Source organism: Ylistrum balloti, unplaced genomic scaffold (genome assembly GCF_031769215.1).
Source record: "Ylistrum balloti isolate Yb309-2 unplaced genomic scaffold, AGI_CSIRO_Ybal_v1 Utg370008, whole genome shotgun sequence".
Classification (NCBI taxonomy): Eukaryota; Metazoa; Mollusca; class Bivalvia; order Pectinida; family Pectinidae; genus Ylistrum; species Ylistrum balloti.
The window spans coordinates 174,526-318,704 of record NW_026782082.1 but is presented as its reverse complement, the minus strand read 5'-3'; the positions used below and the strand labels follow the sequence as shown (position 1 = coordinate 318,704).

Sequence of the window (144,179 nt, the reverse complement as noted above, 5' to 3'; positions counted from 1 at the left end):
TACTGTAATAGATATATGATCAATGAAGTAATAATGAAACAATGGAACAGTCAAGTTTTCGAGCAATCTGCCGCTTTTATTAAGATAAAAATATTACATAGATTACATCTCAGACATAGAACATAAAAAATACAAAATCATAAAGTTAAATTGAGAACGGTGGTGTACTGGGGTAAATAAATTTTGGTGTCTTGATAATCCCTTTCACCTGATGAACGCCAAATGCGCTTTTTAAGGGACCAAAAAACCATCCTAATTTGTTGTATTGGAGATGGTGATTAAAATATATCAATCTCGGTATGTTTCGTACTGTAGACACTGAACATATATGTCATTATGTATATATAATTGATATATTATATATCTAATATATTTTCCACATAAAAGTAATTTACTTTCATGGTTACCAAGATGAAATGAGTTAAAATCTTTGAAAAAATGGGTTATACCAAAAGAAATACATGTATGAGATAGGGAAAGATGGTAGTTCCATAGGGAAGCTACTATTTTTAAAAAAATAAGGTCAAAGGTCACTTTGAGTGCATGAACAGGTCAGATGATTGAAAACACCTGAAAAGGTCATATTAATGCAGGCTTAGGTAATCACAATGACACCAGTGTAACCCCTTTAGGCTGTCATAGTTCTTTTTTTTTTTTTTATTGGGGGAGGGGGGAAGTTTGCCATTACATTCCACACTGTAAACTAAACACACAATACACTTAAGAGAACTGGTTACAATGTTTCCTTAGTTGGCTGGTATATACAAGTGTGTTGTTACCAGTCCTAATCATTGATAGTTAACTGGATAGTTTGAGAGAAGTCCCCCCCCCCCCCAACCCCCACAACCAACCCCCACAAACCCCATACAGAAGAGAAAACCGAAAAAGGTGAATCAATATCAGTTATTGATACTTTATCAAATGTCTCTACTGTTTTTGGTCTTTGTCTGGCCTCTTCATGCCAATTATCTAATTAAACTTAAGATTGTTGTGATTTACCTCCCTTGATTCATCAGTACCATTCACACCTTCACATATTGAGACAATATTATAATTATTATTACATTCTTAACAGCCCGTCAACACATAAAAGGTCATTAGGCCATCATACGGTAAAACAAAAGAGCTGAGAATCTGTCAACATGTATTCACCAGATTAAAGATTATATCAATACCCGTATATAGGTCTGTTTCTTTTGTTTAATTATCTAAAAAGATGTACATTCTGGCACCATCCATGGTTGCTTAGTGTCACCAACTTTTTTCATTGTTCACTAGAAGATTGAACCTATATAGATCTATACCTACCTAATGTTTGTCTGTCTTTCAGGGAGGTTTGACACTGCGATTGCAGATATGAAAGCTTCCCTGATGAAAAATCCAGACTTTACAGAGGCAAAGACAGGACTGGAACATTGTTTAGCCGACAGACAGGAAAAGCTGGACAGACCATGGTGAAGCTGAAGAGAACTCTGTCAAGTTGGAAAGAACTTGGTGAAGTTGGACATAACTTGGCAAAGTTGGACACAACCTGGCAAAGTTGAACACAGCCTGGTGAAGTTGGACAGAACCAGGTCAAGTTGGACACAACCTGGCGAAGTTGGACACAACCTAGTGAAGTTGGACAGAACCAAGTCAAGTTGGAAAGAACCTGGTGAAGTTGGACAGAACCAGGTCAAGTTGGACACAACCTGGCAAAGTTGGACACAACCTGGTGAAGTTGGAAACAACCTGGCATAGTTAGACACAACCTGGCAATGTTGGACACTACCTGGTGAAGTTGGACACAACCTGGCAAAGTTGGACTCAACCTGACGAAGTTGGACGCAACCTTGCAAAGTTGGACACAACCTGGTGAAGTTAAACACAACCTGGCAAAGTTGGAAAGAACCTGGTGAAGTTGGACACAATCTGGTAAAGTTGGACACAACCTGGCAAAGTTGGACGCAATCTGGCAAAGTTAGACACAACCTGGCAAAGTTGGACAGAACCAGGTCAAGTTGGACACAATCTGGTAAAGTTGGACACAACCTGGCAAAGTTAGACACAACCTGGCAAAGTTAGACACAACCTGGCAAAGTTGGACACAACCTGGTGAAGCTGGACAGAATCTGTTAAAGGTGGACAGAACCTGATCAAGTTGGACACAATCTGTTAAAGGTGGACAGAACCTGTTAAAGTTGGACACAATCTGTTAAGGTGGACAGAACCTGGTCAAGTTGGACAGAACCTGGTCAAGCTGGACAGAACCTGATGGTCTCAGTAACTATATTCCATATAATGGCAAACTGTGTCTTATTTTCTGCCAAAACCAATTCATTATTTCCAGAGACGACAAGGAGAAAGCAGAGCTCACTAGAACAGTTTAGATTTGGTGCAGGTTATCCATTTTGGACACAAATTCAATTAGGTACAGGAAAGGCCAAAGAGTTCAGAGTGACAGAAACTGTTGTTGTATCAGTGAGGATATCTTATCTAACTAATTAAGCATGAATGTTTTCAGCGAAACCTACAAGTCAATACCTATCCCTGTGAATGAACTGATACACATCGGAGTGTTAGAAATAACCAAAGATCACAGACAGTGAAAGTCATCAAACAAGAGGGGCCTTTCATCATTGAATGTAACTAATAAAAAAGCTAGTCTAGCTAGCCGAAACATGTCAACCTAATAAAACTACCGATTACGGAATGCTCGGTGTTGATTCCTTCTTTATTGAGTGGTTAGTATCTATCATCTATGGAGCTCTGCTAGAATCATTGGGATCCACCTAGGATTCTTCTATCGATACATCTACCAACTAGTACCACTCACAGGACGTTGGACTCCTCCACCTCTTTTTATTTTCTCTAATAAAAAAGTTGTAAAAGGTGGTGTGACTCATTAAATACAGTCTCTTGTCACATGCTTCTTCAGCTCCGTTGGTAGAGTCATGGGTTATTAGTCCCCTGCCGGTGAAACCGGAGGGGACTATAGTGTTTGTCTCCATCTGTCCATCTGTCTGTCCGGATGTTGGTTTCCAGACGATAACTTGAGAACAGATAGATGGATTTGGATCAAATTTCATACAATGGTAGTTTATATGGCAATATAGTGTGGGATTTTGTTTGGGGTCAAAAGATCAACTACAAAGGTCACTGTTACTAAAAATAGAATCTTGTCACAATTTAGTTTTCAGACAATAATTTGAGAACGAATTGATGGATTTGATTGAAACTTGATACACTGGAAGCTTATGAGGTAATGATACAGTTTAATTAAAAATCCAACACATCAACTTGGTTCCATGTTAAATCTGTTATTCACAGATTACCAACATGTATCAACATTTAACATTCCAGTGTATTACTCGGACCACCATCTCATTTCAGCAGTCATCAAAATCTGAAATATTTCTGTGGTAACTGTCACCAATTCTCATAAACGTCTACTCATTTTATAGTCAGTCTTTTAAAACAGAGTAAGAATTGTTGTTTTATAAATAATAAAACAAGACACTTCTGATACAGAACAAGTTCTACATTACTTGAAAAAGTAATGTACTGCAATTAGATCATGGGGCCAACATATAAACTTGGATCCATAAGTAAAGGGTTAGCTTATTGCAAACAGTTAAGTAGCATTTGCTCCCATTTGCTTTACAACAGAACATTGGTGGGCTTATTAGCAGACATGGGCTTATTTGCTGATAAATATAATAATTTACAGCAGGGGACGCGTTGCATGCAACACTAACTGTAAGCTGGTTTGATTCTTGTTGTATCTCCCAGCAGGAATGCATTTTTCTGATTCTATTACAAAGTTCTGAAATACTATCATATGTAAAATCTCAAACTTATCAAAAAGCTATTATCCACAGCCAATATTTACCAAGCAAACTATTATCCAAGGCCAATATTTACCAAGCAGGTTATTATCCAAGGCCAATATTTACTACGCAAACTATTATCCAAGGCCAATATTTACCATGCAAACTATTATCCAAGGCCAGTATTTACCAAGCAGGTTATTATCCAAGGCCAATATTTACCAAGCAGGTTATTATCCAAGGCCAATATTTACCAAGCAAACTATTATCCAAGGCCAATATTTACCAAGCAGGTTATTATCCAAGGCCAATATTTACCAAGCAAATTATTATCCAAGGCCAATATTTACCAAGCAAATTATTATCCAAGGCCAATATTTACCAAGCAGGTTATTATCCAAGGCCAATATTTACTACGCAAACTATTATCCAAGGCCAATATTTACCATGCAAACTATTATCCAAGGCCAATATTTACCAAACCAGCTATTATCCAAGGCCAATATTTACCAAGCAGGTTACTATCCAAGGCCAATATTTACCAAGCAAGCTATTATTCAAGGCCAATATTTACCAAGCAAATTATTATCCAAGGCCAATATTTACCAAGCAGGTTATTATCCAAGGCCAATATTTACCAAGCAAATTATTATCCAAGGCCAATATTTACCAAGCAAATTATTATCCAAGGCCAATATTTACCAAGCAAATTATTATCCTAGGCCAATATTTACCAAGCAGGTTATTATCCAAGGCCAATATTTACCAAGCAGGTTACTATCCAAGGCCAATATTTACCAAGCAAGCTATTATTCAAGGCCAATATTTACCAAGCAAATTATTATCCAAGGCCAATATTTACCAAGCAGGTTATTATCCAAGGCCAATATTTACCAAGCAAATTATTATCCAAGGCCAATATTTACCAAGCAAATTATTATCCAAGGCCAATATTTACCAAGCAAATTATTATCCTAGGCCAATATTTACCAAGCAGGTTATTATCCAAGGCCAATATTTACTACGCAAACTATTATCCAAGGCCAATATTTACCACGCAAACTATTATCCAAGGCCAATATTTACCAAGCCAGCTATTATCCAAGGCCAATATTTACCAAGCAGGTTATTATCCAAGGCCAATATTTACCAAGCAGATTATTATCCAAGGCCAATATTTACCAATCAAATTATTATCCAAGGCCAATATTTACCAAGCAAGCTATTATCCAAGGCCAGTATTTACCAAGCAAGCTATTATCCAAGGCCAACATTTACGAAGCTAGCTATTATCTAAGGCCAGTAAAGTACTGTGAATGCCTCACTATTGTGTAGTTGCATTGCTATGGATAAACTTCAGAATAAAGAAGAGGTCTTGAACCTACCTCAGGGAGACCTAATATTCTTACATAGATAAGTATTTTCCCTTTCTCTGTTCCATTTTGTAGATAAACCTCTATCAGACAATATATACGGGATATCTAATGGTTTTGGATTTTGATGCATTTTTTTTTTTGAGTATGACTAACAAGTTGACTGTAAACATACATATGTTTCCGAGTATGACTAATAAGTTGACTGTAAACATACATATTTTTCCGAGTATGACTAACAAGTTGACTGTAAACATACATATTTTTCTGAGTATGACTAATAACTTGACTGTAAACATACATATTTTTCCGAGTATGACTAACAACTTGACTGTAAACATACATATTTTTCTGAGTATGATTAATAACTTGACTGTAAACATACATATTTTTCCGAGTATGACTAACAAATTGACTGTAAACATACATATTTTTCTGAGTATGACTAACAAGTTGACTGTAAACATACATATTTTTCCGAGTATGACTAACAACTTGACTGTAAACATACATATTTTTCCGAGTATGACTAACAACTTGACTGTAATCATACATATTTTTCCGAGTATGACTAACAACTTGACTGTAAACATACATATTTTTCCGAGTATGACTAACAACTTGACTGTAAACATTCATATTTTTCCGAGTATGACTAACAACTTGACTGTAAACATACATATTTTTCCGAGTATGACTAACAACTTGACTGTAAACATACATATTTTTCCGAGTATGACTAACAACTTGACTGTAAACATTCATATTTTTCCGAGTATGACTAACAACTTGACTGTAAACATTCATATTTTTCCGAGTATGACTAACAACTTGACTGTAAACATACATATTTTTCCGAGTATGACTAACAACTTGACTGTAATCATACATATTTTTCCGAGTATGACTAACAACTTGACTGTAAACATACATATTTTTCCGAGTATGACTAACAACTTGACTGTAAACATACATATTTTTCCGAGTATGACTAATAACTTGACTGTAAACATACATATTTTTCCGAGTATGACTAACAAGTTGACTGTAAACATACATATTTTTCTGAGTATGACTAATAAGTTGACTGTAAACATACATATTTTTCCGAGTATGACTAACAACTTGACTGTAAACATACATATTTTTCCGAGTATGACAAACAACTTGACTGTAAACATACATATTTTAGTGATTTTCACGATGACGATGATGAGCTAAAGTAAGATTGTATTGATTTCAACTTCTGTATGTCATCATTATAGAAATCATTGTTCATTAGAAATTCATAATTGCCTCTTATTTATTCAAAACTATTATTTAAATTTGATTGCACACTTTAAGTGTATTTACGATACATGTACTTAACAAGAGGCCCATAGGCCTTAATGGTCATCTATCATGACCTATATATGGAAGACGCAAAATAGGTCTAAATAAATTGCTCATCTTTTCTACAGCTTACATAGAAGATATTGTTCATTAAGACATATTCTGCAAACTTTAAATCATATTCTTATACATGCATTATACAATTGCCATTACTTGTACGTATAGCTTGTTGAAAAAGCAAGCAACAGGCCCAATATTAAGACCTTTGGCCTTTCATTTATTGAGAGGAAGTTTCTTAAGCATTTCAATGCATTTGACTCCTGTGACCTTGAACGTTTGTCCAGTATCTGCACCCTGGTCCTTTAAGTTACTGAGAAGAAGTCTTTATAAGCATTATAAAACTAGCATTTTGAAGCAAAATATTGTCTAATTTCCTCTTTAGGGGCCCGAACCTAAAGTAGTTAGGAGTCAGATCAACTTTCTTAATTTAAGAAATGATTCTCCACGTTAAATAATGTTTCAGACCAAATTTGATTGGAATCAGTTGAAGCATTTAAAAGGATTATAGCGTTTTGAAGTCCAATATGGTCCAATTTCGCCCTGCAGGTTGAATCAACTTTCTGAATTTAAAAAATAATTTCCTACCCTAAGTAATGAATCAGGCAAGCTTTTTGAAATCAATCCAGGCTGAAAGGAAGAGTAGGATTTTAAATTTAATTTTAGCACCTCCTCCTTTGAGGCCCTCAACCCCTAGGGGTAGAATCAAAGTTCTGAATTTAAGCAATGATTACCTTCACCCAATGATGCATCAGACCAAATTTTGTTGAAATCAATCCAGGTATGTAAAAGGAAAAAGAAAAGTTTCGTAAACTTTGTGAAGTACATCTGACGACGCACGAAGACGAAATAAACATATTGGCTATAGGTCATCTCAACCATTCAGGACAGATGACCTAAAAAAAGGAACCTGTATATGAAAATTTGAGAAAGAACCATCCTGTGCTTTGAGATATACCAGGTAACATTTAAAGCAATTTAGTGAGAGACACATGCCAGATTATTGTTATATTTGTGGCCATTAAGGATAATACAAAATTAAATACCCAGCAATTATTTCAACAGTGAATCAAAATTTCAGAAAAGACTGTTATGATCACACTGATAATGTATAGACCTGTGCAAAATTTAATATGCATGAACTTGCCCAATCTGGGACATCTGTAAAACATTATCATTGTGATAATAAACAACTAAAGAGTAGCACACTTAACCCCCTCCCCACAGCAGGAATGAGAGGTTCATTGGTACCCCCTCCAAACAGCAGGAATGAGAGGTTCATTGGTGCCCCCTCCCCACAGCAGGAATGAGAGGTTCATTGGTACCCCCTCCCCACAGCAGGAATGAGAGGTTCATTGGTACCCCCTCCCCACAGCAGGAATGAGAGGTTCATTGGTACCCCCTCCCCACAGCAGGAATGAGAGGTTCATTGGTACCCCCTCCCCACAGCAGCTCCCCCCCCCCCACAGCAGGAATGAGAGGTTCATTGGTACCCCCTCCCCACAGCAGGAATGAGAGGTTCATTGGTGCCCCCTCCCCACAGCAGGAATGAGAGGTTCATTGGTGCCCCCTCCCCACAGCAGGAATGAGAGGTTCATTGGTACCCCCTCCCCACAGCAGGAATGAGAGGTTCATTGGTGCCCCCTCCCCACAGCAGGAATGAGAGGTTCATTGGTGCCCCCTCCCCACAGCAGGAATGAGAGGTTCATTGGTGCCCCCTCCCCACAGCAGGAATGAGAGGTTCATTGGTACCCCCTCCCCACAGCAGGAATGAGAGGTTCATTGGTACCCCCTCCCCACAGCAGGAATGAGAGGTTCATTGGTGCCCCCTCCCCACAGCAGGAATGAGAGGTTCATTGGTACCCCCTCCCCACAGCAGGAATGAGAGGTTCATTGGTACCCCCTCCCCACAGCAGGAATGAGAGGTTCATTGGTGCCCCCTCCCCACAGCAGGAATGAGAGGTTCATTGGTACCCCCTCCCCACAGCAGGAATGAGAGGTTCATTGGTACCCCCTCCCCACAGCAGCCCCCCAACAGCAGGAATGAGAGGTTCATTGTACCCCCTCCCCACAGCAGGAATGAGAGGTTCATTGGTACCCCCTCCCCTCAGCAGCCCCCCCAACAGCAGGAATGAGAGGTTCATTGTACCCCCTCCCCACAGCAGCCCCCCCCCAACAGCAGGAATGAGAGGTTTATTGGTGCCCCCTCCCCACAGCAGGAATGAGAGGTTCATTGGTACCCCCTCCCCACAGCAGGAATGAGAGGTTCATTGGTACCCCCTCCCCACAGCAGGAATGAGAGGTTCATTGGTACCCCCTCCCCACAGCAGGAATGAGAAGTTCATTGGTGCCCCCTCCCCACAGCAGGAATGAGAGGTTCATTGGTGCCCCCTCCCCACAGCAGGAATGAGAGGTTCATTGGTACCCCCTCCCCACAGCAGGAATGAGAGGTTCATTGGTACCCCCTCCCCACAGCAGCCCCCCCCAGCAGGAATGAGAGGTTCATTGGTGCCCCCTCCCCACAGCAGGAATGAGAGGTTCATTGGTACCCCCTCCCCACAGCAGGAATGAGAGGTTCATTGGTACCCCCTCCCCACAGCAGGAATGAGAGGTTCCCCCCCAACAGCAGGAATGAGAGGTTCATTGTACCCCCTCTCCACAGCAGGAATGAGAGGTTTATTGGTGCCCCCTCCCCACAGCAGGAATGAGAGGTTCCCCACAGCAGGAATGAGAGGTTCTACTCTATATAGAGTCTGTACCCCCTCCCCACAGCAGGCCCCCCCCCACAGCAGGAATGATTTCAGCAGGAATGAGAGGTTCATTGGTGCCTCTTTAAGACCCAACATTTTGAACCCTGAAGTTTATTTCCACTATTTCTCATAAAAACAACAGGATATTTTTAACATGTGTCCTTGCTGGTTAAACATTTTGAACTAATTTATATTGACCTCTGTGACATTTTTACTGAGTCATATATTGAATTCTTTGACCTCTGTAACAAGTTATTGACCTCTGAAACATTTGTATAAGGAAAACCTTTGTGGCAAACAAAACTAGTGAGCAGTGATCACATAAAGATACTTCCTCACCCCTGGATCAAGAAGTAAGAGGTCAAGAGGTCAACTTTAAACTTGACCAATGACCACTAAAATCTAATGACATAAAGAACTATAACATGTTTTAAAATCTGTTTCTGGGTTGATGAGAAATCTTGCACATGAGATTATCAAAGATGGACACACTCATGCACAAAGTGATATAATCTCCCCCCCGCCCCCCTCCCCACCCCACCCTCGCCCCCGTCACCATAAGTAGGGGGTACATTAAAGTTTAAAGTTTGGTAAAAAAAAATAACAATAAAGAAAGAGAAGAAACTAAATATGAGGCTTTAACATGATGTATTTACAATGATGTAACATAAAAACATAAAATCCAACGAAAAACTTGTCATTGCTATGTTTCTGCATAAAATTTGTTTCACTTAAAAGTTAGGAAAACTTCATCCACACAGGATTTGTGGATTAGAACAAGGTGTACATTATACATTATCTGTCTGATCTACAATGGTATAGAATTAAAACATATTGTTGAACTTAAAAACGTAAGAAACAATCTACTTTCTAAATGTATGTGTGTCGCAGGATAAAACATTTTGAACCCTAAGTTTATTTCCACTATTTCTCATAAAAACAACAGGATATTTTTAGCATGTGTCCTTGCTGGTTAAACATTTTGAATAATTTATATTGACCTCTGAATACATTTTTACTGAGTCATATATTGAATTCTTTGACCTCTGTAACAAGTTATTGACCTCTGAAACATTTGTATAAGGAAAACCTTTGTGGCAAACAAAACCAGTGAGCAGTGATCACATAAAGATACTTCCTCACCCCTTGATCAAGAAGTAAGAGGTCAAGAGGTCAACTTTAAACTTGACCAATGACCACTAAAATCTAATGACATCAAGAACTATAACATGTTTTAAAATCTGTTTCTGGGTTGATGAGAAATCTTGCACATGAGATTATCAAAGATGGACACACTCATGCACAAAGTGATATAATCTCTCCCCCCTGCCCCCCCCCCAACCCTCGCCCCCGTCACCATAAGTAGGGGGTACATTAAAGTTTAAAGTTTGGTTAAAAAAAATAACAATAACGAAGGAGAACAAACTAAATATGAGGCTATAACATGATGTATTTACAATGATGTAACATAAAAACATAAAATCCAACGAAAAACTTGTCATTGCTATGTTTCTGCATAAAATTTGTTTCACTTAAAAGTTAGGACAAAATTCACCACACAGGATTTGTGGATTAGAACAAGGTGTACATTATACATTATCTGTCTGATCTACAATGGTGTAGAATTAAAACATATTGTTGAACTTAAAAACGTAAGAAACAAACTACTTTCTAAATGTATGTGATCGTCACAGGATAAAATATGTAACATAATATACTATAAGTCCTGATATATACTATATCAGGTATAAATCTAATTCCTATTTCCAGCATTATCATACATGTATCACTCCAGAATAACAGTATGTATCACCATCCAGAACGCCAAAGGTCAAATAGCACCAAGACTTGGAGACTTACCAAAATTAACAAGCCTGAACACCAAATATCACCAGCCATGACTTGGAGACTTACCAAAATTAACAAGCCTGCACACCAAATATCACCAGCCATGACTTTGGGGCTTACCAAGAGTCAACAGGTGACACTTCAAATATCATCAACCAAGACTTTGAGGCTTAATCTAACAACAAGCTACACACCAAAAATCACCAACCAAGACTTGGGGTGACAAAATATCACCAACCAAGACATGGGGTGACAAATATCACCAACCAAGACATGGGTGACAAAATATCACCAACCAAGACATGGGTGACAAAATATCACCAACCAAGACATGGGTGACAAAATATCACCGACCAAGACATGGGTGACAAAATATCACTGACCAAGACATGGGTGACAAAATATCACCGACCAAGACATGGGTGACAAAATATCACCAACCAAGACATGGGTGACAAAATATCACCTATCAAAACTTGGGGTGACAAAATATCATCAACCAAAATGTGATGTGACCAAATATCACCAAACAAGACTTGGGGACTTACCACCAGTTAACAAGCCTGTGACGTGGTGTCAAGATCAACTTGACAGCACTACATCAAACAGCATGCAAGCTGTTGTGAGTTCTGGCCTCAATCTTCTACAAAATTTATCAAAAATGGCATCAAAGTTGGCTTCTAAATACTAATGCAAGTTTACTGTGTGCAGTAAAAATATAGACATGTACAAAACTTTTCTTCTATAAAGGATCCCTTCCCAGTGGGAGAAACTTGTAAAATATATTTTCAATAAGAAATATCCAACAGCTTTATGAATATCAAACTTACACCTATACACAAAGTGAACTACCAACTTCTTAACAATAAGTTTAATAGTAATCTTTCAAAAATACTTCTATTATTAAGAGAGAAAACAATTTATTTTTTCAAAAATTGAACTTCTCTATGGATAACTTGTATCCATCTGAAATAACTTTGTAAAAGTATAAGAAGCAGAACTTATATATGTAAATGTTTTACCATATTACACAAAAGGTTCATTGGACCAGTAGCTGTCCTTACATTAGCAAAAACTCTGAAAGGTTTTGGTCCAAACTCTGCAAGGGTTTCAGTCAAAACTCTGCAAGGGTTTAGTATATCATATCATGTCAATCAAAATGTTATAATCTGAACTATCTTCCACATTATAATCACACACAACTCCAGATTTTTTCATCTCACACTACTCTCAATTTTCCTTTCTCACACTACTCTCATTTTCTAATCTCACACTACTCTCAATCTTTCTATCTCACACTACTCTCAATCTTTCTATCTCACACTACTCTCAATCTTTCTATCTCACACTACTCTCATTTTCTAATCTCACACTGCTCTCAATCTTTCTATCTCACACTACTCTCAATCTTTCTATCTCACACTACTCTCAATCTTTCTATCTCACACTACTCTCAATTTTCCTTTCTCACACTACTCTCAATCTTTCTATCTCACACTGCTCTCAATCTTTCTATCTCACACTACTCTCAATCTTTCTATCTCACACTACTCTCAATCTTTCTATCTCACACTACTCTACTTGATTTCCTCTTCTTTAAAGACTCGAGGCTTTAAATCCATGTAGTTTTCTTGTAGGTATAGAATTAAATCCTGAAAAATTAAGAAATGAAGCATAGATAAGTCACAACATTAGATAAAGTTGAACCTTGTATTCTCTAACCTGTATAACTTGATGACCCAGTTTAATTTGAAGTATTCCCTGCCTAACTTATACACAAAACATTTAAATCAAATAATCAATCATCCATAAAAGTTGTCCCATGGTCCAGTCGAGTTCCAGATGAGAAGGTTCGACTGTCTATGAAATACATACATATGATATTTATTATGCTGTTATGTGATACCTAATACTGTAACTCAGTATAACACATTTGATTCAACAGACCTGAATCACAAACATCTGTAACTTATCTGAAGAATTAACAAGAGGTCCAACAGACCTGAATCACAAACATCTGTAACTTATCTGAAGAATTAACAAGAGGTCCAACAGACCTGTATCACAAACATCTGTAACTTATCTAAAGTATTAACAAGAGGTCCAACAGACCTGTATCACAAACATCTGTAACTTATCTAAAGTATTAACAAGAGGTCCAACAGACCTGTATCACAAACATCTGTAACTTATCTAAAGTATGAACAAGAGGTCCAACAGACCTGTATCACAAACATCTGTAACTTATCTAAAGTATGAACAAGAGGTCCAACAGACCTGTATCACAAACATCTGTAACTTATCTGAAGTATGAACAAGAGGTCCAACAGACCTGTATCATATACATCTGTAACTTATCTAAAGTATGAACAAGAGGTCCAACAGACCTGTATCACAAACATCTGTAACTTATCTAAAGTATTAACAAGAGGTCCAACAGACCTGTATCACAAACATCTGTAACTTATCTAAAGTATGAACAAGAGGTCCAACAGACCTGTATCATAAACATCTGTAACTTATCTGAAGAATTAACAAGAGGTCCAACAGACCTGTATCATAACCATCTGTAACTTATCTAAAGTATTAACAAGAGGTCCAACAGACCTGTATCATATACATCTGTAACTTATCTAAAGTATGAACAAGAGGTCCAACAGACCTGTATCATATACATCTGTAACTTATCTAAAGTATTAACAAGAGGTCCAACAGACCTGTATCACAAACATCTGTAACTTATCTAAAGTATTAACAAGAGGTCCAACAGACCTGTATCACAAACATCTGTAACTTATCTAAAGTATTAACAAGAGGTCCAACAGACCTGTATCACAAACATCTGTAACTTATCTGAAGTATGAACAAGAGGTCCAACAGACCTGTATCATACATCTGTAAACATCTGTGTATCATATACATCTGTAACTTATCTAAAGAAAGATATAAATACATTATTTCTAACCCCTTTACCTAAACATTGACACAAAGTCACAAAAGTTTGAAATGTATCAGGTATCAAGAGGTCATTCAACATCAGTATTGTGACACAAACATCTGTAAATTATCTATTCTATAATCTAAAGTAAATGTATGTCAATATTTCTAACCCCTTTACCTAAACATTGACACAAAGTCACAAAAGTTTGAAATGCAGGTTCCATTCAACACCAGTATTGTGACCTCTTATTATAATCTTAGATATCATGGCTAACAGACAAAGCCCAAGTTCACTCAGTGAGGACAAACAATTAAAAACCACAGATCTGTCAGAAGTCGTTAGTTTGTACAATACGTTACATTCACTTTTTTTCTCTCACTTTTCTTGGTTGTATAATTTCAAAATACTGTTGGAAAATTAACAATAGATCAGAAAATAATACCAAGTTCTTACTTCAAATCCTGAAGAGCTCCCAAAATTTCATCTTTCTTCCTACATTTTATCTCCTGAAAAGAGAAATATGATTAGAAACATTCTTTTGCCGATTATCAAATGTAAACTGAAATCTACCTTACCAATGACACATGATGAAAGTCAAAATGTAATGGTTTTAAGAACATAAAAAACAGGAACAATTTAACAAAATCAGAATCACAATTCAAAATTTCTAAAAAAAAGTGAGCATAGTATGAACAAAAGGATGGTCTACATGGAGACCATTGAAAAAGTACAAGCAAGGTAAATAAGACCAGGTGTTCCAGATGGGTAAGCACCATCTGCTTTATCAACAACACCAGCTATGTAAATCTTGGTCAATCCAAGTAGGTAATGACATGTTCTAATACAGAAATAAAGTTTACAACACGGGAACCACCAGGAACCACAATGGAATATTACCCATGATGGTGACTGTAAAACATTATTTAACTTGCCTAAATAATTTAGCAAATACGCTGCCATGTTCTTGAAAGAGAGCTGATGATCTATCTTCTTCCTTAAATGGCTTTGAATGCTGTAACAATTACATTGATACCTACAACCTATCATCTTGTTATTTTAAAAAGGGTGAGCTTTGACCTTTAACCTTGACAAATGACCAGGAAAATCAAAACCAAGTGTAGACCTTGACAGTGTAACAATATCAACAAAATCTTTCAAGAGTTTCATGAGACACCGTGTACAAAAACTTTAATTTCAAGAACGGTCAAGTGTGACCTCTGACCTTTAACCTAGTGTAATAATACTATGGTGTGACAATGAACTCAATCCCTTGAAATTCTGGAAAGGTGCACAAGACAATTTGTTTGCAAACTGATAAGTATGATTCATGATTACTAGCCCCCACTCCCCTCCATTGTTTGAGATATTGTATTTAGTATACTCATTGCTACAATAGTGCTTTACTGACTGACCTGGATTAAAGTAAATTCCTGAACTAAATCTCAATTCTTTTCAGTCTTTTCGGTCTGCTACTTACCTCTTCTGAGGTCAGCTTGTAACCTTCAGCAACTTTTGCATCCAAGAGTTCAATCTGACGGAGTTTTTTCTCCAGTCTCCTCTTTTCCTTCTTTTTCTCGTTATCAGACTGAAACAGTAAAACAAAAGGAAAGATAAGTCAAGAAAGTAAACCAATTATACATAGTGTATCATCCACACAACATGACAAAAGGCCCAAAGGACCTGTATCAACCATGTATCAAGGAGAAATCGTGATAGCAAGACTGTCAAATTGCTAGCTATCACATTATCTTGAATTGGACACCTGTGGACTACACACAACTCATTAATAAAGTCTTGCCTTGACACACCCATGACAATCATATTGGCCACAGTACCAGCCCAAATTTCATGTACCATATTTTCTGGTATATACGCCACAGAGCCAATTTTAAGCAAGTTTTTTAATTTGATCAACATATTAGCTGCACCAGAATTTAAGCTTAACCCTTTTTTTATAATATGATAACTATTCTGCTGACTAAAGTTTGTTGATATAACAGACAACGTTCATTCAAGATACATAAATAGCAAATATGTCTACGCACATTAGGGCCTGATATTATGTATTGTTTACTAAACACTCTCTCTTTTTGTGTCTGTACTGTTAAATATTAACGAAGGCCCTTTTTTCAAATGATACAGTATACAGGTACAAGTGAAGGTTCTACACTATCCATTTCGGTCACAAACAGGTGGCGGGCAGGAACATGTAAAAATGCTTTTGTCTCATACTGGTACACATTTTTTTCCTGTCCACATTTCAACCATCTAAGAACTATAAAAAACCCATTAGGCTTCCTTACTTTTTATCTAACTGAAATTTCTCCACCTAGTGAAACTTCAGACCAATATCAAGTCGAAATCAGGTGTTCTGAACTATATGCAGTAGCATTTGTTTGAAAGCAAAAGTTCATTGACAAACCAATGATGAGCGCCATGCCATGGCAGACATGGAGACCACAAATATACATTTGTAAGTATTTCTTCAGAGTACAATGTCAAAAGCTGTCCTGTCAATAACATACCAAAGTACTACTTGTGGAGACATTGCCATCGTCAGCATCTGAACTGGAGCTATTGGCTACAGAAGCATTTCCAGGCGAGCCCATGACATTAGGAATAACAAAGCTTGGTGCAGCACCGTTCTTTCTCAGAATGGACCCTGCAAAAGAAAATTCAAGATGAACCAATGAAATAGGAGTGTTATGATATAGAAGATTCAATGGAGTAATTCCAATGATGTGAAGCAATTTTTTCACAATATTTTCAACTCATGAATTCAATTTAAGACAAATGGTTGTGCCAAAATAAGTATGCTGACAGTTTCTGTTCAGGATAAGAGCTGCCATAGGCAACATTGTATAATATGATAACTGTCGCCACCCGAAAATGCCTGTTAATGAAAAATATTAAAATCCTAAATGAAATTAATTGATGCTTTCATTACCTCTTCCTGACCCGCGTCCTAGTCCCATACTGAACACAGAAGGCATCATGCTGTTGGGTAAGCCCGAGGACCGACCTACAGAAGGCATCATGTTATTGGGTAAGCCCGATGACTGACCTACAGAAGGCATCACATTGTTGGGTAAGCCCGATGACTGACCTACAGAAGGCATCGTGTTGCTGGGCAAGCCTGATGACTGACCTACAGAAGGCATCACATTGTATGGTAAGCCCGATGACTGACCTACAGAAGGCATCGTGTTGTTGGGCAAGCCCGATGACTGACCTACAGAAGGCATCACATTGTTGGGTAAGCCCGATGACTGACCTACAGAAGGCATCACATTGTTCGATAAGCCCGATGACTGACCTACAGAAGGCATCACATTGTTCAGTAAGCTTGACATTTGACCTGATGATTGACCTAATGGTTGACCAGGCGGTATGGCCTGAGTTTGTATGGAGTTGGTATTGGTGTTAGTTGCTGCATATCCAGGAGGCGGCCTTGACACTAGACCCCGTCCGACTGATCTTCCACGGCCTTGCTGACCACGTCCTATTGGTTGGGGTCCTTGGGGATTGACCTGAGCAACACCCCGGCCACCTACAACATCAAAATATTTACATACAAAAACACCTTAGCCAGCTGTTACATCAAAAAATCTACATCATTACATAGTATCAAATTTATTTGTTGCTTGCTTGTTGAAATGCACTGGTTGAAATGAATGGGAATGTAATTATCTATATTGATAATCATGATCTGAAATGGTTCAGTAGAACAAGAGAAGTATACTTTTTATTGGCTCATCAAGCCTGGTCTTTCCTCTGTAAACCCATATGTTTCACCCTCATGGAAATCAAAAGATTTTTCCAGGACTTTCCAACATTCAACTCAAGGACTTTTCAAAGACTTTTAAGTGACAGTGAAGTAAGTACACGGTGTTCTTGGCTAATTCAGATATAACTTAAAATTAAAGTTATTTCTTTAGTGGAGGTATCAAGTTACCAATATGACCCTGACCAACTCCACTCTGTGACAGTGACATGACCTTGACCAACTCCACTCTGTGACAGTGACATGACCTTGACCAACTCCACTCTGTGACAGTGTCAGTGCTAATACAGAGGTGGACGGTGGTATCTGGTTGAAACCCAACTTTACCTACCAATTTGACCCCGGCCAACTCCACTCCGTGACAGTGACAGTGCTAACACAGAGGTGGACGGTGGTATATGACCAACATGTGTAGCTGCATTACTGTTATAAGACATATAGGTCTCTGGTTTGGCATGAGGACGACGTAATGTTTGCTCCTCCTCTTCCTCCTCCTCTGGTTCAGGCACCCTGTCAACATATTGCGACTCGCCATTGAAAAAGCCTTTTTATCTATACTTATTGTTCAGTTTAATTACATAATAGTGTAAAAAAACAAATAAAAGAACAAAAAAGAAAGCAACAACTGACTGTGTCAAAAAGGGTATGCCTGTCTATATGGAGAACGGTAAAGTGATTGAAAATCGCAAAAAACAAAAAACAAAAAAAACAAAACAAAACCCAATTAGAATTTCACTAAGAAAGCAAAATCACAGGTCATGATTATATTGTCTTTCTAGAAGATAAGAGATGTGTAGAAACCTTGGTAAATCTCAGTTCTACACAGCATTATACACATATAACCATAGGTCCATATAGTGGAAGATAGTCGTGTGTCCGTGCAAAACTTACCATCTTTCCTCTGATGGTTTGTTAACCTGCGACATATATACCTTCTTCTCCTTTCTTGACATTCTACAAACAAATTAAAGCAAGGTTTTGTTTAAAGTGTGCCATGATTTGATACATTCAAAATGACAAAATCCTTTCCTTCCAATTCATCACTTCACCAATTCATCTCAGGTAAAAATGAGTTATTTTTTTCTCTTCCTCCACCCCCTCCCCTCCTAAATCTTTTTCCTTTTTCTTCTCTATCCTTTCTTCAACCATCATTCTTCCTCTTTGTCCTTATTGTGACACCTAACAATTACCTTCCCTTGGATCTATATATACTTACCCAGCAGTGTTCCGTGCGTTGAGTCTTATGAAATAGTTTGGATCCACGCCTACTCTGGCCACACTTGGAATCTCTACAAGTCATTTTTTTCATTTAATTGAAATATTCTAAACAGCATTTTATAACTGAGAGAATAATTCCCAGTATAAGTTTTAGGTAATAACCAGCAAAAATAAACTCTCAAACTAATCCATCAGAAGGAACAGTAACATAACGCAAAAAAATTTAAACTGCACACATGTAAATGCGTGTCTCATATCAGGTCAACATTTACTAATCGAAGATAAATGACCACGGGTCTGCCTATTTATTATCTGATGCTATTGTGCAGACTACAGCCTCTTATTTCCAAAGCACTATTTCTTTGATGCTTGTTCCGCACTCAAACCAGGGCAGAGAGGATACAGTCTTATCTCTGTTTATGGCTTAAATCTTGATGACAGCTATGTATACTTATAGTTTCGGCATTGATCATCATATCAGTGTGATATACATGTGGAATCTAAATACCACCTATCACATAAGAAACTCTCAGGCACAGTCCATGGCTGTGTTGACCTAGCTCTCTTTCTTCAAATATGGTGAATATTTGAATATTCAAATCAGTCGAAAATGACTCTGTTATTGGAATCTAAACTTTGAAAATGTGACAATCAGCATGAGATATATCACCATTTGGAAGTTAGAGGTCATGCTATGCCTGTCATAGGTTCTTTGCCAGGTAAACCTCTAACATTGTTAGCATAACCAACATTAGTACACCAGTACTCTGACCAGGTGGACGCTGCACACTAAGACCTAAGGCCAGGGGCTACACACTTAGTTCTCGAGCCAGTGGACACTACACACTAAGACCTAAGACCAGGGGCTACACACTTAGTTCTCCAGCCAGGTGGACACTATACACTAAGACCTAAGGCTAAGGGCTACACACAAAGTACTCGGGCCAGGTGCTACACACTGAGTTCTCGAACCTGGTGGACACTACACACTAAGACCTAAGGCCAAGTGCTACACACTGAGTTCTCGAGCCTGGTGGACACTACACACTAAGACCTAAGGCCAGGGGCTACACACTTAGTACTCAGGCCAGGTGCCATACACTAAGACCTAAGGCCAGGTGCTACACACTGAGTTCTCGAACCTGGTGGACACTACACACTAAGACCTAAGGCCAAGTGCTACACACTGAGTTCTCGAGCCTGGTGGACACTACACACTAAGACCTAAGGCCAGGGGCTACACACTTAGTACTCAGGCCAGGTGCCATACACTAAGACCTAAGGCCAGGTGCTACACACTGAGTTCTCGAGCCTGGTGGACACTATACACTAAGACCTAAGGCTAAGGGCTACACACAAAGTACTCGGGCCAGGTGCTACACACTGAGTTCTCGAACCTGGTGGACACTACACACTAAGACCTAAGGCCAAGTGCTACACACTGAGTTCTTGAGCCTGGTGGACACTACACACTAAGACCTAAGGCCAAGTGCTACACACTGAGTTCTCGAGCCTGGTGGACACTACACACTAAGACCTAAGGCCAGGGGCTACACACTTAGTACTCAGGCCAGGTGCCATACACTAAGACCTAAGGCCAGGTGCTACACACTTAGTACTCAGGCCTGGCTGACGCTACGAATTAAGCCTCCAGGTGAGATGAACACTTCACTCTTAGCCCTCAGGGCCATGAATTGAATACAAATAACCCCTTGACCAGAAGAAATACAAACTTACCTTCATCCCAGTTTTCAACAGATTCAAAGTTGCTGCTGTCTGCATAGCGTGGGAGATCAGTGTTACCTTTGAAGTACTGACCATCTCGGTTTTCTTTATTTTGTTCTGAAAGAAATCAATGCACAATGAAAATATGCATGGCTAATTTCTAGTTTTTTTGAGACAGATTTGTACACTAAACCAAAACAACATTAAATATATTTGTATATATCACCCAACATTCTATAATAGACTATCTTACACAAGAGTCAATGTAATATGCAACTTACTAAACATGTTCAAAAATTTTAAACAGAGGATTGTAACATTTCAAATCATTTACGCTTATGGGTTCAATAAATGCCAGATTACATCAGCAAGTGTAAGATTCTGTTTATCACATCACACCTTTCGGAAAAATCAACAAAAATTCTCCAATTTATCTGCCATAAGACAGACTTATTCTGGCATGGACTGTATGTTTTTCTTTATATTAATAATATGTTTATCAAATTAAAGATAATAATATTGAAAATGTTTATTTCACTAATGACCTCATACTATATTATTTAATCAGGATGTTGATATAGAAATGCTTAAAGTCAGGCATGGGTTTAATGCAGGATGAAAACAATATTTTTTGATAAAGAGGTACAGGTGTGCATATTACATTTAGCACCACTGTATTCTATATTCCATCTGCAGACCCTTTACTGGAAGAATATTTTATATGAAATAAAAAGGAAAACTTATACCATAGTATTAAAGTTAAATCCTCTCACAAATGTCTTTTAAGACATGGATGCCACAGTTCCTAATTAGGTAAGTATCAGGGCTTAACGAAGTGCAATACACAATAATTGTGACCTTGAACATTTAACCCTAAAGCACAAACTCATTCTTGGTATTTGAAAGGTCATTAACATCCCTCGAAAATTGGGCCCAGTCATGCATGACTTGGACACTTGGCTTACCATGAAGAATGGACGGTTCTAGTCGTGCTTTATCTGGACAGTTGACCATGTGATACCTCAGCTCAGGCCTACGAACTTCATGACGGGCGTTGTATGGGCATACAGCGAAATCTGCCCCCGGATGGTTCTGTGACATTATATTAAAGACATGTTCTTGACAATATCACGATGCACAAATTGAACATCAATGTGTTGTTTGGACATACAGCGAAATCTGCCCCTGGATATTTCTGTGATATTATATAATAGACTATTACTTGACAAAATCATGATGCATAGATTAAAAATCAATGTATTTCACCTGAATTTCGTAACTGTCTGCACATGTAAAATTTGGAAAATATATGAATACTTTCTAAATAACTCTTTTTTATCAAATGGACACAGCCTACATCACCTGTAAAAATGGAATCAAAATATCACTATACATGAAGACCTGGACTACAGAGTATGAGTTATCTACCCCTGGAGTCACTAAGATACTGGCAGTCTGTTTACATAATGTAACCATTGCAAAAGTTATGTTTGTGATTAAATATCAGATAGTTCATATATTCGCTATGATGACTGAACATTCCTTAAGGATAAATCTAAATTACTTGAGCATTGAAATAGATGTGTAAAGGTCCATTCTGTTTTAAATGGCTTCATAGTTCACTGTCCTGCTACTGTTTGTAAGCAAACATGACTTAAAAGTCTAGCTGAACAGCTATGGATGTTCTTTCTGGTGACACTAAAACTGTCCAGATAGTGGCCTCTATGAATATTTATTCATCATCAACTGTTTATAAGACTATCAAACCAAAATTTTGTGTGAAAGACTAACAAGAGGCCCATGGGCTTACGTAGTCACCTGACTAATCTCTACCAAACATATTGTCAACCTCATCAAAGATCTTATTGATATAAATATGTTGGCATTTACTCAGATTTTCATGTTCACAATGTTAAATAAAACTTCAAAGGGTCATAACTCTGTAAAACAGTCTTGACTGAATTGGTTCCATTGTCACACTCATCTGAGATCTTAATGATATAGGCTGCATACCAAGTTTCATCAAAATCTGTTCATATTTACTGAAGTTACTGTGTTCACAAGAAAAAGTTAATGCACAACGACAAACGAACAACAGTGGCCAAGCTCACAATGAGCTATAGTCAGGTGACTTAGAGATATTATGCATTATATAAGATAAATCACCTCTAAATGATTGGTATGTAACATCACTTACCCTACGACACTTCATCATGTGATACTGCATCCGTTTAGCAGCAATCATGTGCACCTTGTCATAAGGGCACTCAATCATCTCTTCTGGGTCGTAGACCTTGTACTGTGCCATGACTGTGCTGTGTCTGCTACAACGTAAATAACGACATACATGCATGGGGTAATCTAGAATTGTGGGATGATACCGATTGTGGAAAGAAGGGAATTTTTTAACTATTTTCAGAAATGAAGACGATTTTAGACAGCCATTAATTATGGTAATTAGAATTCAAAAGATAAAGTTGAAATATTTAGACATACAGGAGGATTACATAAACAAATTATGAAAATGTTGAGGTTACATTGATATTGTTTTCACAATTGCGTACCAGGTAGTTTGAATTACATGCACGTTATTTGATAATATACTGATCAGCTCTGTTTGGGGGGAAAATTCCCCCTTTTTAGGGACATTTACTCCGTCTTCAGTATATTTTCTTGACCAGGGATTTGTTTACATTCAGAGAGGAAAACGTACCACTAAGTAATTACTACCCTTTTCTGGTAGTAAAATTTGTCTAAATAAATCAGTGACATTCAAATATCTGAAAATAATTACATCTCAGATTGACCAATTGATGAATCTCTTTTCTAAATAATATGTAAGTGGCCCATCAACAAGTCATATAATGCTTCAATAATTGTACTTTTCATTTTCACTATGTTCATATTATCAAGCTATATACATGCATAGGCCTGTGGTCAACTGTGCACATGTAACAATTTGATTGGATGGAGGTCATTCAGGGTTTTTTCTTGGAACTCTTAAATGTAGAAATTGTAATTTAAGAGTTAGGGATTCACATTATATATGAGATACTAACTTTCACAATGAACTTGATTTTACGACAAACACAAAATCTCTAAATTATGATGGTTTTAAAGAAAAACTCACTTCTATTATTTACTTTTTGTAAACTATGATGTCAGAAATATGTAGGGAATTGCTTCTAAATCTGTGGAACAAATAAAAAGTAATTTACGAGTTATCTTAATTAACAGTATATTCAGAGTATGGTAGGTAACGTCAACTGTATTATACGTCCCTGGCAACGTATACAATAAACAATATAGGTTATATCCAAGTATGTGCTGTAGCGGGAGTTACATAATAAATAAATCTACAGTGAATACCTTGGTACCCGACCCTAGACTGTATAAACACGAGTATGCAATATCTATAGAGAAAACCATTAGTTTTTTAATATTTCAAGTGATTCAAACGTTCATTCAACATACGACCCGATTTCGATAAAGCATCACAACACGCCCATCACAACACAAGGGCGACAGGGCGAAGCTTTTCAACCGCACTATTACACAACATTAACATTAAAAACGACGCCTTTAATACAACACAGACTGTGATAGTTCGTGACAAACACAAAGCGAAACTATGCCAGTCAGTAAAACTAAGATTCGTTTTACAGCTTACCAATGTCATACAAGCATGCGTGTTTCTCTCTCAGAGTCCTGTGTTATTTGTGGTCATGTAGAAATTGAGGGAATTTCCCTTATTTTTTACTATGAGCGCCATCTGTGGTCGCGTTCGCGTAAGCAGTTGAAAAGGTCGGACCGGTTGAACCTGCAACACTAGGCACAGATCGGGACCGAGGCTGGACTGTGGAATATTTTGCACGTGCAGTTAGATGGGTCCAGTCGTACATGCCCGAAACAAATTTGCTGAATATCATTAGTTTTCAGAATTTCACCATAAAAAGTAGCACTCACATATTTTCGGGAGCGTTATGCTATAAAAATGTGTGAAATTGATGGTATCTTGATTTAAGTGAATTGATTTATGCTTGACAAGACATTCCGAAACTGCGCATTTTTCTCTTACATGCATCAGGTCCAACATCCGGAACAAGTGCGTTCGCATATAGTGGAATAAATCCAGATCACCTGAACCGTTTTAACCGGGTTGCGCCAATGCGCCTTTGGTCACTTGCGCTTAAGTGGTTGATTCGATTTTACTAAATAAACTGATCAAAATAAATTGAACGCGACAGAGTCAATGCATGCCATGGTATTGACTAATTATTGTTTATTTGACAAAGATTAAGAAATTGTGCATTTTGATTCCTAAATATAATGAAATGAAAACGCAACAAATCATTTGAGTAGGGTTAACATTTGTAAGTGTCTGGGTAAATCAGGTATTAATTGCCAATAATACCGACCACATTTATTAAATACGTTCCGTGACAATTTGTGTCGAGAAACGGACCGCAGTTTCGTATATAGCACTGTGTATATTAACTTAAATTTCATGATTTTGTTGTTTCCCTTTTTTAACGTTTTAAAAATGAGGAATCATAAAAAATATGAATGAGATAAAAATAACTAAGTTTTATTAACGCCATTGATTGAGACGGTTTTCTTCACATTTGAAACTAAATCTATCTGTATTATACGTCCCTGCTAAAGACTATGTTTCTTGCTTTTAAAAGTATAAAAAGTTGAAAGATATTATTTTTCACAAAAAATTAGCATGTTTCAATTGAAAGCCTTTCACCTATACATTACAGTGCATTTTGTTATCTCAAATTAAACAAAATGGAAAAGATAGTTTGTTTTCTCAACAATTATACGTCCCTGACATAAGAGATCATTAAAGAAATATATAGAAAAGATACTTGACTAGCACTGACTAGTCCCATGGGTTTACCATAGTATAAGCATTGCTCATCGAATAGATGACAACTTGGCCTGTCTCAATTTTCTGCATTCTGCTCCAGTATAAATTTTATTTCTGGAAAGAACCAGTCCTTCCTCTCAACTGTTCTCAACCATATTCAAGATCTTGTTCTCAACAACACGATTTTCGTGCAAGATGTCGTCAACTGACAAACACAATCACAACACAGGGTTTTAAAAGATGGAGGTTGATGAAATGAAAATGACGAGTAAGATTTTATGGTCATCATAGTGATATTATTGAAAATATATTCTGTTTCCTAAAACGATGTATTACGTTGGGCATGTTTGATGCTCGTTAGTACACCTGTAGGTTCCGTTGCGGTGTACCTTGTTCTCATTTGGGAACGTGACATTACTTACTTGGATTGAATAAGATTTACATCGCTGGGGTCGTCTATGTCCGAAGCCCGAGACTCTTCTGGAATACCTGGTCTTAGTCTTCTTGTAAAGTTTCAAGTCTCCTTGTAAATCTTACTTTTGTTCATATTTTGTCCTGTGTTTTTTTTTTCGGAATTTGCGTTTGGATTATGTTCACGTGCTGGTGTTTTCTTTGTTGTTTTCATTTGGTTTACTATTTTTATATAAATATCTTGTTCAAATTAAGGCAATATACAGCGCAATTCTACATGTATGAACCGAGGTATTTATCGAACGCACCTGACTCTATTCTTGTCACGTGATGACACTTGATCACATGACAGCAATCACATGATCATGTAAACAAAAAAGAAACGAGATGGCTGGGCATTATGTGTTTCATTTACTTTGGTTACTAATAGTTGTTTGTTCAGCTGAAGGGAGGTGTAATTTTCCGCCCAGTCTTTGGTGTTCATCTGAGGAAATAGCTGCTTCATGTCAGGTGATAGAAAATATACACATGATCTGCCAATGACCATGATTAATATCAGGCATGCAAAGTGGCCCACATAGGATATTACCTCATTGCCTACAGATATCATTGATAGTTACATGTATTTCAGGAGAATTATATACTAGGAATCAAACCCGGGACCTTTGGCTTACTAGTCTGATGCTCAAACAATCGAGCTAAAGAGAAGTTCTCTCTAGCTGTGTGGTATATGGCGTCTAGTATTTTACCAGGGTTACTTACTCCCCCTTCAGGAAATAATATGTCCTCCAGTTTCCAGGGGTTACAGCGATGCTGGTGGGGCATGGCTAATTACTATTCTCGGGTCCCAACATGGGCGCTAAGGTAACAGAGGTCATTATGTACAGTATTTCAATGCCTCTGCTAGGAATCGAACACCGGACCCCAGGCTTACTAGTCTGATGCTCAACCAATCGGGCTAAAGAGAAGTTCTCTCTAGTTGTGTGGTATATTACCGCTAGTATTTTACCAGGGTTACATACTCTCCCTTCAGGAAATAAGTCATCCTCGAGTTTCCAGGGGTTACAGCGATGCTGGTGGGGCATGGCTAATTACTATTCTCGGGTCCCAGCATGGGCGCTAAGGTAACAGAGGTCATTATGTATTTTAATGCCTCTGCTAGGAATCGAACACCGGACCCCAGGCTTACTAGTCTGATGCTCAACTAATCAGGCTTAAGAGAAGCTCTCTCTAGCTGTGTGGTATATTACCGCTAGTATTTTACCAGGGTTACATACTTTCCCTTCAGGAAATAAGTCATCCTCGAGTTTCCAGGGGTTGCAGTGATGCTGGTGGGGCATGGCTAATCACTATTCTCGGGTCCCCACATGGGCGCCAAGGTAACAGAGGTCATTATGGATTTCAATGCCTCCGCTAGGAATCGAAATCTGGACCCCTGACTCACTATTCTGACGCTCAACCAATCGAGCTAAAGAGAAGTTCTCTCTAGCTGTGTGGTATATTACCGCTAGGATTTTACCAGGGTTACATACATATTACAAGACGCCTTACACAGTATAGAAAAAAAATGGGATGATTAAAGATATATCGGCTAGTTATCCCCCTTTGACCAGCAATGATTATAATAGTTATGAAATCATAGGATAATATCTCACTTATTTTTTTCTGCTATGAATTACACAATGCTATTTTCATTATAATTATATATCTATGAAATTAGATATAGTTTCTTATCATGCCATGACAAAGATTGTGTGTAAGTCAGGTGACATCACTATGGTGATTATGTGTTATTGGTGACATCACTATGGTGATTATGTGTTAATTGTGACATCACTATGGTGATTATGTGTTAATGGTGACATCACTATGGTGATTATGTGTTAGTGGTGACATCACTATGGTGATTATGTGTTAGTGGTGACATCACTATGGTGATAATGTGTTAGTTGGGACATCACTATGGAGATTATGTGTTAGTGGTGACATCACTATGGTGATTGTGTGTTAGTTGTGACATCACTATGGTGATAATGTGTTATTGGTGACATCACTATGGTGATTGTGTGTTATTGGTGACATCACTATGGTGATTATGTGTTAGTGGTGACATCACTATGGTGATAATGTGTTAATGTTGACATCACTATGGTGATTATGTGTTAGTGGTGACATCACTATGGTGATAATGTGTTAATGGTGACATCACTATGGTGATTATGTGTTAGTGGTGACATCACTATGGTGATTGTGTGTTAGTGGTGACATCACTATGGTGATTATATGTTATTGGTGACATCACTATGGTGATTATGTGTTAGTGGTGACATCACTATGGTGATTATGTGTTAATGTTGACATCACTATGGTGATTATGTGTTAGTGGTTACATCACTATGGTGATTGTGTGTTAGTGGTGACATCACTATGGTGATTATGTGTTAGTGGTTACATCACTATGGTGATTGTGTGTTAGTTGTGACATCACTATGGTGATTATGTTATTGGTGACATCACTATGGTGATTATGTGTTATTGGTGACATCACTATGGTGATTGTGTGTTAGTGGTTACATCACTATGTGATAATGTGTTAATGTTGACACCACTATAGTGATTGTGTGTTAGTGGTGACATCACTATGGTGATTGTGCGTTAGTGGTGGCATCACTATGGTGATTGTGTTATTGGTGACATCACTATGGTGATTATGTGTTAATGGTGACATCACTATGGTGATTATGTGTTAGTGGTTACATCACTATGGAGATTATGTGTTAGTGGTGACATCACTATGGTGATTGTGTTAATTGTGACATCACTATGGTGATTATGTGTTAGTGGTTACATCACTATGGTGATAATGTTTTAATGGTGACATCACTATGGTGATTATGTGTTAGTGGTGACATCACTATGGTGATTATGTGTTAGTGGTGACATCACTATGGTGATTATGTGTTAGTGGTGACATCACTATGGAGATTATGTGTTAGTGGTGACATCACTATGGTGATTATGTGTTATGTGTTAGTGGTGACATCACTATGTGTTAGATATGTGTTATGTGTTAGTGGTGACATCACTATTAGTGGTGACATCACTATGGTGATTGTGTGTTGGTGGTGACATCACTATGGTGATTGTGTGTAAGTGGTGACATCACTATGTGATTATGTAATAGTGGTGACATCACTTTGGTGATTATGTGTTAGTGGTGACATCACTATGGTGATTATGTGTTAGTTGTGTTAGTGGTGACATCACTTTGGTGATTATGTGTTAGTGGTGACATCACTATGGTGATTATGTGTTAGTGGTGACATCACTTTGGTGATTATGTGTTAGTGGTGACATCACTATGGTGATTATGTGTTAGTGGTGACATCACTATGGTGATTGTGTGTTAGTGGTGACATCACTATGGTGATTGTGTGTTAGTGGTGACAAATTAAATGTTCTATATATCTGTTACATATATGATAGTTATTTTAGCAGGGATACCAGTTGTACTGGTAAGGATAAGGTAGTGGAAATTTACCCAGTTACACGTCCACAGCCAGCTGTCAGTGACCAGTATCCTATAATGTATCTACCGGACCAGAAATAATGAAAGTGATTTATAGCACATGTTGCTGTGACTGATGGTCTTTGGGTCTACAGTCGACATGGAACAAGATTAATAAACCTTTAAGTGTAGAGTTTGAAAGAGAAGAATTTGTGATTTTGTATTCCATGTTAATGCCTGTAGTTCATACAATGGACTAAAAAATTGATTGGAATTTTTTTTTATATTCTTTAAAAGATCAATTTATTTATTAAAGCCAAATCAACGTAGATGATGTAGATAGTGATGAAAGTCCTCAGCACAGGAAACATTTGTATCAAGTGGTCTGATGGTCTGATTGTTCTAATCTCACTGATGATTGTGTACCAGGTCGTTCAACAGTGTAGGGCATACAGGACAAGGATAACAGACAGCACAGTGCCACCTGTGGATTTTACACTTTACTATGAAACTCTGTGTCCCGATTGTCAGAACTTCTACCAGAAACAGCTCTACCCTACATACAAAGCTGTTGGAGCCATTATGAATATAACATTGGTACCATTTGGCAATGCTCACGTAAGTATATATTGATATGTGTGTGTGTGAGGATGGATGTGTCCGTCTGTCTTTGTCTTTCTGTATGTCTGTGAAGGTGTGTGTCAGGGTGAGTGTGTGTTTGTCACAGTGTTTGTGTCTGCATCACTGGCTGTCTTTCTGCATGTATGTGTCTTTCTGTCCATCTGTGAGGACAAAAGTGAAGGTGAGTGTGTGTCTGTTTGTCACAAACCAATTAAAAACTAATCACAATAAAAAGAGATCTCGGGTGTAATAAAGTAACATGTATACATGTATCCAGAAAGATTTTTACCTTTGAAGTGATTTCCGACGTCAATACAAAAAAAGAATTAAATACATATTTCACCCCTTTGGTAGCAGGCAGGTCATTCAAACTGTGGAAATATTAGTGGAGGTTAATGCTTAAATGATATTATTCTTCCATATACATGACAAAATGTTTGGTCATGATGCAATCTTATAATGAATGTAAATGAAATGCCATGCCAAAAATATTAAAAAATATGATATTTTCACTACAAATGATCATATTTTGTCTATTTAATTACATTATGTAGCATGTGAGTGATACTAATTCTCTGACCTGTTTATTAGAACAGTCGAATATTTTCTTTACATAGAAATAAATTTTGTTTTTTATTCAATAGAATGTGAAATCAACTTTATTATGATATATCCTTCACAGGAGAAAAAGTCGTCAGCTGGAAAGTGGCAGTTCCAATGTCAGCATGGAGAACAGGAATGTATAGGTAATATTATAGATGTAAGTAATATGTATCAACAGAGATGTATTTAAATTAACACAGATCTTTTTATAGACAGTCAAACCTGTCTTAAATGCCATCTTTATACAAATACCACCTGTCTATAAAGGTCACTTCATTGATTCCATATGTAATACAATTCAAAATAATTGAACCTCTACACAAAGGCCACCTGTGTATAAAGGCCACCTTTCTTTGGTCCCTTGAGTGGCCTTTATAGACAGGTTTGACTGTATTATCATTAGACATGTGTGTTGATAACGTAACAGGCATATTGAACTTCTGCAATTTACAGAGATTTTCTCAAGAACAAATATAACGTTTACTTATACCTGAAAGGTGTGATATACTGACCTCCATCTGGATAATTAAAAGTTAGGTATGCACATTACTCCTCCACCGGGGTCTATACATTTGCATCGTGTCCATCCATCTTTCCATCCTTTCATCTGTCCTTCCAGTATCTTGTATTGCATACTTGGGAGACGGGTTCACCTTGGTATCAGTAAGGGACTGTAATTCACTGAATTATCTTGTTTACAGGCGTGTACCATCAATATCGTGAAAAACTTCACTGTATATTTTCCATTCATTTACTGTATGGAGGAAAAGTTGTATAAGGAAGATATCAAACCGCGACAAGCAGCTGAAAAGGTAGATATTGTAGTCTTGTTTTAATTGACAAATGTGTTTTATTTAATTGATGCTAGTTATGATGTAAATGTTAAATTGTTAGAATTAGAACCTAGGAGAGATAAATATGTCAAATGTATGTGAAATGTGTCCTCAATACCAGATTGTTTTGCTTCTAGAGATAAACAGAATCTTGTTACAAGTGATAGACATGGAATTCAACTTATCCATGGTTACATGTATCATGTGTCATAAATTGGCAAGTAAATTTTTAAAAAGTGAAAAAAACCATAATCAAAATATAAAGACTTGTCCAGAAAAAAATGTTCCTAATATATTATCATTTTTTTCCCATTTTTCATATTATTCAGTTAAGCTATACTATAGTTCCTTTCACGGCAATGTTTGATACACTAAACATATAACTAACAACATCTGCTTAACATTAGCAAAGAAACAGAATGATACTTCAGGATTTTTTAAGAAAATAGCCATGTAGTTTGAGACTTCTTGTTGTTACATCTACCCTGTACAGTGTAATCGTTTATAAAACAAATGACAATAAATAAAAAACTCTTTAACGGAAGGGGAGAGAACCAACGTCCTGATTGTCTTTGGTCGTAGATCAGATCTTGTATTCAATAGAGCCCCATCAAGGAAGGTAGATGCAGTTGACATATGTGATAGATCATTGACATCTGGATTCTTTGTATATAAAACAGTGTCACCAGAAGAAGTAATTACACAATGCTTATAAGGCTCTGATTGTATCTTAGGCTCCAAAGCCCTGGAAGACTTAGACTGGGGAAGAATTAGACTCCGGACAGGGGAATGTAACATATAAAACTGGTGGGAATGAAATTACAAACAAAATCATTCTACCATACAAACATAATGTGACATTTGTCTTCTTTTTATGGCAATAAATTCAGAACAAGTCCCTAATGTATGAAATTGATAAGATTTGAGCAATGTAGAAATGGCACAGTTGATTTATAGTAAAACGATACCTACAAATATATGTCAAATTGTTTTTAAGTGTGCAAAGCAGTTTCAACTGAAGGAAATAGACAGTATCTTGTCGTGTTCTGAGAGTGACACCGGAATTGAGTATGAACACCAGATGGCATTGAAAACTAATGCTTTACAGCCACCGCACACGTTTGTTCCTTGGGTGGAGCTTAATGGGGTAAATACTTGTGATGATGAGGTGATGTACTGCAAAAACCATATCTTAGTGGTGATAATGAGTTAATCCTGATGCTCGTGTGATAATGAGTTAATCCTGATGCTCGTGTGATAATGAGTTAATCCTGATGCTCAAGCGATAATGAGTTAATTCTGACGCTCAAGCGATAATGAGTTAATCCTGACACTCAAGTGATAATGAGTTAATCCTATCACATGTGATAATGAGTTAATTCCATCGCTCAAGTGATAATGAGTTAATCCTGACACTCAAGTGATGAGTTAATCCTGTCGCTCGTGTGATAATGAGTTAATCCCGTAGCTCATGTGATAATGAGTTAATTATGATGCTAGTGTGATAATGAGTTAATTCTAATGCTCAAGTGATAATGAGTTAATCCCGTCGCTCGTGTGATAATGAGTTAATCCTGATGCATGTGTGATAATGAGTTAATCCTGATGCTTGTGTGATAATGAGTTAATCCCATCGCTCAAGTGATAATGAGTTAATTCTGACGCTCAAGCGATAACGAGTTAATCCTGACGCTCGTGTGATAATGAGTTAATTCTGATGCTAGTGTGATAATGAGTTAATTCTGATGCTCAAGTGATAATGAGTTAATCCTATCACTCGTGTGATAATGAGTTTATTCCATCGCTCAAGTGATAATGAGTTAATCCTGACACTCAAGTGATAATGAGTTAATCCTGTCGCTCGTGTGATAATGAGTTAATTCTGATGCTCAAGTGCTAATGAGTTAATCCTGTCGCTCGTGTGATAATGAGTTAATTCTGTCGCTCGTGTGATAATGAGTTAATTCTAATGCTCAAGTGATAATGAGTTAATCCCATCGCTCGTGTGATAATGAGTTAATCCTGATGCATGTGTGATAATGAGTTAATCCTGTCGCTCGTGTGATAATGAGTTAAATCTGATGCTAGTGTGATAATGAGTTAATTCTGATGCTCAAGTGATAATGAGTTAATCCTGTCGCTCGTGTGATAATGAGTTAATCCTGATGCTAGTGTGATAATGAGTTAATTCTGACGCTCAAGCGATAACGAGTTAATCCTGTCGCTCGTGTGATAATGAGTTAATCCTGATGCTAGTGTGATAATGAGTTAATCCTGATGCTAGTGTGATAATGAGTTTATTCTGACGCTCAAGCGATAACAAGTAAATCCTGTCACTCGTGTGATAATGAGTTAATTCTCATGCTAGTGTGATAATGAGTTAATTCTGACGCTCAAGCGATAATGAGTTAATCCTGTCGCTCTTGTGATAATGAGTTAATCCTGTCGCTCGTGTGATAATGAGTTAATTCTGACGTTCAGTTGTTAATACATTAATTTCAATGCTCGATGATGTTTGTTTTTCCTGTTTATTTTGATATTGGTTTTCTATGACAGGTCCATACTGATAAAATACAGGCAGCTGCAGAAAAAGATTTAACTGGCCTCATTTGCGAAACATATATGGTTTGTATGTTTGTTGTACATGTTATCATAAACATCTATCATGCATAGCCTTTGTTCTTGTTACTCACTTAATAAAAAATCACAGGTGATCTACAGGTGTGCCTCTGTGTGTGTCTATACATGCACAACATATCTGATGAACCATTGATAATAGTAAATGTTGGTATTTTCTTAAATACCATTCAGCTAGCAATTTTTCACAAGTCAACACTTTCACGATTTTCTTTCAACAATCATATTAAAACTTAACAAATAAAAATTTTGTGATCTGGATGTGAAAGGCCATCTTACACACAAGTGTCTCATTATTTCACATCTCTTTAAGGTACCACAAAATAGCAAAACTGCCATCCTAGCGAAAATAGTTGGTTATACAGTATTTTTTTAGCAATTTTCAAGGATTACGTTGAGTTACATTCATACATACTTTTGGCTTTAAGCTTATACTAGAACCACAGAAATTTGACTCATTGAAAAAACTTTACACAAGTTCATATTCTGATCAACATCATACTATCAACTTCTACAACTGATTAAATTTGGAGGTCATCAGTCAAGGTTAAAGGGTTGAAGGGTTAAAGTTCACACTTGATCAGTTTTGAAATAAAAATCTTATGTGTCATATTTATAATGATTCCCTTTAAAGTTGTTGTGAAATATGTTAAAAATCAGGGAGTGGAGAGAATATCTGTATGAGTCCTTGCTCTCTTTGTTTTTATTTGATAAAATATTACAATATTTTTCCGACTTTTCGTGACAAACCTTTGTAATTCTCATTCATATTAAAGTGTTTTCTGTCATTTGCCATTTCAGAGCCTGTCATGTCTGAATCATTCGTAAAATATTTTCATATCTATCATATTTCAGGGCACCAAGCCTGCAGCTTGTGAGAAAGTCCTCAGGTACATACACAGAGTATAGCTGGCTCATACAGCGGCTGTGGTGACAGTGATGCATCTTATGTGAAAAAGCCACCAGTTTTCTGATTAAACAATCAGGTGAATTTCATGTTCACTTTGGTGGCCATTTCTGATATGGATCAAGGAATTATACAAGAAAACTCAGAATTCCCACAGAAATCCCTGTCTTTGTACAGAAATCCCTGTCTTAGAACAGAAACCCTTTATTTAGTATAGAAACCCTTGGTTTAGTACAAAAAAACTGATTTAGTACAGAAACCTCTCTCTTGGTACTGACTACAGAAACCACTGGCCTAGTGCAGAAACCTGTGTTTTAGTATAGAAACCCTTGATTTAGTTCAGAAATCTCAGATCTAGCACAAAAAGTTTTATTATTGTATAACACTAACGTATATATCCAACAATAACTCCAGGCTGCAAAAATGTTACCTTTGACTCTAAGGGGTGGGCTTATTACAGGAAAATGATATAACATTTGTTTGTATTTTAAGAAAATAGTATAGATGTTATCATTCAGCCATGGGCTTATTGAGGGATAACTACAGTTACTTTAGTGATTTTTTTTATTAAAACACATGTTGCACTTATATTACAACTTAGATTTCTTGCACAGTAAAGAAAATATTTTCTGTAGCATGTCCCAATTATCCATAAGATATTCCAAAGGAGCTGGTTACCAATGATATGATTTTATCCCCAAAGTGAACATTGTGATTTAATTGTTCATATCATGTAATTAGACAATTTGCCATTATATGATCATGTCAAAAATTTCCAGCTGTCTATCAGTACAACTTCCAAACATCCTTTTTTGGGGATGTCATGGTGGTGTAATGGTTAGGCACAGGATAGGAGTAAAAAATTGTCTACATTACATTACACGTTTATATATATAGAAATCTATCATTTATTCTGTTGATAATCAACTCTGAACTTTGTGTAGAATATTATTCATTCATTTAATGAGACTAATATGTACATTCTTTAAGAGTTTTTAAGAATCAATTAGATGGAATGCAGTTAAATGTTGTAATATTCAATTATTTCAGACTTGGAACAAAAGTATTTAACTCATATTTTATCATAATGTGTAGTGTAAGGATATAATTGATTAATTCAGTCTAATTTCACTGTTCACACTCGTAGAAAGAAGAAAATTCTCATGAATACAAAATGCATTAACAGATATCTAGATTTTTGTAATTCTTACTAATTTAATACCTATTTGAAGTTTAAAAAATATCTGGAATTCGTTATTCTATTTGTGATGTACAATTAAAGTTATTTTCACACATTGAAATTTGAATTCTTTTAATAAAATAATCAATACCTTTTTGTGGTAACAAATGCTGAGTCTCGGAGTGAGGTTTTGTAAAATGGACATAACGTACCTGGTATGATTGTATGTATGGGATTGGAGTTAAGGATGGTTGTGTTCTTAATTTTTACTTAAGAGATGGAGATGATATTTATAGCAAGAGGCATTTGAGTCGTTGCATTTCTGTGTAAACTGACACATGTATCACATAATATACAAATTAAACTATGTGAACTTTGAACCTTTTGTATGTGTATCTGTATAAAGTCGTCAACTCTTCCTATTTCTATGTCTTATAATATACTAATTTGATCTTTCTCAAATTTCTTACGTTAGCATTCATCTTGAGAATACAAATATCAAATTGAATTTTTATTCAAAATCAAGAACACAAAAAACTCTTGTTCATCAGCAGCTTACCTCCTTATTTTTCTCTAAATGCCCCGATAGTTCAAAAGAGGCAGCTTTTGTCCAAGCTTTAGGATAAGTATGACAATTTCAATTTTCTTATTGCGAAATTTCCATTTCTGGTTAGTAAAATCCAGATTCCTTAACTTGAAATGTTCTTCCTGTCTGTGGATGGGGTGGGGGACTCTCGTTTCATTGTGTTTGAGTTTGAATGAAGATTTTTTTGACATATCAGCGTCACCTGAAGTGCATTCCTGGGCTTTACACTGGAAATAAGCTCATCACTTTGTGTAGTGTAACCATATCACACATGTATCCAGGTGGTAACCATACCTTGTAATTTTAGAAAGTGTATGAGAAAATCAGTCACCTTAGGGCAATATGGACAGAATGACCTGAAGCCTCAGTGTAATATTTTCAAATTTCAGCAGGTTTTCCTTTTATCCTTAGATTTTGAGATAATTCTGTCCATATTACACAGAATGAGTATTATTTATTTATCTGCATCAACAATATCACTGCGCAAGTATCAACCGCAACAAGCTCAGGGTAAGTTGGTAGTATGTTCATTAATCTTGTTGACCGGGCTTCATCAGGACAACAAATGTATGAAATTTTTCCCTTAAGTACTAAAAATGTGGGCACATTACATTATGACATACACAATAAAGGTCACATACATGACCTTCCATTATATTCTATAGTTTCCATAAAAGTTAATACAATTCGTTGTATGTATAATTCTACATAAGTATATATCAGATATTGTGCTCGTTAACCAGTAAATTAGGAGTTTCTCAATCATAAATGGATTTATCAACGATTACAGTTACTGTTACAGAGTTGATAAAATTAAAAGATTTGTTCATCTAAACAAATGATAGAAGCAGAGGAGTTGTACTCATATTGTTGGCTGTTTCCTCCTACTTCGGATGTGGTTGTAGACATCTACTGGTATCTCAACATCTTGTAGTCCTGTGTGTTTACTTCAGATGATTTAGAAGAGGATGCAGTGTCGTCACTGTCTCTATCCGACAGTGCTAAGTCCTTTTTAAGTAGTTCAATGGCCTCGTCCAGGACTGGTCTGAACTGTCGGCTTTGAGGACTAACTGTGCTTCCTGGTTTAATCTGAATTTTACAAGGTCCAATTATTTTTTAGTCAGCGCTTCGAACGGCTGTTTATCATCAGGTTTTACTGCATTAATTTTGGACATATCTTCAAACAGTGCCAGTTCCACACTATATCCCTGGTGTTCTTTTCTTAGACGACGATTATGTTTCCTTCCTTTCACGTGTTGGTTTGCATATCTTGTATTTGTACCATTGTGTATCTTGCATGTCCCCATAGGTTCCTAATAGTTGAGTAAGTCCTCCCATATTTGATACAAGGGATTCTTAGTTTCATCTTTGGCTGCTGAGACCATCAGGAGTTGTGGTTTACAATATTAAAACAACAACCACAATATTAAAACAATATTACAGAGTACCATCCTTCAATAAGCCCAGGGAGACAAAATACGCACTCAAAAGTCAGGCATGTGCTTAATGCATGACAATGAATTTAGCAAAATTATATTTGTAGTTCTAACAAACTGCAGTATGGGTGGGCTTATTACCAGACATCTGTTTACTAAGAGGACTTAATTCCATTGGAGTTGTCTGCCCTTACACCATTGCTTTTGTATGTTTGTTTTTTGGGTTTGTCCTTCCGTGAACAATTTGGGTAATTTTGATGCATTCTCATTATCGTAGCTGATTGCTAAATCACTGAATATTACAAACAAGGCATGTCGCATGCTGTCCAGATCAACTACGACAAAGTGTCTTTCCCAAGAAGGCAACCTTGTCAGCACAGACCAATCCATTTCTCAGCGTCCTGAGAAACACGAATCGCTAAAGTTAGGGAGTGTTGAACCGGATATTGATTGATTTTTGAGTATCAAATACTTGAACTGCAATCATGCTGACTCTGCCAAGTGGTAATCTTATACAAAAATAGGACCAAGTCAGTTTCATTTAAGTGAAATAATTTATTTTTTGATGTTCAATATCTACTTAATTTAGTTTATCACATATACAAATTGTACATCTCTGACTTTACCATGTGAAAATTCTACAACTCAGATTTCACATATCAGGTATATAAATTTTACAACTTCAACTTTACCAGTTGTCACTTTCACCACATCCCCCAAAAAAACATGCACCAGACTAGCACTCTGATACCACTGATTTCAAATTGAATTTTGTTGAATTAAAATTATAGTAGTTAACAAAGGGGACTTTTGTACGATGAAGGTTTTTGTATCTATAAATAGATCTATAAAGAAACACTAACATTTTAACGTGATTCAGCCCACAACATTAACAGTACAGCCCACCAGTTAAACCCTCAGAAAAATGAGGTCATAAATTATGTTAATTCATATCAGGGATAAATATAGCTTTCCAAAAATAAAAAATTACAAACATAATCATGAAACCATGACATAAAAACTATTCCAAGCTTGTTTTAAGAATGAGTTCCAGAAACAATTTTGAAAGTTTCTTACAGAAATTCACATATACACATTTATAAATACATGAAATAGGATGGACACATTTGAAAGACAGGAAACAGCCTTTTTCTTCTGTAGAAGGGAAATAACTTACTTTTTTTTTTTTTATACTTACTTGTACCTTAAGTGTTAATTATTCTGAAATTGTTGAAGGATTTTGCATCAAATCACAATTTAACTGTATAAACAATCTTGAATGAGTTTACATTTATACAAAATTTATGAAACAAGTTGTTAAATTTTACATTTTATCGAACATTTGGTTATTTAATAGAAAAAAATAGGTGACAAGTTTCATAAATGTTATATGCAGATTCTATTAATTACAAAATGTAGGTACTAATTTCAAGCATTTGATTACGGTATAAAATAATATAAGACTGATTTGAAATCTCAGTGGAATTCTTATGATAATCTATTTCTTCAATGACATCACAATGCCATGATGTAATGAAGTTATGATGTCACAATAAAAACAATGGAAACCTTCAATCAATCACAGTTCCACCAATGGCTTGGTCAGACTAAATGTGTGGTCAGGTCAGACTAAATGTGTGGTCAGGTCAGGCTAAATGTGTGGTCAGGTCAGGCTAAATGTGTGGTCGGGTTGGACTAAATGTGTGGTCGGGTCGGACTAAATGTGTGGTCGGGTCAGGCTAAATGTGTGGTCGGGTCAGGCTAAATGTGAGGTCAGGTCAGGCTAAATGTGTGGTCAGAGCAGACTAAATGTGTGGTCAGGTCAGGCTAAATGTGTGGTCAAGTCAGACTAAATGTGTGGTCAGGTCAGACTAAATGTGTGGTCAGGTCAGGCTAAATGTGTGGTCAGGTCAGGCTAAATGTGTGGTCAGGTCAGGCTAAAAGTGTGGTCAGGTCAGGCTAAATGTGTGGTCAGGTCAGACTAAATGTGTGGTCAGGTCAGATAAACGTGTAGTCAGGTCAGACTAAACGTGTAGTCAGGTCAGACTAAATGTGTGGTCAGGTCAGACTAAATGTGTGGTCAGGTCAGATAAACGTGTAGTCAGGTCAGACTAAAAGTGTAGTCAGGTCAGACTAAACGTGTGGTCAGGTCAGACTAAATGTGTGGTCAGGTCAGACTAAACGTGTAGTCAGGTCAGACTAAACGTGTAGTCAGGTCAGACTAAAAGTGTAGTCAGGTCAGACTAAACGTGTAGTCAGGTCAGGCTAAATGTGTGGTCAGGTCAGACTAAACATGTAGTCAGGTCAGACTAAATGTGTGGTCAGGTCAGACTAAACGTGTAGTCAGGTCAGGCTAAATGTGTGGTCAGGTCAGACTAAACATGTAGTCAGGTCAGACTAAATGTGTGGTCAGGTCAGACTAAATGTGTGGTCAAGTCAGGCTAAATGTGTGGTCAGGTCAGGCTAAATGTGTGGTCAGGTCAGGCTAAATGTGTGGTCAGGTCAGACAAAATGTGTGGTCAGGTCAGACTAAACGTGTAGTCAGGTCAGACTAAAAGCGTAGTCAGGTCAGACTAAACGTGTAATCAGGTCAGACTAAACGTGTAGTCAGGTCAGACTAAACGTGTAGTCAGGTCAGACTAAATGTGTAGTCAGGTCAGACTAACTGTGTGGTCAGGTCAGACTAAACGTGTGGTCAGGTCAGACTAAAAGTGTAGTCAGGTCAGACTAAATGTGTAGTCAGGTCAGACTAAATGTGTAGTCAGGTCAGACTAAACGTGTAGTCAGGTCAGACTAAACGTGTAGTCAGGTCAGACTAAAAGTGTAGTCAGGTCAGACTAAACGTGTAGTCAGGTCAGACTAAAAGTGTAGTCAGGTCAGACTAAACGTGTAGTCAGGTCAGACTAAACGCGTTGTCTGACTTAGTTTATTATTAGTTAACGATAAACCATTGTAACCTTCCCACTGCTACAAGGTAAGGGATGGATTATTCTATTTAAATACTTGTATTAGCAATCATTTTTTAAATTCCACAAGTCACACTCTCATATGTTTCTATTCAATGAATTCGCTGACAATCATGAACAAACGAAATATTGCTATAGCGAGAACTATTATACAAGTCTCATGCCTGTGCTGTAAGGGGCAACAGCAAACCATGGTTAGGAGAACTCGCATACGTCTTGTGTTGTGTCGTGTATTCATGTAAAGTACTCGTATTCTCATGCATTCTCACGAACAAAATGGTATTGCCAGAAGTTTAAGGGAAAAAGTCACTTCAATAATTCTGTAGGTTTCCTAAAGTACATGTATCATATATTGTATGTACAAGCAAAAATTGTATAAATGTTCTACGATTAAACTTTGTTATACATCCTAACTTCTTAAACTTACTTTCTATGTTTGGAAGAAACAACTTATTACATATCATCTCATGTTGTATGATTATTGTGGTCGTCACATTATAATTATTAAGGAGTGAAAGACAAAAAACAAAAAGGATAAACTACATAGGTTTGTTTAAATCCCTCTTCTTGGAGGATTTATTTTTGTTCAGTAGGTGGGTATGATAAACCTTTAGTCAGTCCGAATATTAAATAAATATCGTTGAAATTGTTCAATTAAACAAAATTTTGCTTGTGAAAATAAACTAAAATTTGAACTTTCAGAATCCACATTGTCCAAAATCATAACAAGACTAGAATGGGTTTGAATTATCACTATAGACCCCAAAATTATTGTTTTTATTGAAAGTATCATGAATTCAAACTACCTGCCTATGCGAACTGACTAGAGGTTCACCATGTTCTAAATCCACGAATTTATACCTTCACAAAATATAAACATTGACATGGATCGTCGTACTAGTGAATTTTGTGAGTAAGATTTGTCAACAAACAAATACCAATAGAATTTTTCTTTGGAAAACCATGAAATCTGAGTGCCACGAAAATATACAATTTCAACATACAACATTCATCAAAAATTGGTCTTTCTATATCAGCAAGTATCGACAGCAGAAAACCGATTGTTAAAGTGAATGTGATATATTATAAAAATATCACTAATTTCTTTCTTTTTTCCCCTTTTTTTCAAGTGATCAATACACATTTACAATGTTTTGTTAATACAATGATGGAGAATGTTTCCTTGGTTCATATATAAATCCAGGACCCCAATTCACTAATCTTCTTTACTAGGTCAATGAATCACAGACACCCAAAGAAATGCCCATAACATGTAGTTGTAGAGTGAACCTTGGACTGTGATTTCTCCACCAGGCTAGATTCAGGAAACACAATATTGACCTGCGGCAACATCCACTTATTCTCCAAGCAGGTTGATAAAACACAGTCAGAAACATCAGTTGTAAAGTACAGTAAATCTCCGACCCTATTTTCAGCCCCATGCCAGGTTCATCAAACACAATATTGACCCAAGGAGAGGTTTCATAAGACTATTTCATATGTTTTGGTGTCGGATAGGGATATTCTGCACAAAAGGTCACAAAATGTCACAAATCATCCCGAGGCTTTGCCAAGGGTTTTACCACATTTTGTGACCTAAAGGGTGAAATATCCCATCACCCCTGACAAATAAAAGATTGTTTTTCTCTCATATCTCATTCTAAAATACTGAAAAAATATGAGCTTCACACATGTACTACCAAAGATACCATCTGACACAAAAATCAAATTTTTTTATTTTGTAATCAGTCAAGAAATTGACGCAGAAAATGTATTCTTTATACCCAGATTTGGCCAAGAAAGTTTGCCTTAGAAAATTAAAGCAAATTAGAAACTGTCACTACACTAAATAACCACTTGTACACAAGTGTGTATACATTGTATCAGGTGATGATGTCAGTTGCTAAGAGACACATCACATTTCTACACACACGTGCCTGTATTGTATGAGTGGTTGCGTGTATTGCTCTGGACAGACAGTATCACACTGGTAGACATGAGAGAAATTGTTGTAAAATATGCAAACAGGCTTATAAAACCTTAGAACCTGGTTTCTTTTTCAAGCCGGGGTCAGAAAACACGGTCTGACCTGAGCAGACATAAAAAGCTGCAAATCCAAGGCCCGGATTTGTCCATCACACCAAGTTCGTAAAACACAGCACTGACCTGAAGAGCCAAGTGTAGTCGTATTAAAAGGTAAATCCTAGGCCCTGGTTTCTCTTCCTTGCCAGGTTGAATGTGCTAATGAAAGCTTCTTTTTGACAAACATCCAAGAGGAAATGGAAATGGGGGACAACCCCTCCTTCACCTGATGGAGAGGCTGACAAATCAGACAGACTTTCGACTCTTGTCGGCGATCTTGGTGGTGACACATGAACGTAATCAGCAGCACCATCTATAAAAGCTTCAACTCTGTTTTTGCTTTCGTTCTCAAACTGAAATGGAAAAAAACTAAACTTACCTTTTACCATGGTAGTATGTCAAGATAAAGAGGATGTCAAGTGTCATGTTGAAGACATGTCCAACTGTAGGAAAGTCATTTTGTGAGTTCTCCCTTTGTCAAGGCTAAGATTATGACAACAGCTTTATTTCATAATCAAACTCATCCACATGTCCAAAAGAAGGGTAGTTGAATCACAAGTCTGACATGTAAAATATGTAAACTTTGAGTTCAAAGAGTAAATCATTTCAATAACACATTTACATACAGGGTTCACTTTAATCACATAGTTTATGAAATATATACATCAACTATATACCCGTTATTTTTTCGCAAGAACATTATTTTTGCAATTTGTAGATACATTAATGTGACTTAAAAAATTAAATCCACGAATAATGTATTTGTTGTCCTTTCAAATTCAGAGGACCTAGAAAATACATATAACTAACATAAAATGATTGGTTGTTTTGAGACTTACCTCCCTTGTTGCCTGATGGAAGCGGTCTTTCCATAGCAGAGTCAGTAGATTTCGGTTTCCAGGTTTCTGACTAATTTCTAATTCAGCCAATGAAAAGGCTTGTTGTTGGCAATCCTCTTCACAGTTCATGACAACAAGCAGTTCATTTGTTACCAGCAGGTCAACACTGAGTTCTGACCCAGTGGGGTCAAGAAAGGTCGCAGATGTAGATATCAGGAGGTCATTAGGGGACACAGACTGCAGCAATTTCCTGACAAGTGTTAATTAGAAAAGTTAATACAAAATGTACAACATACAGTATTGAAAACATCAAGAAATATAGGTCTAACAGATACCACAGCTTTCCTCATCTGAAATTTTACTTCCAGCAACACATGTAACACATTTCCATGAGGCTCGAAGTGTGTGGTTTCCATGAGGCTCGAAGTGTGTGGTTTCCATGAGGCTCGAAGTGTTTGGTTTCCATGAGGCTCGAAGTTTGTGGTTTCCATGAGGCACTAAGTTTGTGGTTTCCATGAGGCTCGAAGTTTGTGGTTTCCATGAGGCTGGAAGTTTGTAGTTTTCAAAGATATTCCAATTCGGTACTTGATTCTAATGATAATATATGCTCAGGGCATTCCTAATACTTCAAATGTATGTCAAATTTTCCACGATCATACAATGTATGGAAATATGAATTCATAGATAAAGAGTACCTATGAATACAATGAAAATAAAACACAGCAAATATTAAGATTTTTGCAGTTTTATGACAGAAATTGAGCAAGGGGAACTCAAATAATTTTTGGAGTGAACACAAGTGTGGCTTACATTGAAGGTTCATAAAATTTCTTAAAAATATTTTGTCAGACTCGACTGGAAATACAGAAAACTGTGTTATGATTAATCCCAGCTCAATGTTCTAGATTGAAACAAAGGGAAACTCCTGAAGCAGCCTGCCTTTGTTGTGCATAATACAACATGATGGTCTTTTACCAGCCAAATGAAATATTAGCACCTGTATTATAAAACTTAGGCTACTAAAGAAGTAATGTGTCCTAGTGTGTCCAAGATGGTTAATCAAGTAGTATGGACATGTGGAATAATCTAACTTACCCGAAGTATTTCAGTCTACATCCACGGAATGATGACACAAGTTGAACTTCTGCTGCATATCGCACTTTGGGTGAATCTGCAGCCAGCCCAGTTCCCAGAAGAATTCCTTGATAACAAACATAGACCAGACATAGATTTATCTAAAATACTACGAATATCATCGAAAAAGATATCTTAATCTCCTCTTCCTCTTTCTAGGATGGAGATCTAACATAAAAATGGGGAGCTGGGGAACTAGTATCAAGCGATTTGTTATCAATTTACACACATGACTTTTGTGTTCAGTTTACACAAATAACTTTTGTGTTCAATTTACACACTTAACTTTTGTGTTCAATTTACACACTTAACTTTTGTGTTCTATTTACACACTTAACTTTTGTGTTCAATTTACACACATAACTTTTGTGTTCTATTTACACACTTAACTTTTGTGTTCAATTTACACACTTAATTTTTGGTGTTCTATCACACATTTTTGCACACATTAATTTTTGGTGTTCAATTTCACATATAACTTTTGTGTTCAATTTCACATATAACTTTTGTGTTCAATTTCACACTTAACTTTTGTGTTCAATTTACACACTTAATTTTTGGGATCAATTTGCACACTTAATTTTTGGGATCAATTTCACATATAACTTTTGTGTTCAATTTCACATATAACTTTTGTGTTCAATTTCACACTTAATTTTTGTGTTCAATTTACACACATAACTTATGTGTTCAATTTACACACATGACTGTTGTGTTCAATTTACACACATGACTTTTGTGTTCAATTTACACACATGACTTTTGTGATCTATTTACACACATAATTTTTTTGTGTGTTCTATTTACACACATAACTTTTGTGTTCAATTTCACACATAACTTTTGTGTTCTATTTACACACATAATTTCTGGTACACACATCATCTTATTAATGAAATTGGAACATATTGAAGCATGAGATGGAAATAAAGAACAAAAACAAAATGAACATTTATTGTTTGATAGAATAACCAACAACTACAACAACTGACAACAGTCTTACCTTGTCCAGTTTGTGATACAAACTCTGCAGCTCCACCTATGGGTTTAGTGACGGCCCCGACCAGGCCCTTACCCACCCCTGTCACCACCCCTGTAGCAGCTGCTGATGTGGACTTTGGGCGCTCACTGGCATCCTGATTTGAAATGATATTCTGGATAGGCTGATCCGCGAGTCCAGCCACAGCCCCTAGTGTTAACAAGGAAGGTCAAAAGTCAGCAGGACCCTAAGTATTGTAAAGCTAGTCAGCCATCTTTTTTGTTTTGATGGTACAAATGTGACAGTATACAGTGATAAGGACAAGACTCTGGCCTTAATCAGAATTACAGAATTAAACCAAAGAATAGTAATTTTTTGCAAAAATTTTCTTGCTTAAAAAAAGCATATTGTTGAAACTGTTCTTAGCAAGTTTTTATCAAATTAATGAAAAAAGTGTTTTGTTTTTAAAAACTGTTTGCAAATTTATTCTCAATTACTGAGGGAGTATCTTAAAATGACTGCCAGATTGCCGCCATGATGAAATTTTAACAATACAAGAAACAACAACACCAAAGAACATTGCACACCCCATACCTGATAAACTCGTTCCAAACTCTTTAAGCCCAAGTCTCACACCCCTTACCTGATAAACTCGTTCCAAACTCTTTAAGCCCATGTCTCACACCCCTTACCTGATAAACTCGTTCCAAACTCTTTAAGCCCAAGTCTCACACCCCTTACCTGATAAACTCGTTCCAAACTCTTTAAGCCCAAGTCTCACACCCCTTACCTGATAAACTCGTTCCAAACTCTTTAAGCCCATGTCTCACACCCCTTACCTGATAAACTCGTTCCAAACTCTTTAAGCCCAAGTCTCACACCCCTTACCTGATAAACTCGTTCCAAACTCTTTAAGCCCAAGTCTCAGACCCCTTACCTGATAAACTCGTTCCAAACTCTTTAAGCCCAAGTCTCACACCCCTTACCTGATAAACTGATAAACTCGTTCCAAACTCTTTAATAAACTCGCCAAAGCCCAAGTCTCACACCCCTTAAGTCTCACACCCCTTACCTGATAAACTCCCAAACTCTAAGCCCAAGTCTCACACCCCTTACCTGATAAACTCGTTCCAAACTCTTTAAGCCCAAGTCTCACACCCCTTACCTGATAAACTCGTTCCAAACTCCTTAAGCCCAAGTCTCACACCCCTTACCTGATAAACTCGTTCCAAACTCATTAAGCCCAAGTCTCACACCCCTTACCTGATAAACTCGTTCCAAACTCCTTAAGCCCAAGTCTCACACCCCTTACCTGATAAATTTATTCCAAACTCTTTAAGCCCAAGTCTCAAACCCCTTACCTGATAAACTCGTTCCAAACTCCTTAAGCCCAAGTCTCACACCCCTTACCTGATAAACTCGTTCCAAACTCCTTAAGCCCAAGTCTCACACCCCTTACCTGATAAACTCGTTCCAAACTCTTTAAGCCCAAGTCTCACACTCCTTACCTGATAAATTTATTCCAAACTCTTTAAGCCCAAGTCTCAAACCCCTTACCTGATAAACTCGTTCCCTACCCAAAAAGTCTAAGTCAGCTTAATTAACGAATTCATTCTGAACTCCAGACGTCCCACTCTGAGATCCCTTACCTAATAAACTCATTCCAAACCCGGTAAGTCCCTGTTTTAGACCACTGGAAATCCCATGTGGTTGTTGTCGACGTCTTTCCTCTTGTCGTTCCTGGTGATATTGATCGAGGGAAAGGCGATCCATGTTTCGAGATACACTGGAGGCAAAACTTGTCACGGACATTATCATACCTGCCAACAAAGCATTACGATCTAATCAGGTACAGACATGACATAACAGCATAGAATACCCTGTCAAACCTGACCCCTGTCCAATAAAGACCTCTGTCTACTCTGGCTTTTTTGTAAGAGGTAGTTACATATATAATCTGGACCCTGCCTTTTCTGGCATTTTCCCTTTTTTTTACTGTAGTTACATCATATGGAGTCAGTCCTTTCTGAAAACAATTGTTGTTTAACTGATCATAGTGTAAGAGTTTTTCTAAAAATGACCTGTTCAAAACGAACTTGAACTGTTCTCACCATTCATTAATCTTAACAAACACTTTTGAAGGTCATCACATTTACTAACTTTTAAATCTCACATTTTACTTAAACTGCTGCATTTTTGTATCTTGTTAAAAATAACTAAATCTTTGATAATAACTTTTCCATGTTTTTAAATGTTATTCTAATTTACAAATATACCGGACTGTGTATCTCAATAAACTGACACCTGTGTAAACCAGTATCAGAGAGTTTGGATTAAGACAGGTTATATTGTACCAGTGAAACGGTGTGCCATTTGATGATAGCTATACCATATGATGGAACAACATCAACTAATAAAGCTGTAGATGTTATTATGCATACAAGATTTTTTTTTGTTATTTTCAAGGAAGAAAAAAAACATGAAAAATTCATTGAAAATAGAGAAAAATACAGCCTGTTTTGTAAACTTCTTCAAAAACTACATTACATTTGAAAATTTGAGCCATTTAAAAAAACATAATACAATATCATTTTTGGTATATAAACTTGTATTTATGTCATTATGTCTGGTAATAAACACACCTAAATATGTCTTTACTGGAACATGGATATTGAGATTAATTGTATTGCTCCCTTGGTTTAGTGTCCTGTAATAAGCCCACCCACAGACTGTGATGAGTCAGAGTAATTGTGCTGGTTCCCTGGGTTTAGTGTCTTGTAATAAGCCCACCCCCAGACTGTGATGAGTCAGAGTAATTGTGCTGGTTCTCTGGGTTTAGTGTCCTTTAATAAGCCCACCCCCAGACTGTGATACGTCTGAGTAATTGTACTGGTTCTCTGGGTTTATTCTCCTGTGAAAAAATAAAACCCACCCCAAGCCCTCTGGCTTACCTGAGGAAATGTTTTTGACAAAGGAAGTCATGCCATGTGACACGCCGGACACAAATGCCCCCGGTCCACGAGTTAAACCAGTGTAAGGCATTTTAACCAGGTCAGCCACTCCAGTTCCAATACTCCGTATAAGACCTGTTGGGTTTCCTAAGATTTCCAAGGATCCCACCACAATTCCGACCCGAAACAGTGCTCCAGTAGCATAATGCATAGCCAACACTCTAATGACTTGATGTGAAATACCACACACGTCCTTGCGTTCAAACTTCCCAAAGGACAGTGGTGTACGATCTGAAGCTATGAAGAGTTTTAGAGATGCATGTAAGCTAAAGAGCAAGTTAATTGGCTGAATGCAGAGATGCTCAATTTTCACAGGACAGCTGAGGGATGTTGATATATTTCTGAAAGACTTTGGTAATTTTTTTACAAAAATATCACTTCTTGTCCCACTGGAATGTGAAAGTTTCGTTGGTATCAAACTTTCGACTTCCTTTAGAAATCTCAAAATAAACCCATCGTCAATATTAGCTATTGCTGCTTGTAGACCAAATTCCACCCTCTTGGTCACGGAATTGTCCAAGATAGTTGTTCCTTGGACTATTTGAAAATGTAGAAAACTCACGGATTTGAGGACTGCAAACTTTTCCGATATACTGAGATTCTGAAGACTGGGCAGTGTGAGTTGTGATGGGTCGGGAATGTTTTGTGGTAAGAACAGTACAGGGAAGTCATACAAGCCTTTAGTATGGAACAGTTGATTGTCCAACTGAATGACCCCGACGCATGCAGATATGCATGAGTGACTTTCCGATTCCTCTATAGAAATCTGTCCAGAAGGGTAATAAGCCACAAAAAGTTCATCAATGGAAACTCGGAGAACTTCGGAGACTTCTACAGAACTTGATGTCTCGTCTTTCAGGGAGACAGTGAGATGTCTTACTCTCACACCAACTGTTATATCCATACTTGGGGCTGTAGGTTTGAACACAATTTCCTGTAAATTCTCAGAAATATTTTCTTGATGTATATAAGTGTCATGAGAGTTCGAAGGGATTTCCTCTGCTACTCTGGTAACGGTCTTTTCCTGTCCTGTCAGACGACTGCGGATTTCTTTGGCGGATACTTCAGCTTTGCTGATTGGTTCTATGGTAATGAATGTCACCATGGCAACTTTCATGACCTTGACCTTGACATCAAAACATCCAGGAATAGGCACAAACATTTCCATTTTAGAGTTTACATCAATTGCACGACTCCATATTAGACACTTTTCATCAGGACTTTTTTCAGCGTTTCCGACTTGAGCTGACGTTAGATTGCGGAGATCTTTACTGTTCACAGCAAAATGTAGACTTGGGATGAGAGAGTTGGAAATGTCTTCACCAAATATACCATTGATTAGGCTTGGTGTGTAGAAGACATTTTGACCCTCGGGAATAAATGGAGGTCCTCCCAATAATTCCGTCTCCTCCTGCACCGTAATATCTACAATTCAAAGATCAAGTATGTATTCTGAATCAGATTTCCAAATGATAAATGGTCTAGTCTTGTTGTGCTATGTTGTGTTTTTTTTTCATCAGTTGATTTTTAACTATTAACACATGAAAAAGTGCGAGTTTTACAAAGACTAGAACATCTCTGTAGGATATCTAGTATCGCTGTTTAATGAATTTGCAAAAAGCGGTCAAATGCGACCTTTGACCATTTAACCTTGACCTATGACTACCTTACCACGAGGAGATTCAGACTTTGATGTTGTGATACTTTTGGGTAAACATGAACCAAATCTGTTAAAGTTCTAACAAAATGATGTGGAATGGGACGGACTGAACTGGACTAAGGTACATTAGTAACACTCTATAAAACAGAGAGGACATAAAAGTCATTGTGTTAAGCACCTAACATGACTCTTCATGTTCATTGTAACTGACTGAGAGTTAGTCAGGAATATACAGCAATGGTAAAGACTTATCTAGAAGCACTGTCACGGTTATTACATGTATTTTCGATGGAACCCATTTCTTTCTATTTTCAGGGATAGAATGAATTTGTGAAAAATATCTACATTGGAAACCAATTTTATAGAGAAAAAGTTCATGTCACGATTTCAATGAAAAATGTGTCCTGTTTGCTTCCAGATTTGGTAAAATTGCATGATCCTCAAATTATACAACCTTGAAAAGTAACAGTAATGATAGGTATTAATTCTTAGAGAAATACAACACTTTAAAAGGTATGGTGTAGCTTCTTCTAAAAACATGTTTCTCAAAGAAAGACGGCTCCAATCATGGAGAATCCTAACTGAAAGAACAGTGTGTGTCGGTCCCTAGTGTTGAACAGCATGAAACTCACTTGGGGCTATGATGTTGGCGTTTTGATGGCCATAGTACAGTGGAACATTGGTTGCATTCTGCAGTAGACAAGATGGTGAATTATCCTTCCGCATCACAAAGTAGGCCACACCATTCCTCTCCTGCCCTGTGATACACAATGGCTCTGTCATTCGTCCTGGCTTTCTATTGGGGACAGAAACTGTAGTCCGAACTGCATTTTTATTGGCCAGAAGTCGTACTGGATTTGACCAATCAGAATCATTGACACATTCTTCTGTTTTGATTGGTTGAAGGAACATGTAATGAACCAATGAATCTTCTTCCTGAAGCAGGTCACTGCCCTGTGAATTGTCCAGTGACCACACGGGAAGAGGATAAATGTCTGTGTCCTGTTTACTGACCTTTGAATGGTCAGGAAAGCTAATCCAGGCCGAATCACCTAGAATCGTTCTTTGAATCTGCAAAACAAGTCAGGGAATGTATGGTGAATACATTAGATTCATATAAAACTATAATATAATTTACATTAATTATCATGTGTGAAGGTTACATAGTGGTGATTAACTGACTCGTCTTTCACTTAGACAACTGGGGTTTATTCCTTGATCACATGTTAAAAAGTTTTATTTTTCCTAAAGTACTGGGATTTCTTCCCCACAGTAAAAAACCCTGATGTGCTTCAGTCATGGGCTAACATGAGTGACTAATGTCAGCTTTTACTTTGCTTTGCAATTATTCCAAAAACAAATAAGTTTATATTTTTTTATTGAAGTGTATGAAATCACGTTAGATTCATTTCTCCTCTGATACCATACCTGTCCCATCCTTGGACAAGCACACTGTAACACTGCCTTGTAGGACTGTCCTGTTAAATTGGTTATGCAGATAGACTCTAGGATAGTAATCACTCTCATCCTGTGGCGAACAGATGACTGGACAGTGAGAAGGTACACCTGTAAACAATAAGGGTCATGTAAGGACAACAAATTTTTTCAGGCATCAAGTTGGAAGAGTCTGATGGGGTCCGTGTAATGAAATACTTAATCAGTGATGTCTAGATAGCATTCTGCAAGATACACTTCCATCGCAGTCAAATTGAAGTTACAGTCAGCTGGAAACCTTTTGCTCAACTTACAATTTCCTTTTCGGAATCACAAACCAACGTTTGCTAGGTGATAGAATCACTATTGAAACTTAAAAGACAATAATTCTTCAAATTCAAGTTATGAGCAAAATTGAAACAAGAACGAAAGATTTAAGGAATTTGGTCGCATTGGCGTCTGTGACAGCTTTTTGTTCATTACCTTATTCTCACTGGCTTGTGTGATGGTGGTACTTTCTTACCTTGGCCTTGTTGGCTAATGTGACAGCAATTTTTTCTTACCTTATTCTCACAGGCTTGTGTGACATATATTAGTTCTTACCTTGATCTCACTAGCTTGTGTAACAGATATTAGTTCTTACCTTAGTCTCAGTAGCTTGTGTAACAGATTGCGTGACAGATATTAGTACTTACCTTAGTCTCACTAACTTGTGTGACAGATATTAGTACTTACCTTGGTCTCATTAACTTGTGTGTCAGATAACCTTGATCTTACTAGCTTGTCTGACAGATATAAGTTCTTACCTTAGTCTCACTAGCTTGTGTGACAGATATTAGTTCTTACCTTAGTCTCACTAGCTTGTGTAACAGATATTAGTTCTTACCTTAGTCTCAGTAGCTTGTGTGACAGATATTATTTCTTACCTTGATCTCACTAGCTTGTGTGACAGATATGAGTACTTACCTTAGTCTCACTAACTTGTGTGACATATATTAGTACTTACCTTGGTCTCATTAACTTGTGTGTCAGATATTAGTTCTAACCTTGATCTCACTAGCTTGTCTGACAGATATAAGTTCTTACCTTAGTCTCACTAGCTTGTGTGACAGATATTAGTTCTTACCTTAGTCTCACTAGCTAGTGTGACAAATATTAGTTCTTACCTTGATCTCACTAGCTTGTGTCGCAGATATTAGTTCTTATCTTGGTCTTACTACCTTGTGTGACAGATATTAGTACTTACCTTAGTCTCACTAACTTGTGTATCAGATATTAGTTCTTTCCTTGATCTCACTAGCTTGTGTAACAGATATTAGTTCTTACCTTAGTCCCACTAGCTTGCGTGACAGATATTAGTTCTTACCTTGGTCTCACTAGCTTGTGTAACAGATATTTGTTCTCACCTTAGTCCCACTAGCTTGTGTGACAGATATTAGTTCTTACCTTGATCTCACTAGCTTGTGTGACAGATGTTAGTTCTAACCTTAGTTTCACTCGCTTGTGTGACAGATATTAGTTCTTACCTTGATCTCACTAGCTTCTGTGACAGTGATACGGGTGTGTACATATCCGTCGAGATACAACACCTGACCTATATCAGGGCGATATCGCTGTAGGTCTACTTCCTCATCAGATAAGGGAATACTTCCTGTACATACCACACCGCTGCCGATCCTTAAACCCAGCATTATCTCCCCCTACATCAACGAACGTAAACATGTCAGTAATGAATTACAATGTGTGTACTGTATCCTCCAAGAAGCCCACGAGCCAAATTAAAATTTTCCTTTACGTCAAGAGGCTTACTGTATCACAATGAAATACCATTGGTTTGCAATTCTTTTCAAAAGCCATTACCCCTGGTGGGCTTAATATTATTGAGAAATTGTCAAGTTAAAGCCAAGAAAATACAGAGTAAGAAAAAACTAATGAAATAATATCAAGAATATAATATAAATAATTAATGATGTTATCAAAGAAATAATCTAGCTAATAAATAATATAAAGTACGATGTCATCAATGTTATAATGTAAACATTGTTAGCTGTCAGCTGATTTTGTTTTGTATCTTAAGGAACAGATCATACCTGAAACCTTGGAGGACTGTATGTTTTCCCTGACGGTAATGTCCATTGTGACCCAGTGGTGTCCATAACAATGAGGTCAAGGTCACTTTGATTGGTCATCAGGCACCAGGGCGACAAGTTGACCAGTAGTGTGTTGGCTCCCGGCCAGTATTCAGACAGATGAATGTTGAAGGTCACAGAGAGGTCAGCTGAGTCCACATCAGGGACATCCACCGATTCTGTACAGCTTCCAGCATGTGGAGCCGAATACACTGCCTCATCACCATAGCTACAAGACAGAAGATCATCAATTTTGAAATGAACAAATGACAGTAGCTCTTCCAAATACAGTTTATTCAAAATGCTGTTCAGCAAAACACAACTTCATGTTATGGTGATTAAGTTTAACATGTTTGAAAATGGGTGGTGATCTCCAGACAAACATTAGCTTATGATGGACAAACCACGCTATGTCATAATATGTTTTGTCATAATTTTAGACAAGTGCATGAAAACGTTATGACAAAAGAGAGTACCTACAAAAATCTCATTTATGTATGTATCTTTAACTGTAATCTGGTCAAAAATCCCTTAATTTAAGGAAAAAAAATCACAGATCAAGCCCTTCTGTGATGCTTGAGACCAAATTAGATCACTGGTGGAAAAACTGGTTATTTACTTTTGTGAATATCTTTAGGAAAACCTTTTAAGTTCGTATTTTATTCAAACACTAAAAACATAGATATAAGTACTTTTCAAAGCATAAATGCCAAATCATAACCAGAATTGCAGTTTTTACAGGCAAGGGCTAAAATTCTAGGAGATACTCTATTTATATAACCCAGAAAGTTTGTCTAAGACTGACCCTGTACCTACCTGTCATAGCTCTGGGAACAGTAAGGCCAATCTGTAGGGGGCACCACCTTCCACACATCTGAAAGATCATCTGGGTTTTGCTTACTGATGGCCGTACGTTCTACCTGGTCAATAAGGCCAGTGGTCAGTGTGAGAGCCTGGCTGACCATCTCCCTGTTCCTGTGGGAAAAATAGAGCATTCTGCTGATAAAAGGACAGTATCATCATTACATCAACTTGGAAACTGGTGAATTAAATAAAGAATCTCTAAATTCATTCTGAGCGAGATCTACTTGGACAATAGACATGTTACACAGGCATAGGTCTCTTGGTCTTGATGTCAAAAATGTCAGAAGTATGTTCACATCTATATTCTTATTTACTTGCAACTTAGCAGCTGTTATGAAAACTTATAACAAGAGGCCCATAAGGCCTGTATAAAACATCTCAATAATTCAGCAATAATATCAATATGTATTTTTATTATTTTATCAACAGTCCCTGCCCCTCTACCCCACCAAGTCCTTCTATTTCTACCAAACTAAAATCCATTCACCAAAGGATGCTTGTGACAAAACTTGGTAAAAATTTGTTCATTGCAATATATTCTGAAAGATATCAAAGACCCTTTTAACAAAGTTCTGTCAAATTTCCTTAATCTGAACTCCCCCTCCCCCCCCCTCCCCCAAAAAAAAAATCAACCACTTTGTGAAAAGTCTTTTCTTTGGCACCCACCCTCTTTGCTACAAATATAGGCAAATGAAGGTACAGAAAGAAAGATACCGTATTTATTCCAATAAACGCCCCAGGGGCATGAAATTTTTCAGACAGGGGGCGATTAATAGAACACAAAATTTCATAATTTGTTGGTCGTGACATGCCATGGCTGCCACTTAAAAACATTGTTTAACAAACTAACGAATTACTCAGCAAAGAATGCATTTGAAAATTGCAGTAATTCCAACATCGTTGTAGCTTTAAACATTGTTGTCAATTGCATTCTGATAACCTGAATTCTTGTATGAAATGACACGATGTCAATCGTGTCAGCTTCATTCAAAAACGTACAATGTTCATCATCGCTTGTAGGCCTAGTTTGCATAACAAAATAAAAAAACACAGCGGTATATAAGCCAGTCTGTTTCTTAATAAATCCCACATACCTGATAACAATGTCTGGGACAAAATGAAATTACGAGACTGCTTTCAAGCTTAAAGTAATCACCTTCGCAGAGGAGAAGGGTAAACATGCCGCCGCGAAAGTGTTTCGTGTTGACAGAAAACGAGTGCGGGACTGGTGTCAAAACAAAGAAAAATTAAAAAATCTTTCTAAAACATCTAAACGCTGTAAAGGAGGTGGGAGGCATGTCAGATATGAAGATATTGACAAAAATCTGATGAGATGGCTACAGGACAGACGGGAAGCCGGAATACGAGTGACTGGGAAAGCATTGCGGTTTGAGGCCCTGCGTATGCATAAGGCAAATGGTAGTCAATCGTTCAAAGCCTCATATGGATGGTTTTCTAAATTCAAAAAGAGACATAACATTTCGTTCAGGCGATCTACGCATGTGGCACAACATGAAGTTTCATTAATTGATGATCGTATTGACAGTTTTTTGAATTTCGTGTTAAGAATGCGTCGGCTACGAGAATACCCTGATAGCGATATCGCTAACATAGACGAAACCCTGGTGTGGTTTGACATGCAAGGAAAATCGACATTGGCAATAAAGGGGGAAAAGGAGGTCAGAGTTTACAGTACTGGCCACGAAAAACAAAAAATAATGGTGACACTGGCAGCATATGCCAATGGGACTAAAATCCCCCCCACCACCACCTTGTGCACATGCCAGGCATTCGTCCCCTTCCGAAAGATGACATACCAAGTGGTATTATGGTATACATGTGCGGGGCCGGACAAAAATCCTGGGCAAACGAGGAAAGTATAAAATTTTGGTTAAAAAAACTCTGGGGTGTGAATAATACAGCTAGGCGGTTATTAGTATGGGACGCTTTCCGTGGTCATCTTACTGAAGATGTAAAAAAACTGGTTCGTCAAAAATATGATTCAGACATCTGTGTTATACCCGGAGGATGTACATGTAAGCTACAGCCAGCCGATGTGTTGTGGAATAAACCCTTCAAACAAAAACTTGGAGAGTTGTATGACGAATGGTGTTTCAGTGGCCCCATTGAGAAAATCAAAGCAGGGAATCGTAAAGTCCCATTTAAAGCTGTAATGTTGTCTTGGGTCAAGACAGCATGGGATAGCATTAGCCCGGACACAATCAGAAGATCGTTCAAAAAATGCGGTATCACAAATTCGCTGGACGGTAGTGAGGATCATATTTTCCAGCATGATTCTGACGATGAGGAATTCCAGGGGTTTAGTGAAAAGGATGTCCAAGCTGGAGATGACGTTTTGCAAAATTTAATGGGTGATGTTAACGCGCCTTCTATTCCACAAATAGAACTGAGTTAAAGGGAGACTGGCGAAAGTGAAAGTGAAGACAGCAGTACGTACGGCAGTCCCGGCCGTTAGGCCGGCAGTATATTGAAATGAACCGTGGATTAAATTGATATTACTTGTGTACATGTCGTGACAGTGTAATTTTCTTGTGCCAAAATTCATTTGTTCATGTTCATGGATACCAGGAATTTAAAATTTATTAAAAGGTAAGCTTTGTAACCTGACTCCTAAGTTGTTGAAATTTACTGAGAAAACAGGTGGGGGATGTTTATTAGAGACGGGGCGTTTATTGGAATAAATACGGTAGTATCCTCAGATTAACAACTAATACAAAAGACAATAAATTCACATTGAATATCTGAAAATTATACAAACTTGAGTTTAAAGGATAAAGAGTGAGATACATCCGCTCCAGAACAGCATAACTGGAGTTCTCTCCCTTGACCAGGAATCTCCAGCTGTTGTTGTGTTTTCAGTTTTGGGGTGTCTATTTGTACAAACACTGGCCGTGGTAGATGTGACCGCAGCACAAAGAGAGGGCTCAGCAGTACCTGAACAAAATACAAAGTGAGGACTCAACAGTTGCTGTGCAAAACACAAAGTGAGGACTCAACAGTCGCTGTACAAAACACAAAGTGAGGACTCAACAGTCTCTGTACAAAACACAAAGTGAGGACTCAACAGTCGCTGTACAAAACACAAAGTGAGGACTCAACAGTCGCTGTACAAAACACAAAGTGAGGACTCAACAGTCGCTGTACAAAACACAAAGTGAGGACTCAACAGTCGCTGTAAAAAACACAAAGTGAGGACTCAACAGTCGTTGTACAAAACACAAAGTGAGGACTCAACAGTTGCTGTGCAAAACACAAAGAGTGAACTCAACAGTCGCTGTACAAAACTCAACTGTGTCTAGAGATCCAAACAGATGAAAAACACATGTTTAACTCCAGCAGAATTTTTCAATCACAAGTATTAAGATTTTAACAATACCATAACATGTTATTACGGACATGTTTCTCGGTGAATATCCTTGTGTAATGGTATTAGTACATAAACATCATTTGAAAAAATTTCAGAAAGGAAAACAAATAAAGTCACAAATGCATTGAACATTTGCAAAAATTTATACACAAATCAAGTTTGTTGGATCACAATTAAACTTAGCTCTTACTCTTTTTGACTGAAATGTAGGCCTTTTGATAAATCAAAAATTTTTAACCTGAAATTTTGCCTAAAAAAATAAAGGTGCAAATTAAACTGGAGCTAAATATAGACAAAATATTAAAAATATGAACACCATTGAATGTACATGAATTTTGAGATATACTCTTCCAAGTAGAATCTACTCATCCAAAGATTTAAACTGTAAAATTTTCTCCAAATGAAAAAAGATAACACAAAACATGACATCATCCTCCACGCCCAGCTGTTTGAAAGAAAGACACATAATCATATATAAACATATAGATATTACAACAAATTCAATTTCTATGTTACTTTTAACCATTCCATACAAAGTATTGAAGTGGAGAACTTCTAACTGAGTACTAGCTCGATGCCTGTACAAAGTTTTGAGTACCAGATAATTACTTTCAAAGGTTTAAGAGAACTGGTGTGAAACAGGAGATCCTAGAGGGATCTTGGCACCCATCATCGATAGCATGTTTGCTCTTTCACTTCTTTTCTTTTCTCTTCCTGTATTTGCTCTTAATGATAAGAAATTAGAATATTCCTTTGAAGAAAAAGCCATGATAATCTATACCTGCCAAATCCAAAATGGCCGTCTGGAAGACATTTTATCTTTTCTGATCTGTCCCAAAATCAAACGGGCACAAGTAGAAATGAAAGGGAACATACATATGAAATTTGAGAGAGCTGCATTTAGTTCTCCTTAAGAAATTATGTATAAAAATTTTTACTAAGTGAAATCCAAAATGGCTGCCTGTTGACCATTTTGCTTTTCTGATCAAACTCAAACAGTCACAACTAGGGACCAAGAGAAACATATCCATGAAATTTGAGAAAGACCTATGCTATCTTGCACAAGAAATAGCCATAACAAATTTTTGAAGTCAAAATCCAAGATGGCTGCTTGTAGGCCATTTCTTTTTTCTGATCAGAACCAAACAAGCTCAACTAGGCATCAAGGGAAACATACACATGGAATCTGAAAAAGATCTACACTGTAGTTCTCAAGAAATTGTGATAACAAACTTTCAAAGTAAAAATCCAAGATGGCCACCTGTCGGCCATTTTTTTTTCTGACCAGGCCTAAAATTAGATAGACACAACTAGAGACCACAGGGAACCTACATCTGATATTTGCGAGAGATGCATCAAGTTCTTTTCAAGAAAAAATGATAACAAACTTCATTGAATAGATCCAAAATGGCTGTCTGTCAGCCTGTTTGTTTTTTATCAGTCCCAAAATCAAACAGGTACAACTAGAGAACAAGGAGAACCTACATATGAAATATGAGAAAAATCCGTCTGTTACTTTTCAAGAAATAGTGATAACAAAAACTGGTTATGGACAGACGGATGAATGCACAAACATACACGGCGCAGCCAAAATTAATATCCCCTGCAAATGCATTTCACGGGGGATAACAAAACCAGATGAGGCATACATTGGTATATACCCTTCCAGGTCTAGTGTGACCTTTGACCCTTTAGTGTTGTCCAATGACCATTAAGATCTTATCAGTGGATACCATAGTGTTAGTTAACTAAATCTAACCATGTCTTCATATTCATATTGTACACAAACTCAAGTTTAAGTCTTAAGCTGAACACAAAATTGCAAAACAGGGTTTTTTTTTTTTTTTTTCACATATCAAAATTTTGTAAATTTAGCAATCCTATCAAAACTGCATCAACTGAAATTGAAAACTTTGCCCACATGCCTTGTCTGTTCACGTATCATGGCTATCAGTGCCTTTGACACAAAATCATAAAACAATTGATTCACAAAAATTTCAAGGTGTACAAATTGGATATTTCCACCAGCAATCAAGGATGTTTTGTACTATTTACTGTGTTTAACTCTCTTAACTGGTGTACTCATGACTTGTGAAATAAAATTGAAGTCCTGACTGCAAATATGCAAATTCTATGAAAATATTTCTTTTTTAAATTCCTAATGGATTTCTACAAAGCAAGGCTCTCCAATACTGGTTTAACTGTTTTCATGAAAATTTCAATTACAGGTAGTATTTTAGCGATAGTGATAACTTCTGAAAACAAGAGGCCCATAGGCCAGTCATAATGCATCGTGTAACATGTCATAGAAATGATTCTATTCAGAAAAGTAATGTAACTTTAACTATATTGTACACATAATACAAATGGAAAATGTGTAAACATTAACTGCTGTCTCATGCTTAGGTTTCTAACCAAGTTTGAATTAAAAGAACTCCAGATTTGAATTTTCCTATATATATAATATCCTTTTTCCCCCTCCCTAAATGAAAATGTGAGACCCTGGCATCATGAAAATTACGATTTTGGTAAAAGGTCATTTCATCCATAAAGACTACTTGATTCTACCATACCTGGGATTCGATAAGAAGATCTTTGAAATTTCAATCTATTCAACACATTTTTGGCCCCACTTACCAACCCCTTGAGGTCAGCCACCGTCAATATGTGCATTTCATAAAACTGTCACCTTACACTAATAATATTCTAACCAGGTTCGAACTATTTCCATTAGAAAATAAACAAACAATGTTCAAAAATGTGATTGTCCTGTATAAACTATAGTAAACTTTCCCCTCTTCCCTTGAGGAAATGTGAGACCCTTTTGGGTCATGAATTTTACAATGTTGGTAAAGCATCTGTAGGCCTTTTCATCAATGAATAGTACTTGATTCTACTATACCTGGGATTTGAGAAGAAGATTTTCTGAAGTTTCAATCAATTTGACCCTTTCTTGCTCTGCACCTCAGGCCTCTGGGAGTTCGGGACCATATAAATTTACAATTTTGGTTTGCCTTTAGTCAGAAAACATTTTTGTAAAATTTCATTGAAATTGGTTCAGGAGTTTTCCAGATTAAGTTGAAAATGTGTAAAGTTTACGACACGTGACACAGGACGCCGGACAAAAGATCACAATAGGTCACCCTGAGACTTTGTCTCAAGTGACCTGAAAATTGATAAACCATGATAGCTGAATCAGAACAAGACCTACATATTATTGTTACTATGAAATAACATAACAAATTTAAGATCTCTATCTGTTAATGTGTAAATAAATGAAAGCAAAATGATGACAAAATGATGTATAAGCGGAACACTATAGGCTATGAAATAGAGGGACGTCAGAAGTCCTTTTCAGACCAAGGTACATGCAATGAATAAAAGGCGATCAATTTCCAGCTGTTTTTCCCTCGTTCAGTTTCAAAATAAATAAGGCAAACTAAAAATCAGTTTATGCGGTTTGACAGCCGGTTTTTCTCATGAACTTGCAAACAGCTATAAAACAAACTTCAACCGACAAATTCAAGATAATCAATGATCAGATATTATTTACATATTGTAATGCAATTTAGTCAACTTACACGTGTGACCAAGAGGACCTCAAATATGTTAATTGGTAATGATTTATTTTGCGCTTTTTCACAAGATAGCTCAAAAATATAAAAACCACCAAACAGTTATATTAAAAGAAGTCGGTTTTTCCTTCAAACATAAAGCAGAGTTATTGACTTCAAATCAGTATAAGAACTGTATTACTATTTTTGCACACAAATTTTCTCCACTCAAACTTTATTTTCTTTCCTAATTTTTTTTTTTTTTTTTGCCTTTTTCAAGAACAAACTGAAATTACATTATATTATTTATAAACATCATAGAAAAAAACCATGTTAAATATACAGTTTTACTCCCTCAAAAAATATCATTATATCACACCACAGGACATTATTTTCACATTGTCAAGTCTTTACACCATCACGAATACCAATATCTACAAGGTCCCGGAGGTCACTAAAACTGAAAATGCTACAAATGTATTAGCTCTACAGGTACAACGTTGTTTGGCAATTGTTGCTGTAATTAGAGACAACAAAATGTATGATATTACTGTAATTTTAATACAGTAAAGGTATTTTATTTTTCGAGTTCTATTTTTGCTGCTGTAAAATCATTATATATATTTGTGGGGCTCAAATCTTTTGGTTTCCCAAAAATATTCACTTTTTGTTGGCACTTGATTTTGCGGATAAATTTTGCTCACAAAATACACTCATACTATGATATATGTCAATTCTGATCAGTTTATCATGTCATGAACATATAATCATTTAGAGTAACCACGAATGCCATGAAAATAAACCCCCCACAAAAATTCATAATTTTTCAGTAGATGTTTCTAAGGATGAGATAATACAATGATACAAAAATACATTGCAAATGAAATTGATCATAAAAAAAATCCATATCACTATTTCTGCAATAATTGCATCTCTTTTTTATTTAAGTAAAATCACAAAAAAATAACCTGTCTTTACTGTACAGAGTAGAAAAATACTTTGAGAATTATGGTTGAAAAACTTGACATTGTGAAAATGATACCCAAAACTTCTTTTTAATGTCCAAAGTGCTTATTGACTTACCATCCGCTGACTAGCTGTTACATACTTTTTCTTCTGGAAATATGGGAGTATGTTCTGTTATAGTAATCACAGTTCGTGGCACGGATATGTCGTTTTGATAAGGCACGGATATGTCGTTTTGATAAGGCATTGTACTTGATACAAATACCATCGTGCCTCAAATTTGTATGACATAGTAAGAGTAAACGGAGACCTACACGCATTCACAAACGTCACCTTTTTGTAGGAGTTTGCATTTATACCTTTAACTAGTTTACAGTTTCTATAAATAATTGAAATTGTGTACTTAATACAGTAAAACACAGATAAATCGAAGTCGACGGGACAAAAATGAAATATTTGACTTATCCAATGGTTCGAAATATCCGAGTCTCTCTGAATGAAATATTTTGAAACAAAATTCAATAAATACACACCCCAGAACATTCTATATTGATATAACATTGATAGCAGATGAGTTACAAAAAGGTGAAGGTCGGGGCAACATCGCTAAAGCATAACTTTACAGGTAAAGCACTGTCTGAGGATATACCGTAAACAAGAACAGAACAAAACTAGCACTTCATACATATATATCCAGTTAATCACAAACAAGCATGTCAGTGACAAGCTAGTATTTTCATTAATCAGCGGGGCAGTAGTTAATGCTTTCTGTTTTTTTGGTTTCCAGCATCCATGCGCAAAAATAAAGCCCACAAACAAAATACAGCAGATTTACAGTAAACAGGCTACAGTGTACATAATGTATTTTGTTTTAAGTTTGGTAGCCTAATTCTGTAGAAATTCTAACTTTCACTTGTGCACCTGTGTAAACTCAGGGATTACTGTCGATCATAAATTATACTAGAGCTTATTAACACCAATACCGCTGACTGAACACACACAGTCGTTCAGACCAAAGCCAGGAAATTTTTACCCGAGACACCTAAATGTTCGCCACAAAGAAATAAATTTTGATAGCATAGGATGGACCAGATGATATATTTGACATAGACACAGTATTTGACTCAACAGTGTTTGAATCATCTGTGTTTTATTTACTAAGATAAAGAGGAGAAAAAATCGGGACCAAACAAAACATTTGACTTATACAATGTAGTCGATTCAAGCATTTTCAACAACAAATGAGTTTTACTGTATACAGCATGGTAGAGTAAATGGTGCCCTATTTGATGACAGAATGTCTCTGGTGTCGATATGGTCTAATAAACTACCAAAATGATGGCTAGCAGCCTGTACTATTTATAGTATAAGTGACCCAGTTTTTGACTGCAAAAGTTGAAAGTTAAACTTGTACAAGAACTGCAGCCTGTAAAGCATTTTTTAACATACCAATTGTACATACGTACAAATGGTTTTCCTATATACACTTGAGTGTATAATAATCTACAACACAACATAACAGTTTTCACACCTCTGTGTCCAGCTAAAACCTTCCATATAAGACGACGATGGTGACTGTATATGACCATCACTTTTGTAGTTTAACCAAAATCAACAACACATGTAATCATAAATTATCTCACACACATTTACAACAGTCAGTTTGTTCTATGATGAACAGGTTATGGTATTCTTACCTTCGTGTTGATTGTACTTTTGTAATGAGAGCAGAGGACCCTACACCATATATGGAAGTGGGAAGCATCTGCTTGTTGGATCTGCAATAGAGTGACATTTCACTTACATAATGTATATCTCACAGTAACATATACAGTGGAACCTATCTATAAAGCCCACTACACCGTTAGAGAATTTTGACCTTTATAAACAGGTATCTGTTATATACAGATGGCTTTAATAGAGAGGTGTTATATATATACAGGTGGTTTTTATATAAACAGATATCTATTATATAAGATAGCATCTAAAGACATGTATCTGCTATATTCAAGTGGCCTTTATAGACAGGTATTTGTTAAGTACAGGTGGCATTACATAAAAACTTACAAAGTGAAACCACTAAGTGTGTGTTTCATTTTGCCAATTTGTGTTTCAAATAAAATTGTTTGTGACTGAAAGTTTATTTCTGATTTATATATGTTTAGCATTTCTCTGTCATGAACTGAAGTCTCTTTGGTGACTTCGTGAACAGTGATGAGTGGGGTGTCAGGAGAACAGGTGACTTGATGGAGGGTGATGACAGGTATCATTAGGACAGGTGATTAGATGACCAGTGATGAGTTGATTACAGTAGGACAGGTGATTTGATGAACAGTGATGAGTGGGTTACAGTAGGACAGTTGATTTGCTGAACAAAGTTCAGGGGAGAGAGAGTTTAAGGAGTTGCACTGATAAATATTTCTTGGGTACATTCTAAATGGAAAGTTTGTCTGAATGTTTTAACTCACTTTTACAGTTCTTTTCTCCTTCATTCTGTCTCCAGTGATATGTATATCATGTGACCAGTTGCCATGGGAACCTAGTGGGCGGAGCTTGATGCTTATCACCTCTTCAGGCTCAAGGACAAACGAGGGCAATTTTTTATTGTGATGGAGCTCATGGTCAAATCCATCATTATTTGTTGTAGTCTTGACCTTGACCTCAAAAGGTAATGTCAAACAGCTGAACAGCATCAGTTGACCTCTGACCTTTATCTATGAAAAATACAAATAAATGAATAAATAAATATGTACTAATAAAAACAGCTTAAGTCCTTGGACATAGTTTAGTTTAATTGTGATATTGTTAGACTGTAAATGATGAATTCTTCTTTTTTCTGACCTTCAGAATCCTTGCCCAAAGGTGATGCTGATCAATATGATTTTGATGTTTTATTGAATTTATCACCTCAATGCTTCATACAATCCATTTCGTTTCTAAATGAATTAATTACATATCACTAAACACAATTCCTACATGATTATGTAAAGTTAAGTTAGAGATTTAGGGCTATAAACTACTACAGACTCCAAGCAATTTCATACAAAAAAATTACCCTCGTTGGAATCAAATCAAACCAATATATAAATAAGCTATAAGAATAGCTATGGTCCTCACCTGTTTCTGGACATTGGTCAGCTGTGTGATGTAGATGATGAGGCTGTAGATCTGATCATTTGTACGTACTGACCGCACAACTTGACCAACGCTGTCCACATCAAATGGCTCACACCATTTCCACACTTTGCCATCCAGGCATACATGAAGTTGCTAAGAAAAATAAAACAAATGGATTTCTATCTTTTTTCAAAATTCACACTCATCTGGCAAAGATGATTCATCTTCATAAAATCATGCTCAGACCAAATTTGATCAAAATCCAATCATCCCACAGGAGGAGTAGGATTTTAAAGATAATTGCTCTATTTCCCCTATTGGGACCCACCCTCCCACTTCATGGGGGAAGAGACCCACCCTTTATAAAAAAATATAACTTTCTTTTGCCAAACAATGCTTCAGACCAAAGTTCAACAAAATCCAATCACTGCTATGGGAGAAACAGGATTTTAAATAATTTGATCTATTTCCCCTATTGGGCCCCATCCCTCCTGCCCAAGGGGTCCAAGACACACCCTTTTTTACAAAATTAATTCCCCTTTACCTAAGAATGTTGCAGACCAAATTTGATAAAATTCAATCAGTCCTTTAAAGTAGGATTTTAAAATGTCTTCTTTAGGCCCCTGGACTTCAGATCCCTGAGAGCTGAAACCAACCCTTTACAAAAAATTTTGTTCAATTTCCCTCAAGGGTGCCCCTGATCAAATATGGTAAAAATCCTCTTAATCATTTATGACTAGTAAAGATTTTTAGGGGAAAAGTTGACTGACAGACAGAAGGATGGATGGATGGATGGATGGATTGATGGATGATGGGCAACAGACAGATGGATAATGGATGCCATAGTATGAAATACAGCTCACTTGGCCTGGTGAACTAAAAAGCAAATCCTAAAACTTGTTATTTTAAGGATCACTTTACTTCAATGAATTCCGTGAATTAAATTTACGTTACAAGGCACCCTTTTCATACACAGACCTGCTTTGACTTGTGGGTTCGCCAGCTATAACAGTGCATCTTCCTTGGCATCAGCACGAGGTTCTCGTCCGTCCCAACCTACAAACCACAGGTAAGAGCAGTTCGACTTAATTCACATTTATTGTATGACAGAAGAAATTTGTAATTTAAGATAAGAAATCACTTAATAATCAATCAAGCGTGCTGTTTTTTGAGTCGAAAGTGATCTTAATTTATCTGTAGGATGGACGTCATTCCTTTGACAACTATGAGTAGATCTATGATAATCATACACCTACTTGTCCAAATCTGATCGAGTTGTGTGTATCATTACATATGACATAGTGGCTGTATACAACCCGGGATCTGTCCTCACTGTCTGACAGCATCTGCAAAATACAGTGTTACAGAGAATAAGATATTTCGATATGAAATATTTCAAGATTCTTACTAAACAGAGAATTACAACGATTAATTCGACATTTATATATTGTATACAGCAGATATTTATGTATATTTTGTTGTATCTTTTTCACGTAATTTATATATAAGTCTAATGGGTTATTTTAGTAATTTTGAAAATTGTCAGTGAGACATTCAGCTTGTATGATGTATACCATATAAAACAGGACAATAATGTAGGAACAGAAGGACAGACATGGTCAGACAGTTAAACTAACTACAGGCCTGTGAAGCATTACTGAGGTTGTGAACAGACAGACACTGACATAGGGATGGAAGGACAGACATGGTCACACAATTTACTTGACTCATGGTCTGTGAAGCCTTTTTGAGGGTGTGAACAGACAGACACTGACATAGGGACAGAAGGACAGACATGGTTACAGAGTTTACCTGATTTCAAGTCTGTGAAGCATTACTGAGGGTGTAAACAGACAGACACTGACACAGGGACAGAAGGACAGACATGGTTACAGAGTTTACCTGACTCCAGGTCTGTGAAGCCTTATTGAGGGTGTGAACAGACAGACACTGACATAGGGACAGAAGGACAGACATGGTCACACAGTTTACCTGACTCCAAGTCTGTGAAGCATTACTGAGGGTGTGAACAGACAGACACTGACATAGGGACAGAAGGACAGACATGGTTACAGAGCTTACCTGACTCCAAGTCTGTGAAGCATTACTGAGGGTGTGAACAGACAGACACTGACATAGGGACAGAAGGACAGACATGGTCACACAGTTTACCTGACTCCAAGTCTGTGAAGCATTCCTGAGGGTGTGAACAGACAGACACTGATGTAGGGACAGAAGGACAGACATGGTTACAGAGCTTACCTGACTCCAGGTCTGTGAAGCATTACTGAGGGTGTGAACAGACAGATACTGACACAGGGACAGAGGGACAGACATGGTTACAGAGTTTAACTAACCCTAGGCCTGTGAAGCATTCCTGAGGGTGTGAACAGACAGACACTGACATAGGGACAGAAGGACAGACACTAATACAGAGTTTTATTGACTTCAGGTCTGTAAAGATGTACTGAGAATGTGAACAGACAGACACTGATGTAGGGACAGTTGGACAGACATGGCTACAGAGCTTACCTGACTCCAGGCCTGTGCAGCCTTACTGAGTGTGTGAACGGTCCCACATCCAACAGACAGCATCATCGGATTAACAGTTACATTACTCTCCACCAAGGGGCGCTAGTGTAAAATAAAAGTCAACATTTTCAGGAAATGTCCACATAGTAAGGAATGTCCTAATTGTCAGAAAATGTCCTAATTGTCAGAAAATGTCCTTATTGTCAGAAAATGTCCTTATTGTCTGAAAATGTCAGGAATGTCCACATTGTCAGGAAATGTCCACATTGTCAGGAATGTCCACATTGTCAGGAATGTGCTAATTGTCAGAAAATGTCCTAATTGTCAGAAAATGTCAGGAATGTCCACATTGTAAGAAATGTCCACATTGTCAGGAATGTCCACATTGTCAGGAAATGTCCACATTGGCATGAAATGTCCACATTGGCATGAAATGTCCACATTGTAAGAAATGTCCACATTGTCAGGAAATGTCCACATTGGCATGAAATGTCCACATTGTAAGAAATGTCCACATTGTCAGGAATGTCCACATTGTAAGGAAATATCCACATTGGCATGAAATGTCCACATTGTCAGGAAATGTCCACATTGTCAGGAAATGTCCACATTGGCATGAAATGTCCACATTGTCAGGAAATGTCCACATTGGCATGAAATGTCCACATTGTAAGATGTCCACATTGTCAGGAATGTCCACATTGTCAGGAAATATCCACATTGGCATGAAATGTCCACATTGTAAGGAAATGTCCACATTGTCAGGAATGTCCACATTGTCAGGAAATGTCCACATTGTCATGAAATGTCCACATTGTCAGGAAATGTCCACATTGTCAGGAATGTCCACATTGGCAAGAAATGTCCACATTGTAAGAAATGTCCACACTGGCATGAAATGTCCACATTGTAAGAAATGTCCACATTGTCAGGAATGTCCACATTGTAAGGAAATATCCACATTGGCATGAAATGTCCACATTGTAAGGAAATGTCCACATTGTCAGGAATGTCCACATTGGCAAGAAATGTCCACATTGTAAGAAATGTCCACATGAAATTTTGTTCATTTTTCATCCAAAAAGAACCTTATAATTTGTATCCTTTTAAGATAATTTTAAAGATTACTTACAGATAAGTGTGGTGTAAAGGTGATATCCCCAAACATCTCGAATGGCTTCACCATGCCCTGTTTTGTCAATGTTTTGTACTCAATGACCTCCAACTCTGTTATACAGTTCATCTACAACACAAAATCCTACACATTTATAATTTATCAAAGTCGGGTAAACTGGGGTTATCACTCTTCAATAGCATGTTTTATATATGTTGTAATCAAGGGATTATCTTCAAAAACATAATTTATATTATCATATAACTTCAACACAGACGTCGGTGATATTGTTTCAGGTGTTAATTTATGACTAGGTAAGTGAGGTACATGTATATCTACAAAATTCTCCATTCCACAAGATACGCTAGGAATATACTGATGCTGTTTCTAGTGTTGGAAATATCAGGAAAAAATTCACAAATACTACTGATCTGTCAATAAGCCCATACTTGGTAATAAGCCCATCCACATATGTTGTGGTTGGGAGGCAAAGTGTGATGTAATCACCTTTCACCTGGGTGTCCAAGTTCAAATGCTGGAATGGACAAGAACAGGTAGGGGGACCATGTTAATTTTCCAACGACAAGCAGAATTCCTTCTACAGTAAAATCCCTTTCCCACTGCCATCCAGGCCAACAAGTGATTAATATAAGCCCACAAACTTGTTCCACAATTGTTTTAAAAATAGATTTAAAGTCAAAGTTTGGTATCTTTTGATAATGTTGTTTAAAATTACTAATTAGTGCTTTATTACTGTCCTGTAATACGCCAAACTCCTTACTTTGGATAGGAATCTGACTGCTGGCCCCCATGACTTATTGCAGAAAAAAAAGTAATGCATTTTCTTCTACAGTAATGAGAAGAAAAAGGTATAAAGATGATTGAAAGTTGACGTGACACAATGTTACCTGTATACAGGTACTAGCATGAGGTCCATTTAGAAGTGACCCAGTAACAGTCATCTGACGTGAGGAGACGACAGCAAACTCCTCCTCTTCCAGACAACTTTCGTCGAATGTGAATGGTTGTAGCTTCTCTGGTATATCTGAATGATAAACAGTAATGATATTATACCTTATACCCAACATCAACACTAAACCAATTATCAACAATAGAAATTCATTCTTCACATAGACATTGAGAGATCAAATTCTAAGTCCTTTCATGATTTTCTGACATTAAATTTTAAGACATTTCAATGATTTTTATCATTAAATTCCAAATCTTTTCCAAGACAATCTCACATGAAAGACTTTTCAGAAGTAGTGATAAAATTTTTCTTGTGATTAATATGATCAAATAATTCTGCTCTTGATGGAGACAACCGCTACATTCTTGTTACTTGGAACTCGAGCTGGTCACAGGCATTCACACCATGCCATGTCATGTTACATCACACATCATCAAACATCATGTTAATAGAGGGGGTTAAAGGTCTCACCTTTCCCTAAGTAGGTCATGTGGTTCTGGAAGTGCACTTCAACAGCAGGGACAGACAGATAGACTTGGAGGTATGGTATGAGGTTTGGGACGTAGCAAGAGTCTACACACATTGAAGCAGCAAGGGATTCTGGGAAAATTGCCAGGTCAGATGTAGAAGATGTTTCCTCCTCATCTGAACTGTAAAATTTCAAAAGTGAATAGTGATAACATGTCTTTTAACATCAATAAATTCATTTTCACTTTTTTTAAGACACAGAGTAAATTATTTGATGGTGAATACAGCTTCTGAATGTGTAGTTGGCTACCATCACTTCTAATCTATTTCAAATCAAAATAAAGATTACTATTGTTTTTGATGTTACATAATATAATACATTTTATATGATGATAAGATGACAGTACCAGTTTTCAGCAATCATGCTGTTATGAATGACAACCCGCCATGTCTGGGCAACCACCAGATCCCTCACATTGATGACCTTGACCTCTGGCAGCTGAAGGACTGTCTGTGTGTCTTCCGAAAGCTCAAAATCAACATATGGAAGAAACTGCTGGGAGGCAATGTCCTGGTACTGCAGTGTACAGGGAATCTATCACAAAGACAAGAGGCCCAAAATGCCTGTATCAGCATTCTACTTTTTTCATAAATACATTCTGCAAGTAATGTCATTAGCCTCCAAAGTGAAACTCACCAATCTAATTGCTCAAACTAGAAAACACGTAGGGCTAAACATTACCAACATATGAACCAATGATCCCTTTCTTGATTTTTTTTTAAATTATGGAGAAGATCTAACTCTACATTCAGATAGCATCACCTTTGACCTGTAGATCTGAAGAGCAATCTTGTGTGACCCCTTCATACAAGCAACATTTATACAAAGTATGGATATAAATGTGCTTTTGTGATTATACCTTCTTCAACAGAAACATTAAGTGGGTCTCTAGCATGTTGTTCACTAAGGAAGCCACCAGCTTCTACAAGTCCCTGCCCCCATGTGACCCTGGCTGTCCTCGGGGCAATAAACCAGGACAATAAACCACCACCTACATATTTACCTCTGACTTCAACTCACCAGTGTTTCTGACTTCTCTGCCTGATGGGGCACATTAAAAGGGATGGGAGTGAACTTGACATGGGAGATAACTCTAGGTACATCATAGCACCAAGCCATGTAACTGTCTCCAGCACTGTCATGACTACAGAAAATTATCTCCCCTGAATTAGCCTCCACTTCAGGATCTGAAAAATAATTTAAGATAACATGAAGTGTATATCCTGACCTGGTCATATATAAATCAATATTTTTTAGGTAAATTATTTGTATAGGAATAGTTGGTCAAAGTTCAGGTCTATATTCTGACCTGGTCTTGTACATGTATAAGATGTACATGTTTATGTTAATGTTTCAGTAAATTAACAGAGCAGAAACAGTTGGTCTTGTGACATCCTCCCAAAAATGACATCGTCTGAATTATAATCAATATGCTACTAGAAAAATGACATCATAGAAACTGTGATGTCACCATACTCCTGGACAAATGACATTACATAAATAATGATGTCACCTTACAACATATAAAGCACGAGTCAAAAATATATGTATTGTTATAAGCAACAGTTGCCTCCCATGATATTTGGTCCCTGTGCATCCTTTGCAGAGAAAATTCTTTACACCATACTGGACTCCTGACCGACTGAGGTCCTAAAATCCTGATGAAGTGAATGGTAAATTATAAGCAAATCCATTCTATTACAAACCTGGATTTTGGACATACTGAAACTGTCCTGATCGCAGATCATCTGTCGTCTGCTCAACAATCAGATCTTCCTCCAGTTTAGAGTCCTCCTTCTTTCCTGTTGGAAAATCTTTCCTTGGAAACTTTCCACTTGTGTTTGGTTTTTTCTGAACAAATATTACAGAGTATGAAGTTGATATCATATAAACACAATTCCACACACTTAATGTAGGTGTGCTGTATGGCATTGTACTGTAACATATGTTACCTTTGCCATACTTCACCTGTAATTTCTGTATCACCTCCATTGTTCTTCACTTTTGCTAACTTCAGTAAAATCCTTATCATCTCCACTCTTCAATATCATATTGTATTCTGTTTTCATTCTGCTTAAGCTTAGAACTTTGGTTTTCTTTTATGTTATATTCCATTTTCGTTATCATGTTGACATGGAATGTGTTCGGTTCTGTGATAACTACTCAGATTAACTGTTAAATTCAAAATTCAAAAGTGATCCTTCACCATAAGAAAGTATCACTAAACACAGATTTATACTCTTGAACTACATATCATTGTCAGTAGGGAGTGTGAATTCAGGGATGCCTTCACTTTATCTATTCTGAACTTTACCTTTAACAGCCTCTGCAGCTGTTTTTGTAGACTTGTCAAACACATGAAATGCTCCTGACCAATCGTAACAGTCACAAGACCAGTTGTTATGGTAGCAGAAAGTGTTGAAATCTGTGACTGCAAATCAGAATGCTTGTACCATTCCAAGATGGCATCTACAGTGACACTACATGGGTGGATGAGAGTGCGCGGACGTTTCTGATAAATAGTCTTCACCGTGATGTCTTTCAGGTGTATATAGGCTTCCACACATTCTAAACCTCCTGGAAACAAACAGTTTCAAATCAGCATCAACAACGATCCTTAACAAGGACAAAATTATAAAAATCTTTATAATTTGCAAATTGTATGAAATAATGTTTAAAGTGAAAAAAACTGTGTTTTACCTATGTGGTATTGGATACCTGTATGGGTGGGTTATCTGTGTGGATGGGTTACATGTGTGGGTGGGTTACCTGTGTGGGTGGGTTAATTGTGTTGTGTGGGTTACCTATGTGGGTGGGTTAACTGTGTTAGGTGGGTTACCTGTGTGAGTGGGTTACCTGTGTTGTGTGGGTTACCTGCGTGGGTGGGTTAATTGTGTTAGGTGGGTTACCTGTGTGGGTGGGTTAATTGTGTTAGGTGGGTTACCTGTGTGGATGGGTTAACTGTGTTAGATGGGTTACCTATGTGGGTGGGTTAACTGTGTTAGGAGGGTTACCTGTGTGAGTGGGTTACCTGTGTCGTGTGGGTTACCTGTGTGGGTGGGTTAATTGTGTTAGGTGGGTTACCTGTGTGGGTGGGTTAACTGTGTTAGGTGGGTTACCTATGTGGGTGGGTTAACTGTGTTAGGTGGGTTACCTGTGTGAGTGGGTTATCTGTGCTGTGTGGGTTACCTGTGTGGGTGGGTTAACTGTGTTAGGTGGGTTACCTATGTGGGTGGGTTAACTGTGTTAGGTGGGTTACCTGTGTGAGTGGGTTACCTGTGTTGTTCGGGTTACCTTTGTGAATGGGTTAACTGTGTTAGGTGGGTTTCCTGTGTGGGTGGGTTACCTGTGTTGTGTGGGTTACATGTGTGGGTGGTTTAACTGTGTAAGGTGGGTTATCTGTGTTGTTTAGGTTACTTATATTGGGTAGGTAACTGGTGTTGTATGGGTAACCTCTGTTTTGTGTGTTACCTGTGTGGGTGGGTTAACTGTGTTAGGTGGGGTATCTGTGTTGTTTAGGTTACCTATATTGGGTGGGTAACTGGTGTTGTGTAGATTACCTGTGTTGTATGGGTTACCTGTGTTAGGTGGGTTACCTGTGTGGTGTGGGTTACCTGTGTGGATGGGTTACCTGTGTTGTATGGGTTACCTGTGTGGGTGGGTTACCTGTGTTTTGTGGATTACCTGTGTGGGTGGGTTACCTGTGTAGAGGTTAGCTGTATTTTGTGGATTACCTGTGTTGTATGGGTTACCTGTGTTGTATGTTGTAAGGGTTACTTGTGTTGTATGAGTTACCTGTGTTGTATGGGTTACCTGTGTGGGTGGGTTACCTGTGTTTTGTGGGTTACCTGTGTGGGTGGGTTACCTGTGTTGTATGGGTTACCTGTGTGGGTTGGTTACCTGTGTGGGTGGGTTACCTGTGTTGAGGTTAGCTGTATTTTGTGGATTACCTGTGTCTAACTGATCCAGACTCATCTCCAACCTCACTCCATCCACCAATCCTATTATCCCTGAACTCTCCAGGTCTGGACTGGTTTCCATGGATATCACAATTTGATCCGTTTGTAGTTCTAACCTTTCAAGTTTAGACAGCACAACTGAAGAAAAACAATGTGAAACAAAATTACAAGAAACACCAAGCTATTGACATAAAAAAAATTCATACTGAGTATATCATTTCACAATAATTTAAAGCAAGAACTTTGTACCCATACCATGGACAAGGTCATGTTGATGGCCTTGACCCTGATGTCTGCTGCTAGTCACTGTGTCCTTGACCTCTGATGCTTGACCTTTCGCTCTGCTTGTTGGTAGTAAGTCAGCAACAAACTGCTCCACCTGGTTAAGTTTTTCTTCACTTAGATTCACCTTCAAGGGTCGCTCCACCTTCAAGTTGATGCATGCTAACACACACACAAAAAAAGTGAATGAGCAATAAAAAAGATATTCAAATCGGACACTTTTGGTAAATTTGTGGATTTCATGGTTTTTGCTTTCTATGATTAAGTTGAAAATAAGAAACCATATTGTCAGCCTACCAACATTCACAAGAAATTTTTTTTGTGTGAAATTCACACATCAAAACAGTTGTTTTTAACTTTGGACATGTCAACTAAATATCTTTTTTTTATTTCAAGACAGACAGAATCAAAAGAAATCAATATTGGTGTTCCTTAAAGTTCAATATTTGGATCATTTTTTAAACATTAAATAAATGATTATCCTAAATGTTAAACACACTCGTCAGTTACAAGGTAGTGACACCTCACAGAGTGTTAAAGCTGAAAATGTTGTAGAGGGAAACTTAAACCAGGACATTAACTACCACTGAACTGGATATAACCAATTTTGAACAAGTTTTAAACTGAACAAAACTTACTGTATACTTTTATTTTCCATACAAAAGCTGTCAAGTAGACAATGTTATTATTGAAACAATTTCTTGTGAAAAACTAAATCCTGGAATTTTTATTGATGGCTAATATTGGTGACATAGACTGTATAACACCTCACAACAGTTTTGTGAAACAGACTTTAGGTTTGTGTACCTGTTACTGTGTAGGGCTATGCACTTATTTATAAGCATTATACATTTCATATCCATCTATATTTTCATTTTGTTTGGATTTGTGTGTTTATTGAAATTTCTTTCGTGTTGTAAGCAATCTATCATTTAGCGACCCTATCCAGCCAAGTGGTGTCTGAGAAATCTTTCCTCTTGGTGTTTTATACCAGACTTGTGTAAATATCTCACTCAGGGTATCTGTGGGAGTATCATGAGCACTGTCAAGCCAAAGCGAGTGCAATGCATGTTTAGTGGCACTCCCCTTATCTAAAGCTAAACCCACTGTGACAACAGCTTATTGTTCTAATCAATAAATCAACCTGTGTTACAATTTGTAAAATATAAAACATCCTATACACCTGAATTCTTGAATTCCTATCGACTTTAATTCACCACATTAAGGCAATTTTTGTTCCATTTAAGATATAGAATCTGAGTATTGATACACTTACTTGTTTTGTTTTGATCTTTCTAGTTCATAAGTCCTACCATAGTAATTATATCTAGTATCTGACCTATACCTTCTGCCCTATGACCTTGACTTTTGCCAAGAGATTTCCCCTTGATCCACCTTGCTTCATACTGTTGTAAGAAAATACAAGTGTATTTACCAACTAAGAGATAGAAAATGTGACCTTTGACCTCTGGCTATCTTTCACAAGGTCATAGCAACATGTTTACCAATGAAGAATTTCAAATTTGTTCCGGTGTAGCCAGGCAACTTCTAATTTGATTCCAGCCATCTTGCCTTCTTAATGTCATAAATGTAGTAATATATTTATCAATAAGATATTAATACATTGACCTTGTCCTTCGACTTGATGACCTTGATGTGTAGGAGGAGGATTTCTCATTTGATATCAGTCCATTTTGCTTTGTTTTCATTGGGAATAAATTTTTATAACAATCATGTACAACACATCTTACAGTGGTATTCTCAGTTCTATTTCAAGTAATAATGACCTTTGGGAAAGGAATTAACATAAGCACTAAGCTTCTTTTTCAATCCCATATATATCATGTATATGAGGAAATATTGTTGAATAGTGTATAATATATAGTTTAAACTTATAGTGACCTTGACCTTTGACCTCTGAACATGTAAAAACAACCAAAAGAATCCAGATTCTCTGCAGAAGTACTGGATGAAGTTAGAGTTCAAGTGCCTCAATAGAACTGGAGATATTGTACAGATATAAAAAAGGGACAGACAGACACACAGACAGACCACTTCCTGACTTCTATAGGGAATTGCATCTTCAATGTGGGGTGCACCCATTAGCAAAAATTGTTTGGTTGTTAGCTTTGTAAACAGCTCAGTGATACACAGGTTTGTGTGCACAATCTCATAGGTGTGTCTGTCAGTAAACCTCACACAAACCAAGAAGATAAAGAAAGAACAGTTAGATCGATAAATCACTGTGGGTGTACACACCCAGATCTGATGTTTGATTCTGAACTTCTGTTCAGATATCTTTATTGACAGACATGAAACAGATACTGGTCACTTTAAATTTGTATCAAACCTGAACCTGGATAAAGTTATTTAGAAAGTCACAGATATACTAACATGACAAGAAGGAAGTTAATTGTTCCAAGGCTGGAGATATACAATGTGAATTAACATTCTGATGCTTGGGATGGAGAACTTGGATTCACTATCACAGTAACCCTGTGACATCAGTGATCAAAAGGTAGTTATTGTTTTGTGACTTTATAGTTATCAAATCATAAAATATTTCATCGAAATGGCAGCTCGAGACAGTCAAATTCCCTTCCGTATGAAAGATCAGACAACCTGCATGCATCACAAAGGGAGACAACTGGAGTTTTATTGTGAAAAATGTTTGGAATTAGTTTGTCCAAAATGCCTTTCTTCTATTCACAAAAAACATGCAGTTTGTGAACTCAGTGAAATCACTCCTCAAAAGGAAAAAGATATCAGAAGTTTTATTGACAGAACAGAAGAACATGACCTGAAACACATTGGGAAATACATCAGATCTACTGATACACTCCTTCAAAACAACAGTACTACGTTTAAGAAACTGTCATGTCAATTAAAAATACAAACAGAGAAGCTAAAACATGACCTTGACATGCTTTCAACACAGACACTTTCCCTCTATCAAAAGATGGAAGAGGACAATACCAAGCGAATACAGAAATACAGACATGACCTGGAGGTGTACGATAAACAACTCAAACAACAAATACAGGAATGTAAGGTCGTGCTTCAGCGTGGTTCTCGCATACAAATTTATGATAAATCTTGTGAGATCCATTCTCCTACAAGTCTTCCTGTAAAACCTGTCCTGGATACTGCCAGCTTCAATCCAAACAAAAATCCTCAAGGTTACCTAGAAGCAGCCTTAGGGAAAGTTGTCTCTTCAGGTCAAGGTCAAACATCAACTGACCAGAAGCAGTCAGTTTCAGCATTAGGTGACCAGGGACAATCCTCTGAATCAGAAGTAAAAGAGAAGAAAGCAGTGACAAGTAAAAAACCACCTTCACAGACTGAGGTGGTAGAGGAATGGCTGTCTCCTTGTTACATTTCTTCTATATGTCCCACCACTGATGGTCAGGCGTGGACCAGAGACTGCAACACATTAACTCTCCTGGACAGGAAAGGTAGTGTTATACAGAATGTCACACACAAGGTTATCATAAATGACATCAGTCTATCACCCACAACACACACACTGTGGGTCTGTGACAGTAAAAACAACATCATGGAGCTGGTATCAGGACAACTCACAAAGAAATTCAGAACCAACGAGGCAATCTGGTGTATATGTGTTACAGCCAGTAAACATATACTTGTAGGGATGGACAAACACATCTCCAAATTTACCACACAAGGTCAGATGGTGCTCACTACAAAGGCTGTAGGGACTGGGAAACCCTTTGTGTATTTACCACACAGGATCTCCGAGTGTGCAGTGACCCACAATGTTGCAGTGGTTGATACCAACAATGAAAATAATGTTGGTGATGGAAATCAACGTGTTGTTGTCATGGATACTGACTTGAAGAAACTGTTTGTATACAGAGGTGACATCCCCAGGACATATAAACAGACACCACCTACAGGAGGGAAACATTTTGATCCTGAGGGTGTGGTGTATGACAGTATTGGTAACCTCATTCTATGGGACAATAGCAACTGTACTGTCCTACTCCTCAGTGGAGGTGGTGAGTTCCTCAGAATTATATACACCAACACAAAATGGATATCTGTTGTAGGTGTAGACAGGAAGAATGTCCTGTGGGCAGTTTTTGGGTATAGAGATATGAAACTACTACAGTACAGCAGTGTGTGACAGATGTACACAAAACTACTACAGTACAGCAGTGTGTGACAGCTGTACACAAAACTACTACAGTACAGCAGTGTGTGGCAGCAGCAGTGTGTGACAGCTGTACACAAAACTACTGCAGTGTGTGACAGCAGTGTGTGACAGCTGTACACAAAACTACTGCAGTACAGCAGTGTGTGACAGCTGTACACAAAACTACTACAGTACAGCAGTGTGTGACAGCTGTACAAAAATCTACTACATTACAGCAGTGTGTGACAGCTGTACACAAAACTACTACATTACAGCAGTGTGTGACAGCTGTACACAAAACTACTACAGTACAGCAGTGTGTGACAGCTGTACACAAAACTTCTACAGTACAGCAGAGTGACAACTGTACACAAAACTACTACAGTACAGCAGTGTGTGACAGCTGTACACAAAACTACTACACTACAGCAGTGTGTGGCAGCTGTACACAAAACTACTACAGTACAGCAGTGTGTGACAGCTGTACACAAAACTACTACGGTACAGCAGTGTGTGACAGCTGTACACAAAACTACTACGGTACAGCAGTGTGTGACAGCTGTACACAAAACTACTACGGTACAGTGTGACAGCTGTACACAAAACTACTACAGCAGAGTACAGCAGTGTGTGTGACAGCTGTACAACAAAACAAAACTACTACAGGTGTGTGACAGCAGTGTGTGTGACAACTGTACACAAAACTACTACGGTACAGCAGTGTGTGACAGCTGTGTGACACAAAACTACTACGGTACAGCAGTGTGTGACAGCTGTACACAAAACTACTACGGTACAGCAGTGTGTGACAGCTGTACACAAAACTACTACGGTACAGCAGTGTGTGACAGCTGTACACTAAACTCTATGGTAGAGTGTGACATTTATGACAACAAGCAAATTCATGGAATTTATATCCCCCGCTTTCCAAACATATTGTGAGTAAATATTTTAGAGGTTAGGAGTAAACATGTCATAATGCTATGTAGAATGATATATTCTCTTAAGCTATGATGTATTGCTTTAAAACCAAAGAAAGATGTAAAGGATTATAGAGAGTAGCTATTTTATTGGACATATCAAATATTAACTATTAAAGTGAACTAATTGAAGAAAACTTGCATACTAGTAACTATAATGGTGCTAAGCAGATCCATGGTCATCAGCAGGTATAGTTGTCCACACAATATGATGATCAGTACAGGGGACTGGATAATATTTGTGGGACTTCAAGTTACATCTAAATCAGATTATATTTAGGAAAGTTAGAGCACAAAAAATGACAGACCAATGAAATGAAAGAATACCTAATTAGTATGCATTGATATTAACAGATAATGCTGATTGCTGTGATGTGCCCTAATATGCATCTGCTGACCAAGTTTCATCTAAAGCTGATTATATTTAGGGAAGTTAGAGCACGGAAATGAACCGACCAATGAAATCAAAGGATACCTCATTAGTATGCATAATTATGAACAGATGACACTGATAGTTAAACTGCTGACTAAGTTTAGCCCAAATTAGATGATTTTTGGGGAAGTTAGAACATGGAAGCGAAAGTGTGACAGACGGACGGACGGACGGACAGATGGACAGACAAACCCAAATTAATATCCCCTGTTTTTGGTGAAAGTGGGGGATAAAAATACTTTTGTACCACAGTACAGCAGCAGTATGTGTCAGCCTGATAGACAAATGGACCAGCTGTGCCTGTAATAAACCTTACCCCAGCAGTATAATGAATTAGTTAACACTGAACATATGGTAGAAAAAGTATTCAAAGTGGCATATATACAGATTTTCTTAACGAACTTTGTCAATTTAAGGATAAAGTTTTCAGGTTCTGAATCTCTAGTTATCAATGTGAAAGTCTGGTAATCTCGTGTTTATTCATTGCTTTATATTTGCATGTAATCTCATAATAGAGAAATAACGAATTAATGCTAATTTTCAGGTTTTGAATCTCCAGTAAGTATATACAAGATTCTAGTATTCTTGTATGAAACAGTGAATAGTAGACCCTTGCGTTAATTACTATTGATTCAATATCTGACAGTTATGGAAAGTAAACAATGCATGTGTATTAGTATTAAGGTACAATTGTAGTAATTAACTATAATATGCTGTTATCAATTTCCATAAATAAAAGTTATTTCTATGCTATATGCTAAAAGTGATTCTTGTCATTATTTTTTGTAATTATACTGTAAATCAATGTCCATCCATGAATGTATGTGTCCACATACTGATATAATTGGTTTAAGGACATTTATTGAGATTAAGTATCATTATCAATTGAATCAAATATCCCATTAAATTGTGATTTTTTTTTTTGAAAACCATGAAAATTAAACCCTATAAAAATATATGGTTTTACAGATTGAAATCTCATTTAATTTCCAATTCCTTGAACTTAACCTAATTTAGTGTCCAAATAAGATTTTAAAAGGTGAATATTTGCGTAAATCATTCCTAACTCAGACAGATGAGTAATTACACTGTAGACATAGATTGTAACTGAACACTTATATATTGTACCAACTAAATTTACTTAGTTATCAATGAATATCTGTTTATAACCTGAAGAATGACAGAGAAAAATAACGCTAAAAAAAACCCCACAGTTAGTCTCTAATCTCAAAACCACATGATCTCTAACGTCATCTCATTTGGACCTCCTTCGTGTACGGTAGGTTAAATTCATGAAATAGACTTGAGTGAGAAATCCTCAAACAGACATGAACAGAGAGTTTGTTTCAATTATGACTTGTCATCTTCACTACTGTAAAATTGTTCATTTTTCTGGGAGATTAATTTTCATTAAATTCATGGGTACACTAGATCAACAAAATTTTATCAACAAAATTGTAAACAGTTAACAAGAGGTATCCTCTGACTATAAAGGTCTAAATATGACAGAGGCAAAATAGGCTTAAAATGAATTCCTCAACTACTCTACAGCTTACATAGAGGACATTGTTGGTTCATCAAGACATTTTCTGCAACCTTGAAATCATATTCTTCATACCAGCACTACACAATTGCCATTACTCCAGACACATTGCCTGTTGAAAAATCAAGATACAGGCCCTATATTGGGACCCTTGGCCTGTCAGTTATTAAGAAGAATTTGCTAAAGCATCTCAACACATTTGAGCCCTGTGACCTTGAACGTTGGCTAATATGTACACCCTGGGCCTTTTAGATATTGAGTAGAAGTCATTTAAACTTTTGAACATATTTGATACCTGTGACCATGGAAGTGGGTCAATGCCATTCATAGGGGTTGAATCAACTTTCTGATTTCAAGAAATAATTTCCCATTCTCCATGAGGTTTTAAACTAAATTTGATTGAAATCCATTTAAACATTAAAAAGGAAGAAGTGTTTTGAATCAGAATATTGTCTTATTTTCCCTTTTGTGGCCCCCATTTTCCCTTTTGGGGTCCCATGCTCATGTCCCTAGGGGTCAAATCAAATTTATGAATTTAAGAAATAGTTGCCTACCCTAAATGATGAATTACGAGCCAAAGCTTGTTGAAATCCAGACAGACAGAAAGGAGTAGGGTTTCAAATCTAATTTCAGCATCTCCCTATTTTGGACCCTGTGTCTCGACCCAAAGGAGTTGAATCAAAATTCTGAATTTCAGAAATAATAACCCTCATTCATTTATGCATCAGACTAAATTTAATTGAAATCCATCCAGGTACAAAAGAGGAGTAGGGTTTTAAAGAAAAAGTTTATGCACGACTCATGACGACAGACAAAGAACAATGGCTATAGGTCATCTTGACCACTGTATTTTAAATAAATATTGTGAGCAAGATTTACCCTCAAATTATTTGCCAATTTACATGTATATCTTTGGAAAACCATGAAATTTGAGCTCTATGAAAATAAAGGATTTTACAGTATATCATAACCAACAAAATTAAATCCATTTGGTGAATATTATAACATCGTTTTTTTTTTTTTATGATCAATAAAAAAATCAATCAATAATTACTTGAGAAAATGTGCAGATCAATAACACCATTTTGGCGATTGTCAATACCAGTTAGAATCAATGCTAGAATAGAGATACAAAATTCTGATTTCCAATTTTCCAAGGAGTTGAATCAAAATTCTGAATTTCAGAAATGATAACCCTCATTCATTGATGTATCAGACCAAATTTAATTGAAATCCAACCACAATTATCAAGAAAGTACTGGATAAAGTTTGAGAGCAATAATGGGCTATGTAATAGAACGAGTGATAAAGCCTGGTTACAAATAAAAAAAACACATGGCCATAACTAGACCAGGGGTGGACAATTCTGCTAACCCTATGCCCCAGGCTAGTGATTTTCGCCTCCAGGCTAATTGCTCAACGGCAGTCACTGGCCCGTGGGCTAGTGGAAATATTCTGTAATGAACTTGCATTAACAGCCTTAAATTGTCTGGTGGTGTTTTCTGTTGATAAATAATTATCAACATTTCGATCTTCAACTCATGTCAGAGGTTCTGTGTCACTGACACATTCAAGTTCACCACATCGCTAAATATAGAGCTCGCGCAAGAGTGTTTTTGATTGGATGGTAGTGAATTATGCAATAGCTATATATAGCCTACTCGTACAAAATACATGTAGCCTATACACCTGTGTTTCTGATTGTTCTAGAAACATGGTAAATTCTATGATATCCAAACAATGTCTTTATTTCAGGTTGACTTTTTGTACATAAAAAAAAACATAAACACTAAAAAGAAAAAACTAAAAAAATAAATTAAAAAAAAAAAAAAAAAAAATCTACCGCTTTTAAACTGCAACCTTGACGTGGTGGGGTAGCTTGAGTGTTTCTAGATCCTGTAGAGCATTGTAAATGTAGTTATATTTGTAAAAAAAACTTTTGCATAAATGAATAAACACCAACTGCATATCTGTACAAAATGACATCAGGGCTTAGACACCAGACATATAGCATTTGAATCCATGATGCCTTATTATAAAAGTCAGCTTAGAGGCAATATAAAACCACCTGAAAGCCAAGTAATTGAAACAAGTCATGTGTGAAGATTAACCTTCAATTGTTTGAGAATATCAATGGTTATTGGCATTTATGTTGACAAAAGTGGGGCTAGTAGAAATCCTGTCAGGGCTAGTGGAAAAATTTTGAAATTGTCCACTCCTGTAGATACTCAGCATATCATCATGCTACTTACTACACAGACTTACAACAAATTACAGGTCTATATCTGTACCCATTAAAGATAAAATAGAGGCTAAAGATGATAGTTTGTGTTCCCGACCATAAATTGGTGTTTGTATACAACTGATTAAAAACTTAATGAAAGGACAGAAGATCAGAGTACAGAGCATGTGATACACAGGTGTGTGTAAACACAATGTACATGTGCATACAAGGCAACACCTGCCAGGTAAATTGTAGTTATATATATATACACTACATAATGTGACCGTGTCTAAAACCTAGCACAAACCAGGAAGTTATATTCAGCAAATGGTTTAAAATTACACTGTGTGTGTGTACACACCCAGATCTGATGTTTGATGCTGAACTTCTGTTCAGATACCTTTATCGACAAACAGACATGAAACAGATACTGGTCACTTTAAATTTGTATCAAACCTGAACCTGGATAAAGTTATTTAGAAAGTCACAGATATACTAACATGACAAGAAGGAAGTTAATTGTTCCAAGGCTGGAGATATACAGACAATGTGAATTAACATTCTGATGCTTGGGATGGAGAACTTGGATTCACCATCACAGTAACCCTGTGACATCAGCGATCATAAGGTAGTTGAGTTTTCACAGTCATAAAAAAAAAAATATTCATTTCAACAAAATGGCTACCCCAATTAGCCAGATTCCTTTCCGTTTCAAAGGTCAAATTACATGTATATTTCACAAAGGGAGACAACTGGAACTTTATTGTGAGAAGTGTCAAGAGCCGGTGTGTCTACATTGTATTTCATCTATTCACAAAAGCCATTCAATTTGCGAGCTCAGTGAAATTTCTCCCCAAAAAAAACAAGATATCACAAACTTTATTAACAGGGTGGAACAAAATGATCTTGAACAAGTTAGAAAATACATCAAATCTACTCATACACTCCTTCAAGACAACACCAACACATTTGAGAAACTGTCATGTCAGTTGAAAATGCGAACAGATAAATTAAAACAAGACCTTGACCTTCTTGCAGCACAGACACTCTCTATTTATAAAAAGATGGAAGAGGATAATAACAGGCTGATACAGAATTATATGGAGGAATTAAACATGTATGAAAAACACATGAAACAACAAATTGAAGAATGTAACATTGTGCTTAATGTTGGTTCTCACATACAAATTTATGACAAATCTTGTGAGATCCATTCTCCTACAAGTCTTCCTGTAAAACCTGTCCTGGATACTGCCAGCTTCGATCCAAACAAAAACTCTCAACGTCTCCTGGAACTAGCCTTAGGGCAAGTTATTCTCTCAGGTCAAGGTCAACTATTAACTAAGCAGGATAGGTCAGGATCAAAATCAGATGACAAAGGACAATTTTCTAGACAGCAATCAGGACGAAAAGAGAAGAAAGCAGTGATAAGGAAAAAACTACTGTCAGAGACCAAGGTGGTGGAAGAGTGGGAGTCTCCATGTTACATTACTTCTATATGTCAAACCACTGATGGTCAGGTGTGGACCAGTGATTATAGTGGCGTATTAACTCTCCTGGACGGGAAAGGTAAAATTATACAAAAGGTCACACACAAGTCTATCATATATGACATCAGTCTATCACCCACAACACACACACTTTGGGTCTGTGACAGTAAAAACAACATCATGGAGCTGGTATCAGGACAACTCACAAAGAAATTCAGAACCAAACAGAAACCCAGGTGTATGTGTGTTACAGCCGGTAACCATATCATTGTAGGGATGGACAAACACGTCTCCAAATTTACCACACAAGGTCAGATGGTGCTCACTACAATGGCTATAGGGACTGGGAAACCCTTAGTGTATTCACCACACAGGATCTCCGAGTGTGCAGTGACCAACAATGTCGCAGTGGTTGATAGCAACACTGAAAATAATGTTGGTGATGGAAATCAACGTGTTGTTGTCATGGATACTGAATTCCAGAAACTGTTTGTATACAGAGGTGACATCCCCAGGACATATAAACAGACACCACCTACGGAAAGTGAACCATTTGACCCCTATGGTGTGGTGTATGACAGTGTAGGTAACCTCATTATAGGGGACAATAACAACTGTAGGGTCCTACTCCTCAGTGGAGGTGGTGAGTTCCTCAGGATCATATACACTGATGCAAACTGGACATCTGCTGTAGGAGTAGACAGGAAGAATGTCCTGTGGGCAGTTTTTGGGTATAGAGATATGAAACTACTACAGTACAGCAGTGTGTGACAGCTGTACACAAAACTACTACGGTACAGCAGTGTGTGACAGCTGTACACAAAACTGCTACGGTACAGCAGTGTGTGACAGCTGTACACAAAACTACTACGGTACAGCAGTGTGTGACAGCTGTACACAAAACTACTACAGTACAGCAGTGTGTGACAACTGTACACAAAACTACTATGGTACAGCACTGTGTGACAGCTGTACACAAAACTACTACGGTACAGCAGTGTGTGACAGCTGTACACAAAACTACTACGGTACAGCAGTGTGTGACAGCTGTACACAAAACTACTACGGTACAGCAGTGTGTGGCAGCTGTACACAAAACTGCTACGGTACAGCAGTGTGTGACAGCTGTACACAAAACTGCTACGGTACAGCAGTGTGTGACAGCTGTACAGCAGTGTGTGACAGCTGTACACAAAACTACTACGGTACAGCAGTGTGTGACAGCTGTACACAAAACTGCTACGGTACAGCAGTGTGTGACAGCTGTACACAAAACTGCTACGGTACAGCAGTGTGTGACAGCTGTACACAAAACTACTACGGTACAGCAGTGTGTGACAGCTGTACACAAAACTACTACGGTACAGCAGTGTGTGACAGCTGTACACAAAACTACTACGGTACAGCACTGTGTGACAGCTGTACACAAAACTACTACGGTACAGCAGTGTGTGACAGCTGTACACAAAACTACTACGGTACAGCAGTGTGTGACAGCTGTACACAAAACTACTACGGTACAGCAGTGTGTGACAGCTGTACACAAAACTACTACGGTACAGCAGTGTGTGGCAGCTGTACACAAAACTGCTACGGTACAGCAGTGTGTGACAGCTGTACACAAAACTGCTACGGTACAGCAGTGTGTGACAGCTGTACACAAAACTACTACGGTACAGCAGTGTGTGACAGCTGTACACAAAACTACTACGGTACAGCAGTGTGTGACAGCTGTACACAAAACTACTACGGTACAGCAGTGTGTGACAGCTGTACACAAAACTACTACGGTACAGCAGTGTGTGACAGCTGTACACAAAACTACTCCGGTACAGCAGTGTGTGACAGCTGTACACAAAACTACTACGGTACAGCACTGTGTGACAGCTGTACACAAAACTACTACGGTACAGCAGTGTGTGACAGCTGTACACAAAACTACTACGGTACAGCAGTGTGTGACAGCTGTACACAAAACTACTACAGTACAGCAGTGTGTGACAGCTGTACACAAAACTACTACAGTACAGCAGTGTGTGACAGCTGTACACAAAACTACTACAGTACAGCAGTGTGTGACAGCTGTACACAAAACTACTACAGTACAGCACTGTGTGACAGCTGTACACAAAACTACTACAGTACAGCAGTGTGTGACAGCTGTACACAAAACTACTACAGTACAGCAGTGTGTGACAGCTGTACACAAAACTACTACAGTACAGCAGTGTGTGACAGCTGTACACAAAACTACTACAGTACAGCAGTGTGTGACAGCTGTACACAAAACTACTACAGTACAGCACTGTGTGACAGCTGTACACAAAACTACTACAGTACAGCAGTGTGTGACAGCTGTACACAAAACTACTACAGTACAGCAGTGTGTGACAGCTGTACACAAAACTACTACAGTACAGCAGTGTGTGACAGCTGTACACAAAACTACTACAGTACAGCAGTGTGTGACAGCATTACGATGGTTTTTACGGCAATATTAGGAGACTTCTGGAGTGATTATATTCCAGGAAAACAAAATAAAAAAAAATTGAGCCCAAGGAAAATATATGATGTTACAGTAATGATCCTTTGAACAGACATATGCTTATTGGCTAATAAAAGCTTCTATGTGTTGATCTGTTGTGTCCTTATTGGTAATGTTTCTGAACATCAACAGATAAAGGTGGGCTTATTATCAGACATATGCTTATTGGCTAATAAAAGCTTCTATGTGTTGATCTGTTGTGCACTTAGTGTTTTTTCTGAACAGATAAAGGTGGGCTTATTATTAGACATATGCTTATTGGCTTATAATGCTTCCATGTTTTGATCTGTTGTGCACTTATTGGTAATTTTTCTGAACATTAACAGATAAAGGTGGGCTTATTATCAGACATATGCTTATTGGCTAATAAAAGTTTCCATGTTTTGATCTGTTGTGCACTTAGTGGTAATTTTTCTGAACAGATAAAGGTGGGCTTATTATTAGACATATGCTTATTGGCTTATAATGCTTCCATGTTTTGATCTGTTGTGCACTTATTGGTAATTTTTCTGAACATTAACAGATAAAGGTGGGCTTATTATCAGACATATGCTTATTGGCTAATAAAAGTTTCCATGTTTTGATCTGTTGTGCACTTATTGGTAATTTTTCTGAACAGATACAGGTGGGCTTATTATTAGACATATGCTTATTGGCTTATAAATATGGATCTTCTATGTTTTGATCCATTGTGTCCTTATTAATGATAATATTGATAGATATGGGTAGATTAATAAGTATATAAACATAGGCGTGGATCTACTGCTGCAAAGCATTTAACATACACACCTGAGATATTGAACACAGGTAAAATGCTCACTAGGTATTTAATTACAGCTATCTTTAACGATTGCAAATATACCGTTAGTTAAATACCACCACTTATATGGTAAACAGAAAAAGATACAAGTGGGCTAATTACTGAGCATGGGCTTATCATCGGACAGATACAGTTACGAAGTGAAACACTCACCTGCATCCTTTAAGAAGTTACTGATTCTAAGTGTATACAGACTAGGTGGAATCCCAGTGTTAGGGTGAGGCTTCCCCGCCCGTGTCTCTATCCAGTACAGGTGGAAGTCGGAACAATCAGGTATGATCTTGGTATCGTCTGGGGAAAAAAAATCAAGTAAGTTATAATCAGGGGATGCAGACATTATCTCATGTCACAATATCCCTGTCACAAGTCAACACTTAGGGCTTACCCTTCAGGAAGATGCAACATGGAAACATCACATTCAAAATATACATAAAAAAGCATACAATAGACTCAACATTCTTCGTTATATTAAAAACACTGTAAGTAGAAAATCATTGATTAAAATTTATACAGCATTTATTAGACCTATTATGGAATATGCAAATATTATATGGGACAACTGTACACGACAAGAAAACAATCTTAGAATCAATTCAATTAGAAGCTGCAAGAATTATCACATGTATGCGATCAGGGACATCACATGAAAAATTATATAAAGAACTGGGTAGGGAAACACTAGCTGTAAGAAGATAAAAACACAAATACATAATAATGTACAAAATTATACATGGTCAGACACCTCAATACTTGCTAGATGTTTTAAATCCCCTCACTAATAGTAATGTTGTCAACCCCTATCCACTAAGACAACCTAGGCTTTTTAATCCTTATCTGTGCAGAACTTATAATTACTTTAACAGCTTCTTCCCTAGCATGTGCCGAGAATTTAACACAGTTAATCCCAACATACTTAACTCTCCGTCACTTGCTGCTTTAAAGACATATCTGAACAAAGACTTAAATAATGAATGTATATCTTCAACTATTTTCAAAACTGAAGGCAATAGACGAGCTAATATTGTTCTCTGTCAATTACGAAATAATTGCAGTAATTTAAATTGTGATTTATATTGTGATCATCTTGTGGATAATCCTTCTTGTGCTTGTTCATATGAAAATGAAACAATTACATTTTCTCATTACTTCCTAAATTGTCCTTTGTATGCTTTGCAAAGAAATTTACCATCTGTTTCTATCATTAATAATCATCATAATCATGTAGATTTAACTACTCTTTTCCAATGCTGTTCTGCTTGTATTAGCTTACTAATAAAAATATACTTGAAGCTGTACAGCTGTATATTGGACAGACCAGAAGGTTTAACTTCTTTATATCTTAACTACACACAGCCAGGATGATGTGCAAATATGTTATTTTATCATGCTTTACTCAATGTTGACAGACAATTACTGGATACCAGATGAGTATGAAATACACAAATCCATATAACTAATTATGTATTGTCTACAAAGTAGAGGTAGGAGAAATTCACTGTCACTAGTCTGATGGTCCACAGACCTAGAGGTAGGAGAAATTCACTGTCACTAGTCTGATGGTCCACAGACCTAGAGGTAGGAGAAATTCACTGTCACTAGTCTGATGGTCCACAGACCTAGAGGTAGGAGAAATTCACTGTCACTAGTCTGATGGTCCACAGACCTAGAGGTAGGCTGATTCACTATATACATATAAACTTCATTTAGTCTTTACAGACAATTGCGAAAATTCAAGTTATGTCAATTTATTCACTGTCATCATTCCTGTTGATGGTCCACAGACCTAGGACACTGTACTAGTCTGATGGTCCACAGACCTAGAGGTAGGAGAAATTCACTGTCACTAGTCTGATGGTCCACAGACCTAGAGGTAGGAGAAATTCACTGTCACTAGTCTGATGGTCCACAGACCTAGAGGTAGGAGAAATTCACTGTCACTAGTCTGATGGTCCACAGACCTAGAGGTAGGAGAAATTCACTGTTGTTAGGCTGATGGTCCACAGACCTAGAGGTAGGAGAGATTCACTGTCGTTAGGCTGATGGTCCACAGACCTAGAGGTAGGAGAGATTCACTGTCATTAGGCTGATGGTCCACAGACCTAGAGGTAGGCTGACCTATATATATAAACTTCATTTATTTTACAACAATTGCGAAACAAGTTATTTCAACTTATACTAATCATTCCTGTTGCCCCGGACGTAAGCGCGGGAGGGGTCTTATTGTGGGAGGAAAGCAGAGTACCTGGGGGAAACCCACATGGTCGGGCAAGTGACCCCTATCCTTTTCACGTCCGTTCCGGGAATCAAACCCCGGTTGGCTAGGTGAAAGGCGAGTGCGTTACCACTGCGCCCCCCGACCTGTGTACAATGAAGGAAAGTTTTAACACATCCCCTCTCCCCTCTCCACATTTTTGAAAAGTAGGATTGACGAACACTTTCCACTTTTAAAAACCTATGTTGGATACAATAAATAATTATAACTTACCTGTATCGATGAAATCTGTGGTAGGTCCTTTGATGAGAATATCGTAGCAGGACATTTCAAACGTCTGCTGCTCCTGTTGGCATTTCAGAACTGTATGTGGCTGGGAAAAATACAGGTAGAGGAACGGCTGAATCACACAGCTTCCTGACCTTATGACCTTTTCACTCTCTGTCTTCACATCATGAATATTCAAAAAGGAGTAGGTTGGTCTGTTTTCCTCAGCACCTGATTTGTTTGGTGAAGATTCACCACTTCTTCCTGTATCAGCCTTGTCTTTCATGTGGTTGTCATGGTAATCCTCCTTCAGAAGCTTGTGTGTGTACACAGTACATGATATACGACCTGCTGTTAACAAAAGGTCAAATGGGGTCACAAACTTTGGACTCTGAACAAGTGTTGTCGTGTGCTGTGTGGGGACGGGGGACACACCTTTCTTGAAGGTCAAAGCTGAAATCTCGCTTCCAATACCACTATCATAGGTCATTTGATCGGATTTGACCTCTTCCACTTTGTCTGTTTCTTCAACTGGCCTTTCTGTCTTCGATGGTAGTAACACAGCCTTTGTTTGGCTGATCAAGCGTTCCAGAAGGTGAATCTGATTGGTGCTGATGACAAAATCAATGTCACTAGAGGCATTCAGTTCTATAGTGTGTCCACATACCAAAATCTAAAAAAGAAATGAACATTGACAACACTCTGCAGAATTCCATTTCTACAAAACATTTTGTAGACTCAGAACAAGGTGAAATTGCACTAGTGACGATTTGTCAGTTAGTTTACTTGGTTAATCTTTTTCATTCTGTGTTGTCGAGAAATTTCAATTACCTATGGTATTACTCTTACTGTAAATCTACCTTTTTGGCAAAATCTAATATCAGTGCATTATCTTTTGTTAACAACTATCCCAATGATGAATTTGTGCATAAACAATTATTGCTATAGAAACACATTCAGAAAAGCAACAATTAACAAAAAAAAATGCTAAAATTGGCAAAATATGTATGTTTACAGTATGTACTTTTAAATTTTACACAAGACATTTTAGTTAAAAGGTTGGGATCCAGAAACCTCCGTTGAAATCTATCTCTGGAACTATTGAATATTTGTGACAGAATCATACTGCGATAAAGCTTAAATTAACAAAATGTTGTAATTTAATCAATTCTCTGATACTTTAAATAAGAAATCCAGGGCTTTCCTGTCTATCTTTGGAACAGACACTGATTGGAAGATTATAAGCGTCCTTTTAAGTCAATTTTTGAAATTATCCATACCACATTTTTTGTACAATATATCAAGTGGACCAAGAAAAAATTAGACATTTCTCATCATTTCCAAATAAGGAATGCCAGCCATAATCAATGTCAAAGGCAGGAATGTTCCTGGAAAATAAACTACAGAAAGTCACTTACTGGAGTCTGACTGTGGTCCCTTGGGGTGTAGGTGATTGCCGGAGCTGCTACAATTTTCATATCCAGACTTGCCACCAGGGGGATCAATTGTATATCCATTTTCTCCTTCCTACAAAACCAAAATTCCTTTTTTTTTTAATTTTACAGCTCCATTCACATTACTGGAAATATTTCCTTTTATCAAAGAGAAATCTATATAAAAGATCTTAATGAGTTTCCAATCACACAAGATTTACTGTAAGATTATTAATTTTCATGAGAGATTTATTTTCGTTGAATTTGACTTTGTACATGTATGTTCACAAATCATTAAACTGTTAAAGTTTATGAAATCCATGAAATCACATTTTTTGAAAACCACAAAATTTGAGTAACACAAAAAATGAATGATTTAACGGTATAAAATAAGTCAGAATTTACCATTTTTCCCTCAAAATTTGTGAGGAGTTTCATAAACCTCTAATGAAATGGAAACAACTGCAATATTGTGTTCATCACATAATTCAGTAGATATTTTTGTCAGCCAATCAGATGTTTAGGTGTAAAAGCTAACACTTAAAAATATAAACTTCATTTAATTTAACAATGGCAAAACAGTCTTTGATATTCTGTTTAATCACTCTTGTTTGTTCTGATTGAGGCAGGTTGGGGTTCTTACTGTGAAAGGAAAACATCGCAGTCAGACATTAAACAAAATATAATTCCATGTCTGATTGAGGAATCAAATCTCAGTCCCTGGTCCCCTTCCACTGTCACATGTATACAGTTGCATAATGAAAATGGATGTAGGTGTAAAACATGAGATCCCCGAGGGATCTTGGCGCCCACCATAGTTTGATCTTTAATTGCTCACCATATGCTGATGGTGGGCTAATTAACAGGAAAAAAACTGACCGTTCAAAATAAAATAGCTACTGACTGTGGTTTGAGTAGAGTATTCCATTCCAGGGCTGGCATCTGTATAGTGGGTGTACCTATCTCACACTGTTCCACATTCATTTGTCTCTCCGAAAAGTCGGCCCAGCATCCTGTTAAAAAACATTCGCCTTTGGTATGAATGAATATAACACACAATTAGAAGTTGTCTGTATGTTTGGGTGCCATATTTCTTTATCATCAACCAATCACAGAGCAATACAATATGTATACAAGCCTGTCCGTTGACTAGATTAAGTTTATCAATAGATTCTTTTCCTACTAAATTAACATATAAATACCGGTACAGGTGCCTGCAAAATTAAAATCAAAATTTACTTTTATTTTCATATAACATCAATTTCAATCATAGTTTACTTTAGAAATATATAGAATTCCAAACCTGTACATAGAGAAAGCCCTCTGAATTCCATCTGGTACTGTCGGTTCTCAATGGATGATCCTGGCACTCTATCTATCCCATGATGCATTGCTCGGCTGTACAATTCTTTCTCATTTGCATAACGTGGCAACGGGTTGTCTGCATGTGGTGTGACAGTAATAGAGTGTATGAATCCCACGATCAAATCATGGTCCATAGTACTTTTGGCTCTTCTGCGTTTTTCATCCTGAGATGTGATATCCTGGTCACACAAATGTTTGACAGGCATAAACACTCTTATGCTAGCCATATCAACATAGAGTAAAGGGAGAAGGCTTGACGTCACAACAGGAATAAAGTTTGTATTAGGACTGACTGGTTTAGGAGTTAAGTTCTTTGGTAACGATCCAGACTTTTGAACACTTGGCGGAATGAAACAGTCTATGACAGTTAAAAGAGCTGGAATGTTGAAAACAAAGTCACAAGGTTCCAGACTGAGACAAACCTCTGAAATGTGGTTATGGAAATAGAGCTCATTAGCAGATTCAACTCCAACATCTGGTAAACCAACCATGTCGGCGTTTATTTTTCGTAACTTTTGTTTCACATTTTTGCACAATGCCCGTGTAAACGTGAGGTTAACGAAACGACGATTAACCTCTCGTGTATTGGACTCGCCCATCATGAAGTTGTGAGCGGGAGAAGTCTGTGTGTCACATGACCAAACCTTGTTTGATACCACATGAATGCTACTAGCCAATTCCTTCTGCGAACTCATCAAGATTCCTAGATTTGTGCCCTTTGACCAGCCAGTGGAGCTGAAATTAGTTGAAATAGTAAGATTAACGATGAAAATGGTAAAAACGTGATCCAGTAACATATCCTACATCTCATAAAAACAATCAATATCAATATTATAAAGAGTGGTAAGGGACATAACTCTGTCAAAAAAGACGAGAAGAGACAGAAATATAAACTTACTTTCATCATAGTTAAATACATACCTCTCACGATCTCTACTGTAATGGTGCATAAAACATCCTCCACAAGTGACCTTGACCTTTGCATAAATGACCTCGACATCAACTGAGGTCATCAGATCCTCCATAACCAGGCTGACCTTTGTATCTGTATAATCAATATCTACATGTCAGAAAATCATTCCTTACTCGTCATTGTTCTCACAACTTCATTTTGTTTTGAGAAAATATCAACCATACTTTATCGAAAATTCTAAGCATGTTCTAACAAACCCAAACTTTGACCTTAGAAAGCCTTTTCTTGCTCTCACATAGCCAAACCATTCTTAACAAAGCCTATTCTTGTTCTAACAAAGCTTTACCTCTTTTAACAAAGTCTTACCTTGTTCTGCCCCTTCTCCCAGTCGGTAAAAGTTTATTTCAAATTTGGGTAATGTCCACTGAAGCCAAAGTGACAGTTTTACTCCACTGTCAGTCATATCCTCCATGAGCATGTCCCGAATTGGAGTTGTTTCCCTTGATGTGAAATCTCCTGAGGTTCCTGTCTCAGTTTGCTCAACATCTTCTGTGATAGATGTCATATTCAGTTGTTCCCTCTGAATACTAGGTGGTTTACCTGGCTCCTTTTGACCTGACCTCGGGGTCAAAGTGGTTTTGACCTTTTCAGGTTTAAGGATACTTTTGGTGAATGCAAGTCCTTGCTTGAGGAGCGTTTTCAGCCAAATTACAATGGAAAGACATAAGTGGACCTGGGAATAGAGTCATTTGGAATTAGTGTTTACTTTAACAGTACGTTACATCACTTAATGTTGATAAATCCCTGGTAAACAAAATAAGAGGCCTTTAGGGCCTGTACTTGTCACAAGGTGTAAGCTGACATATAACAAGATTAACAATGATATCAAAATGCACTGTACATTTCATGATGTACATCAGCTCTATGCCATGTCGTATGTCAAAATAGCATTTTATATTCCAGACTAATTCTTAATTAAATCCTGCAGAAAGGATTTGAAAGATTTTATTCTGTTTCCCTCTAGTCCATACCGAACATTTATACAAAACTAATGTTTCTTTTCTGCTCAGAATAGAAGCTTCAAAGGAAATTGGACAAAACATAATCATTCATACAGAAGAAAAAGAATCTGTTGTCACTTTTTCCTACCAGGTCGGCCATTCATACAGAACTCGTTCTGTAACCTTAGAGTAAAAGGGGACAGATTACAAACCTATAGTTAAATGGGGATCTGAGACTTTACCTGCCGTTTAGAGCAAGCCAGTGTGACACTCCTCATATCAGTGTGGAGACAAAGTCCCAGGGCTGAGAGGTTATCTGAGGTCGGTGGAGAGTACTTGGTACTGACCGCCACTGTACAGTTGACTGACACTGGTTTGAGAATGGAGAAGATTTCCTTTTTGGAATGTATTGTGTAGATGCTGAAGTTGTTCAAGGTCATTGTCCATGGCAGTTTTTCACCTAAATAACACAACGTCATTAATACAATATAAATTTTTACTATAGCCAAATTGTTGATAAGGTTAATTCTTGGTCAAATGTCTTCTGTTCTTCTGTCAAAATGTGTTATTTAGGTAAATCAGGTGAAAATAACAGAAACGAAACGATGCGATATTTAACAGAAACAAAGTGACATTAACAAAAACAATGTGATATTTAACAGAAACAAAGTGACATTAACAAAAACAATGTGAAACAATATCACATTAACAGACACAATGTGATAATAACAGAAATAATGTGATATTAACAGAAACAAAGTGATAATAACAGAAAGAATATGATATTAACAGAAACAATATGATAATAAACAAATTTCAGTATTTACTACGTTGCATTAGGTGTGTGATGTCTGGTTCAGTGAGGTATTGTAAGGATGCAACAGTAACATTAAATTGTATGGACTGACGATGAAATATGATTATCAGTCAGATTAATGTATAAATTATGACCTACAGGTTGCAGAATTAACACAAAAGGCACAATTTTCATTTGTCATTTTAAACCTTAATCATGAAGTCCCCTAAAAAACTGACAATGATATCAAGGCCATACTGTTTGACTAGCATGTTAAATCATCACAAAGGGGAATGACTGCTTCTCACCGACGAGTGACCCATCCATCGAGGATATGGGGATCTCCTGCAAAGCATGCACCTGTTTGACCCCTGAACTGACCAAATGTAGGTTAGGGAGACAAATGACCATAGTCCCCATGGCAATGTTTTGTTCCATTACAGACAGGAAGTTCTGGGGTATGTAAACACTAGGATCAGGAACTGACATTGGGCTCTTGTTTACAAACACACAGCAGCTCTTGATGTCCACCTGTAATAGCATCAAATGTCAACAAGGAGAGACACAATAAATTTCATTTTTACACAATTTCTGAGATTCTGAGAAATACTTTAATACTATTGTAAATTATTGGGTCAAGAAAATATTTTTTTAAGAAATGAGAAATTCCTATACACAATTTTACCCCAATACATTAGAATAAGACAGACAAACATTGTTTTACACATTAAACACTTCAGGTTAAAAAACTAACAGGTATAGTAACTTAAATATTAAAACCGAAACTGTATGTTAACAATTTCTACAGTTAACTAAGTATGGAACTCTTTTGTTGTTTAAGTCAAGATTAGTTATTGTCCCTATAGGCCTTAACATATCTGGGAAATATTTCAACTTAATTCTAAAATAACCTGGACTTACAGCATTAACTCAGGTTGTTCAAAGGACAGTTAGAGATAACCAAAATTTAGCAAAAATATTCAAACATGAATCAAATGAAATTGGGGACATTCTTTGTCACCTATAGCTGTCAATTTGTTGAGATAGGTCAAATTGATATATTTTGAATGTTGATTTTTTGTATATACATTGTAGCTCTAACATTTTCTGTGGCAACATTTAAGATTTTTCACTAATCACTAGTTAATATAAGTTACCATTGAGCAACTGGGGCCTTATGTATGGATGTCTTAGTAAAGGATAATTCATGTCTGTGTTAAAATATGTTAACTATCTGTACAGTTAACCATGTTTGGAACTCTTTTGTTGTTAAAGGTCAGTTTAGGTCCTGTTTCTTATCCATTAACAGTCCTCAAAGAATATTGCTTTTTACCTGAACTTGAAGCATTCTGACATATGGGAATAAAGTGGCTAGCTTGTTTGAAAGGTCGCAACCAGATGTTTCCTCGTCTTTCTGACTTTCTTCCCCATGGGTGGTGGTGGGGACATGTGATCGTGTAACAGTTGGTGTATCTGTGTTAGGTGTCACAGAGCCAGAGGAGGCCAGGGAAACTGAAATATGGAACAATGGGTTTATTTCATTGAATGAAAATTTCGTCATTTGGTGTCAAAACCAGAATATCTATTTTTAGCCTTTTTGAGTTTGAGGCGTTAAAGATCAGAAACCAAAAATATAAAGAAACATTTTCTCTATAAAGTTTAGGAGTTAAAATTCACCAAAAAATCTGTATGGAAATAAAGTTCTGTCCATGTTTCATCAATTCACTTTCATCCATTTCATGGGATTTAGAAGAGTGAAATATGATAACTGTATATTGACAGATTAAAAAAAAAAAAAAAAAAAAATTCATAGGGATCGCCATTAAAATTTTATACATGAATATTGACCATTATATTGATAAACTAATTACAACTTAATTGTCAAATCCTTTAGGCAATATTGAAATTAAGAAAAGACATCCAATTACCATTCTGACATGCTTTCCAGTGGAAAACTAATATTGCTTAGCATGTTAAGATGGGGTAAATACTACAAACCTTGAGAAGCATTTGTCTTAAGGGGTAACGCCACATTTGCCAGAGACTTGTCCACTGTCACTTTCTCCCTCCCATGATTGGAGAGTTTCACTTTGTCACGTGGAGTGTAGGAGAACCAATTTATAAGAGATGGGTCGAGCAAACACACCACACCCTCCATATTGAGCAGGAGAACACTTGGAACTGAAACAAAATTAATGAATCTGAATTACCTCCCTTTGATTCTTACAAGCATTACACCCCATTTATATTGTTTGAGCTGTCCCTATAGTCTTTTGAATTAAAGACATTGAAAAAGACACCAGTAAGTTTGAGGAATTCCATTGAAAATGTACAGAAGAAACTCTTTTCTTAGATAAAATGTAATTTCTTGATTATTGCCAGAAGGTTTAATGATTTAAAACATTAGCAAGAGATCCCAGAAGGATCTTGGCACCCACAATTATTTGATCTTCATTTGATCTATAAAAGTTGGATCTTTTCCTTTTTTTTCTTTTCTTTCCTTCTATTTGCTGTTTATTACAAAATTTGCCAATTCCTCTCAGGGACTAGCAATTATTGATCTTTGTTTTTCTGACAGTTTAAAATTCAAAAGAGCACAACAAGGGACCAAGAAAAACCTACATATGAAATTTTAGGAAGATCTATTCAGTAGTTCACAAGAAAAAGTGATAACCAACTTTCATTGTCAAAATCCAAGATGGCTGCCTGTTGGCCATTTTGTTTTTCCTAGCATACTCAAAACTATAAGTGCACAACTTTGGATAAAGGGAAATCTATGGATGAAATCTATCTAGTACTCCAAAGAACCAAGAAATACTTATACAGATGTAACAATATTTCATTGTCAAAATCCTAGATGGTCACCTGCCATTGTCAAAATCCAAGATGGCAGCCTATCCGCCATGTTGTTTTACTGACCAGTCCAAAATGGGACAATACACAATTGCAATCAAGAGGAACCTACATGGGAAATTTAAAAAAGATCCAACCTGTACTTCTGAAGAAAAAGTAATGACAAGGATTGCTTAAGAACTGACAGATGGATCACAGGCCACTGACACAGTGTGATTGGAAGATCCATCCTATGGATGCTGTTGGGGTCAAGAATGCTCTCCATGGGATATCTAATGAAGTGGATTTTTTCAAATGATGTTTAACTAATACCAAAGTCATTTAATTTCAGTTACAGACAAAAAAAACCAAAATTTCAAAATCCCAATGATTCAATTATCAAACATATATACAATTAAATTTGTCTCGCACCACCTGGATTGACACTCTTATAATGGAAAAATAGATTATCGCAAATTATCAGATATTTGCAAACATATACCAGAGAAAGGTATCTACTGATTAAAACTCATCAAACAATTACTTTTGGCTCACAAGGGAAATCTAAAGGAGCTAGTAACAGGCAAAGCATGTTTAAATATATATATGTTTGATGTATGCAGGCAATCCCACTTTAAATCCAAGGCCCCCCTGGAGGGAACGAAACACACTCTTACCATCTGTGGTGTTGGGTTTATTCGGCAGCTGGATGGTAAATATCAAGAAATCCTCGTCTTTATCCTCAAGGTTGGGGCTGTGGAAGAATTCTGTAGAATAGAGTCGGCTTGTACTGGCTGGAGCATACAGAAGCGGGCTTGGCTTGGTACCATCTATTGAAAAACCAAATACATGACGTGAACAAAGTAGATGGTGAGATCCAAACAGAGATAGAACATAACAGGACATATAAAGGGAACTCCAGTTACTCATTTGTTATTTTCACTTTTTCTGCAAAAACCACCCTGTATTTTCTCTATATTTTCTGTGTTAAGTCATTTCTGTGATGATTTTCCAGCTAATATCATTTTTCTAACAATACTAAAATCCTTTTAATTATCCTTGTAGAATAATATCTTATTATTATCATTTTTCTGTTAATTCTGATAACACCTTTTTTCTCTAAAATATCTGTCAGACAGCAAAAAAATTCTTTGTAATTGTCTTTTAGTAGTATTGTTATTTTTTTATGACGCTTTTTCAATCAATCAGCAGAGCAAACCAATGTCTGTTACTATAATTTCTTTCCAAATTGGTTAATATCATTATTCAGACAATTTTCTTCTTTATCTTTGTAAAACAATGTCTGTCACTTTCACTTTCCTGTTAATATCATTTTTTTCTGGCAATATTGTTTTTTCCTATTTTACAACATGTAAGTTAAGGCTTGTAACAGTAATTTTCCTCTTAACATCATTTATTCTGACAACACTTTTGTTTCCTTTATTATAACATGTCATCAATAAATGTCTGTTATTATCACTTTTCTTTTAATATCATACATTGTTGTTTCCTTTACTATAACATGTAAATCAATGTCACTTTCCTCTTAATATACATTTTCCTGAGAAAATTTCATTTAGCTTCCTACGGTATTATCTATGTTAAGAAAAGTCTGTTATTGTCACATTTAACAATTACCATACATTATAACCTGTATGGACGATAAAGTTCCACTGTAGGATGTTAAGAAAAGTCTGTTATTGTCACATTTACCACTTACCATACATTATAACCTGTATTGATGATAAAGTTCCACTGTAGGATGTTACACTTGCTGTCCGACATTTTTTCAGCTCCAGTCCTGATAAAGACACCTCCAGAACAGGATTTCCGGTACTGCCTGGTTTGTCTACAGTAAACAATAACATCCTATATTCAGCGGGTTTTTTTCAGAAATACCTTCATTTTGCCTTAGAGGAAATGTAGCTGAATTGTGATAAAACAATGGTACATACCATAGCAGTAACAGGACAATTGATGAATCAGTCAGATAGTGAGACAACTGGTTAAAACGAAAGGTAAACTGCAGACTGGAGAGTGGGACAACTGGTTTAAATTTGTGGTGGCTAGGCAGTGGGACAACTGGTTTATATTTGTGGTGGCTGGACAGTGGCACAATTGATTTATATTTGTGGAGACTGGACAGTGGGACAACTAGTTTAAATTTGTGGTGGCTGGACAGTGGCACAACTAGTTTATATTTGTGGAGACTGGACAGTGGCACAACTGGTTTATATTTGTGGTGGCTGGACAGTGGCACAACTAGTTTATATTTGTGGTGGCTGGACAGTGGCACAACTAGTTTATATTTGTGGTGGCTGGACAGTGGGACAATTGGTTTATATTTGTGGTAGCTGGGCAGTGGCACAACTAGTTTATATTTGTGGTGGCTGGACAGCGGGACAATTGGTTTATATTTGTGGTGGCTGGGCAGTGGCACAACTAGTTTATATTTGTGGAGACTGGACAGTGGGACAATTGGTTTATATTTGTGGTGGCTGGGCAGTGGCACAAATACTTTATATTTGTGTTGGCTGGACAATGGGACAACTGGTTTATATTTGTGGTGGCTGGACAGTGGCACAACTAGTTTATATTTGTGGTGGCTGGACAGTGGCACAATTGATTTATATTTGTGGAGACTGGACAGTGGCACAACTGCTTATATTTGTGGTGGCTGGACAGTGGCACAACTAGTTTATATTTGTGGTGGCTGGACAGTGGCACAATTAGTTTATATTTGTGGTGGCTGGACAGTGGCACAACTAGTTTATATTTGTGGTGGCGGGACAGTGGCACAACTAGTTTATATTTGTGGTGGCTGGACAGTGGGACAACTAGTTTATATTTGTGGTGGCTGGACAGTGGCACAACTAGTTTATATTTGTGGTGGCTGGACAGTGGCACAACTAGTTTATATTTGTGGTGGCTGGACAGTGGCACAACTAGTTTATATTTGTGGTGGCTGGACAGTGGCACAACTAGTTTATATTTGTGGTGGCTGGACAGTGGCACAATTGATTTATATTTGTGGAGACTAGACAGTGGGACAACTGCTTATATTTGTGGTGGCTGGACAGTGGCACAATTGGTTTATATTTGTGGTGGCTGGACAGTGGGACATTTGGTTTATTTTTGGTGGCTGGACAGTGGCATAATTGATTTATATTTGTGGAGACTGGACAGTGGGACAATTGGTTTATATTTGTGGAGACTGAACAGTGGCACAACTAGTTTATATTTGTGGTGGCTGGACAGTGGCACAACTAGTTTATATTTGCAGTGGCTGGACAGTGGCACAATTGATTTATATTTGTGGAGACTGGACAGTGGCACAATTGATTTATATTTGTGGAGACTGGACAGTGGGACAACTGGATTAAATTAGTGTTGGCTGGACAGTGGGACAATTGGTTTATATTTGTGGTGGCTGGACAGTGGCACAACTAGTTTATATTTGTGGTGGCTGGACAGTGGGACAATTGGTTTATATTTGTGGTGGCTGGACAGTGGCACAACTAGTTTATATTTGTGGTGGCTGGACAGTGGGACAATTGGTTTATATTTGTGGTGGCTGGACAGTGGGACAATTGGTTTATATTTGTGGTGGCTGGACAGTGGGACAACTAGTTTATATTTGTGGTGGCTGGACAGTGGCACAATTAGTTTATATTTGTGGTGGCTGGACAGTGGGACAACTAGTTTATATTTGTGGTGGCTGGACAGTGGGACAACTAGTTTATATTTGTGGTGGCTGGACAGTGGCACAACTAGTTTATATTTGTGGTGGCTGGACAGTGGCACAACTAGTTTATATTTGTGGTGGCTGGACAGTGGCACAACTAGTTTATATTTGTGGTGGCTGGACAGTGGCACAACTAGTTTATATTTGTGGTGGCTGGACAGTGGGACATTTGGTTTATTTTTGGTGGCTGGACAGTGGCATAATTGATTTATATTTGTGGAGACTGGACAGTGGGACAATTGGTTTATATTTGTGGAGACTGAACAATGGCACAACTAGTTTATATTTGTGATGGCTGGACAGTGGCACAACTAGTTTATATTTGCAGTGGCTGGACAGTGGCACAATTGATTTATATTTGTGGAGACTGGACAGTGGCACAATTGATTTATATTTGTGGAGACTGGACAGTGGGACAACTGGATTAAATTAGTGTTGGCTGGACAGTGGGACAATTGGTTTATATTTGTGGTGGCTGGACAGTGGCACAACTAGTTTATATTTGTGGTGGCTGGACAGTGGGACAATTGGTTTATATTTGTGGTGGCTGGACAGTGGCACAACTAGTTTATATTTGTGGTGGCTGGACAGTGGGACAATTGGTTTATATTTGTGGTGGCTGGACAGTGGGACAATTGGTTTATATTTGTGGTGGCTGGACAGTGGGACAATTGGTTTATATTTGTGGTGGCTGGACAGTGGCACAACTAGTTTATATTTGTGGTGGCTGGACAGTGGGACAATTGGTTTATATTTGTGGTGGCTGGACAGTGGGACAATTGGTTTATATTTGTGGTGGCTGGACAGTGGGACAATTGGTTTATATCTGTGGTGGCTGGACAGTGGGACAATTGGTTTATATTTGTGGTGGCTGGACAGTGGGACAACTAGTTTAAATTAGTCCAACTGTCCAGGCACCACTAACTTAAACCAGTTGTCCTACTGTGAAGCCACCACAAATGGGATGACAAGAATTTCAATAACAGAGAAAATGTTTTGTTAAAAACCATCTGAAACAAAGACGGCTTAATGATTAGCATGAAAACCCTTTACATCAAATGATTTTCTTAATTTCCCTTACATATCTTACAAACATTGAGTACCTGTTTGGAATATATCTTCCATGAGACTATTGTCTAGCAAAACTGACGGTTTTGGAGATTTCTGTTGCCATGACAACCAGATTTGTATCCCTAGCAATAGATTGGCCTTGTTAAAGTTGATGGAGACCTGAGGGAGCTGGTAAAGTTGTTCTCCTTTGATGTGGTGAGCACTTTTCCTGCAATGAAGAATTTACAACTCTCAGTTTTTTTATATAAATTTAAGTGCATTACTTTTGTTACCAAGAACAAAATTTCTCCTATACTTTGTACACAAAATTTCTGCAACACTTTCTGTGCAAATTTTCTACAATTCCTTCAATGCAAAATTTCAAAAGTACTTTAAACACAAAATTTATACAGTAATTTATTCACAAAGTTTCTGCAATATCTTGTACATCAAAAATGTTATATTCAAAATAATAATGACACCTTACAGTAGTTGTCATGATCTTACCAGTACATAGGCAGCAGTAACTTCTTCATGTAGAGAGCTCCACTACAAGGGGGCATAACTGTTACAAGAGGAGACTTTGTGCTTGCTTTGTCTATTTGTACAAGTCCAGCACTCAATCCAAAGAGCTGTATCAACAGAATATGTGTTTATATGTCAATAAGCTGTATTTAGATAGGCATTGATATTCTTGTCTAATGAACACCTACATGTCTGAATCTCCAAGCTTCCACAATATCTGGTTATTATCTCTCAACCCTACATTACAAAGACACAACACTTGACCGCTACAATATGTGAATACAACATTTGACTCCTGCAGGACCTGTGTCATCTCTACCTGTGTAATACTTTGTTTGCCAAATCTAGGTACAGGTATTCATTTTCTATCTGTTGCTTAACTGCATGATGAAAAATATTATTTTTGTGCAATAGGGCATCCTTTGTTGTACATTGTCGATGTCAGAAGCTAATTTTTTCCAATATTTCAGAATTAGAAATGAGAGAGAAATACTCTTCCATATGTCCGGGTGAAGGATGGAATATTTCCCTCGGGATGTTACAAGATGTGGCAAAACCCTCAGCAAGCATCGGGTTTTACAACATTTTGTGACACCTTGGGTGAAATATCCATACTCTACAACCCGACACATGAAGATTCTTATAGACCCCTACGGTACCTGAATATAACCTTTGACATCTACAGTACCTGGAAACAAGCATTAACTCTTACCTTCAAATGTGTGTGTGAGTAACAGTGATGGAGAAGATTAGGTGATGGACCGACCGTTTTGCTGACTAGCCTCACAAGTTTCCTGGGATACATAGCATAACTAATCTGGTAGTCTAGCCTATTACAGGATATGGCAATACAAGGCAGATTGGTCATGGACTGTTTGGATGGATCTTCCTTGTTCTAAAATACAAATTTCATTGATCTACAATATTTGACATCACCTCCCATCCCCCACACTGCCCATCTCTTCCTTGTGACATCAACTCTCATTCCTCACACCCTACATAGTGACATTTACTCCTACCTCTCTCTCAACATCCCTACCAAGTGACATTACCTCTCATCCCCCTCACTCCCCACCCCTGCCTTGTGGCATCACCTCGAATCCCCCTCATTCACCACCCCTACCTTGTAACAGTAACTCCCATCCCATTCACTCCCCAACCATACCTTATTACAATAACTCCCATCCCCCTCATTCACAACCTCTACCATGTAACATCACCTCCCATCCCCCTCACTCACCACCTCTACCATGTAACATCACCTCCCATCCCCCTCACTCCCCACCTCTACCATGTAACATCACCTCCCATCCCCCTCACTCACCACCTCTACCATGTAACATAACCTCCCATCCCCATCACTCACCAACCCATCTTGTAACATCATCTCTCCTATTCCTCTCTCCCTTTAAAAAGCAAGGCAAATCACCTGACGCAGACTGTGTGAGGTATGGTAGTTTTTCTTCTTGACATCACAGCTCGGATGTTCTGCGTAGAAAATGGTTGCTGAAGGTTTGATTAGAGTCAGATGCTTAGTACTTGTAGGTATGAAAGACTCCAGTGATCTCACTTGCTCTGGTGTCGGGGGCGGAAAGCTCTCGTCAACAACCTCTGTTAAAATAACAAGCTTTATTTCATCTTCACCATCACACACAGTTTTAACAAACCTATTCTCTCTAAGAAAATTGAAAAAATTTTCCTAATTTTGTAAAACTGCACCAGAGTCATATATAAATCATTACAAATCCTAAATCAGGCCTCGTACTGATTTTTCCTTTCAGGTTTGCCATAACAAGTACTGGAGTTTAAAATCAAAGCAGTTTTTAAAAAAATCATGATATCCTCCCTTAAGGCCTCTATTTGATTCATATCACAAATAATTTCATGAAATTTAATATAATTCCCACTCGTAAAACATCAAAATGTAAAGTATCAAGGGACAACGAAAATGGACAATGGCTGGACTCAGGCAGTCATTAGATTGTTTGGTGCAAGTGAAGTAAAAATTTGTCAACTAGAAGCCTAACTGATACCTCCATTAAAGGACAACATTAAGTCTGGGGTAGAAATTCAAGATGGCAACCACCACAGCCATTAGTGTGATTTAGGTATGACCAATAATCAGACATAAGCTGACATCTTGTTTTAATATATCAAAGAGGGCGTAGAGCCAACACCGTACTTTTAGTAAAGTTCAAGTGGGTTCCGTGGTCCCTTACTTGGATACCTCCAGGTATGCAGGGCGATTGAAAAATAGTAGGAACTAAAAGATAATAGACAATCGCAACAAGCTCAGGATACCAAAATGATTATGTTTCGGGCGAAACCTGTAGACGAATGATAATAAATAATCATATCGATATCCTGAGCTTGTTGCGGTTGATCTTCTTGTTTTATTATAGAAACATTTAAATCCGGTTGATAAGGGCTCCGAAATTTCAGACGACCAAGTCATCAGGGAACCCAACTCAAAACAGAGATTATCTGACCCATTACTGACAAATGTTGGTACTAAATCTCTTTACGTTCAGTACCTACAATGGTATACCAAGTTGATCTCTTCTCTATCAATTCTATAACCCTGTATAGAACTGGATCCCTCATCCCCTCAATCACCACCAACCCCATCCCAAATGATGTAAGGATATTTATAAATTTTTTTTACTGATAAACAGACGTCAGGCACAGCTGTCATATTAGATGATTAGATAGTTTGATAGATTGTCCATGGTCCAAGTTAGTCATGAGGATGGAACGGCTGTATTTACCTGGCTTGACCTTAGCATAAGGGTCATATGTGTGGTCTTTTGAACAGCTGATAAACTTCTGGATTCTATGAACAGCTGATGATGATACATTCAGATGAACCAGTCCAACGATGTAACGAATCAGAGAGTTTTCCTTGAGAAACACTTCATCCTCCATATCAGATGTCACAGAGGACTTACTGCTTTCTACAAATTAAGTGTGACTGGTTTAATTCACAAATAAAAAAAGAAAATATTGTGATATTTCAAATCATCAATTCTAACTGAACATCAATACCACCTAAACTCTCCACTGATATCATTAAAAATCTCCCTCAATAAACACGAAGTGAGCTGAGGCTCACAAAGACATACCACCATCCCCTCATATTTTTCCTTTCAATGTAAATTATTGAGGGGAAAATGCACTAACTTAAAGGGGTTCTAGAAATACCCTGTGCACAAGCTTTTTATTTCAATATGGTTAAGGGTGACCTTTGACCTTTCTTCTAAGTGTAGACCTTTGTTCTATAATGCTATGGTTATGAACTAAATCTGTTCATGATTTCCCGAGATATCTTGTACCTTCCTGAGATATTCTGAACCTTCCTGAGATATCTTGTACCTTCACAAAATATCTTGTACCTTAATGAAATATCTTGTAACTTCCTGAGATATCTTGTACTTCAGTTTATCACAAATGCATGCATGCAAGCAACACCCCGTCAACCTAACCTCAATCCCTGATTGCTATATGAACTCCTTACCTATGGTGGGGGTATAACCATAATCTAGTGAGTGTCATTACCTTGCTTGGTCTGGGTGCTAGAATCAGGCATAGTGTAGAGATAGTCAACAAAGAAAACACCAAATCTCTCTGTAGCATATTGCTCGGAATTGATCTGAAGGTGTTCGTCAAAGTCAAACACAAACTGGAGTTCTTCATCGTGATTGACTGGACATCCCAGATCAAATAACGACTGGCTGTAGTAGTTTAGGACAGTCTTTGTCTGAAGAGGATTTCCTCCTTGGAGCAGAATCTGACTCTGTACTCAAAACACAAAATATGTACACTCAATAATAGGCATACAAATGAAAAATACCAATCAGGAAAAAATAGCCTTCCTAACAACTGGTCTGAAAGAAAAACAAAAGAAAAAACAACCAAACTGGCCTGTATCATTCTATTGTTCTGCAGTTCATGGTCTTACTGCGCGTAACACACAGAGAGCTGTAATCTAGTGGACTTGTACATACTAATACATCTTACGTTAAGTCTGTGTCTGAACATTCTTTATTTCGAACCTGACATCATGATTCCTTATGTTTATTATTGTCTTCTGTGAAATATTCATACCAACACTTTTTTTTAATTTTTCCCCTGTTTATACAAACCATCAAATCTCCCTCATTGCGAGCCCACAAGATGATTTTTTTCTCATGTTTATTAATATCAATTAATCTCTCTCATCCTGAGCTAATAAAAACCCTTTAATCTCCCTTGTCTTGGGTGGCTAAGATGATTTTTCCTATGTTTTCATAACCCTTGAATCTTCCATGACTAGACTCCAAAAGATGATTTTTTTTCCCTGAGATTATACAACCTGTTGAATCTCCCTCGTCATAGGCCCTAATAAAAATCATTTTGCCTATGTTTACACAAAACATTGTTTCTCCCATGTATCAAGTCCCAAACATGATATTTTTCCTGTTTTTATACAAACCCTTGAATCTCCCTCGTCTTGGGCTCCACATATGCAGTGTCCTTGGCTTAAAAGTTGACAGTTTGAGAATCCAACTTTCACATCAAAGAAAGCTAGGCCTCGGAGAAGAATCTCCATGGCAATGCCCTCCCCTTCAAGAAGGAGAAAAGGACGGAATGCAGTCTTCTTTGGCCCAAACTGGTGCTTGTCTTTCAGGACTTCAGTCAACTGTTCAGAAAAATACACCAAAGCATTGTCAGAGACCTACTATGATTAAATCCGCTGTAACAGTCAAAACTTTTTGAAAGCTTTAATTTTCCAAGATTTACAAATAGCTGAAGAAGAAATTATGTATTTTCTAACTTTTTACAAAAGACTTGAAATGAACTTTGGTTTTCTTAATCAATTTTCTTTCCAAGGATATGCCTACACCCTTTATTAGACGTTGAATATATTGAAGTAACTTCTAAACAATAAACAGACAACTTTACAATCAATATTTTACCTTGAATGTGACAGATGCTTTATGAGCATACATCCCTACAGAGAGAACGGGAGGAGATCTTTTCTTAGGAGTTGATGCAGCTTCTGAAACCTCTTCTTCCTCTGAAGGTAGTATTTGTGGTACATAGGACCACGCCCACGATGCCCACCCCTGTTCATCACCACTTGGATCATTGGAAACCGACATATCTGTTGAAATGTTTTAAAAAATCTCAGCTGAACTAGAATTCACACTGTCTGTGTGGAAGGAAAGATGATTATAAACATATACATCAATATAATGGTTCCAAGACCTCAGATAGAACTACAGGCCTGGTTTTCAGTTTTCATTGAAGTTTAGATCCATTGTAAGTTAAACAAATATAGTTATATCTACAAAATGTAACAAACTCAAAATAGCTTATTAATATTTACATTTTCAAGGTTTTCCTTTGGACCCTAAAATTTATCATTTTTTTGTCAGAATCCAGGGACTCACATCATGAATGACATAGAGTAAAACTTAAGATACTGGTATTTTGGGGGTTCCTTGTCAATTTAAGGAGTTAAAATGAAGGTTTCTGAGTGTCAGGGAAACCATCCATTGTATCTCTTTAGAAATGAGACAGTTTTAGATATTTTAATGAGGTTAAACTGAGAATAAGTTCAAGCTGAGTAATTACCAATTACTGGTTGATGTTGTGAACAACAATCTCAACATTATTGTATCTACTGCATTGACGTTCTCTTTCTTTATTGGGATATTTTCAGAAATCAATAGATTTTATTTTCTCCTTTCTGACACATATTCCATGACTACACAATGTCATTTGCTCTGAAATACTACAGTATATTGACAAGTTACATCTCCTTTTAAATCTTTGACTCAAGATTCATAGAATTTTAGTCACTCATAGCTAATTAAGAAAACTCCTAAGAATAATCCATTGTCAGATATTGTAATCACAATTCTGAGACCCCTGGGTACCCAAATACTTGTGGGTCTTCATAGAAAATCTAGATCTTACAGAAAAAAATCAGGAAAATTTTCAAGATGAGTGGCAGTCAAGAAAATGACAGTTATAATCATATGTGTTATTATCTTATAATTTTGCCATTTGTTTAAAATACAAAATTATTATCTCTTAAAATGAGCAATAAAACTTAAAAGTGTGAAACATGAATAAATTACTCTACATGTATACGATAGTGATGTTATTAAGTTGTAGGAATCTTACAGACAATTATATATACCCACCTTCTTCTGAAGGTTCTTCTTGTCCTTGAGTATCAGAATCAGTGATTACACTCGGAGCTGGTTCAGTGTCAGTAGGATACTCCCTTGTACCATAGTACAGCGCCATACACAGTTCAATTAGGCGGAAAAACATTGGCAGCTGTGTGTCAGTCAATGATACATCAAGTTTGTCACAAAATACATCCATCTTTGTAATACTAGGAAGCTTGGATGTGACACTGTCATATTTTGTGTATATTCGTCCTGTCACAGAGCATCGGTAAATGAGTGGGTCTTGATATGTCTCTATCCTGCCACTAGCATCACATTTATCTAGACAAACAGTCAGGTCACAAAACTTGACAGACTTACGCAGTGTAAAATCTGGAGCACACAAATCTGTAAATGCCCTGTTCCACATTTTGTCTACACTGTAGCACTCAGCAGACTTAACATTGAGAGATAAAACAATGTCATCCTCAACAAACTTGATGATGAGGTTGTTGACGATGATACTAACATTGTTAGTAATCTTATTCATCAGACTCTGCAGATACCCTGGAGGCAAAGCTTCATCTCCAGTTCTCTTAGCTTTTATCTGATTGGATGACCTTGACCTTCGCTGATCCTTTGACCTTGACCCTCTGGTCTCTTCGTAAGCTTTATCCCGGAGTTTCAGAATACACTCTATAGTGTTAATTGTGATAACAACTGGTTCCGACCCAAGTTTTGTCCACGGAACATGAATCCGCAGCTCATGGATATACCCGCTTTTAAACATGATTGGTAGTTGAATAGCCCGTTCAATCATGTCAAGTCGAAGGTCAAGGTTATTCAGGACAGCATCCCCTCCCCACAGTGACAGCTGGAAATCTTCTGGGCGTAACTTCACATACTTGTCAACATATCCCATCAATAGTGGGGTGATGTAAGACTCAATCTTAAACATGGCTGCTGTCTGTTGTAGCACCTTGTCAAAACAATCCTGAACCCATCAATGTTTAAGTGATCATTATCTACAAAATAAAAAATAAGACAACTCAGATGGATATCAGAGTCAATCATCATATCAAACTAAAAATAATAACAACATACTTTGTAGTTAGTGTTGCAAAACCGTACAAAAATACACAGATTACATCCAATCAGCCTTTGAAATGATAGATTAAGCGTTCTTGTCGAAATCTTACATGGGCCAAGGATCACAATTTTACACGCCCTACTTAGGTTAGTTATGTATAAGACTGATCCTACGAACTGATCAAATAGTAAACGAGTTTATAATTAAAATTAAATTCGCCGGAAAACCATATGATACAATATTCTACGCTTCACCAAATCAGTTTAAGTATCGACTGTCAAACGCTACATCGTCACCAAATTCTGTGTCGGAAGTCACGGCGTACACAAAGTGACCATAAAGATTCCATACAATGCCATCTTAACGCAAAATGTGTGGATATATAAATTACCATCTTAAAGATGATTTCTTTCCATAGAGCAAACAGTAGGCATTCTTCTGGCGTAGTTTCCTATCTGACATAGAGCTGCCAACTCAACATTCGCCATGTTTTCAAGTGTCTTTCGGATATCGACTTCAACACTAAAAGTTGATGAATATTCTAGATGTATTCCGAAATAAATTTATTTAACGCGAGTTAGTTGTAGAATTTGACGTGATTATATCCGGCGCATTCGACAGTAAATAACGTATGTAATGTCAAAAACACGAAAAAAGTACGGACGTATGGAATGAATAAGGAAACGGAATCGCTAAAAAAAAAAAAGGAAAAAAAGGCAAAATCAACTGATTTTTAAATGATAATACTGCCATTTGACAGACATTAAATAAAAACCGTTTCGGCTGGCAAATTCTATTTTCCTTAATGTGATATTTTTTTATAATTTTGAATGAGGATATTGAGATGTTAATTGTAGTTACGCATATTCTAAGTCCGGACAAAATATAGCAAAATGTTGACTAATGTCTATGAATGTTATTTTTTAACAATGTGCGAGATGAAAACCTAACTCTCATTTTTTATCGTTCAATCTGTACCTTACTTAAAACTGACTTCGTTGATAAGAGTGTTAGACAGTATACATTCTTTCCTCTTTTTATAATCATTTGAAGTATTATTTTTAAAAAAGAAAATACTTCAATATCACCCTTTAAATGAAACATCAACAGGGTTGTCACCTCCACGACCTAAACAATAATGAACTGGAGGTCCCTTTGTATTAAATGTTACATTAGTAAACTATTTCCAGCACAAAAACGCCATGTATGTAGCTCCTCTCCCCTTTGATATGAATGGCTCCGATCATGATAACCAGCACGCCAACATTAAAAAAAAAAAAAACAAATGGAAGGTGTTGTTTAAGGGAACAATGGCGAGTCAATTACATACCAGTTCACATCAGCTCTCATTGTTAACCCAGACTTTTACCTGAGATTTGCCTGTGCTTCACACAAAACACTTCTTCATATTTGATGAATGGTAGTTTTGAAAACATTGAAATGTTATTTAAAGTAAAAGATATTTGAAATTTCAGTATGTTAAAAAGAAATAGTTAAATTTGACGGCTCAACACTAAAATCATATATATGTAAAAAAAAACAAAACAAAACAAAAAAAACAAGAGGTTATTACATTGGATGATTTAGCACGAAACAACACAAAAAAAAATACAAAAAAAAATTTTTGTCTAGAACAATGAGATTCAAGTAATTGAAAACAAAGAGAAAAAACACCTGATAATTTTGTAGGTTACAAACACTTATGCCGGTAATGGTACTGAATGCCAAGCTTTGTAATTGCCAGCAAAAAGGAATGACTCAAATTATTTCATTATTATTCAAAATCAATATTTGGAAGTTAATTACTATCAAGTTTAGAAATACATGTAGTGCACCAAGCTTCATGGTTTATCGTGAACACTGTACAAGGAAGTCCTATCTTAAATTCATAATTCATTTAAAATGATTGACGTCTAATGTATATAAAATTCTCAATTTCGAGAAAATTTCAATTCACAGTTGATAAAACCTATTGCTAAGCCAATATTACATTATCAGTTTTTACAAAAATGGAAGAATGATATTTTTAAATATTTGATGTCAGTTTTACATATAGAATATATAAAGAATGCGTGAAAGTTTGAAAAAAAACTTTAAACTTTGAAATGATAATGCAAGAATCTAACTTTGTATTTAGAACAAGTAACCATGGAAACTGGCAGGTGAAATGATGTAGGATAACAGAAAAAGAAATAATCCTTATTGTGATAAAAACGACAAATATAAAAAAAAAACTAAATGCTAGTCAACAGCTGAACATGAAAAATATCAAATAATATAAGTCCAAATGCAATTCAGAATTTATGAATTTCAGCCATATTATGTATTGATATATATACATCAACATATGATATGACAGAACGTGATATATAAAATGGTGTTATAGGTTTCTCTGTATTCTATGTTACTATGGAGAACAGCATTAATAATTTGTAGTATACATTTTACATATATCCGAGATAAGGACGTTAAGTAATTAAACTATAATGATATAAATTAGCACTGAAAATTATTGATAATCAATCATTTGAAATCCGATAAATTAATCAATCACACGAAATCAATATATATTTTTTGATATTCATATTTTATAGAAAGTTCGTTAACTTTCAAAATAGAAAATGAAAGATACAATACAATATGATAATGTTTCATTATAGTGTCATACAACATAGTTTACAATAAAACACGATCAAATATTGCCAAACATGATGATGTCCAGTCAGATTCGGCTTACGAGACACTGTTAAAAGTCCATGGTTATCAAAATAAAAGACGTATTTTACGTTATACATGTAACAGTTAAAATTACATTTTAAAATAGAACGTCTACGCCTCGGCATGAGATATAAACTGATTTTGATAAAAGATATTGAGTTTCTTCAGTTTGTAAAAAACGAAAAAATGTACTAAAAGCGTAAAGTTCGTTGCATAACGTACAAACTTTTTCAAAAAGTGAAATTCGAATATCGTTTTATATATAGGGCATTCACAAAGAAAATTAGTCTCGTTTTCTTTAATATTTTTACAAAAAGGACAAAGTCTCTGGTTCTCGTGTAAATTTACATATCTGTCAGTCTCTATCATAAGAGGTAGACATCCGAGTCGTAGCTGGGATAAATGGCTTCCGTAATGACGTGAAATGTATGACGTAACGTAGAATTCGGGAACGTTATCAGACTTCAATAGTCTTTAAACTCGAAGCTTATATCCTTGGTTAGGATTATACAAGTCATATCAATTGCTGAATACCGACAGGTAAGTTTACAGGTAAAAATATATAAGAAAATATCAGAAATTCACCCTTATATACATATATCATGTAAACTATACTGATTTTTATGAAAGAGACTATACTTTTAGGGCAATTAAAATCTATTGTTCTTAAACACTCACCAGTTCCTTCTAGCCCACATTTTTACTTGTTAAAGTAGAACGTGGGCTAAGTGGGAATATAGGAGTGGAACGGACACTTCTATCAGGAAAAAGTTATCATCAGTATGAAAACGCATCACCCTGTAGATGAATTAGAAATGTAGGCATTCAGATATTTCAAGTTTTAAGATTTATTACAACTTTAGGCCCACCAGTACATATTATATATACATTACGTTATACAATGTAAAAGAATGAAGACTATTGTTACAAATTTTATATATAATTAGGGATTTCTAAATATCATAAAAACGTTTACCTGAGATACAATTTTCTTTAATATTGAGGACACTCAATAATTCAAATAACTTAAGGTTTTCTGTAATATTATCACTTCATAAAAAAACTCGAAAGGATTGGAATTGTCTTCATATTCGTTAAAAAAAATGAAACCACCCCCACTTCAGAACCAGAGTTACACTGTTTACAATATCTTCGTGTCCTTGGAATATTTCTATATCTTCCTGTCTCTATGGCAAGAGAATGACATGATATACGGATTCTAGTCAAACATATACAGTATTTCATTGGTATATATTTATTAACGTAAAACTGCAATGAAAAGTTTTGTCCACGAGATATTTAAACATAAAACATTTCGGTGAATTTTTCAGTGAAGTCATAATTAATTGCTTTGCCTGATCAAATATTCCAAAGTTTGCTTAATCTCCAATAAAATGAAGTTTGGTCAAGTGGCACTATTAGAATTTATCCATATATCACTAAAAAAAAACCTAAATTATCTAATTCTTCCTTAACAATTGAAAACATTTCTGTTACTCAGATTTAACAGAAAATTATATGATTTGGATACAATACATTTATCAGAAAGTCTAATTTTAAACCAGTGTTTCATCTATCTATATTTTCGCAAAAATTCCAAAGGAAACAGACTCATTTAAGAATAAACCATACTGGTACATGTTGACTTCTTTACTCTTAACATTTTTTTTACAAAAATCCAAATGTTCTTCATCAAGTCCTTGAAACGAACCCCATATTTCGCTTGCATAATAAAGAATACTACCCACTACGGTTTAAACAAGAGCACTTACAAAGTCAAACAAACAAAGCTTAACATCCTTGGACAGCCAGTTGCTTCTAGATACAACTGAATTCGTTATTGTATTTAAGTAAAAATCCTAAATAGGAAAACTGACCAACACAAGAAACCATACAACCCTTATAATACCATTTCTCACTACCAAGTAGCCTTCCACCTTACGGAAAACAATAATTTTAGCTTTATCTAGGTTTACAGCCTCGACTCAAGTTTCTTATAAAGATGTTTTTGTGAATTAAGTTCCTATGACTATCATATGATTTGCAATTAGTAAATTCTGTTAGGACAGCTTTTGGACTCCCATACATGCCTGACACCTGAAGTGAATGGCAAATACGCACCCGTTACCACTGCCACCCAACTATGCACCCTCAGTTGCTAATGCATGCTTCAAACTCCATATTGATTTCATGGACTTAGTAAGGAGGCTGAACAGCAATTCGGTGATTTTGCAAATTTTGTTTTTTAAAATATTAATTTCTTCTGTCACCCGAAAGATTTACCAGGTCGAAAAGAAGATAACCGTCGTTATCTCTCGTTCGACATGAATAACTCTACATATGGATATGGACCTTTCCTGGTCTGCATCAATAGGACCTGAAATTTTGTTTCAGCCCATAGATGGATCTTTCCTGGTCTGAATCACAGAGTGTGAAGCATCCTCAAGTGAACCATTTCACTGGTCTGGCCTCTCCGGGACTCTGTTGGGAAAAGGACTTAATACTCTAACAAAAATCTGTCTTCTCATATACCGACAACAGGGTTTTGTATAAAGTATTATCCAGTGGTAGGGCGATGAATTTCGTTTGATCTATGGGTATTGTTTAAGATTGGCGGTGGGGCCCAATAGCGGGGTTGTATCCAGAAGAGGAGGGATGGGGTCCAATAGGGGAGTAGGTGTCCTGAAGTGGAGGGGTGGGGTCCAATAGGGGGGATAACAACAATAGGTAGAATAGAAAAAATAAAATGTTTCAAATCTCTTGTCTCTTGTATTTTCAGTACTGATAAATGTTTAATTTTAAAGTTTGGAACATGCAACCGGAGACAAAGAACCATTTTACATCCTGAAATGTACAAGGAATAAACACAATATAGTTACAATGAATCTGTTAAAACCAGTCGAGGTATAAAGGCCCTTCCAATCTCTTATCTGTATTGCTGCTGAGCTCAATTCAAACTTTTTACAGAAACAGGATTGTTTTATTGCAACACTGTTTAAAAAGTGTCACGGCATTCTGAAGCATTATGAATACTTTCTGTACCCAGACTAAGTCCATGTGTCTGTCACCTGTAAGTCGCAAGAGGGATAGATCCCACAGAATACATAACATGGTAGCACTCTTTTAGAATAAAACACATTAAAAAAATCATGGCCAAATCCTTTCGCATAATGAAAAGAAAGAAAAAACAATTAGTAAACCATTTTTATTAATCAATAAAACTGAATATACATCTAAATACATAGAAAATCTTATGACTTAATAAAAAATTCATTTTTTATCACAGATTGAAAGAAATCACAGTCTCACATGCAATTTGCACCCCTAACAGCTAATGGTGAGATCTCAGACTGAACACAATACATTGCTACTGTACTAGTATATTTCTAGTATAGATATACATGTACCTTGCTATGGATTTTCATCCTGCTTGTAAGAAGTGTTTCTATTGGCTCATTTGTATTGCTTCTTGTTACAATAGTTTTGATTGGCTAGGGGAACTATATATTGCATTTGCCCTGCAATAAGCCAAGAGGTGCCCTAGGCTCCGTTATAACCGGAACAAGGACATTAAGCTCCAAAAAAGAAAGAAAAGATAATCCAAGAGGGCAGAACATTGCTTCTTCCTCAGAGGCAGCGGGTAGGCATATTATAGGACAATGAAATAGGATTGGTTTACGATTTTAATTCTACAGAGCAGCAATATATTATTACAAGACATGCATGTTGCTGTACGAATACAGTAATAATTTCTGGAAGGAATTCTCTTTTCTCTTTTATTTGATTAATAAGGAAATTGTGTTTGAAATCCTTTCAGAACAAAAATACTGTTCAACCTCTAGACTCAAAAATTAACTTATACAAAATTGATGGAAGTAAATCTAAAAATTTCACCTCAAATAGCACTACCAGTATTCTTGAATGTACAGTCAAGCTTTGATGCTAAGAGGCAAAAATAAACAGGATAAAATGCTTCTGAATATATTTGTATTGTTCAAATAATTTTGCCTAACAGAAAAGATGCCTTTCACTAACTCAAAATCAACATGAAGGATAAAAATGTGCAAAACCATTTGAGGATCAAAAAGTAAAAGGTTATATCATAGACAAGAAAGATAGTCATAACACAAAATAAATCAACCTATATTGCAAAATATATTGTATTGCAAGCCAATCACCATTTCTCCTTTAAACTCAAATTAACACCTGAAAATAATAAATCTGATAGCACAACATTACTGAGATTTTCATACATTACTAGAAATTACGAATCATATTCAAATTCAAAACCATTGATCAAAAATAGTTATATCAAGACAAGAAAGATAGCATAACACAAGCATATTGCAAAATGGGTAGTTGAATCACTGAGATATCTTACATATGTTAATTTCAATTTCCATTGTGAATCTATCTAACAACAAGAGATCCCAGAGGGATCTTGGCGCCCACCATTTGAGGATCTGTTTTCAGTTCTTGATGATTTGTTTATTTTTTTTGTGTGTTACAGGTGTTGTAAATGTTCATGAATGTACTCAATGATGGCACAAGATATTTTTATTAAGCACCTATTAGCAAATATCATTTGAAAAAGATCCCAAAGTATTATTAGATAGCAGTCAGTTACAGGTGGATAATGGACAATATGCTTGTGCTGTATTACTGTCGACATCCAAGATGGCTGCCTGTGGGCCACCTTGATTTCAAATCAGTCCAAAAAAGGTACAATGCACAACTAGGGACCAAGGGAAACCAATATCTATGAAATATCAGAAGGATCCATCCAGTACTTCCTCAGATATAGCAGTAACAAGATTTTACTCTCAAAATCCAAGATGGCTGCCTGTCAGCCATCTTGATTTCGAATCAGTCCAAAAAGGTATAATGCACAACTTGGAACCAAAGGGAACCTGCATATGAAATTTGAGAAAGATCCATCAAGTACTTTCCAAGAAATAGCGGTAACAAAGTTTTACATCCAAAATCCAAGATGGCCACCTGTCGGCCATCTTGAATTCGAATCAGTCCAAAAAAGGTACAATGCACAACTAGGGACTAAGGGGAAACTGCATATGAAATTTGAGGAAGATCCATCCAGTACTTTCCAAGAAATAGCGGTAACAAAGTTTTACATCCAAAATCCAAGATGGCCACCTGTCGGCCATCTTGAATTCGAATCAGTTCAAAAAAGGTACAATGCACAACTAGGGACCAAGGGGAAACTGCATATGAAATTTGAGGAAGATCCATCCAGTACTTTCCAAGAAATAGCGGTAACAAACTTTTACTTCCAAAATCCAAGATGGCCACCTGTCGGCCATCTTGAATTCGAATCAGTCCAAAAAAGGTACAATGCACAACTAGGGACCAAGGGGAAACTGCATATGAAATTTGAGAAAGATCCATCCAGTACTTTCCAAGAAATAGCGGTAACAAACTTTTACTTCCAAAATCCAAGATGGCCACCTGTCGGCCATCTTGAATTCGAATCAGTTCAAAAAAGGTACAATGCACAACTAGGGACTAAGGGGAAACTGCATATGAAATTTGAGAAAGATCCATCCAGTACTTTCCAAGAAATAGCAGTAACAAACTTTTACTTCCAAAATCCATGATGGCCACCTGTCGGCCATCTTGAATTCGAATCAGTCCAAAAAAGGTACAATGCACAACTAGGGACCAAGGGGAAACTGCATATGAAATTTGAGAAAGATCCATCTAGTACTTTTTCAGAAATAGCGGTAACAAACTTTTACTTCCAAAATCCAAGATGGCCACCTGTCGGCCATCTTGAATGCGAATCAGTTCAAAAAAGGTACAATGCACAACTAGGGACCAAGGGGAACCTGCATATGAAATTTGAGAAAGATCCATACAGTGCTTTTCCAGAAATAGCGGTAACAAGAATTGTTTACGGACGGACGGACCGCGGACCACGGACGCAGGGCGATTTGAATAACCCACCATCTATTTGGTGGGCTAAAAAACAAAAAAATAACAAATATAAATTAAACTTGCAATATTAAAAAATATATATGATTGTGTCTTTCTTTATGTGGGGGATAATGTTACAAAAACATGTTTTAAAATCTGTACTTTGTGTTGTGGTTGAAGTCACAACAAAAACAGTATAATGCATTGAATTTTTAAAAATAAAAGTCTTGATTGGCAAGAATCATGAACACAGCAGACAAAAATCAACCGCTTCATTTCCACTTGACGTGGTAGTGATGTGTCATCATTTTTTTTTTTATTTAAGTAACCTTATGATTATGTTGGAGTTATCTCCCCTGTTCCCCACATCAAGTGTGATTATTTCATCTTGCCAGTAAAATACTGGGCAGTTCCTACCATATTAACAAGAACATAGCACAATCTGTCACATAGCAGTCAACAAACCAGCTCTGATTCTACCTCGGTAGTCAGAGACATTATATATAAATGACATATACAATATATATAATAAGTTGACACCATCATAGCTCCTAGAACTAGGTTTCAGATATATAACATCATAACCTAGTTCAAACATATCATAAGTAGAGAAGTCATTGGTTGATATAGCGGTTCTTTTTGCAATTAAATTACATTTCAATTAAAATTTTAATACATCCAAGCATGAACATATAAAAACAAGGACAAAAACAAAAATACGGACACATAAAAATATGGAAAATTAAAACATGGACTTCTGGAAATATGGACAGACAAACATATGGAAGCAAAAACATAGACACAAAGAAATAAGGACAAATTAAAACATGGACATCTGAAAATATGGACAGACAAACATATGGAAATGAAAACATAGACACAAAGAAATAAGGACAAATTAAAACATGGACAGCTGAAAATATGGACAGACAAACATATGGAAATGAAAACATAGACACAAAGAAATAAGGACAAATTAAAACATGGACATCTGAAAATATGGACAGACAAACATATGGAAATGAAAACATAGACACAAAGAAATAAGGACAAATTAAAACATGGACATCTGAAAATATGGACAGACAAACATATGGAAATGAAAACATAGACACAAAGAAATAAGGACAAATTAAAACATGGACATATGAAAAAAAAACAGGGACACACAAACATGGAGTGATGAAATATGAACACAAAAACAGTGAAAAATGAAAATATGTACACATACAAACCTGGACCAAGAAAAGTACACGATGTATCAACAAGCTTGTTAAACCCAGACAAATAAAAATCTGTATTAATAAAAGAATAGACTTAATATATACACAAAATCATAGACATGGACAAATGGACACGCATCACTACAACAACAACATCCATGGTCACAGTTTGAAAACACACAATAACGTCAAGACTTTCAGTGTTTGAGGTGCTCAAACAAGGAGTCAGCTAGGTTCTGGTCCACAGAAAGTTCTTTCCTTATGAGGTTTTGACTGTCTGTTATTTATGATTTGTTCTCTTGGCGTTAAACTCTGGCTAAAGGCACATGTATCTTTCACTTGACGCAGTATCGTAGTATCACAGTTTGGATATTTTCAAAAGTTCAGCAGAACTAAAGTTGTCACCTCTCATCGGCTTCACATATTTCTCGTAAGTATCCAGAACCTGTAATTATAAAACAACAGTGACTAGAGAAATACCTTAACGTCACACTGTATACCCCTACCTTACTTTAGGAGATTACACATCCAGCTAATTTCCTTACAGATACATTATGGAAATGAAACTTGAAACCAAGAGAGGTTAGAAAAACCTACACTGTATGAAATTGCCCTTCCAAAGTGTTATGAAATCAAATGGCAGGATGAGTGTTTGATGTGTTTATCACCCTATGAACAACTACGGCGATTTTGAAATGGGGTCTCCTGTGGTAGCTGGTTGTTATCTCACTAAAGTGCATAAGAGGACCCATAGTATGATGTACAGAGTAATAAGGATTAAGTGTCTTGCCAGTGAACAATTCCAAGTCAGCACAGACTGGTCTATTTCGCAGCTTCCTGAGAAACACAACACCCTCCCCGACTTTCCCCCCAGCTAGAAAAAATTATGTTTCAACTAAGTGCAATAGAATACTAGACTTTGTCTGCAGCAAAAAGACAATCCTGCGAATCACAGTATCCCACTAACACACCGCCTCTCCAAGGTGAACTGATAGCCCACATAAGTTCTAGTGACAAACAGTGAAGAAGAGAGAGAGAGAGCATAGACAATTGTTTTTTTTATATGTGAAAGGTCAAAATGTGATCTTGACCTTTGACCTATAATTGCATTAGATTTCTTTTTAAAATCATTTGAGTGCCATAGTTTTTTAAGATTCTTGCAGACAAAACAGGTTTTTACCTGCTGTATTTAGCTTCAGTGACTTTGACCTTTGACCTGCATACTTAAATGGAACTTAAGAGTTTGAAGTTTGGAACAATTGTCTGATATTTCATCAAACCAGATGAAGACTCTTATTTCCACTATGTTGCAGACAAGGCGTACACAGAAAATGTTCATTCTTTCTATGTGAAAATAAAATTGGGATATATACTTTTTTTTTAAAGTCAAGTATGTAAATAAAATGTAACTTTAAACCTGGTCAATATTAACACTGAGTTGTTAACATCTCTCAACACTGTGGAATCCTGGCCCTGTAGAACTTAAGTGACATCATATGTGGGGAGTGAATATCTTAAATGATGATGTGTTTCAACCTTAAATCTTATATCTTCAACATACATCTTTCTGATTTAATGGCGATGACTTTGCATACTCGTACAAGGCCTGGTAAACATTGCCATCATAGCGACCGAGGCATGAGTCAAGCACAGCATCAGGATAGTCGAAGGCATCCACCAGAGCGACAGCATTTGGACGTATTTCCTGCATTAGACTCCATAGTTTATCTGTCACAATGTCCACCTGTTTTGTACTGAAGTACCCGTCCTGTCAAAATAAGATTTATCTTAAAATTTAATTGGCCATTGTTAAAAAAGACGGAGTTTTCATGACACACAATTTCAATAGATAAAAACACTTCAGTATTCAGATTATACAGTGTCACTAAGTAAAGACGTAGAAGTTAAAATTATGGCCCATAGCATCATTGAGGAGTCCTAGAAGTATGAAATAGCGGTATAAGGCAGCTTATTTCAGTGTTTGGCTCTACTGTATCTTATTGAAATGTGTATTAAAAGGTGCTGCTCACATGAGTATCTTATAAACAATTTTTGGGAAAAAGTTCCTTTTGAACTCCCCACCCAAAATGACTACCAGTAGGCTATAATAAGTATCTAAAAGGGTTTATTTTAAGGGGTACCAAGAAAAATTGGGACATGGTCTTAAAATCAACCCTTTCAGACACTTGTATTATATTTACCAGGTATAATAACAAATTGGTAGCCACTTTGGGTGGGGGGTTCAAAAGGAACTCTTACCAATTTTTGTAACATTCATTTTCACAGGATAAAAACACTTTGAGGCTTGGTTTGAAATTTTCTATAGCCCCCAAATGCAATGACGGACAGAGTCCAAATTAATATCCCCTGCCAATGCATTTTGCAAGGGATGAAAATAAAAGGTTTTCTCAGTGACAGAATATTTGGTCAACAGCTAAGTAGCTTGATTCCCCCCCATCCCCTCCCACTCCCCCCACCACCAAAATCACAATCACAGCACATTTGAACTTACCTGTATAAATTCTCCCAGGTATTCTACAATTCCATGTACAGCATACAGTTTACAGAGAGAGGTCAGCACTTCTTGCACCTGGTTGTCATAGACACCACTTGTCACCATGTCAACAAATGTCCTGACGACATAGGTATGGCAGTGAGCCTGGAAATTAGAAATAGAAAAAAATGTTTCCAAAACCTATGCAGGATGCCCTCGTTACATGTGACTGTTGGGAAGTAGATTCAGATGTTAGAGAGGATGTTTAAGTCTATCCTAAATGTCCTCATACTAGCTGTGAGGGGAGGAGCAGGTTGGGTTGGGTTGGGTAAGGGTTACTGGTTAAAACCTACCGTAGATGCCTACAAAAGCTATTGTGAAGTGTTAAGGGTTTGGGACGGTTGGTTAAGGGTTACCAGTTAAAAATTATCCTAGATGCTCTTACTAGCTGTTGTGTAATGTATACCGGAGGGGAGGGGTAGGGGAGGGGAGGGGAGGGGAGGGGTAGGGGTTGGTAAGGATTACCAAATAAAACTTTCCCTTGATGCCCTTACTAGCTGTTGTGTAATGTATACGGGAGGGAGGGGAGGGGAGGGGAGGGGAGGGATAGGGGTTGGCAAGGATTACCAAATAAACTTACCCTTGATGCCCATACTAGCTGTTGTGATGTATTGTTCCAAGCTTGTTGCTGACTCTGACCTTCTACCATTACACGTCTGTTCATGTTTTTGGCTGCCACGTGAACCATCCTGTAGTGGAGTCCAACATCAAACAATTAAGATAAATTACCTTGCCTGTCAAAGATTTTCCAACTTTGAGCTCATTTGACTCTCATTATCACAGAAATCTTGGTCTTTATGTCTTATTGTAATTAATTTTTGACACAATTTTTGTGCTTCTTAAATATCAACCAAAGCTGTAACATCATTCCAAAAAATAGCAACTGCAAAGTAAGCAATATTTATTGGGAAAATTGCTACGCTAAAATAAGAGCACCACTCAAATATGTACATCTGCAGTATTTTTGGGAAAATCCTAAAATGCATCAATAACTCTGATAATGAAACAGTGCCTTTGATGATGTTTAGTGCAGACCTTGTGGCTCTGTGTTCATATGCCTGGAGTAAACAGTCGAGCGTGACATCAGCAGTTAAGCATGATTTGGCTGATAAGTCAGTATTGAGGTAAGACACGAAGCCGGGAAGCTTTTCTCCACTCTCCACTTTAGCATAACATTTCATCAGGTACCTTGGGAAAAACATAAAAAGAAATTTTAATCACAATTTTAGAAACGTAAACAAGAGACTACAGATCAAGCTATGAATTATGCTGCAATATCATTAAGTAACAGAAACTAAATAATTTACAACATGCCTAAAGGGCCTGTATTGCTCACTGTGTTTGTTTTGAGTAAAATTGCTTTTCATATTAACTGAAGTAGATAAGCTGTAAAGGTTAACATCTATATAGGGTCCCATCCCTCTGCCACAAAATTGAATATTCTCCTTCCAAGGATGCTTCAAACAAAATCAGGTCAGAATCCCTTCATCTCTACATAACAAGCTGGATTTGAAAGTCCACTGAATTTTTTATGACTTGTAGCCATTTATTGGTAAATGATGAGGGATGGATACCGCACCATGCTAAGCCTAAACACTAAAAAATTATCCAAGACCTTCTGACAATCTGCTATAATAGTATTCAGATATCAAAAACAATGATGGCGTCTACATAAGACAGATGTCTACATAATGTGGCAAGGGTTTTGATCACATGCTAACAAGGAATTCAACCGATAGCAAGTTTTCACCAAATGGCAAATCCGTTAATACATCTTTTCTCAGATTACCATACCGAGCTGTCTGTAGCATCATGACAGTGTTCTCGCCCTCATAAGTACATCCTGGAGTCAGGTCCACGTAGATCTTTGGAAGACCACTGGCATGTGAGTAACCATGACCACCACACGCCATTCGGCACACCTCTATCCCTTTGGTACACTCCCAGGTTGAGAAAGCCTTTAGCCCTGCAGATAAGGCATGAAGCTACAGGAGAAATAGAAAAAAATGTTCATGAAATCTTAACAAGAGGCCCATGGGCCTTAACGGTCATCTGACAAAAAGCAAGCCAAACCTAGAAAGTGGGTTGAGGTCATTCATTTGAACAAACTTGGTAGCCTCTCCTCCAAGCATCTTACAGGCCCAATATCAGCACTCATGGACTTTTGCTTGTTGAGAAGAAGTCGTTTGTATATTTTAACATATTTGACCCCTGTGACCTTGAAAGTGGGTTGAGGTCATTCATTTGAATAAACTTGGTAGCCTTTCCTCCCAGCATGCTACAGACCCAATATCTGCACTCATATACTTTTGCTTATTGAGATGAAGTCCTTTGTATATTTTAACATAGTTGACCCCTGTGACCTTGAAAGTGGGCCAAGGTCATTCATTTGAACAAACTTTGTAGGGCTCCATGCCAGCATGCTATGGGCCAAGTATTAGCCCCCTAGGCCTTCTAGTATTTGAGAAGAAGTTATTTAAAGATTTTGACATATTTGACCCCTGTGACCTTGAAAGTTGTTCAAGGTCATTCATTTAAACAAACTTGATAGCCCTTAATCCCAGCATGCCACAGGCACAATATCAGCAATCTGAGCCTTTTGGTTATTGAGAAGAAGTTGTTTAAAGATTTTAACATATTTGACCCCTGTGACCTTTAAAGTGGGTCAAGGTCATTCATTTGAACAAACTTGGTAGTCCTTCATCCCAGCATGTCACAGGCCCAATATCTACACTCTGAGCCTTTTGGTTAATGAGAAGAAGTTGTTTAAAGATTTTAACATATTTGACCCCTGTGACCTTGAAAGTGGGTTGAGGTCATTCATTTGAATAAACTTGGTAGCCTTTCCTCCCAGCATGCTACAGACCCAATATCGGCACTCATAGACTTTTGCTTATTGAGATGAAGTCCTTTGTATATTTTAACATATTTGACCCCTGTGACCTTGAAAGTGGGCCAAGGTCATTCATTTAAACAAACTTTGTAGGGCTCCATGCCAGCATGCTATGGGCCAAGTATTAGCCCCCTAGGCCTTCTAGTATTTGAGAAGAAGTTATTTAAAGATTTTGACATATTTGACCCCTGCGACCTTGAAAGTTGTTCAAGGTCATTCATTTAAGGTAGCCTTTCCTCCCAGCATGCTACAGACCCAATATCGGCACTCATAGACTTTTGCATTGAGATGAAGTCCTTTGTATATTTTAACATATTTGACCCCTGTGACCTTGAAAGTGGGCCAAGGTCATTCATTTGAACAAACTTTGTAGGGCTCCAGCATGCTATGGGCAGAGGCCTTCAGTATTTGAGAAGAAGTTATTTAAAGATTTTGACGGCAAGGTCTCATAGACTTTTGCTTATTGAGATGAAGTCCTTTGTATATTTTAACATATTTGACCCCTGTGACCTTGAAAGTGGGCCAAGGTCATTCATTTGAACAAACTTTGTAGGGCTCCATGCCAGCATGCTATGGGCCAAGTATTAGCCCCCTAGGCCTTCTAGTATTTGAGAAGAAGTTATTTAAAGATTTTGACATATTTGACCCCTGCGACCTTGAAAGTTGTTCAAGGTCATTCATTTAAATAAACTTGGTAGCCTTTCCTCCCAGCATGCTACAGACCTAATATCGGCACTCATAGACTTTTGCTTATTGAGATGAAGTCCTTTGTATATTTTAACATATTTGACCCCTGTGACCTTGAAAGTGGGCCAAGGTCATTCATTTGAACAAACTTTGTAGGGCTCCATGCCAGCATGATATGGGCCAAGTATTAGCCCCCTAGGCCTTCTAGTATTTGAGAAGAAGTTATTTAAAGATTTTGACATATTTGACCCCTGTGACCTTGAAAGTTGTTCAAGGTCATTCATTTAAACAAACTTGATAGCCCTTCATCCCAGCATGCCACAGGCACAATATCAGCAATCTGAGCCTTTTGGTTATTGAGAAGAAGTTGTTTAAAGATTTTAACATATTTGACCCCTGTGACCTTTAAAGTGGGTCAAGGTCATTCATTTGAACAAACTTGGTAGTCCTTCATCCCAGCATGTCACAGGCCCAATATCTACACTCTGAGCCTTTTGGTTAATGAGAAGAAGTTGTTTAAAGATTTTAACATATTTGACCCCTGTGACCTTGAAAGTGGGTCAAGGTCATTCATTTGAACAAACTTGGTAGTCCTTCATCCCAGCATGTCACAGGCCCAATATCTACACTCTGAGCCTTTTGGTTAATGAGAAGAAGTTGTTTAAAGATTTTAACATATTTGACCCCTGTGACCTTTAAAGTGGGTCAAGGTCATTCATTTGAACAAACTTGGTAGAGCTCCATGCCAGTATCCTCTGTGCCAAGTATTAGCCCCCTAGACCTTCTAGTATTTGAGAAGAAGTCGTTTGAATGAAAAGTTTACGGACGGCGCACGACGCACGGCGCACGGCGGACGACGGGTCAGATGACCTAAAAATAGAACGCTTTAACCTTAAAAAACAATTATACTCAAGATTCGAATAATGAACTTGAAAAAAATGAAAATTAGAAAGAATTGCAATATTGTCATTGTGTGTTCTAGAATGTGTCAACCTGTTAGTGAGAACCATGTAAAATCATTTGACAGTCAATCTGACCTTAACCAAGGCTTCCATACATGACTTACTTCCCCTTATCCTCAACAAGGTTACTGTTCCTGACTTACCTCTCCTTCCTTACTAAGGTTTCAATGCATGATTTTCTTGTCCCTTTATTATACATGTCAAGTTTCCATGTATGATTTACATTCCCTTCTTTAGCAAGGTTACCATGCACAATAAACCTAATCTTCCCTTGCACAGTTTACACAAATGGCTTACTTGCCCTTCCAGAGTTAAGGATAAAATTTGATTATAACCAACTCGGCCTTGCTCTTTACTGATGAAAAGACAGTGAAATTACTGTTTTGTGAATGCACTTTAACAGCACATGCCTGTCTCGAAAAAATGTATCGATTCAGAGAGACAGGCAAAATACTTTACATTACAGTAACATAGAGGTATCATGGAAATCAGCAAAGTAGGGACATTTCCTAAAGGAACTGTCTCCCCTCGAGTAGCATTATTATTTGCCTTACCTCCCCTATTTGATCGAGGTTCCCTTCCTCTATCTGGCTAGTAACCTGCATATATATCATGTACACATTTTGTCCTGTGAAGTGAAGGGCATAGGCAGTAGCCAAAAGAGGGAATAACTTGTGCTGTTGTGTCTGGTAATCTATTATCTGTGCCTCTGGTCCTCTGAAATCAAGAAATTGTAACATCTCAGAATTTTACCTGAAATCATTGACTGACTGAAAAAAAAAATAACGAAAAACAAACAAAAATCACATGACTAATAGATGAAGGATGCATACTTAATCATATGAAATGTCACCCTGTCAATGAATATTGAAGTCAACTTCAAATAACAATGATGGACACAGTAGGGAGTCATGTTCTGTCAAAGTTGTGATTTAAAGATATCTTTATAACAAAATTATTAGAGTTCATGATAGGGGGAGGTAATTCTTACCCAGGGGAGACCACTGTCTGACATCGGGTGGCACTGAATCTTATGGTGATTGTACATGATAGGGAGGAGATAAGTCTTGCCCAGGAATATCTATCTGATATCAAAATATTTAAAGGAGATGATATATGACAGAAGGGAGATAACCCTTATCCAGGGGAGATCACTTTCTCACATAAGAATATTGAATGATTATCGTATATGAAAGGAGGGAGGTAACTCTAACAGGGGAGATCACTGTCTTGCATCAAAATATTAAACAATTATTGTACATGAAATGAGGGAGATAACCCTTACCAGGGGAGACCACTATTTCACATCAGAATATTGAATGATTATTGTACATGAAAGGAGGGAGATATCCCTTACCAGGGGAGATCACTCTCTCACATCAGAACATTTAATGATGATCGTAAAGGACAAAATTATGATAATCCTTACCCTGGGGAGATCTCTGTTTGGCGTCTGACAGCACTATATCTGAGGGCGATCGTACATGCCTGTGATAACCCCCGCGATGAATCACCAACAATGATGGCACGGATCAAAGTCATGGACCCATATGATAGGCGAGTGTTTGGAGGTTTTACATAAGTTCCATCCTTCAGAACCTAAACAAGAACACATAAAGTACTCCATAACAAACACTGCCTATAATATATAACACTGCAAAAAATTGTTATCAGTCTATTTCAACACTTTTTGTTTGTTTGGGCCTTTATTTTTTATAATACTATGGTAACCAGGTTTGAATTAATTCCACCTAAATTTATAATCCACCACCAAAAGTATTATGATATAACCAACAGTAAACTTAATCAATGATTTATGAACTATCATCTATAAAAAGGACTACTGTACCTTTGAGTATCGCATCAACATATGATCAAGAGGAATCCGTACGTTGCTCAGTCGCAGATAGCCATTGTCGTTTGTGCCATAGCCAAACTTTGGTCCAATATCACCAAGTTCAACTCCTTCAAAATGAAAAGATACAGAAAAAAATTAATAATTATAACATTTTTGGAATGAATGTTGGGGAGCTAATGAGTCTGTATGTACATGGTAATGACTTGTGACTTTGTAAATAGCTGGAAATGACTCATGATTCGGTAAATATGTGGCAATGACTCGTGGTTCAGTAAATACGTGATAATGACCCATGATGTTCGTAAATACCTGGAAATGACCCATGATGTTCGTAAATACCTGGAAATGACCCATGATGTTCGTAAATACCTGGAAATGACCCAAGATGATCATAAATACCTGGAAATGACCCATGATGTTCGTAAATACCTGGAAATGACCCATGATGTTCGTAAATACCTGGAAATGACCCGTGATGTTCGTAAAAACCTGGAAATGACCCATGATGTTCGTAAATACCTGGAAATGACCCATGATGCTCGTAAATACCTGGAAATGACCCAAGATGTTCGTAAATACCTGGAAATGACCCAAGATGTTCGTAAATACCTGGAAATGACCCAAGATGTTCGTAAATACCTGGAAATGACCCAAGATGTTCGTAAATACCTGGAAATGTCCCAAGATGTTCGTAAATACCTGGAAATGACCCATGATGTTCGTAAATACCTGGAAATGACCCATGATGTTCGTAAATACCTGGAAATGACCCGTGATGTTCGTAAATACCTGGAAATGACCCATGATGTTCGTAAATACCTGGAAATGACCCATGATGTTCGTAAATACCTGGAAATGACCCATGATGTTCGTAAATACCTAGAAATGACCCATGATGTTCGTAAATACCTGGAAATGACCCATGATGTCTGTTAATACCTGGTAGTAACCCATGATGTCCCTAAATACCAGGTAGTAACCCATGATGTCTGCAAATACCTGATAATGACCCATGATCTCTGTAAATACCTGGTAAGGACTTGTGAGTCTCAAGGTCCCGTAGCGGTAGTAAAAAGGTATGGATTCCATGACATTGCCCTTTAGTGTAAAGTTGTGCCATAATGATACAGAAGTTGACAGTTTTACCCACTGAAAAGAAATGGAAAAAACACACCAGAAAATTACAAAGATATCAGTCTCATACACAGTATATGCTAAGATCTAGAAAATAAGGATGTTTTTTTTCTTATTTTCATGGGTTATTTTGACATCAAGTTATATTTAAGACTTTAATTTTCAATGTGAGCTAAGCTCAAGACAGATGTGACACATTTTAAATATTTATTTTTTTATTTTGCACCGTCCACTTCACCATTTTTCTAAATGAAGTCAATGATATTCTTCATCCAAAATTTTTTTTTTAAATGTTCAAAAAAGTTCTTTTCATCTAAGGAATCTAATGTGGATTAAAATCATATATCTAACATAGTGTGTATTTATGTTAGTATTAGTAGGTATTTATGGTATTCTTTTACTTATTTTTGTTGTTGTTGTTGGATTTCTACGCTAGGATTAAATTTTGTAATTCCCCCTTAAAGAGTAAACAACATCATATCACTTAATACATTTTCTAAGGATATGATAAATATTGGAAAATTTCCTGGGTACTTGATTTTAGTGATATTAATTCCCTCACATAAATCTACAATTTAGGAGTATTAAAAGGATAACCAATTGTATACTCACAGTTTCCAGGCCAGTACTTCATGGAGGTTAAAGTTGGTGAATGTAAAATGAATTCTTGTGATTTAGGATCATAGGTGGCAGTGGTCTCGAGACCTCGAATGAAGGTACCTGTGTGGGAAATAAGGGGTATACAATTATCTTACATTATGTACCTATACCTACACGCTATCAATCTCAGATATATATAGAAATATTAAAAATAAACAAGCTCACATATACATATATCTTAACATCCCCAACCCTAATCGAAAAACCTCATCCTAATTTATCATTCATATCCTTAATCCATCATCCATACCCCTATTTAACCCCTCCCTATCCCCATTTAACCCCTTCCAAACTCTAATCTAACACCCTCAACCTAATATATCACCCATATCCGTAATCCAACACCCATATCCCTAATTAACCCCTCCCCATCTCCTGCCCTAATCTAACACCCCAACCACTTTTCTATCAACCAAATCCCCTATCTCACACCCCTACTCCTAACCTAAGAGTGCAACAATTAATCTAATACCCACCCCTAATCTAAAACCCTGATCTTATCTTACCTCCCCCCAATACCCGTGATCTAACATCACCATCCCTAATGTAACACCCCCACATCTAATTGAATGACCCCACCCTAACCTAACACCCCATCCCTAATCAGGGCTCTTGATTTGCCAGATTTGGGGCCAAATGCAAAATAGTATCTTTTTTTCCCAATTTAGACCCCAAGTTCTCCCAATTTTAAGGAAAACACCATTATTTTTCCTAATTCGAAGGGCCCCTGTCCCAAAATGGGATGTGAGAGCCCTGCTAATATAACACCCCAACCTTGATTTAACAGCCCCATCTTTAATCTAACCCCCTCACCCTTGATCTAACACCACCACCCTAAATGTAACACCCCCACCTCTAATCTAACACCCCCACCCCTAACCTTATACTCCCACCTATCCCATCAGGTATGTCTGTCTGTAAATTTTGAATTCAGGAAACAACAAGGTGTTTTTCATAGTCTCCAGAAATATGTTACAAGGGAATATGACTGTATCGGATGACGAACTATCATGTTTTCTATACCCACAAAACTGATGTCATAATGATTATGTGCTGGATGGCATTAATGGTCCCATAAATGACACATCTCTCTGGTTAGTTTATAAAGTGTCATTGCCGTGTAAATACTAATAATGTATGGACTACAGTCTGTATATGCTATGTTGACTCTACAGTGATGTCTGCTACTCAAAAATAGTCTGAAATCACAATACATACCATGTCCTAACTCAGTCTGAGCATATGTTCCTATAATTGTCATATTTTCAGCCAATGGTAGGAATTTTTTCTTCTGTTCTTCTGACCCTTGTTTTCTCAAGGTTGGCAGGAACATGCTACTATGGAGACCAATGGGGCTATTCTCGTGACACGCCATAGCTCTGTTGTCAAGAAAAAAACGCAGATGATATCATGATGTATGACATGATACAGCTATATATTCATAAAAAAAAACAATCTGACATCACAACTTGGGATTGACAGCAGCTATATTGTCCTGTTAAAAACATGATTTTAAATTGCTCTCATAGTTCCTAAAATCCATTAAAATTTCCTTTTTCAAACCAAACGAGATCCAAGAAGGATCTCGGCACCCACTATTGTTTGATCTTTTTATGCTCTTTGAAAGTTGGATCTTTTTCCTTCTTTTCTCTTCTCTGTTTTTGCTCTTAATGGTAAGACATTTGAACATTCCTTTGCAGAAATAGCGATGATAATCTTTACCTGCCAAATCCAAAATTGCCGTCTGGAAGGCATTTATTTTCTTCTGATCACTCCCATAATCAAACGGACACACATAGAGACCAAAGGGAACATGTATGACATTTCAGTGTTATCCATTCAGTTCTTCTTAAGAAAAAGCAATAACAATCTTTACTATGTGAAATCCAAGATGGCTGCCTAATGGCCAATTTGTTTTCCTGATAAGTCCCAAACTGAAACAGGCACAACAAGGGACCTAATGTAACCTAAACAAGAAATTTGAGAAAGATCTATACAGAAGTTCTCAAGAAATAGTGATAACAAACTTTGGAAGTCAAAATCCAAGATAGCCCCTTGTGGGCCATTTTGTTTTTTCTTATCATTACCAATATCAAACAGGCACAACTAGAGATCAAAGAAAGCATATACATGAAATTTCAGAAAGATCTATGCTGTAGTTAACAAAAAATAGCAGTAACAAACTTTCAAAGTAAAAATCTAAGATGTCTGTCTGTCAGACATTGTATTTTTCTGAGCAGTCCCAAGATTACATGGACACAACTAGAGACCAGGGGGAACCTACATAAAATTTGAGAGAGATCCATCCCATACTTTTTAAGAAAAAGCGATAACAAACTTCATGAAAAATATCCAAGATGGCTGCCTGCCTGCCATTTTGGGGTTTTTTAATCAGTCCGAAATTCACAGGCACAACTAGGGACCAAGAGGAGCCTACATATGCAATTTGAAAAAGATCCGTCCAAGAAGTACCACTTTCAGAGAATTTGTTCCAAAACGATTTTTAAACATTTTCCAAAGTAAAAGTATTCAACGCCTTTGCCTTGGTTTGATGCAACTATATTTATTTAAAGAATCGAAAATCAAATTGAATTAATAGAAAGCCTTATATAAGTAACAACCTCACTGAACAGCATATCGAAGGCCCATCACACACCATACAAAGCAATAACGGTAAAAGAGTCTTGTCCAAGAGCACAACCAAGTTTGTAATAGTCCAGCCCATTTCTCAACTTCCTATGAATTACAAACCACTCTGTCTTTATGCAGGGCAGGGAACATCAAATCACACACTTGGATCTATAACGGAGTTCATGTGGGCCTACAAGGCCAAAGCTTTAACACCTGAGTAACCACAGCCCCTTCAGTAAGTATCCTATACATACTCTGTATAAAAGAATTGGTCCCAGTCAGTTGTCAGTCCAAGCTCCTTGATTCTTTTGGCAATGTATATGTGTTTCTTCAGTGCCATTTCATACTGCTCTTCTCGTGAACAAAATGCCCAGGGTTTGCATCCCTTGATGAATGGATCATTGATAGCAAGGTCCTCTGAAAGAAAGCAGATCATCATCACCTACATATCATCATTATCAACATCAGCCCAACCAACTGGGACAGCTTTCCACCGGGATGATTTGGAATTTCCTATTGTGATTATTCCATTTCTAGATAATAAAAGACATTTTTCACCTCCCTCCACCTGCCATTGCAGCATAGCCTGTTTATTCAAATCCAATGATTTGTTCACAATGTCACAATTCCCATAAAAGATGTTGACAACTGGCAGACAACACAAGGTATAGAGTGTTCATGAAGATTACTGGGAATCATCTTGATCTCATTTGGAAATACTCTGTTTGTAATATAAAGTTTGCTGTTGTCAATGCCAATTAGTATGTATGTTGGTTTTTTTGTTAAGAAAGAAAGAAAGAAAAAGAAAGAAAGAAAGAAAAAAAGAAAGAAAGAAAGAAAAGAAAAGAAAGAAGGAAGGTTTTCCATCTCAGTGACTCCTCTGGTTGCTGTTTCATCACAACAACTAACAGCAGTGTTCTAGTTATGTTCTAAGAGTTTATAACACATGCAAGTCAATGAAATGGGATGGGAAACGATTGTGTTTATCATCTTTCTTATACACAGGGCATACACTGGCATCCAATCACGAGGGACTTTTCTGGACATGAATGAGTGTTAAAAGAATATTGAATTAGTGCCACAGCTGCTTTTGATTCCTTGAAGATCCTACAATCAGGACAAGTGACGTTATGTGGGTGAATATTTTTACCAATGTCATCTATTGAGATGTGTTACCCATTATAGGGTGAGGGCTGGTCCTTTTGTGTGGGATTGGTGCATCAGTATCTGGTGTAAATGCCTTTTGGATGCCACAGCTGCTTTTGATTCCTAGAAGATTTTACAATCAGGACAAGTGACGTTATGTGGGTGGATATTTTTTCCAATGTCATCTATTGAGATGTGTTACCCATTATAGGATGAGGGCTGGTCCTTTTGTGTGGGATTGGTGTATCAGTATTTGGTGTAAATGCCTTTTGGAATTGACCATTCAGTATGTTTGCTCTTTTTTAATGGTTTGTGATGTAATTGTCCATTTTTATGCAAGGATGGCATGTTAGGGCCTTTCTTGTGATTTTATGTATGTATAAAGATATTTTGGAATTTCCTTGCCTCTTGATTGGTCATCATCTGACTATTATAGGATCATATTTTCTATGTAATACCAGTAGGCATTTCATATATTGGATTTCAATGTCATAAGTATATCACCTTTGACCTGCTTTTTAGTTTTACTGTATCCTTTTATATTGTTAGATTTCCTCAGAAGATTGCCTTTAATCCAAGGAGACCTCTTATGTTGCTTTCAAAGCTTCAGTTGGATGCATTTTTTACATATATCAGGGTTTTCCATAATTTTGTTAGTAGTAGGCTGTGTAGTGAAAGTAGGAGGCTGGCCTGCCGTGTACGTGTAGTCGTGTACGGAACATTATTACGGAACTGGATTGGTGTAGGCGGCCAAATGATCAAAGTAGGCGGTCAAATTGGCGACCGGCTCTTATGGAAAACCCTGTATATATAACTGATTCATAGAGAATTCATTTACTTCCCACTGCGTCATGATCATGCATTGCCTAGAATAACACAATAATCTCAGATTGTATTAGATCCTTGGCGCGTTAGCTTCAGATGCCTTAAGAATAATTTCTTTCTAGCTACACTAAGTCAATGGACTGCTGCCAAACTTATACTTACATATATATCAATATAAATGAATAGAAGTGTGTTCATGCTATCAGATTTTTATATAAAAACTAACCGGGTAAATACCAGCATTGTGCATGTGCATTGGATATGTGACTGTACTTTCATTTCTGATGACATCACTAAATTACAGAGACACTTGAGTTAGTTTACAGTTACCAAAAGGTACCCATGTATTACAAAAATCATTATTTGAACGAGAATGGAATTTTGGTGACAAAAAATTGAAACGAAATAATGGTGTCAGAAAGGTGGATACCTGTGTTGACATGTGAACCTTTTCTAAATGGTCAAATTCAAGTTTTTATTGTTTGGGTTTTTTTTTTTTTTTTTTTCAAATGGGAAATATTTCCTTGTAAACTTCTTTTTTATAACTCAGATTATTTGAATAGAGTTTTTAATATCTCTCTGTCTACAACTCGCTAGTTAACTAAAATAAGATATGAGTCACCAAAAGAGAAATTTTTAAAGCCATTACTTTTCCAATATAAGACATGCACGTTTTGACTTCCGTTACCGAAAAATGCAAGAAAGTGTGGCCTGTAATTTATAATCGAATTTTATTCACTTGACAGATGACGCCAGCATCCAAAGATGGATATATTGGTTATTTCATCATATCTGGGATGGTGTTTGACATGTAAAAAAGTTTAATAAGAAAATATACACAATGAGATATTTACTCATAATGAATTTTATGGTGAATAGTTTTAATTCTTTCTTTATTTCTGGAAGTGTGACATGTTACAACAACCAAAATTATCCGATTGCGAGGCCAAGCAAGTCAGCATTGATGTGTCTCGACAAAATGACCGTTCCGAAATACATAACGGTCCAGAACCGACATCGAGTCGAGAGAATACCTGTACGAAAGGAGGCTTCTGAACCGAAGGTTCGAAGTTCACTAAATGTAATCTGAAAGTTTCGCTCATGTGTCTGACTGTGATGCTAACATACGTACCCAGGTAGCGCTTCCTTTCTGTCATCTCCTTTCCAAGATAAAGGGCATATGTCAATTCCTCAACATCAAATGTTGCCTTAGATCTTTCCTTTGCTAAATCCGGATTCACGTTCCTTTTCCTGGATGCTGCCATTTTGATGTTTTATTGTTTCTAACGCTGGAGAGTTCTAACATAGAACTACGAGGGGTCGTTTCAAAGCAAATAAATATGATAATCTATTAAAACATTGTTTTAATGTAGTTTTTGTGTATTTGACAATCCCTTATATACATAGTATCACATTGACAACATTTCTGAATTATCGTTTATTAGTATAATCGAACAGAACGTGCTTGTAATACTGTGTGGTATCTAATCTAGTCAAGGGAGATGACTCCGTCAGTTGTCAGATCGTTTCGGTAACAGGTCGTCTCGGGACACACGAACAATGTTTTTTGGTACTTAAACCATTGGTACGAAGAAAAAAAAATTAAACTAGTTGTTACCGGAACGTCTCGCGTCTCCCCGTCAAACATGGAATGTACTTCTTCCTATTACACAAATACGATGGGTTTTTTTTATAGTGTGAGAGAACAAGTTCTTTATCGTGGTTACTAATATAGCAGGATCGTGTTGTTTTACATGTCATTTATTCTTGGTAGGACGGAACTTTTCTAGCGTATACTTCCTGTTGATCAAATGAATGACATTGACGTACTTCCAAGGTCATAAGTGTCAAATGAGTTGAAATCTGTGAATTCTTAATAACAAAGAGGACATTTTTTATGTTACTGTGCATGTGACATGGCTGTAAGAAAAGCTTTCTTAATTGTTCGAATAAATGACCTTTACATTATTTCTTCAATGTCAAAGGGTTCTAGCTAGTTTATAATGAATACACTAAAATGCTTGGGGTTATGCCATTAGGCCAGTAGCATGCTAGGATAAAGGGCTACCAACGATTGACCTTGAACATATACCAAGCTCCCAGAGATCAAATATATAAACACTTTGAACAGTTATTACTCAGTAAGCAAGAGACCCAGTGCTATTATATTGGTCCAGTAGATAGCTGAGGTGAAAGACTATCATTGTTTGATCAAGTTAATCAAACATGGACCAACATTCAAGGTAACATGGGTAAATGTGTCAACTTATGTTTCTACTCTTGAGTAACACGTGTTTTGTGTTTCACATGCTTAACATTGACTTACAAAGTAGGGAGATTAAGTTTGAGATGAACATGACAACTCGAAATTCCGAGCAAAGATGAAAATGCATTAATTGTGAAACGTCGTTTTCCGAGTACATAAGCCAAAGTGACATGTTTCAATTAATGGCCATCACCTCCCCCAGCTTCTTTCTCTATTACTGTACAGGATACACCGTGTAGCGCGTAAATTACCTTACCATTTTATTGCATGTATTCGAGTATTTTGAGTATTTTGAGAAAAGGGATTGTGATAACTTGTGAAAGCTTGAGACAAATTATTTTGTAGATATTTTCTATAATCTGTTTTAATCAGAGTCATGAGAGTTAGTTGAAGAGTTTGTTCCAATAATACGTTTTCTTAATTTTAATTATAAACTACAGCACAAGTGCGCGAGACAGGCCAAGTGCGACTCTTTTTCCATAAACGACTGTTACAATAAAAACTGTGATGTATTTGGTTTTATTGAAATTCACCTTTTCACATTATGAATTGAAATATATCATGATGTTAGCACCCGTTTATCCGAATGCGATACCGGCTGGGTCCATGTGAGTGTCGTATAAACGGAAGTCCCGGAATAACGTGTATGTGTCGTTCGTTGACGCCCAGTCCGAGTCACCACCCCCGAAAAACGTTGAGAAGAACATACCGTCAATGTGAATAGAACTATGTTTGCGGAACACCAGAGAAGAAGTGTGATAAACAAGCTTGTGATCGAGCCAGACTTTCAGTACACCGTTATGGCTGCCGACGTCATTCAGCTTCACGTACTGCGTGAGTTTTTGCCATCTAGATAAAAATACGAGAGATAAATGAATATATATTAATTATGGTGGCCTAGTTCGACCATCTCGTTGCCGGTGTTCTTTTGTCGCACTGTGGAATTGTCACGTTAGTGCGTAGATTCTTCCGCACTGCCAAAGTGCCGCTCCCGTCAACAAGGTCGAAATCAGTCAACACAATTCATATACATAATACACATAACATAATATACATGATTACCTGATACCTATATTTCGATGGTTCTCTCTCCATCACACGAGAACTGTAATTATTGTTTGAGTGACGTAGCAGCGCCACCTAACGTCAAGCACTGGCGATCTAAGATGCAGAGTGGACATGGGAAGATCTCGACAAGGTTTGTGAGACAGATGTGATTAGGAATTAAAATATAGCCCTTATATCTATTCGTGTCATAACTCTGTATCTACTTCAAGTCACGCTTGAATTGATGATTTAAATCACGTTCAACAAGCTTTTCTTTAAGTGGATTTCCGCGCATATTACACAGGGTTTGATGCAAAATTTTATCAAATATACCTACCTTTCTTTCTGGAAAACAAAGTCTCCTCTTCCGATGGATTGTCCAGAGTTGGAGTTGCAGATAATGTGGCTATTGGAGCACCACGAGCTGTAGCTGGGATACTGATTGTGCGGGATATAGGCATACACCTCCCCGTCACCATGGCTTCGCCACATGAAACGAGTGGAGAAACAGTGTTCCGTATCTCGATGACCGGAGCATGTCTGTACTCCTCCCCACAATCCAGGTAATTTACCGCCTCGCACCCAATCAAAATTATGTGCAAAGTATACGTCATAACTGAGCGTCAGTTCAGAATGACCTTTCACCCCCGGCGGTTGCGAGTAGAACTGCACACCTCGGTGATCCGTCCCTGAGTAGGAACCGTCAGCATACTTCACTTTCATTACGTTTCTATGGTAGTCAGTTGGATCGTGCGCATGCGTCAGCGAGTCATCCTGACCAAATGTCCCATGGCTAATGACATAGAAGTGGTTTCTTTCGTCTCCAGTGTCAACGCTATGGGGACTCTCCCATAGAAGACGACAACCTAGAGTGACGTCATTGTTAACGAATTAGTCAAAGCAGTTAATGTTTGATGAGTGATAAATCATTTACTTGATACATCATGCGTCTGCTTAATCACGTAGGATAAGACTGCTAAATCACGTGGGATACGTCTGCTAAATCACGTGGGATAAGTTTGCTAAATCATGTGGGATGAGTCTGCTAAATCACGTGGGATAACTTTGCTAAATCACGTGGGATAAGTGTGCTAAATCACATGGGATAAGTTTGCTAAATCACGAGGGATAAGTTTGCTAAATCACGAGGGATATGTTTGCTAAATCACGTGGGATAAGTTTGCTAAATCACGAGGGATACGTTTGCTAAATCACGTGGGATAAGTTTGCTAAATCAAGAGGGATATGTTTGTTAAATTACGTGGGATAAGTTTGCTAAATCACGAGGGATACGTTTGCTAAATCACGTGGAATAAGATTGCTAAATCACGTGGGTGAGTTTGCCAAATCACGTGGGATGAGTCTGCCAAATCACGTTGGATAAGCCTGCTAAATCACGTGGGATAACTTTGCTAAATCACGTGGGAAATGTTTGCTAAATCACGAGGGATATGTTTGCTAAATCACGTGGGATAAGTTTGCTAAATCACGTGGAATAAGATTGCTAAATCACTTGGGTGGGTTTGCTAAATCACGTGGGATGAGTCTGCCAAATCACGTTGGATAAGTCTGCTAAATCACGTGGGAAAACTTTGGTAAATCACGTGGGATATGTTTGCTAAATCACGTGTGATAAGTTTGCTAAATCACATGGGATAAATTTGCTAAATCACGTGATGAGTTTGCTAAATCACATGGGATGAGTTTGCTAAATCACATGGGATGAGTTTGCTAAATCACGTGGGATGAGTCTGATAAAACTAAAATCGTATGGGAAATAAGTTTTGTAATAAATGAAATATCTGCTAATTTATATGTGATGATTTTGCTAGTTCATAAAGGATATATGCTATATCATATGATATTAAGTTGTTAGTTCATATTGGATAAATATAATATCAGTTTCCTAATATTCTATCAGGCAAGTCTGCTAAATCATATGGGATAAGTCTTTGAAATCATGGATATAAGTCTATTTCATTTATGGTTATTCTGCTAGATCTAAAATCATGTGGGATCCAAGGCTGCTAATTCATATAGGACAGAGTGTGCTAGTTCCTATTGAGTACGTATTCTAATAGATGTATATTTGGTCAGCTAATTGATATGTGACAAT

At 37.0% G+C, this 144,179-nt stretch overlaps 8 protein-coding genes across 8 annotated transcripts in view; 4 read left to right on the top strand and 4 right to left on the bottom strand.

Moving 5' to 3' along the window:
* Window positions 1-2,692, top strand: part of LOC132548310 (tetratricopeptide repeat protein 32-like) — a 4,298-nt gene extending 1,606 nt beyond the window's left edge. Inside the window, exon 3 of the mRNA XM_060212165.1 lies at window positions 1,331-2,692. Within this exon, the coding sequence (XP_060068148.1) occupies window positions 1,331-1,458 (128 nt within the window). The 3' untranslated portion in view covers window positions 1,459-2,692. The remainder of the gene's footprint in view (window positions 1-1,330) is intronic.
* Window positions 2,693-10,898: 8,206 nt separating this feature from the next.
* On the bottom strand, window positions 10,899-24,834 carry LOC132548303 (uncharacterized). The gene is made up of 12 exons (XM_060212158.1): window positions 24,508-24,834; window positions 23,035-23,161; window positions 21,803-21,929; window positions 20,850-20,954; window positions 19,111-19,183; window positions 18,786-18,848; window positions 18,226-18,404; window positions 17,058-17,660; window positions 16,636-16,772; window positions 15,588-15,695; window positions 14,564-14,616; window positions 10,899-12,821 (listed from the first exon to the last, which is right to left on the bottom strand). The coding sequence occupies exons 2-12, from the start codon at window positions 23,143-23,145 to the stop codon at window positions 12,815-12,817; spliced, it is 1,566 nt and encodes a 521-aa protein (XP_060068141.1). The 5' UTR covers window positions 23,146-23,161; window positions 24,508-24,834; the 3' UTR covers window positions 10,899-12,814.
* Window positions 24,835-26,511: 1,677 nt separating this feature from the next.
* On the top strand, window positions 26,512-36,793 carry LOC132548317 (gamma-interferon-inducible lysosomal thiol reductase-like). Its single transcript, XM_060212171.1, has 7 exons — window positions 26,512-26,634; window positions 30,062-30,250; window positions 30,936-31,013; window positions 31,558-31,668; window positions 32,687-32,836; window positions 34,246-34,314; window positions 35,182-36,793. The coding sequence occupies exons 1-7, from the start codon at window positions 26,512-26,514 to the stop codon at window positions 35,233-35,235; spliced, it is 774 nt and encodes a 257-aa protein (XP_060068154.1). The 3' UTR covers window positions 35,236-36,793.
* A 2,981-nt stretch (window positions 36,794-39,774) lies between these two features.
* LOC132548297 (intermembrane lipid transfer protein VPS13B-like) lies at window positions 39,775-113,393 on the bottom strand. The gene is made up of 51 exons (XM_060212152.1): window positions 112,466-113,393; window positions 111,230-111,417; window positions 110,746-110,952; window positions 109,830-110,067; window positions 109,043-109,228; window positions 107,704-107,885; window positions 106,987-107,169; window positions 106,257-106,381; window positions 105,803-105,978; window positions 102,675-102,803; window positions 102,174-102,179; window positions 101,632-101,784; window positions 100,121-100,303; window positions 99,456-99,634; window positions 98,431-98,653; window positions 97,569-97,786; window positions 96,692-97,058; window positions 96,334-96,457; window positions 95,351-96,147; window positions 94,948-95,060; window positions 94,033-94,137; window positions 92,621-93,287; window positions 90,289-90,426; window positions 75,918-76,106; window positions 75,654-75,800; window positions 74,018-74,280; window positions 73,410-73,554; window positions 72,724-72,890; window positions 72,050-72,237; window positions 71,646-71,824; window positions 71,113-71,249; window positions 70,223-70,333; window positions 69,091-69,192; window positions 67,815-67,904; window positions 67,537-67,614; window positions 66,559-66,711; window positions 65,910-66,155; window positions 65,139-65,219; window positions 63,559-63,591; window positions 58,313-58,488; window positions 55,486-55,644; window positions 54,631-54,898; window positions 54,067-54,240; window positions 52,535-52,672; window positions 51,739-52,177; window positions 49,387-50,871; window positions 48,085-48,255; window positions 46,460-46,645; window positions 45,418-45,523; window positions 44,323-44,572; window positions 39,775-43,836 (listed from the first exon to the last, which is right to left on the bottom strand). The coding sequence occupies exons 1-51, from the start codon at window positions 113,391-113,393 to the stop codon at window positions 43,591-43,593; spliced, it is 11,922 nt and encodes a 3,973-aa protein (XP_060068135.1). The 3' UTR covers window positions 39,775-43,590.
* On the top strand, window positions 78,517-80,091 carry LOC132548299 (uncharacterized). The gene has a single exon (XM_060212155.1). The coding sequence runs from the start codon at window positions 78,517-78,519 to the stop codon at window positions 80,089-80,091; it is 1,575 nt and encodes a 524-aa protein (XP_060068138.1).
* On the top strand, window positions 85,958-87,541 carry LOC132548298 (uncharacterized). Its single transcript, XM_060212154.1, has one exon. It carries the CDS (start codon window positions 85,958-85,960, stop codon window positions 87,539-87,541), a length of 1,584 nt encoding a protein of 527 aa, XP_060068137.1.
* Window positions 113,394-123,331: 9,938 nt separating the features above from the next.
* Window positions 123,332-140,015, bottom strand: LOC132548304 (peroxisomal acyl-coenzyme A oxidase 1-like). Its single transcript, XM_060212159.1, has 14 exons — window positions 139,883-140,015; window positions 137,034-137,196; window positions 135,367-135,527; window positions 134,101-134,208; window positions 133,384-133,503; window positions 132,346-132,461; window positions 131,926-132,095; window positions 131,051-131,213; window positions 127,749-127,939; window positions 126,990-127,142; window positions 126,535-126,643; window positions 125,913-126,059; window positions 124,962-125,168; window positions 123,332-123,845 (listed from the first exon to the last, which is right to left on the bottom strand). Exons 1-14 carry the CDS (start codon window positions 140,013-140,015, stop codon window positions 123,759-123,761), a joined length of 2,028 nt encoding a protein of 675 aa, XP_060068142.1. The 3' UTR covers window positions 123,332-123,758.
* Window positions 140,016-141,594: 1,579 nt separating this feature from the next.
* LOC132548340 (uncharacterized) overlaps window positions 141,595-144,179 on the bottom strand; it is a 2,823-nt gene continuing 238 nt past the window's right edge. The window contains exons 2-3 of the mRNA XM_060212196.1: window positions 142,401-142,929; window positions 141,595-141,865 (exon numbers count right to left, since the gene is read on the bottom strand). Coding sequence (XP_060068179.1) covers window positions 141,595-141,865; window positions 142,401-142,929 — 800 coding nt within the window. The remainder of the gene's footprint in view (window positions 141,866-142,400; window positions 142,930-144,179) is intronic.

Coding starts and splice junctions, on each gene's coding strand:
- LOC132548303 (XM_060212158.1), bottom strand. CDS start 23,145: ATGGCACAGTACAAGGTCTACGACCCAGAAGAGATGATTGAGTGCCCT. Junction 16,773..17,057: donor AGGACGCGGGTCAGGAAGAG/GTAATGAAAGCA, acceptor TTTCTTTTGCAG/GGTCCATTCTGAGAAAGAAC. Junction 15,696..16,635: donor TCTCCACAAGTAGTACTTTG/GTATGTTATTGA, acceptor TTACTGTTTCAG/TCTGATAACGAGAAAAAGAA.
- LOC132548317 (XM_060212171.1), top strand. CDS start 26,512: ATGGCTGGGCATTATGTGTTTCATTTACTTTGGTTACTAATAGTTGTT. Junction 26,635..30,061: donor AAATAGCTGCTTCATGTCAG/GTGATAGAAAAT, acceptor ATTGTGTACCAG/GTCGTTCAACAGTGTAGGGC. Junction 31,669..32,686: donor CGCGACAAGCAGCTGAAAAG/GTAGATATTGTA, acceptor ATTGTTTTTAAG/TGTGCAAAGCAGTTTCAACT.
- LOC132548297 (XM_060212152.1), bottom strand. CDS start 113,393: ATGTTTAAGATTGAGTCTTACATCACCCCACTATTGATGGGATATGTT. Junction 75,801..75,917: donor TCAACATGACCTTGTCCATG/GTATGGGTACAA, acceptor GTTTTTCTTCAG/TTGTGCTGTCTAAACTTGAA. Junction 67,905..69,090: donor CTGCACAGGCCTGGAGTCAG/GTAAGCTCTGTA, acceptor TGTATTTTGCAG/ATGCTGTCAGACAGTGAGGA.
- LOC132548304 (XM_060212159.1), bottom strand. CDS start 140,015: ATGGCAGCATCCAGGAAAAGGAACGTGAATCCGGATTTAGCAAAGGAA. Junction 135,528..137,033: donor GACCAATTCTTTTATACAGA/GTATGTATAGGA, acceptor TCTTGACAACAG/AGCTATGGCGTGTCACGAGA. Junction 127,143..127,748: donor ATGATGCTACAGACAGCTCG/GTATGGTAATCT, acceptor GTTTTTCCCAAG/GTACCTGATGAAATGTTATG.
- LOC132548299 (XM_060212155.1), top strand. CDS start 78,517: ATGGCAGCTCGAGACAGTCAAATTCCCTTCCGTATGAAAGATCAGACA.
- LOC132548298 (XM_060212154.1), top strand. CDS start 85,958: ATGGCTACCCCAATTAGCCAGATTCCTTTCCGTTTCAAAGGTCAAATT.